The sequence below is a fragment of the Salvelinus alpinus genome, chromosome 9 (genome assembly GCF_045679555.1).
Source record: "Salvelinus alpinus chromosome 9, SLU_Salpinus.1, whole genome shotgun sequence".
In the NCBI taxonomy this organism is placed as follows: domain Eukaryota; kingdom Metazoa; phylum Chordata; class Actinopteri; order Salmoniformes; family Salmonidae; genus Salvelinus; species Salvelinus alpinus.
The window spans coordinates 30580316-30724494 of NC_092094.1; the positions used below are offsets into that span (position 1 = coordinate 30580316).

The 144179-nt window shown below is 44.7% G+C and overlaps 4 protein-coding genes across 11 annotated transcripts; 3 read left to right on the forward strand and 1 right to left on the reverse strand.

The window, feature by feature from the left end:
- Positions 1-21261: 21261 nt before the first annotated feature.
- On the forward strand, positions 21262-68663 carry kcp (kielin cysteine rich BMP regulator). The gene is made up of 48 exons (XM_071416687.1): positions 21262-21873; positions 25319-25860; positions 26342-26414; positions 27276-27571; positions 27717-27885; positions 38547-38620; positions 38732-38825; positions 38909-38991; positions 39180-39273; positions 39392-39471; positions 39579-39664; positions 39756-39834; positions 40008-40107; positions 40201-40286; positions 40380-40473; positions 40612-40758; positions 40858-40964; positions 41057-41150; positions 41261-41434; positions 41537-41619; positions 41779-41872; positions 41967-42149; positions 42898-43068; positions 43173-43346; positions 43462-43544; positions 43911-44001; positions 44209-44291; positions 46218-46391; positions 46579-46758; positions 46926-47056; positions 47262-47428; positions 50268-50350; positions 50436-50529; positions 50649-50822; positions 51638-51720; positions 51912-52032; positions 61495-61577; positions 61724-61823; positions 61933-62021; positions 62127-62229; positions 62806-62948; positions 63282-63454; positions 63548-63659; positions 63760-63861; positions 63941-64105; positions 67440-67543; positions 67628-67821; positions 67930-68663. Exons 1-48 carry the CDS (start codon positions 21783-21785, stop codon positions 68145-68147), a joined length of 6318 nt encoding a protein of 2105 aa, XP_071272788.1. The 5' UTR covers positions 21262-21782; the 3' UTR covers positions 68148-68663.
- Positions 30836-36887, forward strand: LOC139584088 (uncharacterized). The gene is made up of 5 exons (XM_071415597.1): positions 30836-31113; positions 33101-33819; positions 34488-34885; positions 35033-36282; positions 36399-36887. The coding sequence occupies exons 1-5, from the start codon at positions 30836-30838 to the stop codon at positions 36589-36591; spliced, it is 2838 nt and encodes a 945-aa protein (XP_071271698.1). The 3' UTR covers positions 36592-36887.
- Positions 68664-81579: 12916 nt separating the features above from the next.
- Positions 81580-101224, reverse strand: dnaja2b (DnaJ heat shock protein family (Hsp40) member A2b). The gene is made up of 10 exons (XM_071416695.1): positions 101206-101224; positions 99747-99865; positions 98849-98908; positions 98095-98330; positions 97924-98004; positions 90625-90758; positions 90343-90539; positions 84256-84400; positions 83229-83356; positions 81580-83105 (listed from the first exon to the last, which is right to left on the reverse strand). The coding sequence occupies exons 2-10, from the start codon at positions 99822-99824 to the stop codon at positions 82917-82919; spliced, it is 1248 nt and encodes a 415-aa protein (XP_071272796.1). The 5' UTR covers positions 99825-99865; positions 101206-101224; the 3' UTR covers positions 81580-82916.
- LOC139584626 (serine/threonine-protein phosphatase 6 regulatory subunit 2-like) lies at positions 99799-122518 on the forward strand. 8 transcript variants are annotated; one of them, XM_071416690.1, is made up of 27 exons: positions 99799-99936; positions 100325-100396; positions 100863-100981; positions 101260-101398; positions 101492-101590; positions 101672-101858; positions 102798-102935; positions 103013-103078; positions 103198-103310; positions 103387-103500; positions 103633-103753; positions 105772-105963; positions 106042-106383; positions 106477-106541; positions 108344-108459; positions 108550-108635; positions 111302-111379; positions 111471-111568; positions 111661-111715; positions 111859-111983; positions 112369-112532; positions 112736-113135; positions 113226-113311; positions 113896-114121; positions 118770-118868; positions 119186-119296; positions 119371-119651. In XM_071416690.1, the coding sequence occupies exons 4-27, from the start codon at positions 101271-101273 to the stop codon at positions 119402-119404; spliced, it is 3243 nt and encodes a 1080-aa protein (XP_071272791.1). In that variant the 5' UTR covers positions 99799-99936; positions 100325-100396; positions 100863-100981; positions 101260-101270; the 3' UTR covers positions 119405-119651. The 8 variants fall into 8 exon arrangements, 6 of the variants coding, with proteins under 6 accessions (XP_071272791.1, XP_071272792.1, XP_071272790.1 ...); XM_071416691.1 differs by lacking the exons at positions 99799-99936; positions 119371-119651 and adding an exon at positions 122121-122518 and having other exon boundaries at positions 100021-100396; positions 101263-101398; XM_071416689.1 differs by lacking the exon at positions 99799-99936 and having other exon boundaries at positions 100021-100396; positions 101263-101398.
- The last annotated feature ends 21661 nt before the right edge of the window (positions 122519-144179 follow it).

Genomic DNA, 144179 nt, shown 5'->3' on the forward strand with positions numbered 1-144179 from the left:
CTGCTCCAGTTTCAACTGTTCTGCCTGCGGCTATGGAACCCTGACCTGTTCACCGGACGTGCTACCGTGTCCCAGACCTGCTGTTTTCAACTCTCTAGAGACAGCAAGTGGGGTAGAGATGCTCTGAATGATCGGCTATGAAAAGCCAAATGACATTTACTCTTGAGGTGCTGACCTGTTGCACCCTCTACAACCATTGTGAGTACAGTGATCCCTCGCCACTTCGCGGTTCACTTATCGCGGATTCGCTATTTCGCGGATTTTCATAATGCATTTTTTATTTTTTTTTGGTGCATTGTGCTCTGCATTCTGATTCGCTAAAAACTCACTCCCGCTTCTTGTATCAAAACATGCTACGAATTGTGCTATCATTTTGTCGTCTCGTGCAGTTATGTGTACGTACATAAAACAGCTTGGCAAATTTACATTAAGTTGGCCAGGAAGGAAGGAAGGACTAACGCTTGGTCGCTTAGCAACCATGGTGCGAATGGCCACTGAACTTAAGCGAGTAGCTGAGGAATGGGACCCTTTGATGAGCCGTTCATTACAGTTCTCCAACGTAATCGATGGTGGCATGTCGGTGTACAAGGATCTTTTTGCAAAGAAGAAAAAAGAGCGACAACAGCTGCCTATCACTATGCTCTTCTCCCGAACAAACACACCTGCACCGCGGGCTTCAGAAGAAGAGAACACTGCAGAGCGCAGTCAGGATGCAGCGGCCCAGTCTGAAGAGCAGTGAAACGGCCTACACGTGAGTCACTGTATTTGTATACATGTAATAGTTGCTAATTGTAAAAAAAAAAGAAGTTTTCTATTTCGCGGATTTCACTTATCGCGGGTCATTTTCGGAACGTAACCCCCGCGATAAACGAGGGATTACTGTATTATTATCTGACCCTGCTGGTCATCTATGAACATTTGAACATCTTGGCCATGTACTGTTATAATCTCCACCCGGCACAGCCAGAAGAGTATTGGCCACCCCTCATAGACTGTTTCCTCTAGGTTTCTTCCTAGGTTCTGGCCTTTCTAGTGAGTTTTTCCTAGCCACCGTGCTTCTACACCTGCATTGCTTGCTGTTTGGGGTTTTAGGCTGGGTTTCTGTACAGCACTTTGTGTAACTTGGGTCAAACATTTTAGTTAGCCTTCCACAAGCTTCCCACAGTAAGTTGGGTGAATTTTGGCCCATTCCTCCTGACAGAGCTGGGGTAACTGATTGTTTTGTAGGCCTCCTTGCTCGCACACACTTTTTCAGTTCTGCCCACAAATTTTCTATGGGATTGAGGTCAGGGCTTTGCGATGGCCACTCCAATACCTTGACTTTGTTGTCCTTAAGCCATTTTGCCACAGCTTTGGAAGAATGCTTGGGGTCATTGTCCATTTGGTCATTGCCACCCCCGTGCTTCATGATTGGGATGGTGTTCTTCGGCTTGCAAGCATCCCCTTTTTCCTCCAAACATAAAGATCGTCATTATGGCCAAACAGTTCTATTTTTATTTCATCAGACCAGAGGACATTTCTCCAAAAAGTACAATCTTTGTCCACATGTACAGTTGCAATCCGTTGTCTGGCTTTTTTATGGTGGTTTTGGAGCAGTGGCTTCTTCCTTGCTGAGCGGCCTTTCAGGTTATGTCGATATAGGACTTGTTTTACTGTGGATATAGATACTTTTGTACCTGTTTCCTCCAGCATCTTCACAAGGTCCTTTGCTATTGTTCTGGGATTGATTTGCACTTTTCGCACCAAAGTACGTTCCAAGCTGCTTAAAGGCACAGTCAACTTAGTGTATGTAAACTTCTGACCCACTAGAATTGTGATACAGTGAATTATAAGTGAAGTAATCTGTCTGTAAACAATTGTTGGAAAAATGACTTGTGTCATTTACAAAGTAGATGTCCTAACCGACTTGCCAAAACCTGAAATTTGTGGAGTGGTTGAAAAATGAGTTTTAATGACTCCAACCTAAGTGTATGTTAACCTCCGACTTCAACTGTATACTTTAAAGGTCTATAGAGCCTGACTGCATTCCTGATTTCTTTAACTGTTAGCTTACCTGTGTAATGCTGACATAAGCTCAGAAACACTTGTTTTGCAAACATGGTGTCACGCCCTGACCGTAGAGATCTTTTTATTCTCTATGTTTGGTTGGTCAGGGTGTGACTCGGGTGGGAAACTCTATGTTCTGTGTTTCTATGTTTTGGCTGGGTATGGTTCTCAATCAGGGACAGCTGTCTATCGTTGTCTCTGATTGGGAATCATACTTAGGCAGCCTTTTTTCATTTTGTATTTTGTGGGTAGTTGTCTTTGTTAGTGGCCTGTATAGCCCTAGTAAGCTTCACGTTCGTTTTTGGTGTTTCTTGTTGGCAACATTCTTAATCAAGAAAAATGTACGCTTACGACGCTGCACCTTGGTCCGGTCATTTCCCTGACGACGTTCGTGACACATGGTCCTGTTTAATCAATTATTGTGCTGATCAATTGGCAGTTTATTACCTCTGTCAAGTGAATATGTTTCTTAAAGTTGTATTTATTTTTTCAAAAAAGATGGTGATGCAACAATAATAAACATTCACAATAGGCCTATATCTAAAAATACCTACAGCCTAATGATATACAGTATGTCAAACCAAATCAAATTATATTTGTCACATGCACCGAATTCAACAGGTGTAGACCTGACAGTGAAATGCTTACTTACAAGCCCTTAACCAACCATGCAGTTTTAAGAAAATCCTTTAAAAAAAAGTTAAAGATAAGAATAACAAATAATTCAGGAGCAGCAGTAAATAATAATAGGGGGCTATATACAGGGGTACCGGTACGGAGTCAATGTGTCAATGTGCGCGGGCACCGGTGTCGAGGTAATTGAGGTAATTATGTACATGTAGGTAGACTTATTAAAGTGTCTATGCATAGATAATAATAGAGAGTAGCAGCAGCGTGGGGGGGGGGCAATGCAAATAGTCTGGGTAGCCATTTGATTAGCTGTTCAGGAGTCATATGGCTTGGGGGTAGAAGCTGTTTAGAAGCCTCTTGGACCTAGACTTGGTGCTCTGGTACCGCTTGCCGTGCGGTAGCAGAGAGAACTATTTTTAGGGCCTTCCTCTGACACCGCCTGGTATAGAGGTCCTATAAATATTGGGGCCAATGTGTGACACTGGGATCAAAATATCTAAATGGTTTGAAACAAAAATGAAAAGGATTTTCATGCAGTACTTAGAGGAATAAAAGTGAATATACACTATATTTACAAAAGTATGTGTACACCCCTTCAAATTAATGGATTCAGCTATTTCAGTGACACCTGTTGCTAACAGGTGTATAAAATTGATCACACATCCATGCAATCTCCATAGACAAACATTGGCAGTAGAATGGTCTTACTGAAGAGCTCAGTGACTTTTAACATGGCACTGTCATTGAATGCCACCTTTCCAACAAGTCAGTTTGTCAAATTTCTGCCCTGCTAGAGCTGCCCCAGTCAACTATAAGTGCTGGTATTGAGACGTGAAACGTCTAGGAGCAACAACGGCTCAGCCATGAAGTGGTAGGCTCCACAAGCTCACAGAACGCATTGCTCGTAAAAGCGCATAGCTTGTAAAAATCATCTGTCCTCGGTTGCAGCACTCACTACCGAGTTCCAAACTGCCTCTGCAAGCAACGTCAGCACAGTAACTGTTTGTTGGGAGCTTCATGAAATGGGTTTCCATGGCCGAGCAGCCACACACAAGCCTTACATGCTGACCACACCGCTCGTGTCGCGTGCACGAGCGTTGCAAAATAAATGTATACATACATGTTATTCAATCATTGCGTCCACACTGCTCGCATGCTTCAGCGACCGTCTGCGCGGCCAGGCGCTAAAATATAAATAGGTTCTATTTGTGATGCTCATACACGCTGTAAGTCTGGCCTCTCCCATCTCCTCATTGATATTTAGAAGCATATACCCACGTGGGTGATTGAAAGATGAACTGATGTCCACACTCCAGTCGGTTGCAGTAATGCAGCGTAAAGTTGGTTGCCAACCGCCATATAAAGTCCAAAGAAGTAAAAAAAATAAGCCTGAGGAAGGAGGAGAGATGACTAGAAAGGAATTTGGTTTACCGTTTTTATCTGTGGATTAATTGTGGGAGTAGAGGCCCTTGTGCATTTCAGGTAAAATAACAACCCAATGTTTATATCCCAGGACAAATTAGCTAGCAACAGCAAGCTAGCTAGCTAAATTGCCATAAATGTTTAAGGCTTTTCGACCTGTCCTCAAATTAATATAATTGGTTCAGAATTTGTTATGATATTTCATCCTGTGTGTCCTGATCGTGTCTGGTGTGGGGGTACAGGATCAACATGCGCGCATTAGCGCATGCCGGCGCACCCGCCGCAAACGGTTTGATCCACATGTAAGATCACCATGAGAAATGCCAAGTGTAGGCTGGAGTGGAGTAAAGCTAGCAGCCATTGGATTCTGGAGCAGTGGAAACACGGTTCTCTGGAGTGATGAATCACACTTCACTATCTGGCAGTCCAACTGACAAATCTGGGTTTGGCAAATGCCAGGAGAAAGCTACCTGTAAAGTTTGGGGGAGGAGGAATAATGGTCTGGGGCTGGTTTTCATGGTTCGGGCTAGGCCCCTTAGTTCCAGTGAAGGGAAATAATAACGCTACAGCATACAATTACATTTTAGACGATTCTGTGCTTCCAAATTTGTGGCAACAGTTTGGGTAAGGCTCTTTCATGTTTCAGCATGACAATGCCCCCATGCACAAAGCGAGATCCATACAGAAACGGTTTGTAGAGATCGGTGTCGAAGAACTTGACTGGCCTGCACAGAGCTCTGACCTCAACCCCATCGAACACCTTTGGGATGAATTGGAACCCCGACTGCGAGCCAGGTCTAATTGCCCAAAATCACTACCCGACCTCACTTATGCTCTTGTGGCTGAATTGAAGCAAGTCCCTGCAGCAATGTTCCAACATCTAGTGGAAAGCCTTCCCAGAAGAGTGGAGACTGTTATAGCAGCAAAGGGGGGTCCAACTCCATATTAATGCCCATGATTTTGGAGTGAGATGTTCGATGAGCAGGTGTTCACATACCAAAATCAGGTTACTTTTATAATGTAGGGATTTGTATGGAAAGCCAAGGTGAAGCCAACATTAGATGTTGTTTCCCTCATAATAACCACATGTGGTTTTACTGCAACAGAGTAGCGCAACAACCTTCAATTGAAGCAGCAGGAAACAAACTAAAGTGGGCACATCTCTGACAAAAACGGATAAAAATGAAATCACAGATAATTATAAGAGAGCAGGAGAACCTATAAATTGGTTACAATAATTACAATAACTTTTCAAGCACCAAATTGAGGAAATGTCTGATTTTCAAGGTAGGCCTATTTCGGTACTTGCATTTCTGAGCTCCAAGTTCAAGTAGGCTACTTCAAGCTCCTTGTATTGTCTAAAATAGCATGGAAAACATAATACATTTGTCATGTTATTTCATTACCAGACCATATTGTGAATAAGCTATGTAATTTGTTGTCATTATATCCAGAATATTGAATTAATAGGAATAGCGTTGGGTGTTGGGCTATCCTATCCTGCACACAGTAAACTCTTTGTCCAATCAGAGCGACAAAAAAACATACAGTATGAAAACATGAAGTCATTACATTTCTCTGTTAAATCTAACAACACCCTGTCGTAAATCAAGCAGACAAAAACAGATAATCAACATCAATTGCGAGATATTAGATCCCATGTGGATCCAGGCATAACTGTCTTCACCAGCACAACTGTCTTCACCAGCACAACTGTCTTCATCAGTATAACTGTCTTCATCAGTATAACTGTCTTCACCAGCACAACTGTCTTCATCAGTATAACTGTCTTCACCAGCACAACTGTCTTCATCAGTATAACTGTCTTCACCAGCACAACTGTCTTCACCAGCATAACTGTCTTCACCAGCATAACTGTTTTCACCAGCATAACTGTCTTCATCAGCACAACTGTCTTCACCAGCACAACTGTCTTCACCAGCATAATTGTCTTCACCAGCATAACTGTCTTCACCAGCATAACTGTCTGCATAACTGTCTTCACCAGCATAACTGTCTTCACCAGCATAACTGTCTGCACCAGCATAACTGTCTTCACCAGCACAACTGTCTTCACCAGCACAACTGTCTTCACCAGCATAATGTCTTCATCAGCATAACTGTCTTCACCAGCATAACTGTCTTCACCAGCACAACTGTCTTCACCAGCATAACTGTCTTCATCAGCACAACTGTCTTCACCAGCACAACTGTCTTCACCAGCATAATTGTCTTCACCAGCATAACTGTCTTCACCAGCATAACTGTCTGCATAACTGTCTTCACCAGCATAACTGTCTTCACCAGCATAACTGTCTGCACCAGCATAACTGTCTTCACCAGCACAACTGTCTTCACCAGCACAACTGTCTTCACCAGCATAATGTCTTCATCAGCATAACTGTCTTCACCAGCATAACTGTCTTCACCAGCATAACTGTCTTCACCAGCATAACTGTCTGCACCAGCATAACTGTCTTCACCAGCACAACTGTCTTCACCAGCACAACTGTCTTCACCAGCATAATGTCTTCATCAGCATAACTGTCTTCACCAGCATGACTGTCTTCACCAGCTTAACTGTCTGCATAACTGTCTTCACCAGCATAACTGTCTTCACCAGCATAACTGTCTTCATCAGCACAACTGTCTTCACCAGCATAACTGTCTTCACCAGCATAACTGTCTTCATCAGCACAACTGTCTTCACCAGCATAACTGTCTTCACCAGCATAACTGTCTCCACCAGCATAACTGTCTTCATCAGCACAACTGTCTTCACCAGGATAACTGTCTTCATCAGCACAACTGTCTTCACCAGCATAACTGTCTTCACCAGCATAACTGTCTTCATCAGCACAACTGTCTTCACCAGCACATCTGTCTTCATCAGCACAACTGTCTTCATCAGCACATCTGTCTTCATCAGCACAACTGTCTTCATCAGCACAACTGTCTTCACCAGCATAACTGTCTTCACCAGCATAACTGTCTTCACCAGCACATCTGTCTTCATCAGCACAACTGTCTTCATCAGCACAACTGTCTTCATCAGCATAACTGTCTTCACCAGCATAACTGTCTTCATCTGCACAACTGTCTTCATCAGCACAACTGTCTTCATCAGCACAACTGTCTTCATCAGCACATCTGTCTTCATCAGCACAACTGTCTTCACCAGCATAACTGTCTTCACCAGCACAACTGTCTTCACCAGCATAACTGTCTTCATCAGCGAGACACCAAAATATTCTGGATATTCCTCGCAAACACCTTTTTTCCAGCACATTGGCTGTCATTGCATCGCATGCTGTATCACAACAGCTCTTTGTCACTTGACAGTTATTTGAAAATTCCTTCCTGGATCAGATGATGATGTGTGAAAATATCATAGTGTAACCGATGTGAAATGGCTAGCTAGGTAGCGGTAGTGCGCGCTAGCAGCCTTTCAGTCGGTGATGTCACTTGCTCTGAAACCTTGAAGTAGTGGTTCCCCTTGCTCTACAAGGGCCGCGGCCTTTGTGGAGCGATGGGTAACGATGCTTCTTGGGTGTCAGTTGTTGATGTGTGCAGAAGGTCCCTGGTTCGTGCCCGGTTCGAGGGGACGGACTAAAGTTATACTGTTACATTGGTGCCGTGACCCGGATCACTGGTTGCTGCGGAAAAGGAGGAGGTCAAAAGGGGGGGTGAATGTAACCGATGTGAAATGGCTAGCTAGGTAGCGGTGGTGCGCGCTAGCAGCCTTTCAGTCGGTGATGTCACTTGCTCTGAAACCTTGAAGTAGTGGTTCCCCTTGCTCTGCAAGGGCCGCGGCCTTTGTGGAGCGATGGGTAACGATGCTTTGTGGGTGTCAGTTGTTGATGTGTGCAGAAGGTTCCTGGTTCGCGTTCGGGGCGAGGGGACGGACTAAAGTTATACTGTTACAATGGCATACCTAACCAGCAGGACACCAAATGTGCATCCAACAAGTATTTTGCATAATTACTGAAGAATCATGTTAATGACAGTATCGATTTAGGTTTTAAGTATTAAGGTAAGGTTACTCTTTCAGTTAGAAGCAATGCATCAATTATTTTGGATTTTTGTGCCGATGAAAACTGTTTTCACCCTGTAACATAAGGAGACAGGAAATGTTATGTAGTTAGTTACACTGCATTTCTGAGATCTCTATTAAAAAACTGTCCGACAGCTAGATCCACGATTCTTACAGGGTTCATGTTCAATGTCTAATTTAACTGATTAATGCTTAATATATTATATAATGACAATTTACATTGCCATAGATGCAAGTACAGACAAGTAATGTTTTATGTCTCACATCAAGCCACCAACCATGATAGAGGGCTAAACATAGCTTTTAAATCATCTCATGAATTTTATTGAATATAGCTATGATCCCCCTTATATCTTAATGTAATGACCTGAAATTGGCAGATTATTATCAATGACTTTATCAACTGCAACAAGTTGTTCAGTGTAGGAATCCTCACGGATACCCTAGTTTATAGAAAGACCCATTAGCAGCGTGGCAGGTTACCAAAGTTTGATGTTGACTATGAACTTTACTTAGCTAGCTAGCTGTGCTTTGTGGAAGAATATGGGAGATATTATCAACATTGAGTTGTGCTGGTGCATTGCAATCTGTCCATACAACTAATGTTACAGCCTTGATGGCTTATTGGCTAACGTTAGTTGGCTAGCTAACGTTAACTGGCAATAGCAGCCAAGGACATTCGCTATCTTATTGTGCTTATTTGTTTATGCTCTGATTACACGCAAGTGTCAAGGCAGGCCAACAGTTTACACAGATGTCTTCAGCCATGTGAAAAAACATCCAAAGCTAAATATAGCTAGCTTCCTTTGCTTGTAGCTTGCCTCTCATCAGACTGGTGTTAGCTATCTCCTAGCGCTGTTGCTGCGCAACCCAAGTGCTTTGGTCCGGTTTTAGAACAGATTCGGCTGAAAAGATGTTAGCATTGCCAGAAATGCTACAGAAAGGTAGCATGTGTGAGAGTGATAAATTATACATTTAATCAAAACTGTTGCCCCTACAAACTTATTCAGTCCAAAGGGTGGCATGTCTAATGGTCACTTTATGAACGCTGTAGTCTTGTTCTTATCCGACTCCTAGATATTGAGCTAGGTCGGGGCAATAAATGTTTATTTTCCAAATGCTAATGACCCTGTTAAAAATCTGGTATGTGGTTCTCGGTAACGGCCGGATGGCTCATGGCAAGAGGTGGGGAGTGTGTTGTGTACCTCCAATCAAGTTGATTTGAGCATTTTCATATCAGCTTAGATATGATAGGGAGATTGGAATGTAACATTGAGCTTCCCACAATAATGTTTAGTTGGAGATCAGCGCTACATCACTACAGAAGTCTGATCTGACATGGCTTTACTGTGATTATTGGGTCAGGACCTTAACACACAGTGCACACACACACACACAAACACACCCAAAAAACATGTAAAATCTGCAGTCTAATGTTATTCTCCTCACATGTGAAAAGATGGTGTTAACATGTTGCAGTAGCAATGTTTCCACTGGTGGAATTAGGCTGACGACATCTAAAAAAAAAAAAAAAAATGCGGGACAAGGGATTGATTTTGAGGGACATTCGCAAAACAGTGGATAGAATACAAATGTTGGGGTCAGGTTAATGGATTGTGTTCAAATGGCGACCGAGTTCTGCTGTATGAAGGTCACTGCTTGTTGAAGGGGCAATCCTTAGTTGCTAAATTCATTTTTGGACTAAATATGTGCCTATTGATTCTTGAAGAATATAACATATAAATGCTTACTTCTACTGTCTTGTCCGTCAGAACCCAAAATATACGGTTGTTTTACTCCAAAGTTGGTAAACAAAGTAAATGTAAACAACCACTGTAAAGCCTAAAAACATGGTTAAAACTATCATTTTGATATCATGGATGGTCAGTCCTTGCATCCATAGCATAGTCTATGGATTTGAAAGTGGTTGCATTTCTCCAGCCCCAACTTTTTACTGAAACTGAGGCATTGAAAACACAAATGTTTCAATTAAGGATTGCAGCTTTAAACACCTTTAATAGGCCAAGAGTAATAGTGTTATTATATGGTTGTAACGTTCATCGTCTGAAGATGAGGAATCATCGGACCAAAGCGCAGCGTGCTAATTGTTCATGTTATTTTTATTAGAACAGAAACACTAAACAAAATAACAAAGAGAGTGAAACGAAAACGAAACAGTCCTATAAGGTGCAGCAACACAAAACAGAAAACAACTACCCACAAAACCAACATGGCAAATGGCTACCTAAATAGGCTCCCCAATCAGAGACAACGAGAAACAGCTGTCTCTGATTGGGAACCAACTCAGGCCACCATAAACCTACATACCCCTAGACCATACAAAATCCCCATAGATAAACAAAAACCCTAGACAATACAAAAAATAAGAAACCACCCTTGTCACACCCTGACCGAACCAAAAAATAAAGAAAACCAAATATAATTAAACTCAGGGCGTGATAGTACCCCCCCCCCCCCAAAGGTGTGGACTCTGGCCGCAAAACCTAAAGATATAGGGGAGGGTCTGGGTGGGCATCTATCCGCGGTGGCAGCTCTGGCGCGAGACGTGGACCCCGCTCCACCTTAGTCTTGGCCCACTTAGGTGGCACCTCTGGAGCGGGGACCCTCGCCGCCAACCCCAGACTGGGGACCGTTGCAGCGGGCCCTGAACAGGAGGGCAACTCTGGGGGCTCCGGGCTGGAGGGCGGCTCCGGCGGCTCCGGGCTGGAGGGCGGCTCCGGGCTGGAGGGCGGCTCCGGGCTGGAGGGCGGCTCCGGCGGCTCCGGGCTGGACGGCGGCTCCGGCGGCTCCGGGCTGGACGGCGGCTCCGGGCTGGACGGCGGCTCCGGGCTGGAGGGCGACTCTGGAGGGAGGAGACGCAGAGACAGCCTGGTGCATGGGGCTGCCACAGGGCCCACCAGGCTGGGGAGACCTACAGGAGGCCTGGTGCATAGAGGAGGCACCGGATAAACCGGGCTGTGGGGGAGCACTGGAGCTCTGGTGCACAGCCTTGGCACCACTCCTCCAGGCTGAATTCCCACTTTAGCCCGGCCCCTCTAGAGTGCAGGCACAGGTCGAACCGGGCTGTGGGGGAGCACTGGAGATCTAGTGCTTACCGCTCGCACCTCTCCATTAGGCTCAATGCCCACTTTCGCCCGGCACGGGCGGAGCGCAGGCATAGGACGAACAGCACCCTCCCAGCGCCCCAGAGACACAGTACGCAGAGCCGGCGCAGGATACCCTGGGCCGAAACGGCGCACCGGAAACCAAACACGCCGAGCTGGCACAATCCGCCCTGGCTGGATGCCCACTCTCGCATGGCACTTGCGGGGGGCTGGCCTATAGCGCTCCGGGCTATGAGCGCGCACTGGCGACACCGTGCGCTTCACCGCATAACACGGTGCCTGACCAGTACTACGCTGCACGGGGATGCAATGTTTATGCCTTTTTATCAGTTGCAAGTTTTGCCACATTCCAGCAGCATAAAACCCTGCATCCTACTACTAGTTTGCCTCTGAAGGTAAGCAGGGCCAGTCCTGGTCAGTCCCTGGATGGGAGACCAGATGTAGCTGGAAGTGGTGTCAAATAAATGTGTAAAAAAAAAAAAAATGTCACGTGAGGGAAAGTATGTATTTTTTCAATTTTTTTTGTAAGGGCACACACACACAGTTTCACTCTTCCATTCACTCTCTCTCACACACACACAGTTTCACTCTTCCATTCACTCTCTCTCATACACACACAGTTTCACTCTTCCATTCACTCTCTCTCACACACAGTTTCACTCTTCCATTCACTCTCTCTCACACACACGCAGTTTCACTCTTCCATTCACTCTCTCTCACACGCAGTTTCACTCTTCCATTCACTCTCTCTCACACACATGCAGTTTCACTCTTCCATTCACTCTCTCTCACACACAGTTTCACTCTTCCATTCACTCTCTCTCACACACAGTTTCACTCTTCCATTCACTCTCTCTCACACACAGTTTCACTCTTCCATTCACTCTCTCTCACACATAGTTGAGGTGTTTGAAGGCTTCTCTTTAATAATTCCTTTAAATGCTCTGTAAGTGGCTTTCTTTTCAGCTTTCCCTGTCTGACAGACCACCTCACCTCTAACCTCCCCTGCCACCCTCCTCTCCCACCTCACCCTAATCTCCCCCACCTCAGCCCACCCTGAACCCCTCCCTTGCTTGACTCTGAGACAGACAACCGCCGCTCACCTTTCATCAAACCCTCCTCTAACCCACTCTTCCTCTAATCCTGTTTTTTGGCTCTGATTCCAACAAACCTCCTTCCACGTGGCCTAATTCTGGTGCCTATCAGGGTTAGGGTTAGGGAACACTCCCTTCCAAATCAACAAACGGGAAACAAAAGTGCCAACAAATAAATCATCCATGTGTAAATTTGAAGTCAGGGTGACATGACAGTTCCATTGCATTCCATTCAGATCATTAGTATCTCTTAATAGGGGCCCATTATTTAGTCTACTTGCCCTCTGAGAACCTAGAAACACAATCAGCAAAACACTAACAACGTACCAGCAATACCACCCCACTACCCAACTACATGCACACACACACATGCACTCAAAAATGCTGTCTCACCCCTCTGCTCAAATATTACCCTGCACACAAAAGCCTCTAAAGTAAACACACACACAAACAGACACACACACCACCTTTACCTGTGTCAACTGACCTGTAGGTGTGAGATCCTCAGTGGATTCTGTTCTTAATGCCTAGAGAACACAACATACCTGCTGGACCACAGGAACACACACAGCCTTCCACGCAGACCCAGGGAGTGTGTGTGTCCTCACAGCAATAAACACAAACTAAGAAACATAAGCGCAGACACACAAGCAGACACCACCAAACGTACAGAATGAAACAGGGACGCAAACACACTCACAAAGACAGCACTTGAACACAAAAATCACACACATACACACACACTACACAGCAGCTTAAGAAGCGTTTCCTGAGGATAACTTATGGCTCAGAGGCTAAACCCTGGGGGTGGGATTTATGGCCAATCAGAGTACTTAGAGAGCACTAGCCAATCGAGGTGCCTAGAAAGAACGTACTAAAACAGCATGGAGGTTCCCCCTGACTATTCCCTTTTGACTATCTGCACATACTTCTCTGGAATCCCTGGTGGTTGAGTGTGGCTTCCATCAGGCATTACAGGTCTGGGTTGTGGCGTGAATATAAAGATGTGGCCGATCAGACCTATTAATGATCTGGTCACAGTGGAGGTAAGGGACACACGTCTTATAAGGGAGTTGTTTGAGCCAGTGTCTGTGTGCGTGTGCGAGTGCGTCTGATTATCAGGCTTTAGAGAGAACATGCTAATCGGGCTGACAAGGGATTACCAATCATATGTTGGCTTTTAACCCTGACATCCTCCCCCTTCTCTAGACACCAGAGAGAGAGAGAGAGAGAGAGAGAGATGTATTAATGCTTAATTTAATATCATCTTAATGTTGGCACACCAGACCAGTCACTTGTTGTGATGGCTGGCTGTAGATCTCTTGCTCTGATTATGAATAGCCATGTCCATCCAGCCCAGGCTTTGATCAAACATGTCAGATCATTTCAGATACTTGAGCTGCACTTGATTGAGCTTGCCCAGTTTAATGGAACCAATGGAATAGTCCTTTCAATTATTAACATAATGACATAATGACCCATGTCTGGGTTGGACATCATTGTCAGTGTTGATTTTATTACCTCTGTTATGACATGCCACCACTAGATGTCGGACCTATAGCTGTATTCAGAGGTAACAGTCTCTCTTACTCGCTCCCTCTCTTTCCTCCGTGACCTCTCCACCAGCTGGTGTTTACACAGGAGTTTACTTATCCTCATTAAGAGGAAATTAGAATAAATTATCTGTCTGAACCACATAACCTGTAGCAGAGGAAACTGCTGTGACAGTGTAAAGTCAGCTGTCATAAGGTGACAGCACATCTGTTGTGTCTTTATTGTGACCGTGTTATGTAACCCTTATGGAACACATGAACTGGTGTGTGATCACTGTCCGTAACAGTCTCTGTGTGTGTGTGTGTGTGTGTGTGTGTGTGTGCGTGCGTGCGTGCGTGAGAGAGAGAGAGAGAGAGAGAGAGAGAGAGAGAGAGAGAGAGAGAGAGAGAGAGAGAGAGAGAGAGAGAGAGAGAGAGAGAGAGAGAGAGAGAGAGAGAGAGAGAGAGAGAGAGAGAGAGAGAGAGAGAGAGAGAGAAAGAGTGTGTCATCCGTCACACCGCCTTTAATTCTCCTCTCCGTGTGGTGTTACATTGAAACAGGTCCCCAAACAAACAATCCCCACATTCCAATTGTTCCACTGGTTCCTGCAGTATACACAGTGACACCCGACACAGACCCAGACCAGAGCTGATCACCTGCATAAAGCTAACTAGTCCAGTGGCTCATGGAGGTCTTGTCTAGGATGTGGTTGTGGCTGCCTAGGTTAGTTAGGTAGACCCACAGCTTTCAGATAGATCAGATGCTGGTCCCTGGAGGGGTACAACTGATAACAGGACTTATGTGTCTGTCTGATCAAACACCATCACTGGAACACATAACATGTTGAAACACCCACCTCACTGAGAGCATGTGTGTGCCTGTAGCAGTATCTGGCAGCACTGTGTGACCCTAATGTGGGTTCATTCTCCTCCAGAGTATTGTCTTTACTAATGAGAGAGGGAAAGAGAGGGAGGGGGAGAGAGAGAGTGTAGGAGCGGGGTGGAGGGCAGAGTGAGAGAGAGATAAAGGAGGGCAGAGAGAGAGAGATATTACAGAAGGAAGGTTTGCTGATCAGTCTGTTCAGGCAGAATGTTGGAGGATGCAGGGTTTCAGTACTTCAGAGAAGAAACATGATGACATGAATCACTACATCCGTTTACACCCCTCTCACTCCCCCATGCACACACACACACACACACACACACACACACACACACACACACACACACACACACACACACACACACACACACACACACACACACACACACACACACACACACACACACACACACACACACACACACACACACACACACACACACACACGTCAGTCCTTGGCTCCCCTCCAGTCTAAAAGGCCGAGCCAGGTTTTAGGTCAACCTGAGCAGGAATCCACAACACTCAGCTGAATGTTTTCTTTAAAGGGGGGAGGTACAAAAGAAGAAAAGAGTTGTCCCTGGGGCGGGGGCAGCGGAAGTGGGTCTTTGACACTATGAACAAAATAGAATCTCCTGGGCAGATAGAAGTATGGAAAGAGGGATAGATAGACATACAGAGAAAGGAGTAAATAGAGGCAGTCCATTTAAAGAAGGATATAGAGACCAGAGCAGAGTGAGGCCCTGAGCTGCAGAGTTATTCCACTCCATTAATTCCCAAACTGTGTTGTGCGCTGTCGGTCTCCCACATCAAGGCCTCCCACATATTTGTGACCCTAAAACAGCCCATACAAATGTGTCTAGCCAAATGCTAGACACCAATTATGAAATACTTTTCTCATTGAAAATGTTTTTTTGGGGGGGCTAATTCTTCTGCTCTGTGCGAGTTAACCCACACAGTGCTTAGTGTTGCGACTTTCGGTGTGCTCATGGTATGGCTAGAAGTTTGAGGGAGTTTACCTTCAGGCGAATTGTATGTGCGTGCGTGCATACGTGCGTGCTTGCGTGCGAGAGAGGGGAGAGGATACACAGACATGCCTTGTGCCCAAATTGATGACTTGTTTGTCTCGCAGCTGAGAGCCAAGTGAAAACGAATCGATTCAGTCAGTTCAGTCAGTCGTCCTGATGAGCCCTTCCCAGCAAGCTAGTTTATGCTGGCTAGCTGGCAACGACAACAGCGGTGGCGCTATTTTCAAGTTTTATTAGTCGTATGTACAGGATACACATGGTATACAAGTTTAACGAAATGCTTACTTGCAGGTTCCTTCTCAACAATGCAACAACAATAAGAAATAATACAATTTAAGAATACGAACATGAAGTCAAAACTTGTAAAAGAAAGTGATGTTTATTTTAATGGGCGAGGGAGAAATAACTTATAGTATTGGTCACCATCTGGAATCTTGATGCCACCGTGACATGTCAATTAGCTAACTTAATGACAAGCCGGTGTGAATGACCAGATCAACTGTGTTGTATCTAGGTGCTTCCCACTGATGCTTCCCACTGGGCAGCTGTATCACATGTTGCAGGCGGTAGCTAAAGTCACCAATTTGTTCCATCGGACGTGACTATATTTAGAGTAAGTTAACAGCCTATACGAGAAATAACTTGTAATATGGTAGTAACTATCTGGATGTCACTGTGATACAGTCTCAACACACTATCAAAGCGTCTTGTGAAATAGACCCAAATTACTTATTCAAAATGTGTGACCGGTACACCAAAAAGTTCATTTTTACAGGATTTGATTACAACACATTTTGTGTGTATTACACAATTTTCTTTCATCATAACGCATGTGTGTACATTACACGAATTCCAATTTGTTGTGGCGAATATTAGCTAGGCTAGCTAGGTAGCTAAAACTAAAGTGATTGTTAGGGGATATGGTTAGGGTTAGGTTTAGGGGTTAAGATTAGGGTTAGGTAACATGCTAGCTAAGTAGTTAATGGGTTAAGGTTAGGAGTTGCAAAGTAGCTAAAAAGTAATACGTTGTTGCAAAGTTGCTAATTAGCTAAAATGATAAAGTTGATTGTGATGAGATTCGAACAGGCAACCTTTGGTTTGCTAGATGTTCACGTTCGAACACGCAACCTGTGGGTTGCTAGACGTTTGCGTTATATGCCTACCCATCCTCCGACCAACCTCCCTCCTATTGTTTCTGTTTTAAACTTCTTCAGGCTAGGGTCTATTTTCCTCCACTTCCTGTCTGACTGACGTGCCCAAAGTAAACTGCCTGTTACTCAGGCCCAGAAGCCAGGATATGCATATAATTGGTACCATTCGATAGAAAACATGAGACTATAACACAATTGATATGGTAGGAGAAAATCCAAAGAAAAACCAACCAGAATTTTTTTTTTTTTTTGGGAGGCCATGCTCTTACAATGGAAAACTATGGGTCATATGCAATTCCAGCTCCCAGATTGCAATTCCTATGGCTTCCACTAGATGTCAACAGTCATTGTTCAAGGTTTCAGGCTTGTTTCTTCCCAAACAAGGAAGAATTTTGAGTTTTGGTACTGGGAGTCAGTCTGTGCGAGCGTGACGAAGAGGACACACACCTGCTAATTTTACTTTCCTATTGAACATACTTCTTTCCGTATGAAATACTATAGTTTAATTACATTTTAGGGTACCTGAGGATTCAATAGAAATGAATTTTGACTTGTTTTAACAAAGTTTAGCGGTACCTTTTTGGATTCCTTTCTCTGCATGTTGAACGAGTGTATTACTCAGATCGATGGCACCAACTAAACTGACTTTTTGGGATATAAAGATATAAACAAAACGACCATGCATGTTGTAGCTGAGACCCTTTGGATTGCAAATCAGAGAAATATTTTCAAAAAGTAAGTGAATATTTAATCACTATTTGTGATTTTATGAAGCCTGTGCTGGTTGAAAAATATTTTGATGTGGGGTGCCGTCCTCAAACAATCGCATGGCATGCTTTTGCTGTAAAGCCTATTGTAAATCGGGCAATGCAGTTAGATTAACAAGAATTTAAGCTTTTAACCGATATAAGACACTTGTATGTACCTAGATGTTTAATATCCATAATTTTTATGATTATTTATTTGAATAATTATTTATTCCAATTTCACCGGAAGATGTCGACAGGTGTCCCGCTATCGCAGAGAGGTTTTAAGTCATCTACTGTTTTTATCTAGAGCTGCCGCTTTCAAGGTGCGGGACTCTAAACCGAAAGCTTACAAGAAATCCTGCAATGCCCTGCAACGAACCATCAAACAGGCAAAGCGTCAATACAGGGCTAAGAATGTGGCAGGGCTTGCAAACTATTACAGACTACAAAGGGAAGCACAGCCGCGAGCTGCCCAGTGACACGAGCCTACCAGACGAGCTAAATCACTTCTATGCTCGCTTCGAGGCAAGCAACACTGAGGCATGCATGAGAGTATCAGCTGTTCCGGACGACTGTGTGATCACGCTCTCCGGAGCTGACGTGAGTAAGACCTTTAAACAGGTCAACATACACAAGGCTGCCGGGGCCAGACGGATTACCAGGACGTGTGCTCCGGGCATGTGCTGACCAACTGACAGGTGTCTTCACTGACATTTTCAACATGTTCCTGATTGAGTCTGTAATATCAACATGTTTCAAGCAGACCACCATAGTCCCTGTGCCCAAGAACACAAAGGCAACCTGCCTAAATGACTACAGACCCGTAGCACTCACGTCCGTAGCCATGAAGTGCTTTGAAAGGTTGGTAATGGCTCACATCAACACCATTATTCCAAAAACCCTAGACCCACTCCAATTTGCATACCGCCCAAACAGATCCACAGATGATGCAATTTCTATTGCACTCCACACTGCCCTTTCCCACCTGGACAAAAGGAACACCTATGTGAGAATGCTATTCATTGACTACAGCTCAGCGTTCAACACCATAGTACCCTCAAAGCTCATCACTAAACTAAGGATCCTGGGACTAAACACCTCCCTCTGCAATTGGATCCTGGACTTCTTGACGGGCCGTACCCAGGCGGTGAGGGTAGGTAGCAACACAGCTGCCACGCTGATCCTCAACACTGGAGCCCCCCAGGGGTGTGTGCTCAGCCCCCTCCTGTACTCCCTGATCACCCACGACTGCATGGCCAAGCACGACTCCAACACCATCATTAAGTTTGCAGACGACACAACAGTGGTAGGCCTGATCACCGACAACGACGAGACAGCCTATAGGGAGGAGGTCAGAGACCTGTCAGAATAACAACCTATCCCTCAACGTAACCAAGACTAAGGAGATGATTATGGACTACAGGAAAAGGAGGACAAAGCATGCCCCCATTCTCATCGACAGGGCTGTGTTACGTTCCCCAGTTTCTGTGTTGTAGTTTGTATTTGAGTGTGTGTGTTTCAGGAGATGGCTTCCTGAATTCTCCCCAAGCAGCTGATTGGAGCTGACCCCGCCCCTTCGTCAAGTTACAGCTGTATCCGATTAGACTCCTTCTGAAGCTATATAAAAGCCAGTGTTCTGTTCAGAAGAGAGATGATTGCTGAGAGAGGAGGCTGATGGCTGAGGGTGATATACTGTGTTGGTTGTTCTCAGAGGGAGATGATTAGTGTGTCCTGTATTGGTTGATTGGTTATGTATTTTGTGTGTCAATAGCACGCAGTGTTTTGATTATTGAAATTGTTTGGATAATTCTGTTTAATTTGTTCCCAGGGGGGAAGGGGAAGGCACCTAGGGAGTGCTTAGGCAAGAGGCCCGCGGGCATATACCCGTAGTATATCCACTGTCTAGGAACACTAGGTAAGATCTGGGCGGACCACCCCCTGTATTTTGGTTAGGTAAGTAGTGGGTAGGCAGGTAAGGTAGGAGAGGGGCTTTGATATTTACATTCTTTGCTTTGGTTCCATCCAGCCCCTTTTCCCCATATTACCGTGTGAAGGAATAAATTCCTAGTAAACGGTAATTCTCTGCCTTTTGTCATCCTTACTCGCACCTACAGTCCATACCTCTTTCACTTGACGGGGAGTTGAGTTGTAGCAGGGTGTTGCGTTCCCTCTTCTTAGAGGCGTGCGTAACAGGCTGTAGTGGAGCTGGTTGAGAGCTTCAAGTTCCTTGGTGTCCACATCAACAACAAACTAGAATGGTCCAAACACACCAAGACAGTTGTGAAGCGGGCACGACCATGTCTATTCCCCCTCAGGAAACTAAAATGATTTGGCATGGGTCCTCAGATCCTCAAAAGGTAACATCGAGAGCATTCTGACTGGTTGCATCACTGCCTGGTACGGCAACTGCTCGGCCTCCAACCGCAAGGCACTACAGAAGGTGGTGCATACGGCCCAGTACATCACTGGGGATAAGCTGCCTGCCATCCAGGACCTCTATACCAGGCAGTGTCAGAGGAAGGCCCAAAAAATTGTCGCCACCCCAGTCATAGACTGTTCTCTCTACTACCGCATGGCAAGCGCTACCGGAGTGCCAAGTCTAGGACAAAAAGGCCTCTCAACAGTTTTTACCCATAAGACTCCATAAGACTATTTGCATTGTGTGCCCCCCCCCCCCCCAACCCCTCTTTTACACTACTGCTACTCTCTGTTCATCATATATGCATAGTCACTTTAACTATACATTCATGTACATACTCCCTCAATCAGCCTGACTAACCGATGTCTGTATATAGCCTCGCTACTTTTATAGCCTCCCTACTGTATATAGCCTGTCTTTTTACTGTTTTATTTCTTTACTTACCTATTGTTCACCTAATACCTTTTTTTTGCACTATTGGTTAGAGCCTGTAAACATTTCACTGTACAACCACTGTTGTATTCACCGCACCTGACAAATAAACTTTGATTTGATTTTATGTGATTGAAATTCACTGTATACTACAAACAAAAGTTTTTTTGTGTGCCTGTCACGAATTTCCAATCATTTCAAAATAATCTGTGATACTGGGTTGATAGTCTACCCACTGGGCACACACTGGTTGAATCAACATTGTTTCCACATAGAAATTATGTTGAAACAACGTGGAATAGACGTTGATTTGATGTCTGTGCCCAGTGGGTAGTCCTACTGGCTGCTCAATGAGGAGAGTTTGCGCTGCTGGAAACACAACGTGCACAGTGTGTCCTTATGCCCGAGTTCTGCTTGCTGAGCACTGCTGTCCTATAGTAACCCACTGGGCAAAAATTGATTCAAACAACGTTGTTTGCACGTAGTTTCAACAACCACAAAATATGTGATCACCTTGAACCAACGTGGAAAATGGAATGGATTTGAAAAAAGTAAGGGAATTTCGTCTAATTTCACCCAACTTTTAAACTACATCCAATCAAAACTAGACATTGAAATGAAATATGTGCCCAGTGGGTAGCTAGATAGATAATACCAAGCCAGTGTGACAGCTAAAGCACATTTGTTGCTTTTGAAGTCTGATAAAATCTACATGATTCTGAACACTCAAGTCCTGACTTCGGCAGACAAGTTTCAAATTCTAGCCTACAGCATAAACTAGTATAACTACCTAGCTGTGGAGGGCTCATTAGGACGTCTGACTAAACCGAATCCGTTCGTCCCCACTCAACTCGTATGCACCAGGCGTGTCCGTATAGCCTCACCCGAGATAGAGATCCTGCCTGCATCCAGATGTTTCGTGTTTCTGTGACGCGCATCGCTCGTTGACATCGGGGAAGAAGAGCTGAAGTCCGGGTGGACGCAGTTCAGATAGACGGTGTTGGAATAAGGACATAACTTGTTGGCGCTTTGTTTGTCAAATTAACGTCTCAAATGAATCGATTTGAATGTCAAATTATCGCATTTAACTAGGCTATTTAAATTCCTTGTCACTACTATCGAGTAACTTTTCATGCGGATTTGAGGCGCGCAAAGTGTGAACCGAAGGGGAACTTTCTTTCTGCCGAGGTGTTCACACACTCTCAACCAGCCGTGGGGGAATGGAGGTCCGCTGGCTGAAGACCCTGCTGTGTGTGTTGAGTGTGTGTTCGTCCCTTCGAGCCCACCCTATAGATCAAAACCATGAGAACGGTATGTGTATACGATATTGACTCCCGCAAAACTGTTTCTCAGAACAATGGTTAGGTTGCACGGTGTATGTGTGCGTATGTGTGTAACATGATTTGATGATAAGATTAAAAGTATGTCTGCCAGGATCTGTTAGTCATTGTATCTCATTAATCAGTGACTGTGTTGAAATGTTAGACTACTTTTTGCATTAATTTAGGATCAGTTACATCATTGGAACATCGACACTGTGTGTAGACCGCACAGTCTCCCTCTCTCTACCTCTCTATCCAGATCTGGCACCACAGGTATAAAAGTGATCTCATGACTTGGTCAGGTAAAACTCTGGGTCCTATCCGTAGGCTATGAAAAACAAGTATTATTTTAGATAGCTTCCCTTTTCATCCGTGCTATGACTATAGGGCAGGGGTTTTTCTTGTTGGGTTATGGGAATTGGAAACACTCCTGGCCTCAGGTGGATGAAACCCTTTCAAACTACCAGAAACCTTGTTATTATTCATTCTGAATCTGATATCAAAAGAGCCAGAGACAACCACTTCAATAGACAACATACACTACTCTGTAGTTTAGTGAACTACTTAGCAGGGCTGAATGTTATGCAAAGAATGGTTATAATGTCACATTAACTCTATACATACACACAATGTTAAGCAGTAGATTTGAAAAATAGAGTATAAATCTGAAATATTGGCTGTATTCACAAGATCTTTGTCTTTAATTTGCTATACACCATGTATTTTTCAGAAATGTTTTATGATGAGTATTTCGGTATGTCACGTTGGTGTCTGTAATAATTCTGTCTGCTTTCGGTGCAATTTCTGATTGTAGCCGCAATGTAAACTATGATTTATACCTGAAATATGCACATTTTTCGAACAAAACATAGATTTATTGTATAACATGTTATAAGACTGTCATCTGATTAAGTTGTTTCTTGGTTTCTTTGGTTTGTTCTAGGTTAGTTTGGTTGATTTTGTGCATGCTACCTGTGCTGTGAAAAATGTCTGTGCTTTTTTCTATTTGTTGGTGAGCTAACATAAATATATATTGTGTTTTCCCTGTAAAACATTTAAAAAATCGGACATGTTGGCTGGATTCACAAGATGTGTATCTTTCATTTGCTGTATTGGACGTGTTAATGTGTGAAAGTTAAATATTTCTAAAAAAATATTTTTTGAATTTCGCGCTCTGCCTTTTCAGTGGAATGTGGGAGGAGTTCCGCTAGCGGAACGGGGGGCGAGACAGGTTAACCAAATTCGACACTCATTGACCATCATAAAAAAAATCCTCGATTGGTGAGAGAAATAAATAAATAAAATGCCACCAGCTGGAGAAGACAGATTCGCTTCACCTCTTCCTCTCTGATTTGGCCCACCAGAAGTTGATTCCCTGGCGCTCACTGTAGGAACTGATTGCCTGTAAAATCCATATATTTAATCAGTCTGTTGTCCCCACTTCCTTCAAGATGTCCACCATTGTTCCTGTAGACAAGAAAGCTAAGGTAACTGAACTAAATGACTATCGCCCCATAGGACTCACTTCTGTCATCATGATGTGCTTTGAGAGGGTATTTTAGGACCATATCACCTCCACCTTAGCCAACAACCTAGACCCACTACAATTCGCATACCACCCCAACAGATCCAAGGATGAAGCAATCGTCATTGAACTGCACACTGCCCTATCCCACCTGGACAAGACCTATGTAGTGTTCATCACTAAGCTCGGCCCTAGGTCAGAACCCCTTCCTGTGCAACTAGGTCCTGAACTTCCTGATGGGCTGACCCCAAGTGGTGAAGGTGGTCAACAACACCTCCACCACGCTGATGCTCAACACGGGTGCCCCACAGGGGTGCATACTCAGCCCACTCCTGTGCTTCCTGTTCATCCATAACTGCGTGGCCACGCACGTCTCCAACTCAATCATCAAGTTTGCAAACGACACAGCAGTAGTAGGCCTGATTATCAACAATGACGAGACAGCCTACAGGGAGGAGGTGAGAGCCATGGTGGAGTGGTGCCAGGAAAATAACCTCTACCTCAACGTCAACAAAATAAAGGAGCTGATCGTGGACTACAGGACACAGCAGAGAGAGAGAGCACCCCCACATCCACAACGACGTGCCGCAGTGGAAACGGTCAAAAGCTTTATATTCCTCTGCGTGCACATAACTGATGACCGAATGGTCCCTTCACACAGACAACTACAGGGCACTCCAGAGGGTGGTGTGGTCAGCCCACAACATCATTAGGGGCACACTGCTTGCCCTCCATGACATCTACAGCACCTGGTGTCACAGGAAGGCCAAGAAGATCAAAGACTGACACCGTTATGGCTGTCTCTCTATATATGGGAAAGTTATGGTGGTGCTAGAAAATAAATGATCTCTTTCTGCATTAGCCATCAATCCGTTATGGTTGGACAAATGCGTTTATATTGTCTGTGTAGACTGCTCTGTGGCGGAAGTTTTAAGTTTTTTACTTTTAAGACAGTGAAATTTGTAGTAGTGGAAATAAAATAATATGCCAACAAACATTACTGGACTAACAAACTGGCTGACTAACCTTTTCAGGAACTTCAGTATCCCTTGGCCTTGGGTAGCAGCAGCAGATCGTTTCATCTTCTTTATCCTGTGCCAAACACATTTATTCAGTGAGTCTAAATTATTAACATTAGCAGCTGGCTGCATGATTGTATCAACATAGCTGCTAATGCTAGCTAGCTAGCTATCTAGCTAGGCTACTCTAAAGCTAACGTTAGTAGTTGTGTTAGCTAGCTATAGACTGGACCATTCTACCTAGTTTTAGAGGATGATTAAACTGCTTTTATTAACTGCAATTTACCATGAACATTTGTGTTTGCTCTCTCATAAGGCAGGCAACCAGGCATGCAGGATAGGAGGGTTTCTTCCACTAGATAACACAGCCGCAAAGTCAGATTCCACAGACCGGAGAGGAGCGTGATCGAAGAAAGAAACAAAGTGCAGAGTTAAACAATGAGGTTCTGGTGCAAACGAACAGTTGTTTAAAGGCGTAGTTGATGAGGCTCTGTATAGGCTGTAGCTAGGAGACCACTGTGAATCCACCTGTCGCAACGAGCGTGGGGGTTACCTGCTTTCTTTTCCATTGCAAAACGTTTTTCTATGATGTGAACTAATTAATGTCTGATAAACGCATTCGGGGATGCTGCTTTGAAATTGGTGTGGAGGCGCCCCACCAGATTGAAAAGTACAAGGGCAAAATCTGTCTCGCCACATGTTTTCTGGTGGCTCTGTCTCTTTCAGACCCAAAAATCTGTTTATCACGTCGCATCAGACATGGTCTGAAGCATGAGTGTGTATTAGCCAACCTGACAGTGTGTGTGTGTGTATATGTGTGTGTGTATTTTGATTGGCTCGCTTGTTGATCTTTCTGTCAATTCTCATTCATTGTCTTGTCTGTCCCTCAGTGATCGACCTACTGGAGGCTCTCAACATGTCCCGCCCCTTAAAGGGTGTATCCAAAGTCCAGGGGAAGTGGCCTGGAACCCAGGCCTACAAACTGCGCCCCCGCTCACCTCACCTGACCCTTCCCGAACAATACTCCCACTACCTTGTTTCCTCACTGCAAGGCAGTCTGGGAATTCACCTGATGGGACGTCAGGGTGCAGACTCCAGTGGCAATCTGCTCTCTTTCTCCTCCTCCTCTTCCTCGCCCATCCTCCAACTCTACTCCTCTACCCGCTCCAAATCTCTGCGTCTGGACCACCAGGCTGGCTCGGAAGGCCAGGAACTTGCCAGTGTCCTGTTCCCAGGAGGAAGTCCCTTCTCTGGGGGAGGCTGGGTGCGGTTGGCCCTGGCCCTGGAGGCTGGCCGTGTATCTCTGTTTGTGGACTGTAGAGAGGCAGTGGTTATACAGAGAGACAAAGAGGAGAGAGTCAAACTACAGCTGCCCCCAGACCTAGTCATCACACTGGCCAGCACACAGGGTGACATGGAGAGCAAGTTCACTGTGAGTAAACACACTCGCATACTGATAAGAGAATTATGTTCTCCAGGTACATAACCCAATTTAATTATATTACTCAGTCTGCCAACCAGAATTTGTAAGATCCTGGTCGAATGAAACAGACGGAGGCCCAGCTAAAATAGTCAAAAAGGTTTATTCACGGGAACGTTCAGGTCGGCACCGAGCTCAGACAGTCTGTGTTTAAAATACCATAAAGACATATTGTTTTACCCTAATTCTGACTAGGACTACACATTTATTGATTATGATTTTATACATTCTAATCAATTCCATACAATTATATGTTTCAGGGCGGAATATTCTAATCACTCAATTAACAGATAATTCTCATTTAACACATACACATATTCACATGTACACACATGCAAGTATGCGCTCGATAACGGTTTCTCTTTCTCTCTCTCTCTCTCTCTCTCGCCCTCTCTCTCCCCCCTTCTATCACTCCATCACTATCTCTTTGTAGGGTTATGTGCAGACAGCTGAGATCTCTACCAGAGCGTATCAGAGGCGTCCGTGGCAATGTGACAACATTACAGGTACAGGTTTTTTAACCTGGCTACTGGTTTTATGGCTACTTTGCCATTAAGACAAGTCCGTGTCATTCTCTATGAATGAGGAACTGAGTGTACTAATCTATTACTGGAGTATTAGCCCTCCTTCAGCTCCTCACACTTCCTGTCATATAATAATCTAGCCATTATGATTGGCTGGAACAGGGTCATGAATTTTGACCTCTTTGATCTCTAGTCCTCTCTGACCTCACTCTGACAGGACCACCCTGAGGCCAGACCACCCAATCACAGAAAGACGTACGTGTGTGTGTGTGTGGGGGGGGGGGGGATTGTATTAGTATCCTTGTGGAAATCCCCAAAAGTCCCCACAAGAATAGTAAAACAAGGAAAATTCTCCCTCGTGGGACATTTACCAGGTCCCCACAAGGACAAAGGATATTTTAGGCTTAGTGGTTAGGTTTAGGGTTAGGGTTAGAATTAGGGTTAGGAGTTAGGGTTATGGAAAATAGTGTTTTGAATGGAAATAAATGTTAGGTCTCCACAAGGATAGTAAAACATATGCTGTGTGTGTGTGGGCATGTGTGCTCGTGTGTGTGTGTCCTCTTGTGCTTGCTCGTGCGTGTGTGCGCTCTGGGCTCTGGGGACTAGATATTATCCGTGGTCCCCCAGCTACTTCCTATAGGTTGTTTATTTATGAGTTCTAAGTTTAGAGTAACTGTTAATTCACATTTTCAGACGGATTAACTACTGTTTTTGTATTAGATCAACTGATTACTGGCTTCCTCCTCTCCCTCCCTCTTTCACTCTCGCTCCCTTTTCCCCTCATCCCCCCTCACTCACTCTCTTTCTCTGTTCTTCTCCCCTCACCCTTCCCCTCTTTCTCAGATTCTCTGCATGGCCCTCCCCATGCCCAGCTCAATAACTCTGCTCCAGTAGACAGGGTTGACAGTGGACCTGGGCTGGAACCTCAGCAGGATATAGCCAACTACCAGCCACATAACCCCTCTCTCCACCCCCATCATCCCCAGGGCGACCAGCCCCAGAGGGGTGGGGTGTTTCTGGGTCCTCCAGCACCCCATGGGGTGAGACCTGTCTCTCAGTCCCAGGGCGAGGACAGGCTGAGGGGGTTGGAGGAGAGGCTAGAGGGCCTGGAACGCATGCTGGACATGGTCAAGGCCCAGGTAGCCACAGCAAAGTTATGTATTATAATGTGATATTTTTTAAAGATTTCAATGGGCAATTGAGGTATACTCATCCTTATTCACGCAAGACTGACTATTGACTATGTATTTCTGTGTGTGTGTGTCTGTGTGTGTGTGTGTGTAGAATGTGGACCTACAGGCGCGTGTGCAGTATCTGGAGGGGTGTGAGTGTGTGAGGCGTGGGTGTGTGTGGGAGGGGAGACAGGTGGAGGAGGGGCATCGCTGGGAGACGCACCGGAACACATTCTGCACCTGCACCTCTGGACAGGTCACCTGCTCTGCTCCTACTGACGGTCGGTACCGTACTGCACACACACAAACACAGGCATACCAGTGTTTCCCACTAAGATTTGTTTCAGCAGCAGTGGCAAAGTAAGTGCGGGTGGTGAGGAATCTACACATTTAGCCATGGGGCAGAGATACATTTTCACAGTTTTAATGCTAGTTTCCTGCAATTCTACACATTTTTCATGGGGCTAAGATGAAAAAATGCTGTTTTAAAGCAAATTTCTTGCAATTTTACACATTTTGCCATGGTTTCACACTGGGCACAGACATCAATTCAATGTATTTCCACATTGGTTCAATGTCATTTCATTAAAAGGATGTGGAATCAACATTGATTCAACCAGTGTGTGCCCTGTGGATTTTGCCGTGTTCTTATGTTATCTAAGTCACTCAAACATATAACAAAATCAATGGGGGCCCCATGCCAGGACATTTTTGGTTTGTTTTTATTTTAGTGATTGTTAGTTCTGAAAGATGATCCTATTTAAAATATGTAGCTCCATTATATACTTTCCAGTTCCTTCAGAAAGTATTCAGACCCATTGACTTTTTCCACATTTTGTTAAGTGTCAGCCTTATTCTAAAATTGATAGAAAATAAAATAGTCTTCAGCAATCTACATACAATACCTCATAATGACAAAGGCAAAAACATAAAAACTGAAATACCTTATTTACATAAGTATTCAGACCCTTTGCTATGAGACACGCAATTGAGCGCAGGTGCATCCTGTTTCCATTGATCATTCTTGAGATGTTGATTGCAGTCCACCTGTTGTAAATTCAATTGATTGGAGATGATTTGGAAAGTGCATGTCAGAGCAAAAACCAAGCTATGAAGTCAATGGAACGGTCCGTAGAGCTCCGAGACAGTATTGTGTCGAGGCACAGATTTGGGGAAGGGTACCAAAAAATGTCCCAAGGTTCCCAAGAACACAGTGGCCTCCATCATTCTTAAATCGAAGAAGTTTGGAACCACCAACACTCTTCCTAGAGCTGGAGCAATCAGGGGAGAAGGGACTTGGTCAGGGAGGTGACCAAGAACCCAATGGTCACTCTGTCAGAGCTTTAGAGTTCCTCTGTGGAGATGGGAGAACCTTCCAGAAGGACAACCATCTCTGCAGCACTCCACCAATCAGGCCTTTATGGTAGAGTGGCCAGACGGAAGCCACTCCTCAGTGAAAGGCCCAGAAGGCAACTAAAGAGTTTGCCAAAAGGCACCTAAATACTCTCAAACCATAAGAAACAAGATTCTCTGGTCTGATGAAACCAAGATAGAACTCTGTGGCCTGAAAGCCAAGCGTTACGTCTGGAGGAAACCTGGCACCATCCCTACTGGGAAGCATGGTGGTGGCAGCATCACTCTGTGGGGATGTTTTTCAGCGGCAGGGACTGGTACTAGTCAGAGGCAAAGATTAAAGGAGAAAAGTACAGAGAGATCCTTGATGAAAACCTGCACCAGAGCGCTCAGAACCTCAGACTGGGGTGAAGGTTCACTTTCCAACAGGACAACGACCCTAAGCAGACAGCCAAGACAATGCAGGAGTGGCTTCGGAACAAGTCCCTGAATGTCCTTGAGTATCCCAGCCAGAGCTCGGACTTGAACCCGATCAAACATCTCTGGAGAGACCTGAAAATAGCTGTGCAGCAATGCTTCCCATCCAACCTGACAGAGCTTGAGAGGATCTACAGAGAAGAATGGGAGAAACTCTCCAAATACAGGTGTGCCAAGCTTGTAAAAACATCATACCCAAGAAGACACTAGGCTTTAATCGCTGCCAAAGGTGCTTAAGCAAAGTACTGAGTAAAGGGTCTGAATACTTATGTAAATGGTGATATTTCAGTTTTATTTTTATTTATAAATTAGCAAAAATGTATAAAAAACTGTTTTTGCTTTGTCATTATGGGGTATTATGTTTAGATTGAAGAGGGGGAAAAATGATTTAATCAATTTTAGAATAAGGCTGTAACCTAACATAATGTGGAAAAAGTCAAAGGGTCTGAATACTTTCCAAAGGCACTATAGTGTATATCTGGTTTTAGTATCAGATTTTTTGGGAGTGGCGGCAACGATTTATGAATATGGGGAAACACTGCACACACACACACACACACACACACACATGCACAAGACACAAACAACACTCACCCACACAAGCATCCAATGTGTTAAACAAACAGAGGCATACATTGCTGCCCCCCCAGAATCCCGCCCCTGTCGTAATGGGGGTGTGTGTGTCTCTTTGACCTCTGACCTTGCTGGGTTCCGCTGCCTCTGCCCCCCCTATACCACCGGGACATACTGTGAAACACAGCTAACACAGGTACTACCACATATAATAGACATTTAAACTATTCTAGATTAGTGTATTAGACTAGACAAAACTTGACCATACTAGTGGAGTGTGTTGGTGTGATTCTTGTGTGATCCTTGTGGCTGCTTGGTTTATCTGACAGGTCAGCAGAACATTTGACAGGCTTGAGGTGGGTCAGAACTCTGACAGGTTTGGACACCACTTTATAGAGTTTTGTGTTTTCTAGAGTTGTGTGTGTTGTAGAGTTGTCCTGTGTCCTGCAGAGTTGTGTGTTTTCTAGAGTTGTGTGTGTCGTAGTGATTTCCTGTGTCCTGCAGATCTGTGTGTTTTCTAGAGATGTGTGTGAGTACTGTAGAGCAGCGATTCACAACTTTTTCCTTTCCGGGGAAATCACTGTCAAAAGCTCTTGAGGACCACCATTCACAGAGTCGCAATTTTTTTTAAACATAAAATATCTTAGCAGTCAAATTTAGAGTACATTTTTACAGCGAATGTAACATATTAAAGGCCTATTATTACAGATGGATGTAAAAAAAAAAAAAAAATGTGGGGGGTACCCCTTTTTCGTGATATCCAATTGGTAGTCTTTTCCCAACGCTGCAACGGCCGTACGTACTCAGGAGAGGCGAAGATCGAGAGCCATGCGTCCTCCGAAACATAACCCCACTAAGCCACACTGCTTCTTGACAGACTGCTTGCTTAACCCGGAAGCCAGCCACACCAATCTGTCGTACAGCTGGCCGGCCAAACCCTCCCCTAACCCAGACGATGCTAGGCCAATTGTGCGCCGCCTCATGGGTTCCCGGTCGTGGCTGGCTGCAACACAGCCCGGGATCAAACCCGGATCTGTAGTGACGCCTCTAGCACTGCGATGCAGTGCCTTAGACCGCTGTGCTACTCGGGAGGCCCCAAGATGGATGTTTGTTAAACAATTTGTGAAATTGTTTATAACATCATTATGTTATTATTTTTGGAAGAAAAACAAATTAAAACAATTGAGGCCCACCTGCAGTACCTCCGCATACCATAAGTTAAAAACCACTGCTGTAGAGTTGTGTTGTAGAGTTGCGTGTGCACTGCAGAGCTGTGCTTTCTAGAGTTTTGCTTTGCTGTAGAATTGCATGCTGAGTAGTGAGTGTTGTAGATTTTTCCTGAGATGTAAATAGCGTGTAGTGATCTGCTGTGGGGTAGTGCTGTATAATAGTTAGAGCTGTGTTGGTAAACAATCTGGGTTGAGTTTCCCAAAGCCTTCATAGCTAAAGTTGTACTTTTCTCTCAAGGACTGAGACCCAAGTTACTCTGAAAGTCGATTTAAGGTCAATCCGAGATCTGCAGTGGCCATATAGCATTTACAGCAATGCGGCCTCTGCAGAAGTCAGAACATTCATACTTCTTGCGCTTCGGGGAGCTGTCATACGCATCCAATAAATTGGTCTGCACCACACTACTCGTAGTGATTCAGATATAATCTCTTTAGCCATCCAGATAATTACGAGCAACTGCCTAAACGAAAAGACGAAACCTTACCTCTTCTGAGATGTTGGAGTCCGTTTCCCAGCGCTTGACATAGGAGCTCAGCCAAGATAGCATGAGGATAAAAGGCTGCACAGTTTTCCGACCTGCATCTCCATCCCGAATCTCACAATTGCCCCACAGCAAAAATAGCATAGATTTAGGCTATTGTTTATATGTGTATTTCACACTATGTTGAGGTAAAAATCAGAGTATAATGCTTGAGTGTATGTCAACCCCAACACATGTTCATGTCATCAATCAACTGCATTACTGTTAAAACCGACTTTGACTACCACCACCACTTTTTCCAAACCTGAAAAGGGACAACTTCTAAATGTTATGCAGCGAAATCAGCCAAATATATCCAAATGGGATTTTGGTAACCATATACTGGGCCTGTTACAATAAATCAACCATGACGGATTTGACAAATATAAACTTTGTTAGATCAGATTTGTTGAATGTGTGCCAATCCAGCATCCTTCTATCCCCCACTGTCTGCTCTCCATTGACCTCTTTACCGCATCTATCTCCATTATCTCCCCGATCTATTTCCAGGAGTTCAAACTCATGTTGGTGTGTTTTAAATCCCTACACGAGGTATCATAAAGATGTATTTTGTTTGTGAACTTGGTCTTAACAGTGATGAGAGGAGGACGGCTCATAATAATGTCTGGAACAGCGTGAATGGAATGGCATTAAAGACATGGAAACCATATGTTTGATACAATTCCACTGATTCCACTCCAGCCATTACCATGAGCCGGTTCTCCCAATTAAATTGCCACTATCCTCCTGTGGTTCTGATAGCCTTTCATAAAATTTCTCCATGTTTGTTGTCAAGGAAGTGAGTTTGTGTTTATACAGGATGTACCACCCCCACCGACCATCAACTAATCATTTCAATGCGAGGCTATACGGAGCTATGCAGGGCCCTCCGCATTGTTGCAAAATTTGGGAGTTGCACAGCGTCACCGTACAGAGCTCTATTTGGCCTCCGTAATCCTCTGGAGGCTTAGCAATTGCAATCACACCCGCCTTACGGAAACCTCCTGACCGCATTGCTGGATCAAGTATAAATCGTCTTTTAAACAAAGTGCTTCATTCATTGTCAAAAATACATTTCTCAATTGTTACTCTCTCATGCCTGGTGTGGCTAGGTTGTTGAGAGAAAAACTCCACTTTATCTTTGAGGTTTTCTGGAAACTCACCACTGCTTTGTAGTACTTAATGCCTAACATTAGACTAGCATTGTTCCTGATGTTTAATGGAGAATGCTGCACTGGGTTAGGGAGGGTAAAAGGCACTGTGTGTGTGTAGGCATGCTGGCAGCCCCGTCCAGAGGGCAGCTGTAGAGGTCAGAGTTCACCTCAGCGTCGCTGGTCCTTCAGCCCCGCCCATGGCCGCTGTGACCACTTCCTGTTCTGCACAGGAAACAGCAACAACAACTTCCTCTCCCTCGAGGCCTGCCAGGAGCAGTGCATGATGGGAGCCTGCTGCTTCCGCCTGCCCAAACCGGGCCCTCTCATTGGCTACGACAGCCAGGGCAACGGTCGCCATGGATACAACACAACCTCCAACCAGGAGCAGAGTGGAAGGAGCCAAAAGGAGGAAGAGGCATGGTTTGGAGAAATAACTGACACGAGGACATTGGAGGAGGACAGATCTGATCACTTTGGTTACCAGTGGTTCAACCTGACCAGGCCAGACCAGCAGAGAGAAAGAAAGGAGGAGAGAGGGAGAGAGAAAAATGCTCGTGGGTTTGACGGGACGGATGCTGATTTCATCTACAGCTGTGAGTACCTGTCTGTGTCAGCCTGTCAGGCCAGGGTCAGAGACCTGCAGGGAGAGGGAGAGGCTGTGAGTTTCTCCCCCGGTCAGCGCTGCTCTGAGGTGGGTTGCGTCCACGCCTGTGGCTGCCTCTACCATAGTCTGCCATGGAGCTACGGGGAGAGGTTCAGGCATGGCTGTGAAGAGTGTTTGTGTGATCAAAGTGGAGCGGTGCAGTGTGGGTGTAGTCAACTGACACAGCGGAAGGAGATACGAGACCTGACCCTAAAAGAGAGACGTCAGTACCAACGAGCCATCAGGAGGCTCTACGCACAGCCAGGTACACCTGTGTACAGCTAACTCCCAACTAGCTAGGTACACCTGTGTACAGCTAACTCCCAACTAGCTAGGTACACCTGTATAGTTAACTCCCTACTAGCTAGGTAAACCTGTATAGCTAACTCCTTACTAGCTAGGTACACCTGTATAGCTAACTGCCTACTAGCTAGGTACACCTGTATAGCTAACTCCCTACTAGCGAGGTACACCTGTATAGCAAACTCCCTACTAGCTAGGTACACCTGTACAGCTAACTCCCTAGCTAGCTAGGTACACCTGTATAGTTAACTCCCTACTAGCGAGGTACACCTGTATAGCAAACTCCCTACTAGCTAGGTACACATGTATAGCTAACTCCCTACTAACTCTAATAACCAAGTTCACCTGTACAGCTTACTCTAGTAGCTAGATACACTTGTACAGCTAACTCTACTAGCTAGGTACACTTGTACAGCTAACTCTACTAGCTAGGTACACTTATACAGCTAACTCTACTAGCTAGGTACTCTGTACAGCTTACTCTACTAGCTAGATACACTTTTACAGCTAACTCTACTAGCCAGGTACTCATGTACAGCTAACTCTTTACTACCCAAGTGTATAGCTAACTGAGATTTGTTCTCTATTATACCTTGGATCAGTCTTGTTTTCATGTTGGTTTTTGTGTAGGTGTATGGGATGGTTTCACCAAGCTGAGAGCTGAGTTCTCCCCTCAGGCTGGTGGCCACACCTACTTCCTGCCCTGGCAGCGCTACTTCCTGCGGGTGGTGGAGCAGGAGCTCCAGGCTGTGTCGTCATGCCAACTGGGTGTTCCGTACTTTGAGTGGACGGTCGACTCTGGTGATCTTTTGACCTCAGCTGTCTGGCAGGCCGATATGTTTGGAGGGGATGGAGAGAGAGAGAGGAATGGCGAGATGGAAAGGGATGAAGAGAGGGATAGAGCGAGTGAGGGAGATGGAGAGCAAGAGAGCAACTCTGTCTCAGGCTGTGTCCCCCACCACTCCTTCCAGGGCTTGTCTGCACGGTTCCACTGGTCCCCCTGTCTACGACGGAGCTTCAACACTTCGGTCAGCCTCATGATTTTACAATTTTCCTCATGTTTTGAAGCTGTATACACTATGAAATGATTACTGTATGTCATTGCTAAAGGTCAATAAAGTGATCTTTATTTGTCTGTCATGTTTTCCTCTGACGTTGTCCCTTGGTCTCAACAGGTGTCTGTGCCTGACGCGGTGAGCGTCCAGAGGCTACTGTCCCAGGGAAACTTCCTGTTGTTCTCCCAGGCTCTGCAGGGGCTGTCTGGGCTATTTAGGCTCTGGGTGGGGGGCCACATGGCCTCTCCTCTGGCCGCCTATGACCCCCTCTACCTCTCACACGCCGCTTTCATCGACAAGCTCTGGACACACTGGCAGGACAGGCACAGAGACGTGCACACTCATGAAGAAGCTCATGGGCACACTCACCAACACACCCAGTACCCGGTGAGGCAGCGTCACGTCAAGATGAAGCCGTTCGGCATTGCTCCTGATGATGTGATGTCTTCACGGGAACAACTGTGTGTGGTGTATGTACCCATAACCCTCGGAGCTCCCTGCAATGTGACATCATCACTCCTTGCCAAAAGAGGGAAGGGCCGCCACAGAGGAGCGAAAGACACTGCCAGCTATCACAGAAAGGGACAAGATACACAAAACAACCATAAACACAGCACCTATGATTACAATGCACAAGGCTATGATGGCTTTGACCACAGTGGTTACAATCGCAATGGATATGACAGACAAGGTTTCAACCGCATGGGCTGGGACCTGCTTGGTTACAGTAGGGATGGTTTGGACCGTGACCACATCGACAGAGAGGGCTATGACATTTCTGGATATAACCGCTATGGGTTTAACCGCCACAATGTTACATGGTTCGGGATGCGCTGGGATGGATTGTTTATGAGGGAGGAGGAGAGAGAAGAGGAGACTCAGGGGGAGAAAAAGAAGCAGAGTGAGGTGAGAGAGGAGAGTGGAGAGGAGGAGAGAGAAAGAGAGAAGGTTATGTCAGAACTCTTTAGCGACAGTGGCTACAGTGTTTATGGTTTCGACCCCTTTGGTTTGGACCGGGGTGGTTTTGATGCATTTGGATTTCGACCAGACGGTTACGATAAGGACAGCTGTAACTGGTTCTACAACGGACCGCACTACCTACGGTTCTACTACCACACCCAACAGCAGCTAATTTCAACCAATCAACACACTCTTAACCACATTACAAGAACCTGCTCTCCAATCACAGCCCTGCCTCAGCACTGGCCTTTGCAGGATTGGATGGCTCTGGATCAAGAGGAGAGCCGAGCCCTGATTGGTCAGTTGGAGCGGGAGTGGGCGGGGCAGAAGCATTCTGATGACTACTACACCCACAAGGTGATGTCACAGAGGGGACGGGGCATTTGGCTGCCAATCACCCCAGACAGCAGGTAACCATTGGTCAATTAGAGAGGGGATGTAAACAGTAGCCAATGAGTAGTGAATATATCTCTTTAGAGTAGAAGTTGTTATTGTATCTTCTCATAGGTTTGTGTGTGTGTTGTAGGTTTTGTTTTGAACTACACTGGTTTTCCGGTTGTCCTCTTGGCTCTGCCCCCATGACCTGCCCTGACCTCTGCCATGAAGCACGTTGTCTTGGTAACCCGATGGCTGAGTGTCGTTTGCGGAACTGTGGCTCCTGCTTTACTGAGTGGCTTGACCCAACCACCGGAGCGTACGTCATCTGCCAGGGCTGGTAACCAGTGCTGACCGGCGCCCATGTCATTCAGCGTAGTGGAAGATGACTAGAAAATGCTTTTTTTGTCATGAAAAACTAATGCAGTTCGACATTAGAGCTTTCATTACCAAGGCTGGTTACCAAGTCTGGAGATAGGACACTTTTCTCTTTCTGGAATACACTTTGATGATGGGTTGGAATGAAAGCCTGCACACCCTGTAGCACTTCCTTTGAATATTTAACTGAAGTAGGAGATATTTAGACATCAGGAGGTGTAATCAATGTACCACACTGTATTAGATAAAGGGAGTGAATGTTTCTAGTGTTCTTTGTTGCTGCTTTAACTCTTCATCTATTAAGCTGTTTACCCACCACATGATATTCACCACATATACACACACACACACACACACACACACACACACACACACACACACACACACACACACACACACACACACACACACACACACACACACACACACACACACACACACACACACACACACACACACACACCCTGGTATTCGTAAAATGTGTCTTTGTTCTGTCATGTTCCCTATAGAAATGAAAAGGTTACTTACTTTTCAAGCAAGTTCCATCTCCACACACACACATATACACACAGTAGGCCGGTATATGTCGAATGGGTCTCTGTTCTGTCATGTTCCCTATAGAAACGACCCTGTTGGAATGTACTGTAAACATGATATTATGCCTTCAATCGCTCTCTCTCTCTCTCTCTCTCTCTCTCTCTCTCTCTCTCTCTCTCTCTCTCTCTCTCTCTCTCCCCCCTCTCTCTCCCCCCTTTAGCTCTCTCCGTCTTCTCTTCATTTCTCTCTCCATCCCTACCTCTCTCTCTTATCTTCTGTCTTAATCAGTCTTTCTTTTTCTTTCCCCAGCCTCTCTGTCTACTGTCTTTGTCTCCTCTTGTTTTTTTCTGTCCATCTTTCTTTTCTGTCCGTCTTTTCTCTCTTAATTGTTTCTGATGGCATCCAGCCGACACACACACACACACACACACACACACACACACACACACACACACACACACACACACACACACACACACACACACACACACACACACACACACACACACACACACACACACACACACAGTCAGTCAGTCACTCTTATGCAGACACAAACACGCACTCATACACTCTTTGATCTTTCTGCGTTGGCCTGCCTGCTCGGATGAGTGGTGGAAATGCCTCCTGGCACAGTTGGTGGGCAGCCTCACACACACACACACATACACACACAAACTGTTGCTGTGACAAGTCAATTGTGTGTTAATGTACTCACCGGGGCAGTCTCTAACTCTGTACCACCACAGGCACCTCTGTTTATGGTTACAGCTGTAAAACATCTGTGTGTGTGTGTGTGTGTGTGTGTGTGTGTGTGTGTGTGTGTGTGTGTGTGTGTGTGTGTGTGTGTGTGTGTGTGTGTGTGTGTGTGTGTGTGTGTGTGTGTGTGTGTGTGTGTGTGTGTGTGTGTGTGTGTGTGTGTGCGTGTATGTGTGTGTTATATGAGCAGCATGCTGTTGTGTCATTACTAAAGAGAAAAGCCAGATGTTCTGGAGAGAGACGGGGAGAGAGTTAGAGGGATAGAGAGGGAGAGAGACGGAGAGAGAGTTGGAGGGATAGAGAGGGAGAGAGACGGAGAGAGAGAGGGAGAGTGAGTTGGAGGGAGAAAGAGGGAGAAAGAGAGAGGGAGCGAGGGAGGGATATCACAGAAACACACATTCCAATTACCAGGGTATTATTTATTCTTAGGTCTGATTGTTTGTCAGATGAGTAGATACTGCTGACAACTAGACACTCACCCCCCCTCAGCCCACTACCCCAGTATACCTTAAACACATCCATCATATACACACACATACTTGCTAGCATGTGGACATGGACAGATACGAGTATACAGAACAAACATACACACACCTCCCTAACCTCTCTCTCTTTCTGTCTGTAGGGTGTAAGTTGGACGGTCGTCCCTATAATTCCTCTATCAACACCATCGATGGCTGCCAGACCTGCACTTGCAAGGTGAATATGTCTGCCATACACTGACACATACAGTACGTACCAACATACACTTCAACACTTACATACATTGACTAAATTATGATTCTTTGCTCTTTCTGTGGGTTGTGCTAGGAGGGTAGTATGGTGTGTTCCCCACCTTCCTGCCCCCCCCTCGACTGCTCTGAACAGGAGACACTTCATGGAGAGTGCTGCGCTCGCTGTAAAGGTTTGTATAATTCATACTCTGACAGAAGCAATCATATGTTCTTATTACTAACATATGCATGTATTTGTGATGGGTGTCTGTAGGTTGTATCCATACAGGCATCCATTACCACCACAGAGCTAAATGGAGACCATCACAAAACCCCTGTAGTCTCTGTTACTGTCTGGTGAGTCTCTCTCTCTCTCTCTCTCTCTCTCTCTCTCTCTCTCTCTCTCTCTCGCTTCCTTTCTTTCTCCTTCTTTCTCTCTCTCTTTTGTTCTTTCTATTTCTCATAATCCACTAGAGATGGCTTCATGTGCTGACAGGAATTTACTTTTACTGTAGATTAATGTCCTGACCTTTAACTTTTGCCAGGAGGGTGTTGTTAAATGTGAGACAGAGAGGTGTAGCCCTCCATGTCGGAACCCTTCCTCCCCACCACCCAATACCTGCTGCCCAGTCTGCCATGGTGAGACACCCTGTATGCGTGTGCGTGCGTGTGTCTGTCTCTGTGTGTCTGTGTGTGTGTGTGCGTGCGTGCGTAGAATTGAGTATACAGTGACAGTGTGTGATTATGTGTGTTTCAGGTTGTGGAATGAACAGCCAGGACTTCCTGAATGGAGCCCAGGTCCCTAGTGTAGACCGCTGTCAGGAGTGTGTGTGTATGGTAAGACTGTGACAGAGCTCTGTGTCTCTGTATGTCAAATATTTGTGCATACAGTATGTGTCTAAAACAGACCATGACGTGTGTGTGTTTCTCCTCTCTCTCCTCAGAATGGAGATGTCCTCTGCTCGCCTCGACCCTGCCCTGCCGTTTCCTGTCCCAACTCTGTCCCTCGCCCCGGAGACTGTTGCCCACGGTAACACACACATAAAACCTCCAGTATCATAGCTGTAGTAGCACATGTAGTTAAATATGCATCATCTTTCGCCTGTGTGTGTGTGTTCTAGGTGTGAGCAGTGTGAGTATGACTCTCAGGTGTTGATGTTCCCCTCCAGGACAGATCCCTGTCTCCGCTGCCATTGCTCTGTGAGTACTGACTATGTGTGTGCACGTGTTCAAGTCGGGAATCAGTATGGCCACAACAAAAAAGTGACATATTGGAAGTCTATGAATAGGCTGTTGAGGTGTCATTTGATGCGTTTCTCTCTATCCTATAGGCTGGAAAGTTGTCATGTGATATGTATCTCTCTTACCAATAGGCTGGAGAGGTGTCATGTGAGCGTATGGATGCATCATGTCCTCCTCTGCGTTGTAGCCACCCTGTGACGCCTAGAGGACAGTGCTGTCCCACCTGTGATCGTGAGTTCAGCCTGCCGCAGTCTTTACACTCTAACTCCTAACCTTCACCACTATCTATCCATCCCACCCCTGTGTGTGTGTCTGTCTCTGCAGAGTGTGAATACGAGAGGAGAGTCTACGTTAATGGTAACGTTTTTAACCCAGCTGGAAGTGGACCCTGTGTCCAGTGCAGCTGCAAGGTGGGTCTGAACTCACACACATAGATAGACATACACACATTGATGCACATATTAACAAACAATACATAAGTTCTGAGTGTGTGTGTGTATCAGGATGGAAATGTGAGGTGCCAAGAGGAGAGGTGTCCTCCGGTCCAATGTTCCAACCCCATCAAATCACTCCAGTTCTGCTGCCCCATCTGCAAAGGTACCACATATTATTTTGCAACAATGATAACATCCTATACATACAGAGATAAAGACAGGAATATATCTTGACATAAACAATCCTACACCCCCCCCCCTCTCTCTGTCTCTCTCTCTCTCTCTTTTTTTTTCTCTATAGTGTGTGTGTTGGAGGGGTTGAAGTATGAGGAGGGTTCTCAGTGGCAGGCCGAGGGCTGCTCCAGCTGTACCTGTCTAAACGGAGAAGTGGTGTGTACACACACACACTGTCCCCCCACTGCCTGCACACACCCCACCAAGACCACCGGTAAGACTGTGAGTGTGCATGTCTGTCTGAGTGTATTTGTTTGAAATGGCTATCTTTCTTTTCCATTCTCATTCCATGATCTTTTTCCTTTCTCTCTAGGTTTGTGCTGTGCAGAGTGTGAGCGCTGTACCTTCGATCAGCGTATTTATAGCAACAGACAAACCTTTACACACCCCGACCAGCCCTGTCATACCTGCACCTGTCTGGTGAGAGGACACACACACAGCCAAACATACACACACACATAACATACTGCAACATACAATTGCATAACATGGTCCTACCCCCCACTCCCCAGGAGGGTACGGTGCAGTGTGTGAGTAGAGCCTGTCCCCCCCTGAACTGTTCCAACACACACACACCGCATGGAGAGTGCTGCCCTAAATGCCCAGGTACTCTTCGCCTAAAACACACACATATATTAACACACATATATATTAACCTTGTAAATACAAAACACCTGTGTTTTCTAAGTGTATTTTTGCCTGTGTGTTTGTTCCAGACTGTTCCTTTGAGAACCGTGTGTTTGTGGACGGCGAGGTGTTCCCCAGCCCGCTGAGTGTGTGTGAGGAGTGTGTGTGTGTGTCAGGGAGGGTTGACTGCCACGCATCAGAATGCCCCCGGCCTCACTGCACCACCCCGCTCCCAGGGACCTGCTGCCAGAACAACTGTAACGGTACACACACACACACACACACACATTCACACACGTAGGCATACACACACACACATATGTATAGTGTCAAACCATGTCTAAGCAAAGAACACCTTTTTGCAGGGTGTAGCTACGCTGGGAAAGAGTACCCCAACGGACAAGAGTTCCTCCATCCCACCGACAACTGCAGGACCTGCCACTGTATCGTAAGAACACACACATCAGCACCAATGTTGAGGGTTAGCTGTAATCCAGTGTTTTGCCCATTCCAAAATGACCATCCTACTGTAGCTAAAGGTTTGAGTGACAGTCCCATATGCCTACAACCATGAACCTGTTAGGCCCATACCTTGTGTGTGTTGTAGAATGGTAACGTCCAGTGCTTGATGAGGAGGTGTCCACCGCTGGCATGCTCCATCCCCAACCTGCTGCCTGGAGAATGCTGTCCCCAATGCCCAGGTACGCAACTACAGCCAGGGACAATGATTGACTAATTGAAATGAAAAGTAAATGTATTATTTGGTGTCATAAATTATTCTATGTGTCTGTGCAGTCCCCCCTGCTGACTGTGTGTATGAGGGTCGGCCCTACAGACACACTGAGCGTTTCTACGACCCCACTGACCCCTGTCGATCCTGCCTCTGCACCAATGGGACGTCTCGATGTCAGCGCAAGCCCTGCCCCCTCGCTCACTGCTCACACCCCATACAGCAGGAGTGCTGCAGGACCTGCGACGGTACGACACTTCATACAGTTTACATAACATGACATTATACTTCATACAGCCTGCATGGCATGACATTACACTTCATACAGTTTACATAACATTACATTATACTTCATACAGCCTGCATGGCATGACATTACACTTCATACAGTTTACATAACATGACATTATACTTCATACAGCCTGCATGGCATGACATTACACTTCATACAGCCTGCCTGGCATGACATTACACTTCATACAGTTTACATAACATGACATTATACTTCATACAGCCTCCATGGCATGACATTACACTTCATACAGCCTGCATGGCATGACATTACACTTCATACAGTTTACATAACATGACATTATACTTCATACAGCCTGCATGGCATGACATTACACTTCATACAGTTTACATAACATGACATTATACTTCATACAGCCTGCATGGCATGACATTACACTTCATACAGTTTACATAACATGACATTATACTTCATACAGCCTGCATGGCATGACATTACACTTCATACAGCCTGCCTGGCATGACATTACACTTCATACAGTTTACATAACATGACATTATACTTCATACAGCCTGCATGGCATGACATTACACTTCATACAGCCTGCATGGCATGACATTACACTTCATACAGCCTACATAACATGACATTGCACTTCATACAGCCTACATAACATGACATGACTCTTCATATAGCCTACATAACATGATATTACACATACAGCCCACATGTGTGTGTTTCAGGCTGTCTGTATGAGGGTCGGGAACGGGCCAATGGGGAGTCGTGGGGTGATGTGTCGGACCCGTGTGGAGTGTGTGTGTGTCGCGAGGGTTCTGTCCACTGTGAGAGGAAACGCTGCCCTGCTGTCAGCTGTCCCTACCCCATACAGAGAGAGTGCTGCCTAGCCTGTGATGGTGAGACACCTTGTGGGATATTGTGTGTGTGTCTAAATCAGTCCCTGATTAGAGGGGAAGGACTAAACCCTTCTCTCCCCCCTTCTCTCGCTCTCTCTCTACAGGCTGTATGTATGGGGGTATGGAGTATCCTGATGGCTATGAGTTTCTCAGTGGAGAGGACCCGTGTCGAGTGTGTACGTGTTACGTAGGTGATGTGGTGTGTAGCCAGCTACCCTGCTACCAGGACTGCACACACCCCTACAAGCCACCCGGCCAGTGCTGCGGAGAGTGTAACCGTGCGTTCACACACACACCTCATACACACACTGTATGTCAGTGTTCCTCTAAGTAACATATTTACAATGTTTCTCCTTTAGACATGGTTTCTATGGCAATTTCTTCCTGTGACAGGTTGTTCCCATGGCAATGTGGTCCTCATCAGTGGCCAGTCAATCCCTGACCCTACTGACCCCTGCTCAGAATGTACCTGCCAGGTAACACACACACACACACACACTATTTAGTGTTTAATACACAATGGAAAGAAACTATACCCAAACAAGCATCAGCTAAGCTTGAACAAAAACGGAATCAGGTGCTCAACTAAGGGACTTGAAAATCCCCCCAAAATTATTACCCAAGGACACTTCGACAGGTGACTGCCCAGGAAAATAAAGAAAAAGGATCACTCTGTTTCTGCATAGATCTGAATATTTATTGACGGGACATACATTCAGGCTTACGTTTCGGCGTAATCTCCTTCATCAGACACTTATTTGTACTTTGTATGTGTAACTTTATTTAAATATTTTTCTCTCTCTCCCACTCTCTCCTCTCTATATCTCTCTCTCTGTCTGTAGGATGGATCAGTGAGGTGTGTGAAGAAGTTGTGTCCTCCAGCCTCCTGCTCTCATCCTGCCACCAGCCCCTGTGGCTGCCCCGTGTGTGACGGTACTCTACCCGCTATAACATATCTGTCTGTCTGTCTTTATTTCTTTCTGTCTGACACTGACATTTATGTTTTTGTTCTGTGTCTATGTCTGTGTGTGTGTGTGTGTGTGTGTGTGTGTGTGTGTGTGTGTGTGTGTGTGTGTGTGTGTGTGTGTGTGTGTGTGTGTGTGTGTGTGTGTGTGTGTGTGTGTGTGTGTGTGTGTGTAGGCTGTGTGTTCCAGGGCGGGGCTTACGTTGATGGACAGGTCTTCCCTGGAACCAGAGGAACCTGTGATGACTGCACATGCTCAGTGAGTGGTCAAGTATCAGGGTCAGAGTTCAGGGTGGGGTCAAGGTTAAGTGGCTGCGTTTGCAATCCTCTTTCTGCGCATGTGCGAGATTCTCTACTTTACAACTCCCTCCCATATCAAACACAAGCAGGCAGGCAGTCTAAATAGACAGGCAGTCTAAATAGAAATGTGATGCTCTTTTTTTTTATCCTCATTGCAAACATTGGCTAAGCAGGAAGCAGACAGGGAGTCAAAGTATTAGTGTTCTTTTTTTCTTTTTTTAACAGTTGTATGTTATTTGTGGTTAAAACGCAGATTGTTTTTGCCCCAAAGCAATGTGTAGACTGCATTGTAAAACCGGATACATTCTGGCTACTCAAACATTTTTAGGAAACCGATGACCTAAAAAATGACTGGTTAAGAAAGTTAAATAGCTGAAGTGAGCAGTACTACCTTCATATGAGTAATACAAATGCCGTTTTTTGATTAAGGTATACTTAAATGTAATGCCCTCACTAAGCCACGACTCCAATAATTTACCAATGTGCCTTGCCTTTTCGATTGAATTGTAGAGTTACCACCCATGACTGTATTTGTTATTGACAGAGACATGGTTGTTGAATTCGTTCATTTAGTCTGGTGGCCTTCACCAAGTGAGTTCCTAGGTGAATTATTATCAGTATAATTTAACCATTACATACAGTATATCATAAGGCCTTATACAGTGGCCTGAAACTCATAGTTCACAGGGCACATCAGGCCTGCAAAATTCCACAAACTTTCCCCAAAACAATTAAAGTAATCTTCCAACCAGGATTTCTGGAAAACCTAGGAAATTTACCAGAATTTTACAACCCTAACTATAAATCACATTATGCTGGCTTGCAAATTGATGTCTAATTCCTAAATTATATTCACCTGCAACCTGCATCCATAATAACTGCCAGGGTTAAGAACAGTGGGAGGAAACTACCTAAGCCATTTCAACTGGAACAACCATTTCAGTAATGGGTGCAAAAATTCAATGATTGGATTAATTTAGAAAAAAAATATTTATCTTAACATTTAATTAATCAATCACTCAGTACATGCAAAAACACAGATATAAAAATTATTCAAAAAAATCTACCTCCACTAGAGCATGCTGGGAAAAAAGTTAATTTGTTATCATATCTTTAAAAAATGTAGTTGGTGTGACTTCTCATTTAGTTTTGAGTCAGTACCACATAAACATTTTAAGTAATAATGACTTTTCATTGACTTTTGAGTACAACTTACTACAAGTATTTGAGTTAAAAATTCCTTGGGGTTTACAGTGTGCGTCCCGATTGTGCTACTACAGTATCCTTGGTTACAACAGAAAGAGAAGGTTGCCTACAAATTTTGGAACGTTCATTCAAATCGCTGCAGGTTTTTATGTCGGCTGTTCATAAATAGGCAGAGACGTAGGCTACATCAGGGTTTCCCAATCTCGGCCCTTGGGCCCCCCCTGGGTACATGTTTTGTTTTTTGCCCTTGCACTACACAGCTGATTCAATTAACCCACTCTTCATCAAGCTTTGATTATTTGAATCAGCTCTGTAGTGCTAGGGCAAAAACAAAACATGTACCCAGGGGGGTTCCTAGGACGAGTTTGGGAAACCCTGGGCGACATCATCATGTCCATCAAATTGGTTTATAGGAAGGGTCCAGAAGAGGGTGAGTAAAGTGATAAACGTGAAGGGAGGGTGATGTGTGCGTAAAGTAACACATGCGCAGCCTCCGTCAACAAGTTACCGTGTGAAAAAAAGACAAATAATTGCTCCATGTCAGTTAGACATCTGATCCAATGAAGTATTTGTGTGTTCATGTTTGCATTGATATGTTGTGTGTGACGGCTGTAGATGTGTTTTCTTGTGTTTGTGTGCGTTTGTGTGCGTTTACATTTGTGTGTATGTGTGTGTGTAGAGAGGAGAGGTAGTGTGTGTGAAGCGGAGGTGTCCTGCTGTGTCCTGTCCACACCCTGCACTGGACGGTTGTGCGTGCGGTGTGTGTGACGGCTGTCGCTTCAACGGACGAGACTGTTCCAATGGAGAGCGCTTCCCACACCCCTCAGACCACTGTCAACGCTGCACATGCCTGGTACACACATACACACTTCATACACACATACACTGTATCTGTATGTGACCAACCTTCGATACTCCACTGAGATAAAACTTAAGGCAGTAATGGGGGCTAACACAAATCTTCAGGTCCCTGGCGAGACATGATGTTATTACTATATTTGCTCTAGTTTTGGTCAATTTTTCCATGTGACTGTGTGTAGAACGGTGGTGTGGTGTGTGTGTCTGGGTCGTGCCCGCCCGTGGTGTGTGCGCGTCCTGTGATCCCTCCAGGGGAGTGCTGCCCCATCTGCAGAGGGGTGTGCATTTACCAGGGGGAGGAGTTTCAGTCTGGGGCCTCCTTCACCACGCCCATTGACCCCTGCTCCACCTGCAGCTGTCTGGTGAGAAGACAGCATTATCTCATCCCCTATCCCTCCCTCTATCTCTGTGAAGTCTGTCTATCCTCTTATATCACTGTTTCCCAGCTGTTCCATATTTGTTCTATCCCACACCTCTGTCCCATCTTTTTCTCCCTCCGTCTTTCTCGCTCTCTCCCCCCTCTCTCTAGAACGAGGTGGTGACATGTCATAAAAAGCTGTGTCCTGTTCAATGTTCCCACCCCCTCCCCTTTGAATCATCCAATGGCTGCTGTCCACTCTGTGAGGCCTGCCTCTACGGGGGTGTGGTCTACTCTAACAGGTAGGTCTAATTCCACACACACACCCTCTGACGCCCTTACACACACACACACACACACACACACACACACACACACACACACACACACACACACACACACACACACACACACACTGTTACCCACTCACACACACACCTTCACTGTTATGTCTAGGCCCTGTGACAAGCTGGATGTCTGTAAACACTCTCCTCACTCCCCTAACAGACAAACCTTCACCCCTGCAGCCACACCCCTCACTCCAGGGCTAGGCAATCCCTGTCAGCGCTGTACCTGTGTGAGGGGGAGTGTCACTTGCATGCCCCTCTTCTGCCCCCCCACCTCCTGCCCCCAACCAATCACACTGCCAGGAGACTGCTGCCCCCAGTGTGCAGGTAAACCCACAAACTGAATGAAAACATGGAATATTTCATGTTTTCCCAAAAATCAAATCAAATCAAATTTTATTGGTCACATACACATGGTTAGCAGATGTTATTGCGAGTGTAGTGAAATGCTTGTGCTTCTAGTTCCGACAGTGCAGCAATATCTAACATGTAATCTAACAATTCCACAACAACTACCTAGTACACACAAATCTAAGTAACGGAATTGAATATAATCATATAAATATATGGATGAGCAATGACATAGCGGCATAGGCAAGATGCAATAGATGGTATAAAATACAGTATATACATATGAGATGAGTAATGAAATATATGTAAACATGATTAAAGTAGCATTATTAAAGTGACTAGTGATCCATTTATTAAAGTGGCCAATGATTTCAAGTATATATGTAGGCAGCAGCCTCTCTGTCTTAGTGATGGCTGTTTAACAGTCTGATGGCCTTGGGATAGAATCTGTTTTTCAGTTTCTCGGTCCCAGCTTTGATGCCCCTGTACTGACCTTGCCTTCTGGATGATAGCGGGGTGAACAGGCAGTGGCTCGGGTGGTTGTTGTCCTTGATGATCTTTTTGGCCTTCCTGTGACATCGGGTGCTGTGGGTGTCCTGGAGGGCAGGTAGTTTGCCCCCGGTGATGCATTGTGCAGACTGCACCACCCTCTGGAGAGCCTTGCGGTTGTGGGTGGTGCAGTTGCCGTACCAGGCGGTGATGCAGCCCGGCAGGATGCACTCAGTTGTGCATCTGTAAAAGTTTGTGAGGGTTGTAGGTGACAAGCCAGATTTCTTCAGCCTCCTGAGGTTGAAGAGGCGCTGTTGCTGTTGCTGTTGCTGTTGCTGTTGCTGTTGCTGTTGCTTTCTTCACCACACTGTCTGTGTGGGTGGACCATTTCAGTTAGTCCGTGATGTGTACCACGAGAAACTTAAAACTTTCCACCTTCTCCTCTACTGCCCCGTCGACGTGGATAGGGGGGTGCTCCCTCTGCTGTTTGCTGAAGTCCACAATCATCTCCATTGTTTTGTTGATGTTGAGTGAGAGGTTGTTTCCTGACACCACACTCCGAGTGCCGTCACCTCCTCCCTGTAGGCTGTCTCGTCATTGTCGGTAATCAAGCCTACTACTGTTGTGTCGTCTGCAAGCTTGATGATTGTGTTGGAGGCGTGCATGGCCACGCAGTCATGGGGAACAGGAAGTACTGGAGGGAGCTGAGCACGCACCCTTGTGGGGCCCCAGTGTTGAGAATCAGCGAAGTGGACATGTTGTTTCCTACCTTCACCACCTGGGGGCGGCCCGTCAGGAAGTCCAGGACCAGCATAGGGTGGGGTTGAGACCCAGGGCCTCAAGCTTAATGATGAGCTTGGAGGGTACTATGGTGTTGAATGCTGAGTGCTGTCAATGAACAGCATTCTTACATAGGTATTCCTCTTGTCCAGATGGGATAGGGCAGTGTGCAGTGTTATGGCGATTGCATCATCTGTGGACCTATTGGGGCGGTAAGCAAATTGAAGTGGGTCTAGGGTGACAGATAAGGTGGAGGTGATATGATCCTTGACTAGTCTCTCAAAGCACTTCATGATGACAGAAGTGACAGTCATTTAGTTCAGTTACCTTTGCCTTCTTGGGTACAGGAACAGTGGTGGCCATCTTGTAGCATGTGGGGACAGCAGACTGGGATAGGGAGGGATTGAATATGTCCGTAAACACACCAGCCAGCTCTGAGGAGGGTTGACATGTTTAAATGTCTTACTCACGTTGGCCACGGAGAAGGAGAGCCCACAGTCCTTGGTAGCGGGCCACGTCGGTGGCAATGTATTTTCCTCAAAGCAGGCAAAGAAGGCGTTTAGTTTGTCTGGAAGCAAGACGTCGGTGTCCGTGATGTGGCTGGTTTTCTCTGTGGTCTGTGATTGTCTGTAGACCCTGCCACATACGTCTCGTGTCAGAGCTGTTGAATTGTGACTCCACTTTGTCTCTATACTGACATTTCGCTTGTTTGACTGCCTTGCGGAGGGAATAACTACACTGTTTGTATTCGGCCATATTCCCAGTCACCTTAACATGGTTAAATGCGGTGGTTTGTGCTATCAGTTTTGTGCAAATGCCGCCATCTATCCACAGTTTCTGGTTAGGGTAGGTTTTAATAGTCATGGTGGTTACAACATCTGCTATTCACTTCCTTATAAACTCACTCACTGAATCAGCGTATTCGTCGATATTATTATCTGAGGCTCTGAGGACATGTCCCAGTCCACATGACCAAAACTATCTTGAAGCGTGGATTCTGATTGGTCAGACCAGCGTTGAATAGTTCTTAACACGGGTACATCCTGTTTGAGTTTCTGCCTATAGGAAGGAGGATCAAAATGGAGTTGTGGTCAGATTTGCCAAAAGGAGGGCGGGGAGGGCCTTATATGCATCGCGGAAATTAGAGTAGCAGTGATCCAGAGTTTTGCCAGCACGAGTACTACAGTCAATTTGCTGATATAAATTAGGTAGCATTGTTCTCAAATTTGCTTTGTTAAAATCCCCAGCTACAATAAATGCAGCCTGAGGATATATGGTTTCCAGTTTGCACAAAGTCCAGTGAAGTTCCTTGAGGTCCGTCGTGGTATCAGCTTGCGGGGGGGATATACACGCTGTGACAATAACCGAGGAGAATTCTCTTGGGAGATAATACGGTCGGCATCTGATTGTGAGGAATTCTAGGTCAGGTCAACAAAAGGCCTTGAGTTCCTGTATGTTGTTACAATTACACCATGCAACTATTTTGCAGGTTACGGTGCATTAGAAAACGTTCCTGTTAAACTCCCTGTGTGTTTGTTTCTCTCAGTGTGTGTATACCAGGGTGAGGAGTACAGTGACAGACAGCAGTGGAATCCCAGCTCCAACCTCTGCACAGCATGTACTTGTCAGGTTAGACTATATCTCCTCTCTCTTTCTTGCGTGTGTGTGCAGGTGTCTGCGGCGTATGTGTGTGTATAATATGTGTTTGTTCCAGGCAGGGAAGGTGCAGTGTGTGGGACCAGAGTGTCCTAAGCTGACCTGTATGCACCAGCTGACAGAACCAGGAATGTGCTGTCCTCGCTGCAGAGGTAAAACACCAGCTTGGGCTTTGTAATTTGCCTCCCATATATTTAACTAGTTATTGGTCAGGTTTACACAATTTATCGCGCTCTGGGGATGTAAAATGTTGTGTGTGCGTGTATCTCAGGGTGTGTGTATGACGGAGAGGAGCATGCTGCGGGCAGTAGCTGGTTTGCAGACTCTACTCCCTGTATGAGCTGTATGTGTGTGGATGGAGTGACCACCTGCTCGGAGGTCCGCTGTCTGTCCCCCTGCATCAACACCATCACTGTACCTGGGGAGTGCTGCCCTGTGTGTGCAGGTAACTATAATACACACCCTGTTTACCTGCTGTGTTCCTCTGTTTAGTTCAATATCTCTGTGTGTGTTTGGTCAGACTGTGATCAGTGTCTCTGTGTGTGTTTGGTCAGACTGTGATCAGTGTCTCTGTGTGTGTTTGGTCAGACTGTGATCAGTGTCTCTCTTTGTTTTTGGTCAGACTGTGATCAGTGTCTCTGTGTGTGTTTGGTCAGACTGTGATCAGTGTCTCTTTGTGTTTGGTCAGACTGTGATCAGTGTCTCTTTGTGTTTGGTCAGACTGTGATCAGTGTCTCTCTTTGTGTTTGGTCAGACTGTGATCAGTGTCTCTGTGTGTGTTTGGTCAGACTGTGATCAGTGTCTCTCTTTGTGTTTGGTCAGACTGTGATCAGTGTCTCTGTGTGTGTTTGGTCAGACTGTGATCAGTGTCTCTCTTTGTGTTTGGTCAGACTGTGATCAGTGTCTCTGTGTGTGTTTGGTCAGACTGTGATCAGTGTCTCTTTGTGTTTGGTCAGACTGTGATCAGTGTCTCTGTGTGTGTTTGGTCAGACTGTGATCAGTGTCTCTCTTTGTGTTTGGTCAGACTGTGATCAGTGTCTCTCTTTGTGTTTGGTCAGACTGTGATCAGTGTCTCTGTGTGTGTTTGGTCAGACTGTGATCAGTGTCTCTGTGTGTGTTTGGTCAGACTGTGATCAGTGTCTCTTTGTGTTTGGTCAGAATGTGATCAGTGTCTCTGTGTGTGTTTGGTCAGACTGTGATCAGTGTCTCTCTTTGTGTTTGGTCAGACTGTGATCAGTGTCTCTGTGTGTGTTTGGTCAGACTGTGTGTTTGAGGGCAGAGTGTACGGTCCAGGAGACAGCTTCCACCCTGCAGATGACCCCTGTCACATCTGCACCTGCGAGGTACTACACACACACACACACACACACACACACACACACACACACACACACACACACACACACACACACACACACACACACACACACACACACACACACACACACACACACACACACACACACACACACACACACACAGCGTGTCTAGATACAGTATTGTAGCAGGTGATGTCATTGTTTCCTGTGTCCAGGTGATGCCAGATGGAGAGCAGCACCTGAGGTGTTACCGTAAGCAGTGTCCCAGCCTGGTGGACTGTGTTAAAAGCAACATCCTGTTCTCTGGACCAGACTCCTGCTGCCCTGTCTGCGCACGTCAGTACACATACACACCAGTTTAACACACGCACACAAACATGCAGACACACTCTTTTTCTCTCTCTCTCTCCCTCACTCTAAAACTTCCAGTAACCTGTATTAATGAGGCGGGGGTTGACTTATAACGGATTTAGGATCATGAAATATTGTGTGGATGAAGGGTGGATGGCGGGCTGGTTGAATAAAGAGAAACAGTACTTAAAAAAATCTAAACATTTATCAAATGTATATACTGTATAGACTACATTGAGGTTTTTCTTTCATTATTTTAGGTTTCTGGCATTAGGACGTAAGCCTAAGCTTTAGGCCTAACTGTACGAGCGCCAAAGGATAATGTCAGAGTTCAATAAGAGAAAAGCTGTGAAATGAAGAGATGAAAATAAAGGAAGGGCCAGAAAAGTATTGTTTGAGAAAGATTTGGTGAAATGGTAAAAGAGGATGATGGCAGTGCCGGGCTACAGTATGTTATATGTGATGATTGTGAGGCGATATACAAATTTGACAGTCTGAAGAAGGGGACTTTAAATAGGCCTATGGCACATCAAGGGAACTGCCTACTGATGGGTTAAATGGAAACTGAAATCTGGACACTGACTGTGGGTCTATAACCTCTCACATAGCCTTAATATTAACTTCTGCAGAATTAAGCATTTCTTGCTGTAAAATTATACACTATCAAGGCAATTTTTACTCAGGAACAGGAGTGGAGAATTATTATTTATTTATTTCAGCGTCTTGAGAGAATGTGAATGCACATTTAGATACCTTCTGTAGAGATGCTATTTTTATCAGCATCATAAAAGCTGATAGTATTTCAACCACAGAAAATATGCATCCAAGCCGAACTGAAATCTTATCCAAAACATGTTGGGTCGTTTTCACAGCTTTCTATTTCCTGACAACCGGTCAAACTGATGTCATTTGGAAATTTTCCACCTAATTATTATACAGTGGGGAGAACAAGTATTTGATACACTGCCGATTTTGCAGGTTTTCCTACTTACAAAGCATGTAGAGGTCTGTAATTTTTATCATAGGTACACTTCAACTATGAGAGACGGAATCTAAAACAAAAATCCATAAAATCACATTGTATGATTTTTAAGTAATTAATTTGCATTTTATTGCATGACATAAGTATTTGATACATCAGAAAAGCAGAACTTAATATTTGGTACAGAAACCTTTGTTTGCAATTACAGAGATCATACGTTTCCTGTAGTTCTTGACTAGGTTTGCACACACTGCAGCAGGGATTTTGGCCCACTCCTCCCTACAGATCTTCTCCAGATCCTTCAGGTTTCGGGGCTGTCGCTGGGCAATACGGACTTTCAGCTCCCTCCAAAGATTTTCTATTGGGTTCAGGTCTGGAGACTGGCTAGGCCACTCCAGGACCTTGAGATGCTTCTTACGGAGCCACTCCTTAGTTGCCATGGCTGTGTGCTTCGTGTCGTTGTCATGCTGGAAGACCCAGCCACGACCCATCTTCAATGCTCTTACTGAGGGAAGGAGGTTGTTGGCCAAGATCTCGCGATACATGGCCCCATCCATCCTCCCCTCAATACGGTGCAGTCGTCCTGTCCCCTTTGCAGAAAAGCATCCCCAAAGAATGATGTTTCCACCTCCATGCTTCACGGTTGGGATGGTGTTCTTGGGGTTGTAGTCATACTTCTTCTTCCTCCAAACACGGCGAGTGGAGTTAGACCAAAAAGCTCTATTTTTGTCTCATCAGACCACATGACCTTCTCCCATTCCTCCTCTGGATCATCCAGATGGTCATTGGCAAACTTCAGACAGGCCTGGACATGCACTGGCTTAAGCAGGGGGACCTTGCGTGCGCTGCAGGATTTTAATCCATGACGGCGTAGTGTGTTACTAATGGTTTTCTTTGAGACTGTGGTCCCAGCTCTCTTCAGGTCATTGACCAGGTCCTGCCGTGTAGTTCTGGGCTGATCCCTCACCTTCCTCATGATCATTGATGCCCCACGAGGTGAAATCTTGCATGGAGCCCCAGACCGAGGGTGATTGACCGTCATCTTGAACTTCTTCCATTTTCTAATAATTGCGCCAACAGTTGTTTCCTTCTCACCAAGCTGCTTGCCTATTGTCCTGTAGCCCATCCCAGCCTTGTGCAGGTCTACAATTTTATCCCTGATGTCCTTACACAGCTCTCTGGTCTTGGCCATTGTGGAGAGGTTGGAATCTGTTTGATTGTGTGTGGACAGGTGTCTTTTATACAGGTAACGAGTTCAAACAGGTGCAGTTAATACAGGTAATGAGTGGAGAACAGGAGGGCTTCTTAAAGAAAAACTAACAGGTCTGTGAGAGCCGGAATTCTTACTGGTTGGTAGGTGATCAAATACTTATGTCATGCAATAAAATACAAATTAATTACTTAAAAATCATACAATGTGATTTTCTGGATTTTTGTTTTAGATTCCGTCTCTCACAGTTGAAGTGTACCTATGATAAACATTACAGACCTCTACATGCTTTGTAAGTAGGAAAACCTGCAAAATCGGCAGTGTATCAAATACTTGTTCTCCCCACTGTATATATTTTTGTTATTGCATGTTCTCCCCGGTCCCTAAACGTCTTTGCTCCACAAAAGAAGCAGAGATGATAGAGAACTTTACCGATGTCAACTAGCATTCATTCTATCAATTCATGACATTATTCTGGTGAGCAAAGGTTTATTTAGTCTACAAGGGCAACATACTTATATAATGACAGAAGAGAAGCTGCATGTATCTAATTAAGTTGACTAACAAATTTTTTATTTTATTTTATTTAACCTTTATTTAACCAGGTAGGCAAATTGAGAACACGTTCTCATTTACAATTGCGACCTGGCCAAGATAAAGCAAAGCAGTTCGACACATACAACAACACATAGTTACACATGGAGTAAAACAAACATATAGTCAATGATACAGTGAAAAAAAATAAGTCTATATGCAAGTGAGGTGAGATAAGGGAGGTGAAGGCAAACAAATATATGTATAAATAAATAAAAATATAAAAAGGCCATGGTGGCGAAGTAAATACAACACAGCAAGTAAAATAAAAACTAAAAAACACTGGAATGGTTGGTTTGCAGTGGAAGAAAGCGCAAAGTAGAGACAGAAATAATGGGGTGCAAAGGAGCAAAATAAATAAATAAATACAGTAGGTAAAGAGGTAGTTGTTTGGGCTAAATTATAGATGGGCTATGTACAGGTGCAGTAATCTATGAGCTGCTCTGACAGCTGGTGCTTAAAGCTAGTGAGGGAGATAAGTGTTTCCAGTTTCAGAGATTTTTGTAGTTCGTTCCAGTCATTGGCAGCAGAGAACTGGAAGGAGAGGCGGCCAAAGGAAGAATTGGTTTTGGGGGTGACCAGAGAGATATACCTGCTGGAGCGCGTGCTACAGGTAGGTGTTGCTATGGTGACCAGCGAGCTGAGATAAGGGGGGACTTTACCTAGCAGGGTCTTGTAGATGACCTGGAACCAGTGGGTTTGGCGACGAGTATGAAGCGAGGGCCAGCCAACGAGAGTGTACAGGTCGCAGTGGTGGGTAGTATATGGGGCTTTGGTGACAAAACGGATGGCACTGTGATAGACTGCATCCAATTTATTGAGTAGGGTTTTGGAGGCTATTTTGTAAATGACATCACCGAAGTCGAGGATTGGTAGGATGGTCAGTTTTACAAGGGTATGTTTGGCAGCATGAGTGAAGGATGCTTTGTTGCGGAATAGGAAGCCAATTCTAGATTTAACTTTGGATTGGAGATGTTTGATGTGAGTCTGGAAGGAGAGTTTACAGTCTAACCAGACACCTAGGTATTTGTAGTTGTCCACATATTCTAAGTCAGAGCCGTCCAGAGTAGTGATGTTGGACAGGCGGGCAGGTGCAGGCAGCGATCGGTTGAAGAGCATGCATTTAGTTTTACTTGTATTTAAGAGCAATTGGAGGCCACGGAAGGAGAGTTGTATGGAATTGAAGCTCGCCTGGAGGGTTGTTAACACAGTGTCAAAAGAAGGGCCAGAAGTATACAGAATAGTGTCGTCTGCGTAGAGGTGGATCAGAGAATCACCAGCAGCAAGAGCGACATCATTGATGTATACAGAGAAGAGAGTCGGTCCAAGAATTGAACTCTGTGGCACCCCCATGGAGACTGCCAGAGGCCCGGACAACAGACCCTCCGATTTGACACACTGAACTCGATCAGAGAAGTAGTTGGTGAACCAGGCGAGGCAATCATTAGAGAAACCAAGGCTGTCGAGTCTGCCGATGAGGATGTGGTGATTGACAGAGTCAAAAGCCTTGGCCAGGTCAATGAATACGGCTGCACAGTATTGTTTCCTATCGATGGCGGTTAAGATATCGTTTATGACCTTGAGCGTGGCTGAGGTGCACCCATGACCAGCTCTGAAACCAGATTGCATAGCGGAGAAGGTATGGTGGGATTCGAAATGGTCGGTAATCTGTTTGTTGACTTGGCTTTCGAAGACCTTAGAAAGGCAGGGTAGGATAGATATAGGTCTGTAGCTGTTAGGGTCAAGAGTGTCCCCCCCTTTGAAGAGGGGGATAACCGCAGCTGCTTTCCAATCTTTGGGAATCTCAGACGACACGAAAGAGAGGTTGAAAAGGCTAGTAATAGGGGTGGCAACAATTTCAGCAGATAGTTTTAGAAAGAAAGGGTCCAGATTATCTAGCCCGGCTGATTTGTAAGGGTCCAGATTTTGCAGCTCTTTTAGAACATCAGCTGACTGTATTTGGGAGAAAGAGAAATGGGGAAGGCTTGGGCGAGTAGCAGAGGGGAGGGCAGTGCTGTTGTCCGGGGTAGGGGTAGCCAGGTGGAAAGCATGGCCAGCCGTAGAAAAATGCTTATTGAAATTCTCAATTATAGTGGATTTGTCGGTGGTGACAGTGTTTCCTATCTTCAGAGCAGTTGGAAGCTGGGAGGAGGTGTTCTTATTCTCCATGGACTTTACAGTGTCCCAGAACTTTTTTGAATTTGTGTTGCAGGAAGCAAATTTCTGCTTGAAAAAGCTAGCCTTGGCTTTTCTAACTGCCTGTGTATATTGGTTTCTAGCTTCCCTGAAAAGTTGCATATCACGGGGGCTGTTCGATGCTAATGCAGAACGCCATAGGATGTTTTTCTGTTGGTTAAGGGCAGTCAGGTCAGGAGAGAACCAAGGGCTATATCTGTTCCTGGTTCTAAACTTCTTGAATGGGGCATGCTTATTCAAGATGGTGAGGAAGGCATTTAAAAAAAATGTCCAGGCATCCTCTACTGACGGGATGAGATCAATATCCTTCCAGGATACCTCGGCCAGGTCGATTAGGAAGGCCTGCTCGCTGAAGTGTTTCAGGGAGCGTTTGACAGTGATGAGTGGAGGTCGTTTGACCGCTGACCCATTACGGATGCAGGCAATGAGGCAGTGATCGCTGAGATCTTGGTTGAAAACAGCAGAGGTGTATTTGGAGGGCAAGTTTGTTAGGATGATATCTATGAGGGTACCCGTGTTTACGGAATTGGGGTGGTACCTGGTAGGTTCATTGATAATTTGTGTGAGATTGAGGGCATCAAGCTTAGATTGTAGGGTGGCTGGGGTGTTAAGCATGTTCAAATTTAGGTCGCCTAGCAGCACGAGCTCTGAAGATAGATGGGGGGCAATCAGTTCACATATAGTGTCCAGAGCACAGCTGGGGCCATGGGTGGTCTATAGCAGGTGGCAACGGTGAGAGACTTGTTTTTAGAGAGGTGGATTTTTAAAAGTAGAAGTTCAAATTGTTTGGGAACAGACCTGGATAGTAAAACAGAACTCTGCAGGCAATCTTTGCAGTAGATTGCAACACCGCCCCCTTTGGCCGTTCTATCTTGTCTGAAAATCTTGTAGTTGGGGATGAAAATGTCAGAATTTTTGGTGGTCTTTCTAAGCCAGGATTCAGACACGGCTAAAACATCCCGGTTGGCAGAGTGTGCTAAAGCAGTGAACAAAACAAACTTAGGGAGGAGGCTTCTAATGTTAACATGCATGAAGCCAAGGCTATTACGGTTACAGAAGTCATCAAAAGGGAGCGCCTGGGGAATAGGAGTGGAGCTAGGTACTGCAGGGCCTGGATTCACCTCTACATCACCAGAGGAACAGAGGAGGAGTAGGATAAGGGTACGGCTAAAAGCTATGAGAATTGGTCGTCTAGAACTTCTAGAGCAGAGAGTAAAAGGAAGTTTCTGGGGGCGATAAAATAGCTTAAAGGAATAATGTACAGACAAGGGTATGGTAGGATGTGAATACAGTGGAGGTAAACCTAGGTATTGAGTGATGATGAGAGAGATATTGTCTCTAGAAACATCATTGAAACCAGGTGATGTCATCGCATATGTGGGTGGTGGAACTGAGAGGTTGGATATGGTATAGTGAGCAGGGCTAGAGGCTCTACAGTGAAATAAGCCAATAAACACTAACCAGAACAGCAATGGACAAGGCATATTTACATTAAGGAGAGGCATGCTTAATCGAGTGATCAATAAGGGTCCAGTGAGTAGAGGTTGGTTGGGGTCACGGCGATCCAGACAGCTGGCCGGGTAGATGGCTATCGGTAGCAAGATAGCATAGGATGGAGGTCTATTTGTAGATACCTCGTGCGTTTCCGTCGGTAGGTTAGTGGGGTTCCGTGTGGTAGAGGGGATCAATCCAAATTGGCAAAAATAGATATAGTGACCCAATAAAAAAATAAAATAAATAAATAATAATGATAATTGTCCGATATACTTATTCAGATAGCAGCCGATAAGACAGCTAACGATTAGCGGGCCCCAGATGAGCGTTCAGGTAACGTCGGGACGGAGGTGCCAGTTGGATAACTCCCTCGGGCAGAAAACGTCGGCAGTCAGTCGTGAAGGCCCGGTGGGGCTCCGTATCTGCGGCAACAACAAAAAAAAACGGGTCCGGATAGGTGACTGTAGCCCAGGAATGGCTGATGGAACTCCTCAGCTGGCTAGCTCCGGAATGATTTGAGTTTGCTCCGGGATCGACGTAAGCCAATAGTCACATGGTTTGCAGCTAGCTAGCTGCGAAATCAAGGTGCAAATGTCCAGAGCCTGCGGCTGAAATCCGGGGAAACTGAGAGAAAAAAAGTCCCGGAATGCTCCGGTCCGAGTCGCGTTGCACAAAAGTGCCGGTAGATTATCAAGCTAAAGGAATAGCTGATGACCACAAAACGTGGGCAGCTGAAACACCAACGCTAGCCAGCAAACCGGCTAATTTCTGGGCAGCTACAGATTAGCTTCTGGCTAGCTATCGGATAGCTTCTGGTTAGCTTTCTGGCTAGCTTCTGAATTAGCCCCTGGCTAGCTTCCACGGTGGATTTTCAGATTTGAGGTAAATAATACTTTTTTGTAATTGGTGAAGCGGGTTGCAGGAAAGCTTTTGCAGGAAAGCTTTTGTAGTTGAGTTCTTGGATAATAAAATATATAAAAGATATGCGAAGAAAAGGTGTAAATATATACAGTGGGGAGAACAAGTATTTGATACACTGCCGATTTTGCAGGTTTTCCTACTTACAAAGCATGTAGAGGTCTGTAATTTTTATCATAGGTACACTTCAACTGTGAGAGACGGAATCTAAAACAAAAATCCAGAAAATCACATTGTATGATTTTTAAGTAATTCATTTGCATTTTATTGCATGACATAAGTATTTGATCACCTACCAACCAGTAAGAATTCCGGCTCTCACAGACCTGTTAGTTTTTCTTTAAGAAGCCCTCCTGTTCTCCACTCATTACCTGTATTAACTGCACCTGTTTGAACTCGTTACCTGTATAAAAGACACCTGTCCACACACTCAATCAAACAGACTCCAACCTCTCCACAATGGCCAAGACCAGAGAGCTGTGTAAGGACATCAGGGATAAAATTGTAGACCTGCACAAGGCTGGGATGGGCTACAGGACAATAGGCAAGCAGCTTGGTGAGAAGGCAACAACTGTTGGCGCAATTATTAGAAAATAGAAGAAAATAGAAGAAGTTCAAGATGATGGTCAATCACCCTCGGTCTGGGGCTCCATGCAAGATCTCACCTCGTGGGGCATCAATGATCATGAGGAAGGTGAGGGATCAGCCCAGAACTACACGGCAGGACCTGGTCAATGACCTGAAGAGAGCTGGGACCACAGTCTCAAAGAAAACCATTAGTAACACACTACGCCGTCATGGATTAAAATCCTGCAGCGCACACAAGGTCCCCCTGCTCAAGCAGGCGCATGTCCAGGCCCGTCTGAAGTTTGCCAATGACCATCTGGATGATCCAGAGGAGGAATGGGAGAAGGTCATGTGGTCTGATGATTCAAAACTAGAGCTTTTTGGTCTAAACTCCACTCGCCGTGTTTGGAGGAAGAAGAAGGATGAGTACAACCCCAAGAACACCATCCCAACCGTGAAGCATGGAGGTGGAAACATCATTCTTTGGGGATGCTTTTCTGCAAAGGGGACAGGACGACTGCACCGTATTGAGGGGAGGATGGATGGGGCCATGTATTGCGAGATCTTAGCCAACAACCTCCTTCCCTCAGTAAGAGCATTGATGATGGGTCGTGGCTGGGTCTTCCAGCATGACAACGACCCGAAACACACAGCCAGGGCAACTAAGGAGTGGCTCCGTAAGAAGTATCTCAAGGTCCTGGAGTGGCCTAGCCAGTCTCCAGACCTGAACCCAATAGAAAATCTTTGGAGGGAGCTGAAAGTCCGTATTGCCCAGAGACAGCCCCGAAACCTGAAGGATCTGGAGAAGATCTGTAGGGAGGAGTGGGCCAAAATCCCTGCTGCAGTGTGTGCAAACCTGGTCAAGAACTACAGGAAACGTATGATCTCTGTAATTGCAAACAAAGGATTCTGTACCAAATATTAAGTTCTGCTTTTCTGATGTATCAAATACTTATGTCATGCAATAAAATGCTAATTAATTACTTAAAAATCATACAATGTGATTTTCGGGATTTTTGTTTTAGGTTCCGTCTCTCACAGTTGAAGTGTACCTATGATAAAAATTACAGACCTCTACATGCTTTGTAAGTAGGAAAATCGGCAAAATCGGCAGTGTATCAAATACTTGTTCTCCCCACTGTATATATACAGGACACGACAATACGAAACAGAAATGACGTCTGAACTGCTAAGCCATCTTGGAAGTTCATCTTGGAAATAGCCTACCAATATGTTGTAAATTATAAGCAGTCCAAAAAAATCCTCCACCCTCTGTCAAAATATTGTTCCGCCGTCTCTGACTGTAGCCTACAGGACATGTTTCTATATTAACGAGTTAGGGTTGGGTTCGGGCCTCAGAATTTCACTTTATCACATATAGTTGGGCAGTTGCGGATGGGTTATTAGCAATTGCGGGCGGGTGCGGGTGAACAAACAGATGACCCGCGCAACACTAACCTGTGTGTGTGTGCACGCATGTGTGTAGAGCCCCTCAGTAACTGCACGGCCACTCTGATCGGTAACGAGGTCCTGGCTACAGACGACCCCTGCTTCACCTGCCAGTGCAAGGTACCATGGCAACAACCCCTGACCTGTGTTTGTTTGTCTGTTTAAAGCTGTATATTGTCTGTAGGAGTAGTGGTATAATAATATAAAGCTGTGTGTTGGACTAGTGATATATAACCTGTATCCCTGTGTGTTGTTGCGTTGATCAGGACCTGACGTGGACGTGTCTACACCAGAGCTGCCCCCCTCTCAGCTGCCGCCCTGAAGAACACTACACACCCCCTGATTCCTGCTGCCCCGTCTGTGACGGTACACGCTCAACCCTACCCCCTTTTTGTACACCCTAAACCCCATCTCTTAAACACCAAACCTTAACCTCGAAACCCTGTGTGGTCAAGTGTGTGTGTGTTTCTTTCAGAATGTGTTATCGAGGGTGAGAAGAGGCATGTGTCTAATGGTGAGAGCTGGACAGACAGTGAGGATGAGTGCGTCACATGCACCTGTAATGTAAGTTACACAAACACACAAGCACACACACAAACGTGCGCTAACGCACTCACAGAATCGCACAAATGGCACAAATTTCCATTGTTTTTTGTGTGTGTATTCTAGCTGGGTTACATTGAGTGCAGTATAGAGGAGTGTGTTCCTGTGGAGTGTGAGCAGGGCCTGGTCAGAATGAAGACTCCTGGAAAATGCTGTTACGAGTGTCAAGGTACCACTTCTACAGTACTTGCTAACCACTAATATATATATAACTATGCAATGGCCTCCCGAGTGGCGCAGTGGTCTAAGGCACTGCATCGCATTGCTAGCTGTGCCGCTAGAGATTCTGGGTTCGAGTCCAGGGCCTGTTGCAGCCGGCTGCGACCGGGAGACACATGGGGCGACGCACAATTGGCCTAGCGTCGTCTGGGTTAGGGGAGGGTTTGGCCAGCAGGGATGTCCTTTTCCCATCACGCACTAGCAACTCCTGTGCACGCTGACACGGTCGCCAGGTGTACGATGTTTTCTCCGACACGTTGGTGCGGCTGGCTTCCGGGTTAAGTGGGCATTGTGTGAAGAAGCAGTGCGGCTTGGTTGGGTTGTGTTTCGGAGGACGCAGGCTCCCGACCTTCACCTTTCCCAAGTCCATACGGGAGTTGCAGCGATGAGACAAGACTGTAACTACCAATTGGATACCACGAAATTGGGGAGAAAAAGGGGTAAAAAAACTATGCAATATCCCCACTACACAGCTAAACTGTTAATATACCACTACATAATGTGTGTGTGTGTGTGTGTGTTTCAGACTCGGGGGTGCAGTGTGTGTACCAGGGCTCTGTGTACCAGTCTAATGAACAGTGGGAAGTGGATGAGTGTACCAGCTGTACCTGTGTGTTTGGAGACGTACACTGTTACAGCCAACGCTGTCCTCCACTAGGCTGTGCAGCGGTCAATATAACACACACTTGTCTCTCTGTGTACTGTCTAGTCTCTCAGTGTTCTGTTTGGTCTCTCAGTGTTCTGTATGGTCTCTTAGTGTTCTGTATGGTCTCTCAGTGTTGTCTCTGACTCAGTGTTTCATATGTTCTTTCGGTGTTCCGTATGTTCTTTCGGTGTTCCGTCTGGTCTCTTAGTGTTCTTTTTGGCTTTTAGTGTTCTGTCTGGCCTCTCAGTGTTCTGTCTGGTCTCTCAGTGTTCTGTCTGGTCTGTCAGTGTTCCATCTGACTCTGTGTTCTGTGTTCTGTCTAACTATGTGTTCCGTTTGACTCTTGTGTGTAACAGGATGAGACTCCTGCTGTGATCCCAGGTGTGTGTTGTCCCCACTGTATACCACGGCCAGCCACCTGCGTAGCGTTTGGGGATCCCCACTACAGGACCTTCGATGGCCGCATGCTCCACTTCCAGGGGGCCTGCACTTACATACTGTCTCAGGACTGTGACGGAGGGGACTTCAGGTACAAAGCAATGCATTTTCTGTTAACAAGATTCATGCAAGGTTTGGTATTTGGTTGATTTGAACTAATTTGTGTACACCTGTGCGTGTCCAGTATCCATGCGACCAATGATGACCGTGGTCGAAAGGGAGTGTCCTGGACCAAAGAAGTAACTGTTTTCATAGGAGATGTGGTAGTGCAGCTACTCCAGGACTGGGTCGTTAGGGTGAGTGGGTTTCTGGTTGTGGATGTTCTAGCAGCGAGCCAATCAGAACATGTGTATAAGAGGTGAGAGCCAATCTGAGCTGAGGTGTTTTTTATTCCAGGTGGACTACAAGGTTGTCACCCTGCCTTTCCTCAAAGAACCATACATCTACCTGGAGCGCCAGACAAATACCATCCTACTCAACACTAATATAGGACTAAAGGTATGAAAACTACTATCTATTTACTCTAAGTTGTCTAAACCCTTACCTGTGATAACTCTTACATGTCTGAACTCCTCAGGTGTTGTGGAGTGGGCGATCCCACCTGGAAGTGAGTATTCCGGGGTCGTATAAAGGTCACACCTGTGGTCTCTGTGGCAACTTCAACAACTACCCCCAGGACGACCTACGAACCCCTGCAGGAAAAGTCAGTCAATCAGAGGCCGACTTTGGAAACAGCTGGAAGGTGAGTGAGTGTGTGTCTGTCTACTTTGTAGGTAGAGTGTTAACCACAACTCCTGTAGTTGTGTAAAATGACACCGGAGAGGAATGCAGATGTTTTACGTGTCCCCAACCGATTGTGTTTTTTTGTTTGTAACTTATTTTTTTACTTATTTTGTACATAATGTTGCCGCTACCGTCTCTTATAACCGAAGATAACTTCTAGACATCAGGACTGTGATTATTCACCACGGACTAGCAGAATCCTTTTTTTCCTTTCACGAGTCTGAAGAGCCCAACGAGAAGGATATACTGCTTTCTCGGGAACAGACCCCAATGATCTGCGTGAAGAGGAGGTGGAGAAAAAGGGGCCGGAGGGCGGGCTGCCTTCTGAGAATTGGTAGGCGATCGAATAAACCCCCACTTCCTTCCATTCTGCTAGCAAACGTGCAATCTTTTGAGAATAAAATCGATGACCTACGCGGAAGATTAAACTACCAACGGGACATTAAAAACTGTAATATCTTATGCTTCACGGAGTCGTGGCTGAACGACGACACTATCAACATACAGCTGGCTGGTGATACGCTGTACCAGCAGGATAGAACAGCGGCATCTGGTAAGACAAGGGGCGGCGGACTATGTATTTTTGTAAATAACAGCTGGTGCACGATATCTAAGGAAGTCTCGAGCTATTGCTAGCCTGAGGTAGAGTATCTCATGATAAGCTGTAGACCACACTACCTACCTAGAGAGTTTTCATCTGTATTTTTCGTAGCTGTTTACATACCACCACAGTCAGAGGCTGGCACTAAGTCAGCATTTAATGAGCTGTATTCCGCCATAAGCAAACAAGAAATCCTAGTAGCCGGGGACTTTAATACAGGGTAACTTAAATCCGTTTTGCCAAATTTCTATCAGCATGTTAAATGTGCAACCAGAGGGGAAAAAATTGTGGACCACCTCTACCCCACACACAGAGACGAATACAAAGCTCTCCCTCCATTTGGCAAATCTGACCATAATTCTATCTTTCTGATTCCTGCTTACAAATTAAAAGCAGGAGGCACCAGTGACTAGATCAATAAAAAAGTGGTCAAATGAAGCAGATGCTAAGCTAAAGGACTGTTTTGCTAGCACAGACTGGAATATGTTCCTGGATTCCTCCGATGGCATTGAGGAGTACACCACATCAGTCATTGGCTTCATCGATAAGTGCATCAATGACGTGACCCCCACAGTGACCGTACGTACATACCCCAACCAGAAGCCATGGATTACAGGCAGCATCGGCACTGAGCTAAAGGCTAAGGCTGCCACTTTCAAGGAGCGGGACTCTAACCCGGAAGCTTATAAGAATTCCCGCTATGCCCTCCGACGAACCATCAAACAGGCAAAGGATCAATACAGGACAAAGATCGAATCATACTACACCGGCTCTGACATTCGTTGGATGTGGCAGAGCTTGCAAACCATTACAGACTACAAAGGGAAGCACAGCCGAGAGCTGCCCAGTGACACAAGCCTACCAGACAAGCTAAACTACTTTGATGATCGATTCGAGGCAAATGACACTGAAACATGCATGGGAGCACCATCTGTTCCGGGAGACTGTGTGATCACGCTCTCCGCAGCCGATGTGAGTAAGACCTTTAAACAGGTCAACATTCACAAGGCCGCAGGGCCAGATGGATTACCAGGACGTGTACTGCGAGCATGCGCTGACCAACTGACAAGTGTCTTCACTGACATTTTCAACCTCTCCCTGTTTGAGTCTGTAATACAAACATGTTTCAAGCAGACCATCATAGTCCCTGTGCCCACGAACACTAAGGTAACCTGCCTAAATGACTACAGACCCGTAGCACTCACGTCTGTAGCCATGAAGGGCTTTGAAAGGCTGGTCATGGCTCACATCAACACCATCATCCCAGATACCCTAGACCCACTCCAATTTGCATACCGCCCCAACAGATCTACGATGATGCCATCTCTATTGCACTCCACACTACCCTTTCCCACCTGGACAAAAGGAACACCTATGTGAGAATGCTATTCATTGACTACAGCTCAGCGTTCAACACCATAGTGCCCTCAAAGCTCATCAATAAGCTAAGCACCCTGGGACTAAACACCTCCTTCTGCAACTGGATCCTGGACCTCCTGACGGGCCGCCCCCAGGTGGTAAGGGTAGGTAACAACACATCCGCCATGCTGATCCTCAACACGGGCCCCTCAAGGGTGCGTGCTCAGTCCCCTCCTGTACTCCCTGTTCATGGTCAGGCATGACTCCAACACCATCATTCATTTTGCCGAGGACACAACAGTGGTAGGCCTGATCAACGACGAGACAGCCTACAGGGAGGTGGTCAGATACCTGGCCGTGTGGTGCCAGGACAACAACCTCTCCCTCAACGTGATCAAGACAATGAGATGATTGTGGCCTACAGGAAAAAGAGAACCGAGCACGCCCCATTTCTCATCGACAGGGCTGCAGTGGAGCAGGTTGGGAGCTTCATTTTCCTTGGTGTCCACATCACCAACAAACTATCATAGTCCAAGCACACCAAGACAGTCATGAAGAGGGCACGACAAAACCTATTGCCCCTCAGGAAACAATTTTTTTTTGGCATGGGTCCTCAGATCCTGAAAAAGTTCTACAGCTGCATCATCGAGAGCATCCTGACTGGTTGCATCACTGCCTGGTATGGCAACTGCTCGGCCTCCGACCGCAAGGCACTACAGAGGGTAGTGCGAACGGCCCAGTACATCACTGGGGCCAAGCTTCCTGCCATCCAGGACCTTTATACCAGGCTGTGTCAGAGGAAGCACCTAAAAATTGTCAGACTCCAACCACCCTAGTCATAGACTGTTTTGTCAGCTTACGCACGGCAAGCGGTACCGGAGCACCAAGTCTAGGTCAAAAAGGCTTCTTAATAGCTTCTACCTCTATGCCAGAAGACTCCTGAACATCTAATCAAATGGCTACCCAGACTATTTTCATTGCCACCCCCCTTTTTTCAACGCTGCTACTCTGTTATCATCTATGCAGTCACTTTAATAACTCTACCTACATGTGCATACTACCTCAACTAACCGGTGCCCCCGCACATTGACTCTGCACCGGTACCCCCCTGTATATAGTCTCGCTATTGTTATTTTACTGCTGTTCTTAATTACTTGTTAATTTTATTTCTTATTCTTATCTGTATTTTTTAAAACTGCATTGTTGGTTAGGGGCTCTTAGGTAAGCATTTCACTGTAAGGTCTACACCTGTTGTATTCGGCACATGTGACTTTTGATTTGATTTGTCAGAGCAGCCATACACAGACCCTGGTATCGCTATCTCCCCCTGTAGGTGGGTAGTGGTAACAGCAGCCTGTCATGTCAGCCTGGGGAGGATATTGACCCCTGTAAGGCAGCAGGCTACCAGGCCAGGAAGTCGGCTAATGCACGCTGCAGGTAACACACACACCAGACTTTTCAAAAACATTAGCTGCGCTTGAGCTTGCCTGCTAGATTGATTGATTGACCTTTGTTCCTCAGGGTTCTGAAGTCTGCAGTGTTCCATACCTGCCACCACTTGGTGGCTCCAGAGCCCTGGTATGCAGCATGTGTCTATGACCTGTGTGCCTGCGGAGCCAACGCTGACGAGTGTCTGTGTGATGCCCTGGAGGCCTACGCAGCGCAGTGCAGAGAGGCTGGGGCTAGACTGTCCTGGAGGAGCTCCTCACTGTGTGGTAAATACAAACACAAAACCACAGTATAAAACATTATTTTACCACAGTAAAGGGCCCCATCTCTCTGTGTTGACATCTGTCCCTGCCCATTTCTCTCTCTCGATCTAGCGGTGGGCTGTCCAGTGGAGCGTGGTTTCGTGTTTGATGAATGTGGTCCCCCATGTCCAGTGACCTGTGTTAACCGTGACGTGCCACTAGGGGTGATAGAGAGCCACTGTTTTAAACCCTGTGTGCCCGGCTGCCAGTGTCCTGCTGGACTGGTATTACACAACAACCACTGTGTACCACCAGAGACATGCCCCAAGATCATACATGGCAAGTCCTAACACACACCCACACACATTCCTAAGGACTGCATGGACCTCTCGCAACTCTGACAGTGTGAATGAACTGTCTGAAGAGGTATCTCACTCACCTGTGGACTTTGTTGTTTTTTATTAACATTCTGTGAAGCTGAATTCATTTTGATCAACATTGTAATGAATGCCATGTATTTTATGACTGTACTGTTAAGTGTTTGTGATGTGACCACTCTGTGCCTCTAACGCTCAGGGTAGGGCTGCTGATACACTATTGTGCTCTGCAGGGATGTAGTGGGAAAACACTGTTGAGAAAATAAAAAGGTGGGTTAACAGGGTTAACATGTTGTTACACTCCACTACATCCCAGGTGCTTTTACTGTATAAACCTCATTCTCTGTTGTATCCACAGGGAATTATTTGAATATATTATGTTTCTTTGTCCCTTAATGTAGGTATTATGTGTTATGCCAGACTACACAGACTTACAATATTGGACACATTCCCTCTGCCATTTCACAACAAATAAAGATAACTATCCAACGTGTGGTTTTTGGGCGTGTTTTAATACATTGTACAGGCCAGGGGAACTAATTGCTCCTAGGTGAGACCAGCAACATGGTCAGGTGTCAACTGTCTGATTGAGGCTGACAGACAACTTTCACTGTTTCCTGGTAAACAAATCCGTCTGTTGTCGGGGCGACTGACGTAACCATGCCAATAGTGTGTATAATTCATCAGTCTATGGCGTAAACATGGAACAGCTAAGACACTAGCTGAGAATGTTTATTTTCCTCAGTACTGTCTTATTCGTATTGTGTGTGTGTGTGTGTGTGTATCCATGTGTGCAATGTTTGATGTGTAAGCCAGTGTGTTCTCCAGGGTGTGATGGAGCAGTGGGTAGGTAGGCTTCACCAGTTTTTAGGTTGTTCTCTGGGAGGACAGCTTTCTCAGGATGTGTGTGTTCTGTTCCACAAGCTGTTGAATGAACACACTGGCATGGAGAGCGCACACACAGCTATAGAGAATTTGACACAAACACAAAAAGGTATAATAAAGTTAGGTTGTGTATAGTCCACTCTTTTTCTGTTTCAATTCAATAGGTTTGACAGGCAAATCTGTTATTATTGCCAAGCTGTATTGTTAAAAACCTCTTCCCCCTCCCTCTTTTTTGTTGACTGTTATCCTTTCCTGGAGGCAGAAACATAAAAAGCTACGCTAAACTGAACTAGCTGACTAAGCAGAACGCTAACGTTACCTCTTACTAATGCTTAATCATAAAATAGAGTTAGCTAGCTAGGTCTCAAATAGGCCAGTAAATAAGAAAAGTATAACTGTCCATCACGTTTTCTTAAGTTCATATAGCTTATTCAACTTAAAATTTAAATAAAGCAAACGTTAGCTCACTCACTTGTATATTTCACACCTATCTAGCTCTATTTATTCATTCAACATGAGTAGCTAAGAGGTTAATAAATGCTTAGCTAGCATGCTCTGATTAGCTCAGCATGTTGCTGCTATCTTGCTACATTTGATTCTTTGCTTCAAGTCAGCAGACCAGTTCAAATCAAACTTTGTCACATGCGCCGAATACAACATGTGTAGACCGTGAAATGCTTACTTACAAGCCCTTAACCAACAGTGCAGTTCAAGAAAGAGTTAAGAAAATATTTACCAAATAAACTAAAGTAAAAAATTATAAAAAGTAACAGAATAAAATAACAATAACGAGGCTATATACAGGGGGTACCGGTACTGAGTCAATGTGCGGGGGTACAGGTTAGTCGAGGTAATTTGTACATGTAGGTAGGGGTGAAGTGACTATGCATAGATAATAAACAGCGAGTAGCAGCAGTGTAAAATAACAAATGGGTGGGGGGGGGGGGTCAATGTAAATAATCCAGTGGCTATTTTATTAATTGTTCAGTGACTTGGGGGTAGAAGCTGTTAAGGAGCCATTTGGTCCTAGACTTGGTGCTCCGGTACCGCTTGCCGTGCGGTAGCAGAGAAAACAATCTATGACTTGGGTGACTGAAGTCTGACAGTTTTTGGGGCTTTCCTCTGACACCGACCTATTATATAGGTCCTGGATGGCAGGAAGCTTGGCCCCAGGGAAGTACTGGGCCGTATCTTAAGAGATATTGACACATTTGTCTGACTACTGTAACACAATAATGATTTAAAAACATTACAACTTGTAACTCAACATTTTATTCACAAGGTTCTCAGTTCAAACCTCTGCCATGTTTTCAAAAGTTGTGCATATATTTCAGACATTTGAGAGTAAAAAACCTTGACTGGGGTGTGTTTCTGAACCTTGATTCTACAGATCTACAAGGACCTACAGTTGCTGAACACAGGAAAACTGTACCCCACAGACACAAGACCCACATCGCACACCTCAACCAAGCCCTGTACTGCACCGCCGGTCATGCTCAGTATGACAGAGATGCACAGACCATACCCACAGAGAAAGAAAAGGGAGATGGAGACTGAGGAGAGCAGCTAGACAGCGCTGGGCCATTTAAGCTGTTCGTTTGTAAGACTGTCTCACTCTCTCTCTCTCTATCCCTCTCTCACCCATAATCACACTGTGTGTGTGCGTGTGTGTGTGTGTGTCTGTCCCTGTCCCCAGGCTGGTGCAGGAGGGTGTGTGCGGAGCCCTGCCATCTATGAGCTGTGGTCAGACGTCATGGGAGAGAGGTCAGGTGTTGGGTGTGTCGCTCTTTCAGAGCGCCTCCTACTGGTGGGAGTAAAGTATGACGCCGTCACACACACACTCTACACAGAGATGCTGTATGAACACCATGGTGAGACAAACACACACACAAACACAGTACATCACATGTGTATACGCAGAACATCCCATCATGTTTCTGATATCCCAGGGCTGGTTGCCTGGGAGACGCTGTTGCCGTGGGAGGGTGAGGTGAGGGGTGTGGAGCTAGGTTTGCTATGGGAGGAAAGTCAGGAGACATGCTGAATCAGTCTGACCTACCTGGAGCCTTCAAAATATACAGGTAACACACACGCTTAAGATGGTTTTAGTTTGTGCATAACAATTATACACAATGAGTTGATATAGAGGAGTAATTTAATTGAGTGGGAAACCTACGGATGAGCCAGTGTGTGTGCAGCAGATGGCTACCTCTCTGATCATGTGATGACATGATTAACATGCGCAATGAGGGCGTGTCTCTGAGGGGCTGTCCTGATTGAGAGAAACCCAGTGAGGAATCTTGGTCAGCCATCTCCCTCCTCACTCGGATACACACCAGCCTTGAGCACCAGACAAATACACTCACTGCCCTGGCCAAGAGGTACACACAAAGAAACATGCACACCTCAAATCCACAATAACTGCCCTTACCAAGAGGCAAACACATTTTGCCAATCACAACCATGACTGTGAGAATGTGTCCCTCTGCCCCTGCAGGCTGGACAGGGAGACCCTGCGGCTGATGGGTCTGTACGCCAGCCTGGCCACCATCAGTGCTCAGAGGGAGAAACTGTCCCATGGTGCACTGCTTGCTGGCAGCCAGACAGGACTGGGAGACATGGTGAGAGCTTCATGGCAACCACAATGGGAATAAGTCTCTGACTTTACTGTGTCAATTTCATATAGCTGCTGCCAACATACTGACTCAACTCCAGCCACTTTAATAATGGGAATTGATGGAAATGTATGTAAAAATGTATCACTAGCCACTTTAAACAATGCAACTTAATATAATGTTTACATACCCTACATTACTCATCTCATATGTATATGTATATACTGTACTCTATATCATCTACTGCATCTTGCCATCTTTATGTAATACATGTATCACTAGCCACTTTAAACTATGCCACTTTATGTTTATATATCCTACATTACTCATCTCATATGTATATACTGTACTCTATACCATCTACTGCATCTTGCCTATGCCGTTCTGTACCATCACTCATTCATATATCTTTATGTACATATTCTTTATCCCTTTACACTTGTGTATAAGGTAGTAGTTGTGGAATTGTTAGGTTAGATTACTCGTTGGTTATTACTGCATTGTCGGAACTAGAAGCACAAGCATTTCGCTACACTTGCATTAACATCTGCTAACCATGTGTATGTGACAAATAAAATGTGATATCTGCCTTGTTTCCAGACCCAGTACTAGCGGCTCCTGCAGTAGAGATCAAGCCCTGCTCTACCTGCAGGAGGATGAAGAACCCCCCATCTCTCAACAACAGGTTTTGTCATCGTATCTGTCAGGAACACTGCTGTTGTCTCTTTGCTATACTGTGTTATACCCCCCTGCTCCTGGAGTTTGACCCCTAGCCTCTGACCTTGGACCAGTTGGTCCTGAAGTGTCTGATACTGAGTCAGGAGTGGAAAGGAAAGCGCCTGTTGAGGCTCCTGCATGGGATCTCCCCAGATGAGCTGCAGGGGCCAGGAGAGCAGAATTCACCTACAGAAGGTCAGTATGTCTGCCTGTCTATTTGATATAGCTAAATTACTGCTTTTTCCCATCTTGATCTCTAACGTGTCCTATTATCTATAATAAAAATATAATCAAACTTTATCAAATGCGCAGAATACAACGAGTGTAGACTTTACCGTGAAATGCTTGCCTGCGAGCAACTTCCCAACAATGCAGAGTAAAAAATAAATAAAAAATTGAAGAAAAAAATTACAAGGGAAAAAATAATAAGAATGGAGCTATATACAGGGAGTACCTGTATCGTATCAATACACTATATATACACGAAAGTATGTGGACACCCATTCAAATGAGTAGATTTGGCTATTTCAGCCACACCCATTGCTGACAGGTGTAGAAAATCAAGCACACAGTCATGCAATCTCCATAAACAAACATTGGCAGTAGAATGACCTTACTGAAGAGCTCAATGACTTTCAACATGGCACTGTCATAGGGTGCCGCCTTTCCAACAAGTCAGTCCGTAAAATTTCTGCCCTGCTAGAGCTGCCCGGTCAACTGTAAGTGCTGTTGCTGTGAAGTGGAAATGTCTAGGAGCGAAAACGTCTCAGCTGCGAAGTGGTAGGCCACACAAGCTCACAGAACGGGCACGCCGAGTGCTGAAGCGCGGTAATGTGTAAAATTGTCTGTCTTCGGTAGCAACACTTACCACCGAGTTCCAAACTGCCTTTGGAAGCAACGTCAGCACAAGAACTGTTCGTCATGAAATGGGTTTCAATGGGCGAGCAGCCGCACACAAGCCTAAGATCACCGTGCGCAATACCAAGAGTTGGCTGGAGTAGTGTAAAGCTCGCAGCCATTGGACTCTGGAGCAGTGGAAACGCGTTCTCTGGAGTGATGAATCACACTTCACCATCTGGGTTTGGCGGATACAAGGAGAACGCTATCTAGCCGAATGCATAGGCCCAACTGCAAAGTTTGGTGGAGGAGGAATAATGATGTGGGGCTGTTTTTCATGGTTCAGGCTAGGCCCCTTAGTTCCATTGCAGTGGTGTGAAGTACTTAAGTAAAAATACTTTAACATAAGCCTTCCCAGAAGAGTGGAGGTTGTTATAGCAGCAAAGGGGGATCAACTCCATATTAAAGCCCATGATTTTGGAATGAGATGTTTGACGAGTAGTCCACATACTTTTGTGTATGTACAGTAAGCTTCCAGACCCTTTGCTATGAGACTGGATATTGAGCTCAGGTGCACCCTGTTTCCATTGATCATCCTTGAGATGTTTCTACAACTTGATTGGAGTCCACCTGTGGTAAATTCGATTGATGGGACATGATTCGAAAAGGCACACACCTGTCTATATAAGGTTCCACAGTTGACAGTGCATGTCAGAGCAAAAATCAAGTCATGAGGTCAAAGGAATTGTCCGTAGGATTGTGTCGAGGCACAGATCTGGGGAAGGGTACCATCAAATTTCTGCAGTATTGAAGGTCCCCAAGAACACAGTGGCCTCCATCATTCTTCAATGGAAGAAGTTTGGAACCACCAAGACTCTTCCTAGAGCTGGCTGCCCGGCCAAACTGAGTAATCGGGGGAGAAGGACCTTGGTCAGGGAGGTGACCAAGAACCCAATGGTCACTCTGACAGAGCTCCAGAGTTCCTCTGTGGAGATGGGAGAACCTTCCAGAAGGACAACCATCTCTGCAACACTCCACCAATCAGGCCTTTATGGTATAGTGGCCAGACGGAAGCCGCTCCTCAGTAAAAGGCACATGACAGCCCACTTGGAGTTTGTTAAAAGGCACCTAAAGAACTCTCAGACCATGATAAACAAGATTCTCTGGTCTGATGAAACCAAGATTGAACTCTTTGGCCTGAATGCCAAGCTCCACGTCTGGAGGAAACCTGGCACCAACCCTACGGTGAAGCATGGTGGTGTCAGCATCATGCTGTGGTGATGGTTTTCAGCAACAGGGACTGGGAGACTAGTCAGGATCGAGGGAAAGATTAACGGAGCAAAGTACAGAGATCGTTGATGAAAACCTGGGGCGAAGGTTCACCTTCCAACAGGACAATGACCCTAAGCACGCAGCCAAGATAATGCTGCAGTGGCTTCGAGAAAAATCTCAATATCCTTGAGTGGCCCAGTCAGAGCCCGGACTTGAACCCGATCGAACACAACACATTGGCTCAAAAATGCATTCCAGGTGATTACCTCATGAAGCTGGTTGAGAATGCCAAGAGTGTGCAAAGCTGTCAAGGCAAACGGTGTCTACTTTGAAGAATATATTCTGATTTGTTTAACATATTCTTGGTTACTACATAATTCCATATTTGTTATTTCATAGTTTTGATGTCTTCACTATTATTCTACAATGTAAAATATAGTAAAAAATAAAGAAAATCCCTGGAATGAACAGGTGTGTCCAAACTTTAGACTGATACTCTATGTAAATGTTATATTTCAGGAGGGGGGGGGTTCAATCAATTTCCCAAAATTTAAAATGTTTTTTCTTTGTCATTATGGGGTATTGTGTGGAGATTGATGAGGGAAAATAACAATTTCATCATTTTTCGAATAAAGCTGTAACGTAACAAAAGGTGGAAAAAGTCAAGCGGTCTGAATACTTTCCGAATGCACTCTACATGAAGGAAGGGTAAAGTTACTAGGCATCAGGATAAATTATAATATGAGTGAAACAAAGAACAGAGTAGTAGCAGCATTTAATGTGTAAAGTGTGTGTGTTGTGTCGGTATGCGTGTGTGAATGTAGTGTATGTGAATGTGTGTGGGTTTTGAAGTCGGAAGTTGAAGTCGGAAGTTTACATACACCTTAGCCAAATACATTTAAACAATTCCTGACATTTAATCCTAGTAAAAATGAACTGTCTTAGATCAGTTAGGATCACCACTTTATTTTAAGAATGTGAACTGTCAGAATAATAGTAGAGAGAATGATTTATTTCAGCTTTTATTTCTTTCATCACATTCCCAGTGGGTCAGAAGTTTACACAAACTCAATTAGTATTTGGTAGCATTGCCTTTAAATTGTTTAACTTTGGTCAAACGTTTCCAGTAATCTTCCACAAGCTTCCCACATTAAGTTGGGTGAATTTTGGCCCATTCCTCCTGACAGAGCTGGTGTAACTGAATCAGGTTTGCAGGCCTCCTTGCTCACACACGCTTTTTCAGTTCTGCCCACAAATGTTCTATAGGATTGAGGTCAGGGCTTTGTGATGGCCACTCCAATACCTTGACTTTGTTGTCCTTAAGCCATTTTGCCACAACTTTGGAAGTATGCTTGGGGTCATTGTCCATTTGTAAGACCCATTTGCAACCAAGCTTTAACTTCCCGACTGATGTCTTGAGATGTTACTTCAATATATCCACATAATTTTCCTTCCTCACGATGCCATCTATTTTGTGAAGTACACCAGTCCCTACTGCAGCAAAGCACCCCCCACAACATGATGCTGCCACCCCCGTGCTTCACGGTTGGGATGGTGTTCTTCGGCTTGCAAGACTCCCCCTTTTTCCTCCAAACATAAAGATGGTCATTATGGCCAAACAGTTCTATTTTTGTTTCATCAGACCAGAGGACATTTCTCCAAAAAGTACCATCTTTGTCCCCATGTGCAGTTGCAAACCGTAGTCTGGCTTTTTTAATGGAGGTTTTGGAGCAGTGGCATCTTCCTTGCTGAGCGGCCTTTCAGGTTATGTCGATATAGGACTTGTTTTACTGTGAATATAGATACTTTTGTACTTGTTTCCTCCAACATCTTCACAAGGTCCTTTGCTGTTGTTCTGGTATTGATTTGCACTTTTCGCACCAAAGCACGTTCACCTCTAGGAGACAGAACATGTCTCCTTCCTGAGCCGTATGGCGGTTATGTGGTCCCATGGTGTTTATACTTGCGTATTATTGTTTGTAAAGATGAACGTGGTTCCTTCAGGCGTTTGTAAATTGCTCCCAAGTATTAACCAGACTTGTTTTTCTGAGGTCTTGGCTGATTTCTTTTGATTTTCCCATGACATCAAAAAAGAGGCACTGAGTTTGAAGGTAGGCCTTGAAATACATCCACAGGTAGACCTCCAATTGACTCAAATTATGTCAATTAGCCTATCAGAAGCTTCTAAAGCCATGGCATCATTTTCCAAGTTGTTTAAAGGCACAGTTAACTAAGTGTATGTAAACTTCTGACCCACTGGAATTGTGATACAGTGAATTATAAGTAAAATAATCTGTAAACAATTGTTGGAAAAATCACTTTCGTCATACACAAAGTAGATGTCTTAACCGGCTTGCCAAAACTATAGTTTGTTAACAAGAAATTTGTGGAGTGGTTGAAAAACGAGTTTTAATGTCTCCAACCTAAGTGTATGTAAACTTCCAACTTCAACATATATATATATATATATATATATATATGACACTATGGCGCAGCAGTGGGCCCCAGAGATGTGTCTGTACAGGCCCACCTCTGTGTGGACATGTCCTTGCAGCCATCAACCACTGTCCCGCTGCCTTGTGGGTTAGTCTGGTACGACAAAGGCTAGGGGAGCATTCCCTGAGGGAAAAGCAGCGTGATGGCGGCGCGTGGTAGGCGTACGCCGACAGACTGGGGTTCAGCTGTGGAAGATACTGGTCATCCTAGGTTTCCCCCCTTGCCACTGGAATTTCACCTTCCTATAGTGAAGTAGTGCTGATGGAGATTGCGCACCCTCAGCAGCACTTTAAATAACTTCCTTTGCGCAGGTATCCACTTCTGACCTCGGTGAAGCCATCAACTGGAAACCGGACTAAAGTCTGGCAGCATTGGGTGGGTTTGGGTGTCTGGTGACGGGGGCAGAAGTGAATGCACCGGGTGCCCTTAATCAGACCCCTGCATGCCAGCGGCACAGGGCTATTAGGGTCACCAGCAGCTGGGACTTGAGTGGTAGCTGCCTTTAGCAGACCCCTGTGTGACTGAGCAGTCCTATTTAGGAGCCACACTGCTCACTCCAGCCAGGGAGAGGCTTAGAAAAGGTGGCCTAAAAATTGGATAGAATTCCACTCAGCGGTCGAAAAATACTTAAGAAAATATTTTCCCTGAAACTAGCGACATGGAACATCAGAACTCTTTTGGACACTGACGATAATACTTACAGTCACCACAACAAGCGGATCGAGCGATTCCACATAAGATGCCTGCAGCGCATCCTGGGAATCACCTGGTGCAACTGTGTGCCCCATACAGAAATACTTGCTAAGACCAACTGCAAGAGTATGGAGGCCATGGTCACCCAACACCAACTGCGCTGGCTTGGGCATGTCATTAGAATGTTTCAGGAGCGCTTGCCGCTGAAGATCCTGTATGGCCAGCTACATCTTGGCCGGCGGTTTGCAGGGGGGACAGCTACATCTTGGCCGGCTGGCTGCAGGGGGGACAGCTGAAGCGCTACAAGGACCAGCTAAAAATGTTTCTGAAGTGCAACATCAAACCCACAGACCTGGCGGATGCTGCTGCCGACCTTTCCACCTGGCTGCAGCTCTGCCAGAGCGGTGTACAGAGGTGGGAGGAGAGAAGCACACAGAGACAGCAAAAACAACCATGCCTGCCCCCGCCAACACAGACTGCATATGCCCCACCTGCAATAAAGTTTGTGGATCTCAGATTGGACTCTACAGTCACCAAATAATTAATTGTTAAATCTGAAGTGGAAGTCATCATCGAATACGATGGACTACCATAAGCAAGCGTCTATATATTTTATTGTTAGTGTGCGTAGAGTCAGTGCAAAATATGGTCAGTGCAGATAGTCCGGGTAACTATTTAATTCAATATTTATCAGTCTTGGGGGTAGAAGCTGTCGCGGAGCTTGTTGGTCCGAGAGCCGATACCGTTTGCCGGATGGTAGAAGAGTGAACAGTCTATGGCTTGGGTGGATGGAGACTTTGGCAATTTTTCAGGCCTTCCTCTGACATCGCCTGATATAGAGGTCCTAGATGGCAGGGAGCTCAGCCCCAGCGATGTACTGGGCTGTCTGCACCACCCTCTGTAGCGCTTTGCGGTCGAGTGCGGTGCATTTGCCATACCAAACAGTGATGCAGCCAGTCAAGATGCTCTCAATGGTGCAGTGGAAGAACTTAGTGATGGGGTTGCAAAGGAACTTGAAGCGCTCGGCCAGCTCCACTACCACCCTGATAGAAGAATTTGTATGTTTAAGATAATGACTAAAGTATTCCACCCTGAAACTGTATAACTGTGTGAAATGTGTTAGAAACTGCTCAAAAAAATAAAGGGAACACTTAAACAACACAATGTAACTCCAAGTCAATCACACTTCTGTGAAATCAAACTGTCCACTTAGGAAGCAACACTGATTGACAATAAATTTCACATGCTGTTGTGCAAATGGAATAGACAACAGGTGGAAATTATAGGCAATTAGCAAGACACCCCCAATAAAGGAGTGGTTCTGCAGGTGGTGACCACAGACCACTTCTCAGTTCCTATGCTTCCTGGCTGATGTTTTGGTCACTTTTGAATGCTGCCGGTGCTTTCACTCTAGTAGTAGCATGAGACAGAGTCTACAATCCACACAAGTGGCTCAGGTAGTGCAGCTCATCCAGGATGGCACATCAATGCGAGCTGTAGCAAGAAGGTTTGCTGTGTCTGTCAGCGTAGTGTCCAGAGCATGGAGGCGCTACCAGGAGACAGGCCAGTACATCAGGAGACGTGGAGGAGGCCGTAGGAGGGCAACAACCCAGCAGCAGGACCGCTACCTCCTACCTACTTCCTACCTACCTCTTGCAGGGCAAGGGGCGAGGGAGGAAGGAATTTTAAATGGACCGCACTTGCCCGGAAATTCGTCACTCGTTCATCCCACGAGGATTGTTTTCAGCCACCGGTAGCTTGTGGGTGCTTTATATGCGCTACAGTCAGTCATTATGGATTGCATGTCTACTTATATTAACTATAAAATACACCTACCATATAATAGGTAGCAAATTAATTTGCTAACTAACAGCCTGTCTAGCTGGAACTTCTGAAGAAGGAAAATGTTTTATTTATACAATTTCCAAAAGCTAACCAAACAAAAAACATTACTTTTACGAGACGTGTTTGTGCCGTCGTGTGCATTAGCAGCACCATTTCTAACTTATTTACATTTGTTTTTACTTACACGTGTATGTTATCTTCTCCATATTGACGTTGAGGTTTTGGCTGACTTTTCTTAGCAGATGTACAATCATCGCGAATTGAATTATAGGGCGTTTCAGGCCCTGACGTGAACATAATTGTACACTCGCAATCTCGATCAAAAACGAGAGCAACATGGAGCATAGCCCAGCAGGAGGCTGAGAGGGCAGGGCAGTCCTCCTTTCAATGAGGAACACACTGATGACTTCACTGCTGTGGGAGCAAATGAGAGTGCTTACCTGGGCTCTGTGGGAGCCAATGAGAGCGCTTACCTGGGGTTTGTGGGAGGGGAGAGGGAGGAAGTGAGAGACAGAGCACTGTGCCATGAGTGGACTTGCTCCTCCTACATCAGACCAGGAGACCCATAAAACCCCACACGCTACTCTAGAGGGAGACAGAACGATGCGGAGTGTGATGGAGAGAGGACGAGGAAGTGAGAGACAGAGTACTGGGCCATGAGTGTACTTGCTCCTCCTACATCAGACCAGGAGACCCATAAAACCCCACACGCTACTCTAGAGGGAGACAGAACGATGCGGAGTGTGATGGAGAGAGGACATTGGAGCCGTTCTCTGCAATGGAGAGAGAATGATGCGCAGCCTGTTGGACCTGCAGAGGAAACAAAAGAGACAGAGAGACTACTGGGGCGGCCGGTAGCCTATCTGTTAAGAGTATGGGACAGTACCTGAAAGGTCACTAGTTCGAATCCCCAATCCGACAAGGTGAAAAGTCTGTGCCCTTGAGCAAGGCACTTAATGGCAATCCTGGAGCAATTAAGGTTAATAGTGACCCTGGCTGTGACCCCATATCCTGAGGGTGTCTCAGGATATGCAAAAAAAATAAACATTCTCCCAATTCACACATATTAATAAATACTTGTACATGTGTAAAATAGGAGAACACAATTTATATTACTGAGTGAGACAAAGGGGGAGTGGGGGGGGTACTGAGAGTGAGACAGGGGGGGGGGGTGAGAGACAACTACTGAGGGTGGGAGAGAGACATACTCAGTGTTTTTTAGGAAGAGGCACAAGGGGGGGAAAAAAGAGAGCAGCTTCGTTATAAAGAGATACTTCCTGTGTCAGGTCCAGGAGCGGCTGTCAATAATCCAGAACAGGAATTCCCATGAGGACCTAATGGGCCTGAGACTGATTGACACCTCACGCACAACCTGCCCCAGGTAACACACACGCATAACCTACCACATATAATATACCCTTTTGTTAGGCATTGGAGGGTGGTGTATAATTCTGGGCTGTATGTGTCTCTCTCAGGAGGATAAGAAGATCAGACAGAGACTGGAGCAGCTGAAGAGGGAGCACTCCTATGTCATGCAGTCTAAACGAGACAGTTAACACACACAAGTAATATGTAAGACATACAGGTAAACAAGACTGGTGTCAATTTCCACCTCTTACTCATTCTTTATTCTCCCTCCTTCCCAGGAATACAGCAGGCTATAAAGGAGCTGCTGGGTCCAGTGGAACTCCACAGCGCAGACAGATGACACTGCTGACTCACTCAGGCTAGCCACCAACACTAACTAATATACTATCACTACCCATATAGCGATGCCATTACTACACATCTCTGTCACTAGAATTCTGATCGGTAAGTCCTGCTCTGGCTGTTCCCCCTCAATCTGTCAATTGCTATACTACTACCCACCCCGTTCACTTGCCTGGCTGCAGTTCAGTAATGATTGTTTGTGTATGTATAAGATTCAGCTTTCCTTTAATTAAATACAGTGGACTTCAAAGAGCTATACTTTTTTTTATTAAACTGTCTGTCATCGGCTTAAATACTGTAGCATGCTGGTAAGTGGATGAACAGAGGCAGAGAGCTGATGGTGACAGAGTTTATTATACAGTTCAATTGTCATCCTGACAAACATGAGCATCAACAATAATATCACTTACTAAATAAAGCCTGTCTGTTGGTCTGAAGCGTGTCCCTCCAGTGGCCTATTTCATATTTACAGTGACAGTCACATGACTACATCTCTACAGTCTAAAGTAGCCTCCTATCCTCTCCATCTGCACTGGTCTCACAGAACTGGACAGGAGAAAGGAAATAGGCAGACTGTAGCTAAATGTTTTGAAACTGGAAATGAAAGTGTTTTTTAGGTTGTGATCAAAACATTTTCTAATTTGTGCCAACTGAACATGACCTTGCTGTTTTGTCCCATTAGTGCAGATGAAGGACAGGAATTTGGATAGGAAGGGAGGAGGCAGCTGAAGAGTACTGAGATGCAACCGTGCACAGGGGATGGGGTTGTGGCTGGTATTTACAGAGCTACGGGAATGGAAGTTGGAGATGGCATGTGACAGTTCTACTGGCATGGAGAGTTGTGTATAATACAGAGGTTTCGGGTCGAGGGTTAAAAGGTCAAGGTGGGACAAGTTCAACAAATTCAGATGTTTTTATCTTTAATTGAGCATAAACATGAGGTCATCACTCACACTGCCACTACACACAGAGTACAAACTGCTATGAGTAGAGAAGCCAGCAGCTCTCACACACACACACACAGACAGAGAGCCTTGCCCGAGTTTAGAAAGAGGAATAGAGTATGCTACTCAGACAAAAACTCTGTGGTCACACGCACGGATGTGCAAAAGCACACAATCCTCACGCAGAATAATCATTTTTTTCTGACTGAAAGGTAAATAAGCCTAAAGATTCAAGCTATGTGATTGGTGGAGATAAATCTGAGCCAGGAAGTTCCCAGGTAACTCAGTGATGAGAGGAGTTTGAGCTTACAGAAAGTGATGCAAACACTTCCTGTGTGGCTCAGCAGGCTGCCGTGTAGGCCAGGGGCTATGGTAGGCCTGTGTTAAATGTCTTTTCAGCATGCGCTGATGTGACAGACTAGACTACGACACTGAAGCCTGTTAGAAGATAAGTGAATGTATTTTTCCAGACAATATTTTCATTTTATACAAAGGTTCGCAAATGACGTTTCCAAAGACAGCAGTAGAGCCTAAAATCCTAGGATGTCAAATGGCCACCACACATCCAGCACAGCCTGCTGACCACACCCACACACTGATTGTGGAATGAAGAGGGTGGAGGGTCCTGATGGGACCTGGGGCAGGGTGCAGTAGGGAGGTGCCCTTCCCTCACAACAGATGGGCACACAGAATGGAGAAAGGGTTGTCGGGGTGTGTGTGTATTCAGTCTACTGGTGGGCACACTGTACCCCTGGGCCGTGCGGCCCCCCCTCCTCATCAGAGCTATCATTGTAGGCCTCCCTTCTGGCCCCCGCTGACCCCTGACCTCTGACCTCACAGTCCTGGAGGTCAACCTCCTCTGCCTCCGACGAGATGACTGGTCCATCTGCACGCGCCGGCAGCAGGTCCTCCAACTCCTAAACACACACAGGTTAAAAAAAACACACATTCTGTAAATTACGTACACAAAGTAAAGGTTAAGACAATGTGTGATGCACCAGACACCTTGGGCAGGCTATTTGGTTCTCAGAGGTACTCACGGTGAGTTTCTCAGGGCTGATCCAGTTGTTGTCAGGGAACTGGACATCAAACTTGATGAACAGATCTCCCTTCTCAAATGGGTTCCTGTACTGAGGCATACCCTCTCCCTTCACCACCCGGATACAACCTGACACACACATAATGATACAGGGCAAGCAAAATAGATAAAGTTAAAGAGCGACTGCCCCTAAAAAGCAACTTCTCGTTTTGAAAACGTCCTATTTGGCATCGATAGGAGTCAGAATTATCATGTCAAAATGTACTACAAAGTAGAAGTATGATCATAAAGTCATTCTCCCAAAAAAATGGTACGTCACGGAATGAAGGGTACCGTAAGTGTTCCTTCGGTTGGGTTTATTTCAATCCTGCCCACAGCTGGCAGCACACAAGTAATCATGAATTCGGACCGCAGCTGCATGCGACCCGATCGTAATGACCATGGTCAATTTGTATTTGACATCCTTATGGGGCAAGTTAGGGACCATAAGTAAATTACAGTGTACATGGGACAATATTTTAAAAATGTCAATAACTCCCAATTTCAATTATTTAAACACCTCAAACCATCTATAAATTGTAGAAATATCAAAAGCATTTAAAAAGATGTGCAACATGACAATATTGTCCCATTTTGCTATTTATTGACGGTCACTAACTAGCCCCAGAATTAGGCTATCTGATGTCAAACCAACTTTGCCACGGTCGCACACCAGCCAGCTGAAGCGAATTGCCGAAAGAAGTTGGCTAGCACTAGCAAGCCTAAGCGACTTCAAGACACAAGACCTGGTTAGACTGTTTCAAGTTATAAGCGTGAGTGAATACTGTGTGCTGTACAAACGAGTGACTGTACAAACGCTTGCCACATCCGAACACACACATAGACACCCACATTAAACCACTCTCGTTTGGCTTCAGTCATGGCTGCTGCATTTCTTAATGACCAAGCCAAAAAAAACTAGGCAAAAATCAGGAAGTTCAGGCCCCCTTTAAACTTGAAGCGGTGTGTGTGTTGTGGAGTGTGTTTACCTGGGTCTATGACCTTGCCAGGGGGATATTTGACGGCGAGCTGGCGTCCGTCGAGGTGTGTGACCGCCAACTGAAAGCCACACAGCGCTTCCACCAGGCCAATACGCTGGGTCATGTGGAGGTCATGGCCATCACGACGGAACTCCTGCAGAACACACTCAATAATTAACATTTTATCAGTACTTTGACCCAAATTCTCTGGGTGACAAGTCGGCGAGAGCGTTTCAGGATTGTCTCAAACTCAGGAAATGGGAATTGGGGGCCACCTTCAGAGAGGAAGCTAAAACATTTTGTCACTGGCCAGCTACCACCCAGACTCTACCCTCCACCTTAGACTGCTGTCCTATGTACATAGTCATTGATTCTCTGGCAGTAAACATGCCAATTGCACACTCCCTCAACTTGAGACATCTGTGGCATTGTGTTGGGTGATTAAAATGTGCAGTGTTGAGTGCCTTCTATTGTTCCCAGCACAAGGTGCACAGGTGTTACGACCATGATGTTTAATCAGCTTCTTGATATGCCCCACCTGTCAGGTCGCTAGACTATCCTGGCAAAGGAGAAATGCTCACTAACAGGGACATAAACACATTTGGGCACCACATTTGAGAGAAATAATATTTTGTGCATATGGACAATTTCTGGGATCTTTTATTTCAGCTCATGAAACCAACCTTTTACATGTTGCATTTATATTTTTCTATGAAATAACACATGGAACATTGTGGTAACCCAAAAATGGTTAAACAAATCAAAATATATTTTATATTTGAGATTCTTCAAAGTAGCCATCCTTTGCCTTGATGACAGCTTAGCACACTCTTGGCATTCTCTCAACCAGCATCAAGAGTTAGTCACCTGGAATGCATTTCAATTAACAGGTGTGCCTTGTTAAAAGTTCATGTGGAATTTCTTTCCTTCTTAATGTGTTAGAGACAGTTGTGTTGTGACAAGGTAGGGTTGGTATACAGAAGATAGCCCTATTTGGTTAAAGACCAAGTCCATATTATGGCAAGAACAGCTCAAATAAGCAAAGAGAAACAACAGTCCATCATTACTTTAAGACATGTAGGTCAGTCAATGCGGAAAATTAAGAACTTTGAAAGTTTCTTCAAGTGCAGTCGCAAAAGCCATCAAGCACTATGATGAAACTGGCTCTCTCATGAGGATCGCAGCAGTTACCTCTGCTGCAGAGGATAAGTTCATTAGAATTACCAGCCTCAGAAATTGCAGCCCAAATAAATGTTTCAGAGTTCAAGTAACAGACATCAACTTTTCAGAGGATACTGTGTGAGACTTGCTTGGGTCAAGAAATTAGATTGGTGGAAATCTGTCCTTTGGTCTGATGTGTCCAAATTAGAGATTCTTGGAGCCAACCGCCGTGTCTTTGTGAGATGCAGAGTAGGTGAACGGATGATCTCTGCATGTGTGGTTCCCACCGTGAAGCATGTAGGAGGTGGTGTGATGGTGTGGGGGGTGCTTTGCTGGTGACACGGTCAGGGATTTATTTAGAATTCAAGGCACACTTAACCAGCATGGCTACAACAGCATTCTGCAGCGATATGCCATCCCATCTGGTTTTTGCTTAAATGGGACTATCATTTGTTTTTCAACAGGACAATGACCCAACACACCTCCAAGCTATGTAAGAGCTATTCGACCTCAACCCAACAAATGGTTTGGGATGAGTTGGACCGCAAAGTGAAGGAAAAGCAGCCAACAAGTGCTCAGCATATGTGGTTGAGATAATGCCAAGAGTGTGCAAAGCTGTCAAGGCAAAGGGTGGCTACTTTGAACAATCGCAAATATATTTTGATTTGTTTAACAGTTTTTGGGTTACTACATGACTCCATATGAGTTATTTCAGAGTTTGTCTTCACTATTAATTCAACAATGTAGAAAATTGTACAGAATAAAGAAAACCCTTGAATGAGTAGGTGTGTCCAAACTTTTGACTGATACTGTAATATATATATATTTTATTACACACACACATGGCCAAAACTATTAGGACACCGCTTCAAATGTGGCTATTTCAGCCACACCCGTTGCTGATAGGTGTCTAAAATCAGCTCAGTGACTTTCAACGTGGCACAGTCATAGGATGCCACCTTTCCAACAAGTCAGATCACCATGCGCAATGACAAGCTCCGGCTGGAGTGGTGTAAAGTTTGCCACCATTGGACTCAGGAGTAGTGGAAACGCATTCTCTGGAGTGATGAATCACGCTTCACCATCTGGCAAAACTGGGTTTGACGGATGCCAGGAGAACGCTACCTGCCCGAATGCATAGTGCCAACTGTAAAGTTTGTTGTAGGAGGAATAATGGTCTGGGCCTGTTTTACATTCTTCAGGCTAGGCCCCAGAGTTCCAGTGAAGGGAAATCTTAACACTCCAACATACAATGACAACTTTATAGCAACAGTTTGGGGTAGGCCCTTTCCTGTTTCAGCATGACAATGCCCCCGTGCACAAAGCGATGTCCATACAGAAATGGTTTGCCGAGATCGGTGTGGAAGAACTTGACTGGCCTGCAGAGCCCTGACCTCAACCCTATCAAACTCCTTTGGGATGAATTAGAACGCCAGGACTAATCGCCCAACATCAGTGCCCGACCTCACTAATGCCCTTGTGGCTGAATGGAACCAAGTCTCCGAAGCAACTTTCCAACATTTCGTGGAAAGCCTTCCCAGAAGAGTTGAGGCTGTTATAGCAGCAAAGGGGGATCCAATTCCATATTAACGCCCATGATTTTTGAATTATGTGTATATGTATGCATGAAGGTATCTACACACACACAGCAAAAAAATAAACTTCCCTTTTTCAGGACCCTGTCTTTCAAAGATAATTCGTAAAAATCCAAATAACTTCACAGATTTTCATTGTAAAGGGTTTAAACACTGTTTCCCATACTTGTTCAATGAACCATAAACAATTAATGAACATGCAGCTGTGGAACAGTCGTTAAGACACTAACAGCTTACAGACAGTAGGCAATTAAGGTCACAGTTATGAAAACGTAGGACACTAAAAGAGGCCTTTCTACAGACTCTGAAAAACACCAAAAGAAAGATGCCCAGGGTTGTTGCTCATCTGCGTGAACGTGCCTTAGGCATGCTGCAAGGAGGCATGAGGACTGCAGATGTAGCCAGGGCAATAAATTGCAATGTCTGTACTGTGAGACACCTAAGACAGCACGACAGGACGGACAACTGATCGTCCTCGCAGTGGCAGACCACGTGTAACAACACCTGCACAGGATCGGAACATACGAACATCACACCAGTGGGACAGGTACAGGATGGAACCAACAACTGCCCGAGTTACACAAGGAACGCACAATCCCTTCATCAGTGCTCAGACTGTCCGCAATAGGCTGAGAGAGGCTGGATTGAGGGCTTGTAGGCCTGTTGTAAGGCAGGTCCTCACCAGACATCACTGGCAACAACGTTGCCTATGAGCACAAACCCACCGTCACTAGACCAGACAGGACTGGCAAAGTGCTCTTCACTGACGAGTCTCGGTTTTGTCTCACCAGGGGTGATGGTCGGATTCGTGTTTATCGTCAAAGGAATGAGCGTTACACCGAGGCCTCTACTCTGGAGCGGGATCGAGGTGGAGGGTCCGTCATGGTCTGGGGCGGTGTGTCACAGTATCATCAGACTGAGCTTGTTGTCATTGCAGGCAATCAACACTGTGCGTTACAGGGAAGACATCCTCCTCCCTCATGTGGTACCCTTCCTGCAGGCTCATCCTGACATGACCCTCCAGCATGACAATGCCACCAGCCATACTGCTCGTTCTGTGCGTGATTTCCTGCAAGACAGGAATGTCAGTGTTCTGCCATGGCCAGCGAAGAGCCCGGATCTCAATCCCATTGAGCACATCTGGGACCTGTTCGATCGGAGGGGGAGGGCTAGGGCCATTCCCCCCAGAAATGTCCAGGAACATGCAGGTGCCTTGGTTGAAGAGTGGGGTAACATCTCACAGCAAGAACTGTCAAATCTGGTGCAGTCCATGAGGAGATACACTGCAGTACTTAATGCAGCTGGTGGCCACACCAGATACTGACTGTTACTTTTGACCCCCCCTTTGTTCAGGGACACATTATTCCATTTCTGTTAGTCATATATCTGTGGAACCTGTTCAGTTTATGTCTTAGTTGTTGAATCTTGTTATGTTCATACAAATATTTACACATTAAGTTTGCTGAAAATACAGTTGACAGTGAGAGGATTTCTTTTTTTGCTGAGATATAGATATATACACTGCTCAAAAAAATAAAGGGAACACTAAAATAACACATCCTAGATCTGAATGAATGAAATATTCACATAGTTGAATGTGCTGACAACAAAATCACACAAAAAGTATCAATGGAAATCAAATTTATCAACCCATGGAGGTCTGGATTTGGAGTCACACTCAAAATTAAAGTGGAAAACCACACTACAGGCTGATCCAACTTTGATGTAATGTCCTTAAAACAAGTCAAAATGAGGCTCAGTAGTGTGTGTGGCCTCCACGTGCCTGTATGACCTCCCTACAACGCCTGGGCATGCTCCTGATGAGGTGGCGGATGGTTCCTGAGGGATCTCCTCCCAGACCTGGACTAAAGCATCCGCCAACTCCTGGACAGTCTGTGGTGCAACGTGGCGTTGGTGGATGGAGCGATACATGATGTCCCAGATGTGCTCAATTGGATTCAGGTCTGGGGAACGGGCAGGCCAGTCCATAGCATCAATGCCTTCCTCTTGCAGGAACTGCTGACACACTCCAGCCACATGAGGTCTAGCATTGTCTTGCATTAGGAGGAACCCAGGGCCAACCGCACCAGCATATGGTCTCACAAGGGGTCTGAGGATCTCATCTCGGTACCTAAATGGCAGTCAGGCTACCTCTGGCGAGCACATGGAGGGCTGTGCGGCCCCCCAAAGAAATGCCACCCCACACCATGACTGACCCACCGCCAAACCGGTCATGCTGGAGGATGTTGCAGGCAGCAGAACGTTCTCCACGGCTTCTCCAGACTCTGTCACGTCTGTCACATGTGCTCATGTGCTCAGTGTGAACCTGCTTTCATCTGTGAAGAGCACAGGGCGCCAGTGGCGAATTTGCCAATCTTGGTGTTCTCTGGCAAATGCCAAACGTCCTGCACGGTGTTGGGCTGTAAGCACAACCCCCACCTGTGGACGTCGGGCCCTCATACCACCCTCATGGAGTCTGTTTCTGACCGTTTGAGCAGACACATGCACATTTGTGGCCTGCTGGAGGTCATTTTGCAGGGCTCTGGCAGTGCTCCTCCTGCTCCTCCTTGCACAAAGGCGGAGGTAGCGGTCCTGCTGCTGGGTTGTTGCCCTCCTACGGCCTCCTCCACGTCTCCTGATGTACTGGCCTGTCTCCTGGTAGCGCCTCCATGCTCTGGACACTACACTGACAGACACAGCAAACCTTCTTGCCACAGCTCGCATTGATGTGCCATCCTGGATGAGCTGCACTACCTGAGCCACCTGTGTGGGTTGTAGACTCCGTCTCATGCTACCACTAGAGTGAAAGCACCGCCAGCATTCAAAAGTGACCAAAACATCAGCCAGGAAGCATAGGAACTGAGAAGTGGTCTGTGGTCACCACCTGCGGAACCACTCCTTTATTGGGGGTGTCTTGCTAATTGCCTATAATTTCCACCTGTTGTCTATTCCATTTGCACAACAGCATGTGAAATTTATTGTCAATCAGTGTTGCTTCCTAAGTGGACAGTTTGATTTCACAGAAGTGTGATTGACTTGGAGTTACATTGTGTTGTTTAAGTGTTCCCTTTATTTTTTTGAGCAGTGTATATATACTTTTTTGGGACTCTGACATTGCTTGAACTGATGTTTCTTTATTTTGGGGATGTGTGTATTGTTTTGTATTGTTACTGCACTGTTGGAACTAGACACATAAGCCTTTAGCTGAAACTGCAATATCTGCTAAATGTGTTTGCAACCAACAAAATTAGATTGAGAATTTCTGAACACCGAGTGGTTTCCTGAGCAGTTTATTTAAGTCTTTGAGTACTCTCTGCTACAGTGTGTGTGTGCGTTTTACCTCATGCTCCTTCTCCTGTAGGACCAGTAGGATGTCTCCAGGCTCAGTGCCTGGGGCTTGGTCAGCCTCTCCAGTGAAGCTTATTTTCTGGCCATGCCTCATGCCTTTATCAACATGGACCTCCAACAGCTTGGTCTCCTTGTTCACCTTACGACCCTCACACTTCTTACAGCGGTCCTTCTCACTGATCACCTCCCCTATACAAAACACAAACAAATTAGTTTCCTAACAAAAATGTTACTTTTTATAGTGTGTTCATTATTGCAGTGTGTGTGGTCCTACCCTCTCCGTTGCAGTCTGTGCAGACTGACTGCATCTGTTGGACCATGCCAGGAGCCAGCTGTCTGATCATGATCCTCATGCCTCTCCCTCTGCAGGCCACGCACTTCTGCACCGCCCCCGCCTTACCCCCGGCACTGGAGACGGACCAGAGAGAGAGGAGAGTCAATTATCACATTAAGCAATATATATATATATATATATCTCATGTTAAAGGGGGAATCAGCAATCACACCTACATTCATCTTTTGACTTATATATTTTTTTAGAATCAATGGGTACAACTTATAAATGAACTTAGTTCAATTGTCGTATCCCATCACAACCCAAAATATAACCTTGTTTTACAAACAAAGTAAACAAACAAACGGTATACAGCTTCAAAACATGGTAAAAACTATACATTTTTATATCATGAATGTTTAGTCCTGCATCCATAGCTCTGTCCACTAAAGATATTTAAACAGAACAAAAATAAAACGCAACGTGTTGGTCCCATGTTTCAAAACCTTTCCATATGCACAAAAAGCTTACTTCTCTCAAATTGTGAAAAAATGTGTTTACATCCTTGTTAGTGAGCATTTCTCCTTTTCCAAGATAATCCATCCACCTGACAGGTGTGGCATATCATTAAACAGCATGATCATTACACCTTGTGCTGGGTACAATAAAAGGCCACTAAAAATGTGCATTTTTGTCACACAACGCCACAGATGTCTCAAGTTGATGGAGCTTGCAATTGGCATGCTACTGCAGGAATGTCCACCAGAGCTGTTGCCAGATAATTTAATGTTCATTTATTTACCATAAGCTGCCAACGTCATTTTAGATAATTTGACAGTACGTCCAACTGGCCTCACAACCGCAGACCACATGTAACCACGCCAGCCCAGGACTTCCACAACCGGCTTCTTCACCTGCGGGATTGTCTGAGACCAGCCAACCAGACATCTGATGAAACTGTGTTTGAACAACCAAAGTATTTCTGCACAAATTGTCAGAAACCGTCTCAAGGAAGCTCATCGTCCTCACCAGGGTCTTGACCTGATTGCAGTTCACCGTCGTAACCAACACCTATGGGTAAATGCTCACCTTCGATGGCCACTGGAGAACTGTGCTCTTCACAGATCAATCCCGGTTTCAACTGGTACCATGCAAATGGCACACAGCGTAGCGTGTACGATGTCATGTGGGCGAGCGGTTTGCTGATGTCAGCGTTGTGAACAGAGTGCCTCATGGTGACGGTGGGTTTATGGAGTGGTCAAGCATAAGCTACGGACAACGAACACAATTGCCTTTTTTATTGATGACATTTTGAATGCACAGATATCGTGACAAAATCCTTAGGCCCATTGTCATGCCATTCACCCGCCAACATCACCTCATGTTTCAGCATGATAATGCACGGCCTCATGACGCAAGTATCTGCACACAATTCCTGGAAGCTGGAAATGTCCCAGTTCTTCCAAGGCCTGCATACACACCCATTGAGCATGTTTGGGATGCTCTAGATCGACGTGTATGACAGCGTGTCCAGTTCCCGCCAATATCCATCAAATCCACACAACCATTGAAGAGGAGTGGGACAACGTTCCACAGGCCACAAACAACAGCCTGATCAACTCTATGCGACGGAGATGTGTCGCGCTGCATGAGGCAAATGGTGGTCACACCAGATACGGACTGGTTTTCTGATCCACGCCCCTACCAACCCACGTGGTATCTGTGACCAACAGATACGTATCTGTCAGTGTATGTGAGCGGAATTGAAAATGGAAATCCCGCTCATGGAGCACTGCACTGCTACGGCGCACCACGTCCTTTCCAACTGCTCTGACAAAAACCGCTCCGAGCTCAAAAAAAATTAATTGCAGCTCCAAATTCAATCCCTTCATTAAAATCACAATTTATCCACCACCCATCTATTTGTGTGACTACCTGGACCTTTCATTTATTTTTTAAGTATTGAAACCAAACGATTTGAATGAAAAGTATTTTAATAAACATGAAAAGGTGAATGTAAGTGCTCAGAACTTCAAATAGGCTACATGTCATATTAAAAGAGCATATAAAACCCTCTAAATAGGTCAGGAGCCAGACAGGGAGCCTAAGAAGGAACAAAAATGAATTATTTAGGTTATAGCCTACAAAGAAATACATTGTGATCAATTGTGTACAGATGAAGCAGATGCTAAGCTACATGACTGTTTTGCTAGCACAGACTGGAATATGTTCCGGGATCCCTCTGATGGCATTGAGGAGTACACCACATCACTCATTGGCTCCATCAATAAGTGCATCAATGACGTCGTCCCCACAGTGACCGTACGTACATATCCCCAACCAGAAGCCATGGATTATAGGCAACATCCGCACTGAGCTAAAGGGTAGAGCTGCCGCTTTCAAGGAGCGGGACACTAACCCGGAAGCTTATAAGAAATCCCGCTATGCCCTCCGACGAACCATCAAACAAGCAAAGCGTCAATACAGGACTAAGATCGGATCGTACTACACCGGCTCTGATGCTCGTCGGATGTGGCAGGGCTTGCAAACCATTAGACTACAAAGGGAAGCATAGCCGAGAGCTGCCAAGTGACACGAGCCTACCAGATGAGCTAAACTACTTCTATGCTCGCTTCGAGGCAAATAACACTGAAACATGCATTAGAGCACCAGCTGTTCCGGAAGACCATGTGATCACACTTTCCGCAGCCGATGTGAGTAAGACCTTTAAACAGGTCAACAGTCACAAGGCTGCAGGGCCAGACGGATTACCAGTACGTGTACTGCGAGCATGCTCTGGTCAACTGCAAAGTGTGTTCACTGACATTTTCAACCGATCCCTGACTGAGTCAGTAATATCAACGTGTTACAAGCAGACCACCATAGTCCCTGTGCTCAAGAACACGAAGGTAACCTGCCTAAATGACTACCAACCCGTAGCACTCACGTCTGTAGCCATGAAGTGCTTTGAAAGGCTGGTCATGGCTCACAACACCATTATCCCAGAAACCCTAGACACACTCCAATTTGCATACCGTCCAAACAGATCCACAGATGCAATCTCTATTGCACTCCACACTGCCCTTTCCCACCTGGACAAAAGGAACACCTACGTGAGAATGCTATTCATTGACTACAGTTCAGCGTTCAAAACCATAGTGCCCTCAAAGCTCATCACTAAGCTAAGGACCCTGGGAATAAACACCTCCCTCTGCAACTGGATCCTGGACTTCCTGACAGGCCGCCCCCAGGTGGTAAGGGTAGGTAACAACACATGCTCCAGGCTGATCCTCAACACAGGGACCCCTCAGGGGTGCGTGCTCAGTCCCCTCCTGTACTCCCTATTCACTCATGACTGCACAGCCAGGCACGACTCAAACACCATCATTAAGTTTGCCGATGACAACAGTGGTCGGCCTGATCACCGACAACAATGAGACAGCCTATAGGGAGGAGGTCAGAGACCTGGCAGTATAGTGCCAGGACAACAACCTCTCACTCAATGTGATGATTGTGGACTACAGGAAAAGGAGGACCGAGCACACCCCTATTCTCATCGATGGGACTGTAGTGGAGCAAGCTGAGAGCTTCAAGTTCCTTGGTGTCCACATCACCAACAAACTAACATGGCGTCCAAGCACACCAAACAGTCGTGAGGAGGGCACAACAAAACCTATTCTCCCCTCAGGAGACTGAAAAGATTTGGCGTGGGTCCTCAGATCCTCAAAAGGTTCAACAGCTGCACCATCGAGAGCATCCTGACTGCTTGCGTCACTGCCTGGTATGGCAACTGCTCGGCATCCGACCGCAAAGGCACTACAAAGGGTAGTGCGTACAGCCCAGTACATCACTGGGGGCAAGCTTCCTGCCATCCAGGCCCTCTCTACCAGGCGGTGTCAGAGGAAGGCCCGAAAATTTGTCATGGACTCCAGCCACCCTAGTCATAGACTGTTCTCTCTGCCACTGCACGGCAAGCAGTACCGGAGCGCCAAGTCTAGGTCCAAGAGGCTTCTAAACAGCTTCTACCCCCAAGCCATAAGACTCCTGAACATCTAATCAAATGGCTACTCAGACTATTTGCATTGCCCCCCCCCCCTCCCCCCTTTACACCGCTGCTACTCTCTGTTGTTATCATCCATGCACAGTCACTTGAATAACTCTACATATTACCTCAACTTACCGGTGCCCCCGCACATTGATGCTGTACCGGTACACCCGTGTAGTGTCACACCATTGTTATTTTACCGCTGCTCTTTAATTACTTGTTACTTTTATTCCTTATTCTTACAAAGAAAATGTCATCTGCATTGTTGGTTTGGGGCACGTCAGTAAGCATTTCCCTGTAAGGTCTACACCTGTTTTATTCAGCGCATGTGACTAATACGATTTGATGCATTTGCGAGTGCAACACAACAGGCTGGTAGGGACATAAAGCGTTCAGCAATTATACATTTTGTTGTATTAAATAATTTGTCTAAATTGTGCATATACAGTGCATTCGGAAAGTATTCAGACCCCTTGACCTTTTCAACCTTTTGTTACATTACAGCCTTTTTCTAAAAATGTATAAAATATTTTTTCTGATTTCTCCCCTCAATCTACACACTACCTCATAATGACAAAGCCAACAGTTCATACATTTTTTGCAAATGTATAAAAAAAAAAAAAATGAAATACCTTATTCATTTAAAAGCATTCAGACCCTTTGGTATGAGACTTGCAATTGAGCTCAGGTGAATCCAGTTTCCATTGGTCATCCTTGAGATGTTTCTACAACTTGATTGGAGTCCACCTGAGGTAAATTCAATTGATTGGACATGATTTGGAAAAGCACACACCCGTCTATATAAAAAGGTCCCACAGTTGACAGTGCATGTCAGAGCAAAAACCAAGTCATGAGGTCGAAGGAATTGTCCGTAGAGCTCCGAGACAGGATTGTGTCGAGGCACAGATTTAGGGACGGGTACCAAAAAATGTCTGCAGCATTGAAGGTCCCCATCCTTCTGAAATGGAAGAAGTTTGGAACCACCAAGACTCTTCCTAGAACTGGCCACCTGAGCAATCGGGAGAGAAGGGCCTTGGTTAGGGAGGTGACCAAGAACCCGATGGTCACTGACAGTGCTCTAGAGTTCCTCTGTGGAGATGGGAGAACCTTCCAGCAGGACAACCATCTCTGCAGCACACCACCAGTCAATATTTTATGGTAGAGTGGCCAGACAGAAGCCACTCCCCAGTAAAAGGCACATGACAGCCCACTTAGATTTTCCAAAAGGCACCTAAAGGACTCTGATGAAACCAAGATTGAACTCTTTGGCCTGAATGTCAACCGTCACGTCAGGAGGAAACCCGGCACCATCCCTTTGGTGAAGCATGGTGGTGGCAGCATCATGCTGTGGGGATGTTTTTCAGCAGCAGGGACTGGGAGACTAGTCAGGATCAAGGGAAAGATGAACGTAGCAAAGTACAGAGAGATCCTTGATGAAAACATGCTCCAGAGCACTCAGGACCTCAGACTGGGGTGAATGTTCACCTTCCAACAGGACAACAACCTTAAGAACACAGCCAAGACAATGCAGGTGTGTCTTCGGGACAAGCGTCTGAATGTCCTTAAGTGGTCCAGCCAGAGCTCGGACATCTCTGGCGAGACCTGAAAATAGGTGACCAGCGACACCACCCAACCTGACAGAGCTTGAGAGGATCTGCAGAGAAGAAATGGGAGAAACTCCCCAAACACAGGTGTGCCAAGCTTGTAACGTCATACCCAAGAAGGCTTGAGGCTGTAATCATTGCCAAAGTGCTTCAACAAAGTACTGAGTCAAGAGTCGAATACTTGCGATATTTCCATTTTTTATTTTTAATATTTGCCAACATTTCTAAAAACCAGTTTTTGCTTCATTATGGGGTATTTTGTGTAGATTGAGGGGGGGGGGGGACTATAATCCATTTTAGAATAAGGCTGTAACGTAACAAAGTGGAAAAATTAAGGGGTCTGAATACACTATAGGCTGTGACATAGAATTAAATACAAATTAAACAAAAAATGCCTTATTAGTGCCTTTGAATTCATTTTTAGAAACACGAGTTTGGCCAGTCTGTGACTTCAGGCTCATGCGATGGAGCCTAGAGAGCAGGCCAGCGGCGATGCATGTCTTTTCAGATTCCACAATGATTCTTTAGTTGTGGACACTACATCACCGCAGTCGCTCTTGGTCCTCATCTTTGTAAGTCACCTTAATTTTGCAAGTGTGTGTTTTTATCCGTTTCTTTATGAAAATATTTAGCAAACTCAATGACAGTAGTTAAAGAAAGGGGCTATAGCAGCACTTGTTGGCTGACCCTCACTACATATTCGTCGCCAAACCCACTGGCTCCAGGTCATCTATAAGTCTTTGCTAGGTAAAGCCCTGCCTTATCTCAGCTCACTGGTCATCATAGCAGCCACCCGTAGCACGTGCTCCAGCAGGTATATTTCACTGGTCATCCCCAAAAGCCAACACTTCCTTTGGCCGCCTTTCCTTCCAGTTCTCTGCTGCCAATGACTGGAACGAATTGTAAAAAAAATCATAATAATAATCACTGAAGCTGGAGTCTTATATCGCCTTCTCTAACTTTTAGCATAAGCTGTCAGAGCAGCTTACCGATCATTGCACTTTTATACAGCCCATCTGTAAATAGCCCACACAACTACCTCATCCCCATCATCCATCACTCAAGTGTTAATAATAAATAATAATTATTTCACCTCTATGGCCTATTTATTGCCTACCTCTCTACATTTGCACACACTGTACATTGATTTTTCTATTGTGTTATTGACTGTACGTTTGTTTATGTGTAACTCTGTGTTGTTTTTGTCGCACTGCTTTGCTTTATGTTGGCCAGGTCGCAGTTGTAAATGAGAATTTGTTCTCAACTGGCCTACATGGTTAAATAAACGTGAAATTAAAAAAATTCTAATAAAAACACAAGTAGACTACAAATGCATGGTGAGCCCGGCATGCCCTGACCTCGTGAAGTGAGCACTACTGGAGCAAAATTGGTGCGGGCGAAAAGGTCGACGCTCCAGCTCCGCTCACATACTCTATCTGTATTCCAAGACATGTAAAATCCATAGATAGGTCCTAATGAATTCATTTCAATTGACTGATTTCCTTTTATGAACTGTAACTCAGTAAAATATTAGAAATTGTTGCATTTATATTTTTGTTCAGTGTATTTCAAAAAGTGTAGTAGCTCAGCAACTACCAACATTGATCTCCATGTGAATTACATTATTTTAAAGTGTGTGTGTAGACTCACCCATTGCAGGAAGCACACAGGACATTCTTGCTGAGTTGTAGTTTGGTTGTTTTACCATTGTAGAGGTCTTCCAGTGAAACTCTGTTAGACAGGTAGGCAGGGTAAGGCATAACTAAAATAATATGTCTGGATGAGGACCATAGAAGTGAAGGGAGAATAACTGTCACTCACTTGAGGGGATGCACCATGTCCTCGCCTCTCCTGCGCCCTCCGTTGCGTCCTCCCCCTCCGCGTCCCTGCCCCCCCATGAAGCCAAACAGCCCCCCTCCAAAGATGTGGGAGAAGATGTCATCCATGCCAGCCCCTCCACCACCTCCCTCCCGCAACCCCTGCTCTCCATAGCGGTCATATAGCTCCTTCTTTTCTGGATTGGTCAGCACCTCATACGCAAAACTTATCTCCTTAAACTGGGAGAGATGGGGGGGGATCATTAGGGAGGAACCTGTAATTGTCCATCATAACTACCTCCCACAGACATTCTACTTCATCAGGTGACATTTTTCATACTGTTAACTTTAAATCCACATGAACAATCATCACGTTGTTGTCTCACAGATCCTCTCATCTCAATAGTCTAGGTTTCCTCTCCTTCATCTGCACTGATGTTACACAGGTCAGATGATAGAGATGCAGAAGAAGATGCCGGTTGGGGCAGTGCTGCAGATGAACCAAAGGAGACCAGGAAAGAGGGTGCCTCAACAGATTAGCTGGTGCACTCTTGCTCTGGAGAGGAGGCCATTTGAGTAATACCAAAAGCGATTGATTACCAGTCTCTGTTACTGCACAATACAGATACCATGTGATGGTACTACCATAACTAGTGGTCATGATGTGGCTTGATCAGTGTTATGTGCTGCTATGAATCGTGTTGTGTGTACTGTGTCATGTTGTGATTGTGTTATTTGTGTAACTGCCTGTCTCTTACCTTGTCCCCGGCATCTGGGTTCTTATCAGGGTGAAATTCTTTGGCCAATTTGCGGTATGCCTGAACACAAAAGAGACCTACATTATCAGTCACTGTCTGGGAGTGGGCTGTTGTGGGGCCAACATTTTCTAACTGCGTAGCTTTACCCTGCTGCTGCGGCAAGAGAAACACTTGGTGAATCTGAAAATATTCTAACGTTAGCTAGCTAGCATGATTAACATAATCATCCTCCTCATGACAATCCCTAGTAAAATAGCAATCTGTAAATTAGTATCTGTCAAAAACATGACGACAGAGTGTGAGTAACTTTAGACTATATTAGCTAACAATAATATATGTAGTTAGCTAACATTACCAGACAAATTAGATAAATCCCGAGCTCATTAGGTACTAGCTGGCTATAACTAGCAAATAACATACCTAGTACCTCTATATGGTTTTACTCTGCCAGCTTTGTTTTACTCACGCCAGCTAGCGCAACATCTTACGCTAGCGTTAGCTAGCTACTGCAGCTAACTTCGCGCAGCAGTCTGCACTGCCTAGCAACGATCGGCCGCTGCCTGTGCTACGTTTCTATGCGTAAGGACGGTAGGCCTAGCTTCATATACATATACCCAAATTCCCAACAGGTAGTTCACTAACTAGTTAACTAGCTGCTTTAAATCGCGCTTTTCAAATCAGAGAAAGACTTGCTTTTCATTAGATATTTGCCCCAGAATATGCACTGGCTAGCTCGCATGATTAGCTATCTAACGTTAACTAGCGATAGTTTAACTAGCTAAATTAGCTTAGCATCTGAATAGTGTTGGTAAGGCCACATCAACCCTGTTTTGCGGTCATATAATTTCCTGTAGGCGCTGATTGTGTATTATTTCTTTACATAACACCAGTCACTTACCTTCTTTAGGTCGTTTTCTGAGGCGGAGGGTGAAACTCCGAGGATGTCGTAGAGCTTGGTATCCACAACGTTGGCCATAATGCTAGCTAACGTTAGTCAACTACAGACAGAAACACCTTCTGCCGAGGAAAGGAAACGAGAGAAGATAAACAAGCCGGGTGGGAACGTCATAAGCAATGCGTCAATATGGGTCAGTGCTGACAGTCAGCTGATAGGCTACAGAGAGCAGCAGAGGCATGAAGCATTCATATTTATTTGTATAAACCTATCTCTAGGCAGTAGCAGTTTTGAATAACGCCGGCTAGTCAATGTTTCCCTACCCTTCTGACTGGGCCGCCTAGTTAGCATTTTAATAATCTCCTGTTATTTTTACTAGGGGCGTGCAGTCTGGGCTATGTTTTAATGGTGCTACACATTTTTGGGGGACTTGTCAAGAATATTCAAGATGCGCAGTATCTTTGGTACAACAATAAACCACACATGCTCGGCGTAGATTTGATTGCTCGTTCCCGCAATAGTGTCCGCCATTTTGATTTAAAATATGTGAGAATCGTTCTCTGTCTTGCTCCAATCTTCAGGATAAAAGCGACAACTAATTTACTGAACCTGGGATTGTCCTATACACAGTTGGAAGGGTCAGGCAGCTTCTGGTGAGTTGACAAGGAAACACTCGACAGATTACTGACATATTTGGTTAAATAACCTGGACGTGCATCACCAGTTGACTGGTTTGGAACATAAACAAAATGCTCAGCTAACGTTAGCAGGTTAACAACACTGACGCACTGAAGCTAAAGTCAAGGTGCTTGTCGTAGCTTAGCTGAGAATTCTCAACCCCACGATATCGTGGAGATGATAGTTCTCAGATAGTCGTAGCTATGACATGGCAAGATTGCAATAATCAGCCTGGCTAAATACGCAGTCTAACGTTAATTAGCAGCGCGTAAGCTAGCAACAACATCCTGATCCTACTAGCTAGCTAATATATGCTCAGACATTTGACAGTCATGGATAGCTAGCCACCTTGCTAAGCAGCACTGCATCCTAAAGATAAGGAGAGCCAACTGTGTGTGCTGGAACACACTAATTACTGTTATCTCTCTCTATCACATTCAGGTTGCAGAGGTAGTGATGGAGTGTAAGTGTATCATCCATACAGATTCATGACCATTCCTACCTGCATATTTGAGATAAATGTCTGAAGAGGTCTGACCTAGGATACACGTTTTACTAAGGTAAGAAGAAAACACACTCACATGTGACACATTATGCTCACTTAAAGGTACAATCTAGACTATCTGTTCACTTCAGGTTTAAAGTGCTTCCCCTGTAAACTGAGGGTGTGTGTCTGACTGTCACCCCCCCCCCCATCATACCCCCTCCTTGCATCTGTCTTTAGCAAGACCATAGGAAACCCCATAACACACAAGACCAAACAGAAAAGTGAAAGTTGCAAAACCTATGATACACAGTGAAGTTGGTGTCTTTCTATTCACTGTGTCTCTCCTCCCAGCAGCAGCAGCCATGTTCTGGAAGTTTGACCTGCACACGTCATCCCAGCTGGAGGCCCTGCTTGAGAAGGAAGATGTCACGCTCACTGAGCTTATGGAGGAGGAGGACGTACTGCAGGAGTGCAAGGCCCAGAACCGCAGGTTAGCCTTTAGCATTAGCCCATGCACACTTTTTTATTAGCATTAGCATTTCCAATGCTAACAAGTGTCGGTTGGCTCCTCTCTGCGCCCCAGGCTGCTTGTCTTCCTGTCCCAGGACACCTGCATGCAAGAGCTGCTGCACCTCATCACCACAGAGCCCCCTGCTGGTCTGGAAGAGATCAAACGCTTCAAGTGAGTCGATACACACACATGCACGTACATCCAGTCAGTCACTGGGATGCTTCACTGAGCGTGTGTGTGTGTGTGTTCCAGGCACCCTAACATAGCATGTGAGCTGCTGACGAGTGATGTAGGGGTGATAAATGATAAGCTGGGGGGAGAGAAGCCCCTTCTAGACATCCTGTACACCTTCCTGGAGCAGCCCCCTCCCCTCAACCCCCTCCTCGCATCCTTCTTCAGCAAGACCATTGGAAACCTCATCACACGCAAGACCGAACAGGTACAGTAACAAACACATCTCGCACACAGTTAAAGGGATACTTCGGGGTTTAGGCAATTAAGCCTTATTTATTATTTTATTTCCTACTTACCCAGAGTCAGACGAACTCATGGATACCATTTTTATGTCTGTGTGTGCAGTTTGAAGGTAGTATATCGTTAGCTTAGTGCATTTGTTGGAAGTCTCCACAAACTACTAGCCAGCTCCTTTCAAAAGCAGGGAAATGGACCTAACTACTCCAAAGCTGGGTGGTTGGTCATTTATATTCTTACAAAGCTATACATAGTAATCAATATTTTATAAATTCGTAAATTTTTCTGATAATCATAAGGAACAAAGTTCTATCCACTTCCTCATTCTGTCCCCTTGTCACATAGAGATTGCAATGTTGTATCTGTCTGTGGCACTACCCATGCGCTCACAGACGCAATAATGGGACAGATACAGCATTGCGATCTCTGTGACAATGGAGTAGAATGAGGAAGTGGATAGAATCTTGTTTCTTATGATAATCAGTCAAATTAACACATTTATAGAATATTGACTTGTATAGCTTTGTAAGACTAAATTACCAACCACCCAGCTTTGGAGTAGTTAGGTGTATTACCCTGCTTTTGAGAGGAGCTTGCTAGTAGTTCCTGGAGACTTCCAGCAATTGCGCTATGCTAACAATATACTACATTCAACTTCGTTCAAACTGCATGCGGAGACATAAAAATGGTATCCGGGAGTTCGTCTGACTCTCGGCAAGTAGGGAAAAAGGCTTAATTGCCTAAACCATGAAGAATCCCTTTAATGGTTCTAATCTGGTTGTGTTCCGTTTCCTGCAGAGCAAGGAGATTTCTTCTCTCTAGTGTAGATTAATACATTTGGTTATAATAATCTATATTGTTGAAATATAGGTTTTCAGTTGATGTGGTTGTGTTGTGGTCTCTGTAGGTGATCTTCTTCCTGCGGGGAAAGGAGGGTTTCCTGGGTCTGGTTCTTAAACACATCAACACATCGGCCATGATGGACCTCCTGCTACGCCTCATCAGCTGTGTAGATCCTGCTCCTCTCCGACAAGACACACTCAACGTATGTCACACACACACACACACACACCCTCTGTGTGATGTAAAATATGTAATGCTGTGTTTGTGTTCCCTCTGCAGTGGTTGAATGAAGAGCGGCTGGCCCAGAGGCTCATAGAACTCATTCACCCTGGGAAAGACAAGGAGGTGACACACACACACACACACACACACACACACACACACACACACACACACACACACACACACAATCTACTGATGACTAGAGTGCTGTCAGAGGAGTAATGTAGCCGAATGTGTTTCAGAGACAGTCGAATGCGTCCCAGACTGTGTGTGACATCATCCGTCTGAGCAGAGACCAGGCCAATCAGCTCCAAGAGAACTCTGAGGCCGACCCTCTGCTCGCCGTGCTGGAGTCGTAAGTCACTCTCTCACTCTCTCTCACACACACACACACCTTCCTGTAATGTTCTCTGTCCTGTGTGTTCCTGCAGGCAGGAGTGTGTGAGTCAGCTGCTGGACAACATGTTTGTGGGAGAGAGCACAGAGAGCTGCATCGTCTACGGAACTCAAGTCCTTCTCACCTTACTGGAGATCAGGAGGCCGGGGTGGGTGTTCCATTCTCACATCCCTATAAAGCCTACCGAATAGGATGTATAGGAATTTGGTCATAGGCTAGCCCCCATTTGACTCACAGATCTTCACAAATCCTAACTGTGTCTTTGGTGTGTGTGTTCCAGAGTGGATGGTGTGCTGGATGTGTGTGTTCTGGGATATGAAAGGTGTGTCGTCAGCAGCATCCTGCAGGCTGTCCAACCCCACCTCAAACACTACCACCAACTACTGCTGGATCCTCCCGGGGTAAACTTGCACACACACAGACACACACACAGGGTTGGGCGGTATCCAGATTTTCATATTGTCATACCGTCCTTTTCTCATCCTGTGATTTACGGTATTACTGCACAAGGGGGCACGAAAAAACGTTTAAAAAAGCCCATTGGGTGTCTATTACCAGAATGCTAACAAAATTAGCACAAGTAATAGTGAACGAGCGCAAATGAAAATAAACAAATTGTAAAGACAGACAATCCAGCTCATAAAGTTATAGATGTGTGTGTGTAGGTGCTACTGAATGTCCTTTTTGGTGAGTTTGGATATTACAAAGCGAATGTGAACAGGAGACATTGTGCAAAGGAACAAAGTTTTGATGCGTGCGTGTCTGAAGGAAGTACAGTACTGGCTCTGGAGCAGCATGTGAACAAGCTGTGTTTGTGTGGTATTTGGAGTCGCTAGGGCAACTGGGCCTGCCTGCTCTGCCCGGTGAAGAGGGGGGGGGGGCAGACAGGCCTAGAATGGAGAGGAGGAAAAAATGCAAGGGAATTAAGATGGCACTGGCAGCTGTACAGATAACCCATCCAAAGGGCTTTGACTTCTCAAACACGGCAGAAAGCTAACACGATATAATGCCCCAATATCTTATTAATTCATCCACTTACTTACATAACTAGCACTTTAAACTTAGGGGTTGCTATCAAATCGTAGTTTATTTGTCATGTGTGCTGAATACAACAGGTATTACAGTGAAATGCTTACTTACAAGCCCTAACCAACAGTGCAATTTTTAAGTAAAAAATAGGTGCTGGGTAAACAATAGATCAGTGGAGAGAAAAAAAGGAAATAGACAGTGAAAATAACAGTAGAGAATCTTTATACAGGTGGTACCGGTACAAAGTCAATGTGCGGGGGCACCGGTTAGTCGGGCTAATTGAGGTAATATGTAGGTGTATAGTTAAAGTGACAATGCATAGATGATAACAGAGTAGCAGCAGTGTAAAATAGGGTGTTTTTCATGCAGGAAAAAAGATACAACGCAGAAATATCTTGCTGCGTTTTGTTGACGCAGAGCTAAAATGCTTCTTATTGTAATTTCTGCTCGGGATTGAACACATTTTGTGCTTCAGTTGCACTTCTTCACTCGGATGAGAATTTACGAACGAACCGGCATTCTATCACCAGACAGCGCTCTGACTGATGTGTTGCTACTTTTACTGGTACTTTTCTCTGTGTAGCCAGCTTAATTTTCTCAGGTAAAATGCTAGATTAACTTAAAACAAAACATTAGGAAATGTAGCTGGCTACATTCTTTCTATAAATAAACTTTAGAAATATGGCAGCCATGCATTGTTTTTGCAAGAAAATACCATGTTTTTTCATTGTAAGCTCATTTACTTATGTGGCTGCCAGCCAAATGGAGTAGCACTTCTGTTGTCATCTGATGAAAATTAAGCTATTTTCTGCCGAATGTGTTGCACTAATGTATTTTCTGTGATGGGTAACTTTAGTTGCACGTCCCTGATCACTCTATTGAAGCAAAAAAACACAACTTTCAATATAAAACGCGACCGCTGTCAATACACAGCTGGACTCAACCTGCTCCCGCTTTCTCCCGTTGTGCTATTTACAAACAAACAGGAGATGGCTCAACTGTTCTGTGGAACTAAGGTAAGCTTCATAATGTAATGTGACCGGTGACATGAAGAACGCGATCTGCTTTATCTCTTAACATATTGCACAAGGTGACTGCAGGTATTTACTTAAGTATATACAAATATAAAAATGTATTGGAAAAACTTCAAATAAATTGTTGTTGACGGTATTGAAAAACCATCCTGTGGGTATTTCCAAGTACCTCAGTATACCGTGCAAGCCTACACACACATGCACACCTTCAACATACACACATCCTGTATTCTCTGACTATGTCACCCTTCCAGTCTTGCGGTGTTATGTGTTATACATTCTTGGAGCTGTAATGTCAGCTATTCATCACGTCATAAAACTAAATTACACCTGTGTCTATGTGCGTATGTTTCTAGCGGACCCCCATGCTGACCAGTCTAGGTGTGTTGGAGGTGCCACTGGGTAACTGTCGTCTCCATGTGGCCAGACTAATGGCCTCCCTACTACAGACCACTAACATGAGTTATTACACCTGTTTTGATGACACGATTTATAACAACACCGTCACACTGGAGCTCTGCAGACTCCAGACCATAAACCTCCTACTGGTGAGTGCACTCACACACACCATGTCCTGGTTTGTATACATATTTTATCTGTTAACCTGTTTGTGTTGTGTGTTGCAGGACCTGTTCTTTAAGTACACCTGGAACAACTTCCTGCACTTCCAAGTGGAACTGTGTGTGGCAGCCATCCTCAGCCACTCTGCTCAGGAGGAGAGGCCCCAGGTTGGCCTGGTTATCCAGGAAAGGCCCTTGGTTCCCCTGGAGGACATTCCCCAGGCCAGCTTTGTGGCCCAGGAAAAACCCATGTTTCCCCAGGCGGAGAATCCTCAGGGCAGCCTCTCGACCCAGGAAAAGCCCAGGCTTCAGCAGATGCCCCAGGAAAAGCAGGCCTTGCCTGGCCCCAAACCACCACTGCCCTCTGTTCCTCCTGACATCTCCACACATAACCCACTGGTGACCCATGTACGTGTCTCTGCCTGCCTGTGTTTCTCTGTAACATTTCTCTCTCAAGGTCTCCCTCTCCCTCACTCTCTTTCTTTCTCTCTCCATCTGTAGTTGTTTCAGGACTGTCGTCTGGTTCAGAGGATATTGGAGGCCTGGGAGGAGAATGATAAGACTCAGTAAGACACTCAGTGCCGGAGAAAATAGAGCCCTAAGGAGGCGCAAGTGTCAAACGCACATTAGTTTGCAATTTTGTAATGTGAATACTGGTGCAGTGGCATTTTCCAGCCCTAACGCCAGGTTTGGCAATTTACCTGTCTAACATTAGCGCGAGGAGGGGTGGCAATATTTGAGGCGTGTCATTAAAAACAAGCGCAAAAGTTTTAAGACCCACAAAAAGCATGTCTTAAGGGTAATGCAGTTAATAATGACATGGATTTTGAGAGTGGAAGTGCAGCCATAATGCACAGTGCCCATGGAAGAGGGATGTGCCGGTGAATCTCGTATTTACAAACATAAAAAAATTATTGCTTTCCCCTCGTTTTATTTAAAAACCAAGCATAGCCTACCCTCCCCTTAATCAAAGTTGGGTTTAGCAGCATCGCATTGGTGCATCTTTTTATCCTGGCCATTAGCCAAGTAGCCTATGAATGAAGGCTTCTAAATGGTCTACTGAGAGTGCGTTGAAATATTTTAGGTTTTTGCCCTCCATTTTCAAAGAGCTCCCTTCATCTGATTACCAAAGACATGCGCCTCCAAACTATTCAGTCCTATAATGCCATATCAACGGCAGATTTGTTAGAGAATCTACCTCGCACATAAGCAACGATACAGTTGTATTTTGTATAGACATGCGAATGTTATGAGTAAAGACATTTAAGGCTACATGTGTACACGGTGCCATGGAACGAGAGAAGTGATTTTATGATAACGCTTCTGACCCCGTCCAATTTAGAAATATTGTTGGTGTTTTAATAAACAGATTGCTTTTTTTGTTTGATATCAAGCCCTCCATAGCCTGCTCTTACCCGAGGCTACTAAAGCTGGTTCAACAGCAATGCGTTGTGTTTTTTATCCTGGCCTTGCAAAGTAGCCTTCCATTAAAGGTGTTTAAATGGTCTATTCGTCGGAGTTCATTTTGCTTGTTCAAGTATCCATCTCCAAAAAGTGCCTCATCTGGTTACCAAAGACACACTCCTCTAGACTTAATTAAATGATTCTGTCCTATAATGCATTATCAATGGTAGGCCTAGGCTATATTGAGAACGTGCCTCACACATACAATTTATGGGAGCCTAGTATTTTCTTATTTTAGGAGAAGTGCAATGCGTAAAGACATGTAGGCTTGGTTAGGCTCGTTGAAGAGAATTGCAACGTTGACCACCAACACTCCAAACAGGCTATTGAGCAAACACTGGATTTAAAAAATAAAAAATAATTATTTTTTTTACTGTTGCTAATTGTTACTGTAGCCTATGCTATTTAATACTCTGTAGGATCAATCCACAATGGACCAGGATGAGAATATTCTGTGCTCCTAGACGAATTGGTGTTGATGACAATGCAAATACCGTCAACCTACAGAACCTAAAACAAAACGCATTCAGTATTAAGCCATGGAACATGTTGATTGGCCAGTGAGTGGCCAAGCCCTCATCACACCGACAACTTGTTTATTCATCAAAACCCAGCCATTTCATGCCACCGCCAGCTATTGCGCTCATAGTTCCCTCTGAAAATATAAAAAATATTTCTGACACACCCTGAACCTATTAAGCTCTGCCAGCGCTTAGATCTACCACTGCGTTAGGTTTGTTAATAGAGCCCTCAAACTGTTAAACAGATTCAACAGTTCAGCTGTTTTTGCTCCTGTTTTGTCATCTGTGATTGGTGTGTAATAGTGTGTCACAAGTGTAGGTTGTAAATGTTTATAAATGTAATTGTGCATGTTACATTTTCTCATGAACGTGTGTGTTCTCAGGGCGGAGGGGGGTATGAGGAGAGGCTACATGGGTCACCTGACAAGAATCGCTAATACTGTAGTCTGTAACATGGAGAAAGGACCAGTCCGCATCCAGATCAGCAGCCTTATTACAGGTAGGGCTGTGTGTGTTACTTAGGCCTACGGACATAGCAAGCTTATCGTAGAGTAAATGTATGTGTGAAGCTCTACTGTCTGTGTTGCAGAGCTGCCTAAGGATTGCAGGGGGCGCTGGGAGAGCTTTGTAGACCAGGACCTGACAGAGACCAACAGGAAGAACACTGTAGACCTGGTACACATACCTGCTCACACAAATGCACACCAGTGTTTCCCCTAGCATTTTTTTCAGGAGTGGTGGCAAGGGTAGCCGGGGGGGGGTGCATTGCTACAAGCGGGGGACTTTGTCAATAAGCCAACGACTATCCATTTAAAAGCGCGTCTCGGCAGAAATATATATATATATATATATATATATATATATATTGTGTGTAGATTGAGGAACAACAACAAACTTAATCCATTTTAGTATAAGGCTGTAGCGTAACAAAATGTGGGAAAAGTCAAGGGGTCTGAATACTTGCCGACTGCATTGTACATGCATACAGTGCATTCGGAAAGTATTCAGACCCCTTGACTTTTTCCACATTTTGTTATGTTACAGCCTTATTCCAAAATTTATTAAATAGTTTATCAATCGACGCACAATACTCCATAATGACAAAGCTAACACAGGTTTTTTTTTTTTATGTTTGCAAAAATGTTCTGAAATATGACATTTACATTAGTATTCAGACCCTTTACTCAGTACTTGAAGCACCTTTGGCAGTGATTATAGCCTTGAGTCTTCTTGGGTATAAGCTTGGCACACCTGTATTTGGGGAGTTTATCCCTTTGCAGATCCTGTCAAGCTCTGTCAGGTTGGATGGGGAGCGTCGCTGCACAGTTATTTTCAGGGCTCTTGGATCGGGTTCAAGTCCGGGCTCTGGCTGGGTCACTCAAGGACATTCAGAGACTTGTCCCGAAGCCACTCCTGTGTTGTCTTGGCTGTGTGCATAGTGTCATTGTCCTGTTGGAAGGTGAACCCAGTCTGAGGTCCTGAGCGTTCTGTAGCATATTTTCATCAAGGATCTCTGTACTTTGCTCCATTCATCTTTCCCTCGATCCTGACTAGTTTCCCCAGTCTCTGCCGCTGAAAAACATCCCCCGAGCATGATGCTGCCACCACCATGCTTCATCGTAGGGTTGGTGCCAAGTTTCCTCCAGATGTGACGTTTGGCATTCAGGCCAAAGAACCTTGTTTCGCATGGTCTGAGAGTCCTTTAGGTGCCTTTTGGCAAACTCCAAGTGGGCGGCAGTGCCTGTTACTGAGGAGTGGCTTCCGTCTGGCCACTCTACCATAAAGGCCTGAGTGGTGGAGTGCTGCAGAGATGGTTGTCCTGGAAGGTTCTACCATCTCCACAGATGAACTCTGGAGCTCTGTCAGTGACCATCGTGTTCTTGTTCACCTCCCTGACCAAGGCCTTCCTCCCCTGATTGCTCAGTTTGGCTGGGTGTCCAGCTCTAGGAAGAGTCTTGGTGGTTCCAAACTTCTTCCATTTAAGGATGGAGGCCACTGTCTTCTTGGGGACCTTCAATGCTGCCGAAATGTTTTGGTACTGTTCCCCAGATCTGTGCCTTGACACAATCCTGTCTCGGAGCTCTACGGTCAATTCCTTCGACCTCATGGCTTGGTTTTTGCTCTGACATGCACTGTCAACTGTGGGACCTTTTTATATAGACATGTGTGTGCTTTTCCAAATCATGTCCAATCAATTGAATTTACCAGAGGTGGACTCCAATCAAGTTGTAGAAACATCTCAAGGATGATCAATGGAAACGGGATGTACCTGAGCTCAATTTCCAGTCTCATAGCAAAGGGTCTGAATACTTATGTAAATAAGGTATTTTTATAAATTTACAAAAACATTTAACCTGTTTTCGCTTTGTCATTATGGGATATTGTGTGTAGATTGTTTTTTAAAACATTTAATTCATTTTAGAATAAGGCTGTAACGTAACATTTGGAAAACGTCAAGGGGTCGTAATACTTTCCGAACGCTGTGTTTTTTATAAATAATAATTTATTTTGCAACCGTTTAGCAGCTAAATTAATATAGGGGGAACTCTGCATACCACAAATATAAACGCAACCATTTCTAAGATTTTACTGAGTTTCAGTTCATATAAGTCAATTTAAATAAATACATTTGGTCCTAATCGATGGATTTCACATGACTGGGCAGGAGCGCAGCCTGGGAGGGCATAGACCCACCCACTGGGGAGCCAGGCCCAACCAATCCGAATTAGTTTTTCCCCACAAAACGGCTTTATTACATACAAATACTCCTCAGTTTCATCAGCTGTCCGGGTGGCTGGTCTGAGACGATCCAGCTGGTGAACAAGCCGGATGTGGAGGTCCTGGGCTGGCGTGGTTACACGTGGTCTGCGGTTGTGAGGCCGGTTCACCAGATTCTCTAAAATGACGTTGAAAGCGGCTTATGGTAGAGAAATTATCATTCAATTCTCTGGAAACAGCTCTGGTGAACATTCCTGAAGTAAGCATGCCAATTGCACGCTCCCTCCAAACTTGAAACATCTGTGGCATTGTGTGACAAAACTGCACATTTTAATGGCTTTTTATTGTCCCCAGCACAAGATGTACCTGTGTAATGATCATGCTGTTTAATCAGCTTCTTGATATGCCACACCTGTCAGGTGGATAGATTATCTTGGTAAAGGAGAAATGTTCACTTACAGGGATGTAAACAAATTTTTGCACCAAATTTGAGAAATAAAAGAAAAATTCTAGGATGTTTTATTTCAGCTCATGAAACATAGGACCAACACTTTACAACTTATGTTTTATTTTTTGTTCAGTATACATACACATGTAAAACCCCTGGCTTCTGTGTGTTCCAGGTGTCTCACAACCTGCGCTCCTCCAGTGAAGACGATGACCGACAGAGTCCCTTCCCCAAAGAGCTGTCACTGCAACAGGTACACAAATTTAGAGAGCCATCTACTGCTCCTACTCTGTCCTGGTAGCTAACATGATCTAGTTCTGTTTTATATGACTGATATCTTACAGACATTCTCAGACTACCAGATCCAGCAGATGACTGCTAACTTTGTGGATCAGTTTGGCTTCAATGACGACGAGTTCTCAGAACACGGCGACAACATCAGGTAAGAAGCACAAACGCGACATCAAGTAAGTTTCCTAAGGGGTTCTGACTTGATTGTGACTGAGGTTGATCTATGTATGTTCTGTGCTGCAGCGCCACCTTTGACCGGATCAAAGAGATCAACTTCAACGTGGACACAGAGGACACTGTGAGTGACTGAGTCAATAGCCTCTACCTCATATGCGCTTCCAGTTTTGAAATTTACTGTCTGTCATTACCTAAAATGGTCTTGGAGTACAGTCATGCAGAGAATCTATAAGTATACATTTCTGTGTTTGCGTGCGCTCACAGGCTAAGACTGCAGCATTTGAGGCCTGCACTAAGGAGAAGATCCAGTTGTTTGATGATAGCGAGGAAGAAGACATCTGGGAGGAGAGAGAGATCAACTATACTATGCACACCAAGTCTAGGACCAGGTACACACAAACTCAGATTAACAATACAACACACCAGGACTATGTGTACACACACACAGGCCTACATACAGTATATGCTATCTTAATTTGAGCCTGCTTCTCACAGCAGGAAAATAATCCTTCAACGGGAAATGTGGATTATAGTTAATGGAAATAATTGTGGGTTAATACATTTTTTTTGTTAGGAAAATTCAAATCTGACATTTTAATGTTACAAACTTTAGAAGCCTTTTTAAACCTTGAATATACTAGAATTTGCCTTTCCTGATGCTCAGGGAAATTCTTTGTGAAAACAGAGTGATCAAATTTAGACAGCAGATCTACATACAGACACACACACACACACACACACACACACACGTAATGCTCTCTCTTGGTTTCTCAGGTTTGGGGGGCCACAGATGTCTGTTGGATCGGCTCAGAGTGATGGAATGAGCGATACTCCTGATAAGTCAACAGGTTCTGACACAAAGGAGGGGGAGGTGCCTAATGAGGTCACATGTCAGACTGAACACAGCAAGAACATCAGCCAGACGGAGACTGCACAGAGTAAGGATGACTATTTGACCCCAGGTCTGCTTGTGTGGGTGGGGGTATTTCATGGGTTTGCTGCGGAGTGTTTTTGTTTGTGGGTGTTTTTGTGGTTGTGTGTGGTTCTAGTTTTCTTGGGTTGTGTGTTGCTGTGGTAGTATAAGTTTCTGCCTGATTTGTTTGTGTGTCTGGTGCTTACTCTGAGTTGTCGTTTCTCTCAGGCCCTGGCTGGGCAGCTAGTTTCGGGGAGGTGAACTTTAACTCCCACTCATCTGGAGTGGACCCATGGGGTAGCCCCGCCCCCAAGCCTGGAGTGGGTGTTGACCCATGGGGTAGCCCTGCCCCCAAGCCTGGAGTGGGCGTTGACCCATGGGGTAGCCCCGCCCCCAAGCCTGGAGTGGGCGTTGACCCATGGGGTAGCCCCTCCCCCAAGCCTGGAGTGGGCGTAGACCTGTGGGAGAGCCCTGCTCCCAAGTCTGGAGTGGGCGTAGACCCGTGGGACTGCCACGCGCCCATGCCCGGAGTGGGCGTAGACGCATGGGGAAGCCCTGCCCCACAGCCTGTAACTACAGAGGCTGAGAAGGGCTGGGCCAAGTTCACTGACTTTCAGCCCTTTTGCTGGTGAGTGCAGCCACGTTTCAGCCCATCTTTTTTAACCTTCTGCTGCTCATGTATAGGATTATATTCTGACACGTGTGTTTGTGTGTTCAGTTCAGAGACAGGTTTGAGGTGCACTTCTCCAGTGGACTCGGAGATCTGTGGGTCAGACAAAACTAAACCCAGCCAGGGAATGAACCGTAAGTCTGTGTGTGCTCTCCCTGCATTGTGAGTTGTGTTTGTGTACACTGAGTGTACAAAACATTAGAAACACCTTCCTGAGTTGCACCCCCTTTTGTCCTCAGAACCGCCTCAATTCGTCGGGGCGTGGACTCTACAAGGTGTCGAAAGTGTTCCACAGGGATGCTGGCCCATGTTGACTCCAATGCTTCCCACAGTTGTCAAGTTTGATGGATGTCCTTTGGGTGGTGGATCATTCTTGATACACACAGGAATTGTTGAAAAACCCAGCAGTGTTGCCGTTCTTAACACACTCAAACCGGTGTGCCTGGCACCTACTACCATACCCAGTTCAAAGGCACTAATCTTTTGTCTTGCCCATTCACACTCTGAATGGCACACGTACACAATCTATGTCTCAGTTGTCTCAAGACGTAAAAATCCTTCTTTAACCTGTCTCCTCCCCTTCATTTACACTGATTTGAAGTGGATTTAACAAGTGACATCAATGAGGGATCATAGCTGGTCAGTCTGTCATGGAAAGCGCAGGTGTTCCTAATGCAAAGTGTGTTCACTTTGCAGAGCATGTGTGTTTTCTCTGCAGCATGTGTGTGGAGTGTGTGTGTGGCGAGGAAGGCTCCCCTGGTAGCATCAGACACCTCTTCATCAGGAGGCTCAGACAGTGAGGAAGAGGAGGAAAAGACTGAATCTGTTACTATGGAGATAGTATCCAAGGAAATGGTCACTACAGAGCCCATCGTCACAACCGCCAGACTGGAGACCATCAGACTTAACATGAATGTCAAGAATGAGAGAGCTGGCTTCACCAGGTATTTACAGTGCATTTGGAAAGAATTCAGACCCCTTCACTTTTTCCGCATTTTGTTACGTGACAGTCCCTCATTAATCTACACACAATAGACCATAATGACAAAGCAAAAACAGGTTATAGACATTTTTGCAAGTAGATCTTTTTTTAAACTGATAACAATTACATAAGTATTCAGACCTTTTACTCAGTACTTTGTTGAATCACCTTTTGGCAGCGATTACAGCTTTGTCTTCTTGGGTATGACGCTACAAACTTGGCACACCTGTATTTGGGGAGTTTCTCCCTTCTCTGCAGATCCTCTCAAACTCTGTCAGGTTGGAGGCTGCCACCACCATGTTTCACCGTAGGGATGGTGCCAGGTTTCCTCCAGACATGACGCTTGGCATTCAGGCCGAAGAGTTCAGACCAGAGATTCTTGTTTCTCATTAGCAAACTCCAAGTGGGCTGTTATGTCAAATTGTATTTGTCACATGCCGAATATAACAGGTGTAGACCTTACAGTGAAATGCTTACTTACAAGCCCTTAACCAACAATGCATTTAAGAAAATACCCCACCCCAGAAAAAGTAAGAATAAAAAATTATTAAAGAGCAGCAGTAAATAATAGTAGCGGTGCTATAAACAGGGGGTACCGGTGCGGGGGCACCAGTGTCGAGATAATATGTGCATGTAGGTAGAGTTATTAAAGTGAGGGTTGGCTTCTGTCTGGCCACGCTACAATATATGCCTGATTGGTGGAGTGCTGCAGAGATGATTGTCCTTCTGGAAGGTTCTCCCATCTCCACAGAGGAGCTCTGTCAGAGTGACCATTGGGTTCTAGGTCACCTCCCTGACCAAGGCCCTTCTCCCCCCGATTGCTCAGTTTGGCCAGGCGGCCAGCTCTAGGATGGTTCTTGGTGGTTCCAAACTTCTTCAATTTAAGAATGATGGAGGCCACATTGTTGGAGATCTTCAATGCTGCAGGCATTTTTTGGTACACTTCCCCAGATCTGTGCCTCGACACAATCTTGTCTCGGAGCTCTACAGAAAATTCCTTCGACCTCATGACTTGGTTTTTGCTCTGACATGCACTGTCAACTACAGTACCAGTCAAAAGTTTGGACACAGGGTTTTTATTTATTTAGACTATTTTCTTCATTTGTAGAATAATAGTGAAGACATCAAAACTATAAAATAACACATGGAATCATGTAGTAACCAAAAAAGTGTTATAAATATATTTGATATTCTTCAAAGTAGCCATCCTTTGCCTTTGCACACTCTTGGCACACTCTTGTGCTTTGCACACTCTTGGCATTCTCTCAACCAGCTTCATGAGGTAGTCACCTGGAATGCATTTTAAATAAAAGGTGTGCCTTGTTAACACCCCTTAAGGATCGGACCCTTTTTAAAAATAAAAATATATATTTTTATTTTCCCCTTAAATGACACTCAAATCTAACTGCCTGCAGCTCAGAACCTGAAGCAAGGATATGTATTTTCTTGATACCATTTGAAAGGAAACCCTTTGAAGTTTAGAAATGTGAAATTAATGTCGGAGAATATAACACATTAGATCTAGTAAAAGATACAAACAAAAAAACATGCGTTTTCAAAATTGTTTTTGTTCCATCGAGAAAGGCCATAATATTGCAGTTTAAGCACAATTTAGATTTTGGCCACTAGATGCCAGCAGTGTGTGCAAAGTTTCTGATTGATCCAGTGAAGCATTGCAATACAGGACAATATTTTGTATCAAGTTTGCCCAAATGTGCTGAATTGGTCAATTGATACATTTTCAAGTACATAACTATAGAGAATATACAAAAATGATAAGGTAATACAACATTTAAGTGTACACACTACCGGTAATGTCCTACATGATGGATCATTAGCTCATACACAAACTTTCTCACACCTAGATGGCCGGGTGAGGTGGGTGTGGAGCCAGAGACAGCAGGGGTTCAAACTGTAGAACCCAGTTACTACATTTTAATATAAAAATGGATTTTATCAAACAAAACTATGCTACATTTTCTCTCTGGGACCCTCTGGATGAAAAATCAGAGCAAGATTACTGAATTTAAGTACATTATTTACCTTCAGAGGTGAATGTATCAAACCAGTTGGCGTGATAATTTTTGTTGTTGTGCACTCTCCTCAAACAATGGCATGGTATTTTTTCTCTATTGTAAATTGGACAGTGCAGTTAGATTAACAAGAATTTAAGCTTTCTGCCCATATAAGACAGGTCTGTCCTGGAAAGTTTGCTGTTACTTACAATTGTCATGCTAATCACATTAGTGCATGTTAACTCAACCGGTTAAAAGTTCAATTGTGGAATTTCTTTCCTCAATGCATTTGAGACAATCACTTGTGTTGTAACAAGGTAGGGTTCGTATATACAGAAGGTAGCCCTATTTGGTAAAAGACCCGGTCTATATTATGGCAAGAACAGCTCAAATGAGCAAAGATAAATGACAGTCCATTACTTTAAGACATGAAGGTCAGTCAATCCAGAAAATGTCAAGAACTTTCAAAGTTTCTTAAAGTGCAGTTATAAAAACCATCAAGCTTATGATGAAACTGGCTCTCATGAGGACCGCCACAGGAAAGGAAGACCCAGAGTTACCTCTGCTGCAGAGGTTCATTAGACTTACCAGCCTCAGAAATTGCAGCCCAAATAAATGTTCAGACATCTCAACATCAACTGTTCAGAGGAGACTGCATGAATCAGGCCTTCATGGCCTTCATTGCAAAGAAACCACTTCTAATGGACACCAATAAGAAGAGACTTGCTTGGGCAAAGGAACACAAGCAATGGACATTAGATTGGTGGAAATCTGTCCTTTGGTCAGATGAGTCCAAATTTGAGATTTTTGGTTCCAACCTCCATGTCTTTGTGAGACGCAGAGTAGGTGTACGGATGATCTCTGCATGTGTGGTTCCCACCGTGAAGCATGGAGGAGGTGGTGAGATGGTGTGGGGGTGCTTTGCTGGTGACACTGTCAGTGATTTATTTAGAATTCAAGGCACACTTAACCAGCATGGCTACAACAGCATTCTGCAGCTATACGCCATCCCATCTGGTTTGCGCGTAGTGGGACTATAATTTGTTTTTCAACAGGACAATGACCCAACACACCCCTAGGCTGTGTAAGGGCTATTTGACCAAGAAGGAGAGTGATGGAGTTCTGCATCAGATGACCTGGCCTCCACAATTACCCAACCTCAACCCAATTGAGATGGTTTGGGAGGAGTTGGACCGCAGAGTGAAGTAAAAGCAGCCAACAGGTGCTCAGCATATGTGGGAACTCCTTCAAGACTGTTGGAAAAGCATTCTAGGTGAAGCAGGTTGAGAGTGCCAAGAGTGTGCAAAGCTGTCAGGGCAAATGGTGGCTACTTAGAAGAATCTCAAATGTAAAACATATTTTGATTTAACACTTTTTTAATTGAATCCAATTTAGAATAAGGCTGTAACAAAATGTGTTAAGTCAAGGGGTCTGAATACTTCCCAAATGCTCTGTATGTAGGAAAGTACTCATTTGGCAGTGTCTTAACTCACCATGTGCACCACTTTATTTTATTTTTTCACCTCACACAAGTCAACAAAGTTTTTTAGCATCCATTGCGAATGATAGTTCCTCAGTATTTGAAATATCTTTCCAACACTCCTGGCCTCGCTTATCACCAAGCCGCGTGAAAGAGCTAAATATCACGATCTGATGATCCCAGTGGAAACGTCATAAACAGCTTACAGTCCCTGCCCGAGCTCACACAACTCTGCGGTTAGGGATAAGTGCCTTGCTCAATTGGCAGATTTTTCACATAGTCAGCTCGGGATTTGAACCAGCAACCTTTCGGTTCCTAGAATGTTGCACTTCACTAGCAATAGTTCAAGACAGATAGAAAGGGAGGCAGAACAAAGAGATGAATGTGATTTGAAAGAACCAGAATTTTCATTAGGATATTTTCTGCTGTTTTTTATTTGTCGGCCTATGTATTTGACTTAATTGACAATGGAAGTTATAGGCCTACTGCTGCATCTGAGTTATGCTCTCATTTCTTTAGCCGCAAGTGGATCACAGTGTATCAATGTGTCAATATGGCAGAGGCTTGTGCTCTCCCAATAGTGTCATTTACATTTTCTGATTTTTATCATTTTACTTTTATGATTAACCACGTGACAATGATTTTGAGAAACAAACATTTTCGAAATTAAACTGTTCCACGAAAAATGCACATGTAAAAATAATCATAACTGGTTCGCAGATTGGTAGGATAAATTGTAAGCTTCCCCAGACTTGAAACTCACCAGCTGCCTATGGTCTTTACTATTACATCCATTCAAAAAAATTGTGAGTGCACAGATGGGAGGTCCCGTTAAAAAAAACGTGCCCTCCTATGGAAATCAAAGGCCCCTGCCAACTGATTCGTTCTGGTGCCTGGTCTATGTTCCCCTCCCTGCCTTACTGTCTACACCACTCATCTCATCTCATCTTACCTTCTCTCCTTCCCTCTGTCCCAATACTCATCCCTCCCACCTCTTTTCCTTTCATTCTCTTCCTCTCCTCTCTCCTCTACTCTCTAATTTCGTCTCCTCTCTCTTCCAATTCCACTCCCCTTTCCTCCACTCCCCCATTTCCTCCCCTCTCCTCCTTATGTAGTGTAGGAGGTCTCCAACCACTGAGTGTGTTGCCTGTGGAGTTTGTTGCGTTGGGAGTGTGTTACAGAGTGTACAACACTTTGCAGACCAAACACCAATGGTATGTGTTGGCCACAGGTTAATTAAAGGCATTAAACGTTGTGTGCAGCTGCATGATAACTAACTGTTTGTGTGTGTGACCTTTGGCTGGACATCCCTCCGTTCTTCTCTGACCCTATTACTATGCCTCTCTACTCTAGGTCTACAAGGGGCAAATCTGAAAAGGCTAGAAAGTCCCAAATAGTGCACTACGTTTGGCCAGAACCACATAGACCTGCCACATAGTGCTCTGTCTAATAATAGTGCCCTGTACAAGAAATAGGCTGCTATTTGAGACACAACCAAGATGTTCTTAGTTGTGCCTTTCTACTTTTACAGTGAGGTTGACATGAAAGAGAAGGAAAAGGAGAAAAAGAGGGTGATGGGTGGAGAAGACCTGCTTAATGCCACAGCTGCTCCTCTCACAGATCGGCCTGCCACCGTCACAAAGTAAGTGTGTTTCTGTCTGTCTGTGTTGTGTACCTGCTTCTTCACTGACACTACCCCCTCCACTCTCCCCACAGAGAGACACCCTCCTCAGCAAACGGACCGGCCTAGTACTGCACTACCACGACACTCACACACATACACACTCCATTCCCTAGCTAACACAACCACACTCCACTTCCCAACAACACTCTATGCCATGCAACAACCTGTATTTGTGAGCAGTGCTGCCCTGTCATTGGTCCGTGTCAAGGACATCTATGGTGGATGAGCGGGACAAAAAGCAGAAGAGAAAAGCCCATTCAGAATCCAGACCACAGCTCCTAAACACCAACAACCAATAAACAGATTAATGTGATGTTTGTACCTGCCCTTCTGCTGAAGTCTCTCCTACACACCTATCACCACACTACACACTGGGACATGACGTGTGTGTGTGTGTGTGTGTGTGTGTGTGTGTGTGTGTGTGTGTGTGTGTGTGTGTGTGTGTGTGTGTGTGTGTGTGTGTGTGTGTGTGTGTGTGTGTGTGTGTGTGTGTACGTTAGTGCTACACAATTAATCAAATTCACATCACAATATTGACATGTGTAATGTCCTTGTTTCAACATCCAAAATTGCAACAATAGTTTTAAAACGCCACTAAGCCGCGTAAGGAAAGTTTTTATAGTTTACTCTGTCGTCCCTCTTGCGGCATATTCCCACTCACACCAAGACTCTACCCCTGTCAATCAAGCAGCGCATTTCCTCCTCCTCTGTCAAATGCAGCCCACAGATTGTTCTAAACAAGAACGATGCTTCTTTCCACTTTGCTTCCTAATATACAGTACCAGTCAAAAGTTTGGACACACCTACTCATTCAAGTGTTTTCACTATTTTCTACATTGTAGAATAACAGTGAAGATGTCAAAACTATGAAATAACACATATGGAATCATGTAGTAACCAAAGAAGTGTTAAATCAAAATATATTTTAGATTCTTCAAAGTAGCCACCCTTTGCATTGATGACAGCGTTGCACACTCTTGGCATTCTCTCAACCAGCTTCATGGAGGTAGTCACTTGGAATACCTTTCCAACAATCTTGAAGGAGTACCCACATATGCGAAGCACCTGTTGGAGCTTTCCAGTGTAGAAAATAGTAAAAATAAAGAAAAACCCTTCTGTACGTCATTGTGTTTCTATGATTCCAACAGTTCACCCAAGTGTTTTGATCTTCATCACGAGTCAAATCGCAATATTTGGTTGGATTCTTAAAAAAAAATGCTATTCATTTTTGTGGGCTATCATGCAGCTCTAGCACACGCAGGTGATCCAGCTTTATGTAGTCTTGAGACTTAGAGACGAGATACTTTACTCCCGCTGTAGTCTTCCTCAGCCCAGAGCAAAGTCTGAGGCCTGGGGAGGAGGAGAATGGGTAGTCAGTACTGACTGTAAGATCCTCAAAGCCAAAATGTGTTCCTAGTTTAATTTATTTGACTCAATCATTTTATTATAGAAAATCCAGAATGATTATGAAAATCAACCACTATCTTTCTCTCTCTTTGTGTGGACTATTACAAGTAGTGAAGATATTGATTGTGTCTGTGCTGTCTCCGCTTGCGTGTGGGAGATTTGGGATATATTCTCAGGTTAAAAGAGCAGTCCTGTGGATGTGATGAAAGCACACCTGTGTGACGTCACACAAACACACAGCATGAGTACACACACACAGATGAGACTATATATACACACACAAACACAGCGTGAGGCATACACACACACACACCACTACCTGAGCGCACACACACACACAAAGCGTCAGACATACACCACTACCTGAGCACACACACAAACAGTCACACCCTTCCATATCACCCCTCCACAGAGCTGTGTAAATGTAATATTGTGACATTTGAACCTGTATTAGGTTGTGGTATAATGTAAACGTATTATGTAAACAGTATATAAATAAACACTTATCTATTTTTGGTATCAATTCAGATGTATCGGAAAGCGGTTTGCTGTGTGTGTGTTGAAATGAGGCAATAATGACGGCTGTGTTTTGGTTTTTACCCCAGCATCAGACCCTGTAACCCTGCTACATGCTTTCACCTGGGTGTGTGTGTGTGTGGGGGTGCGCATGTTTGATATATTGGAAATGTCTTCCATATACATACAGTTTCACATAGTTTTGGTGAAGGAGTTAATGGAATGCATATGTTCCATTGACCAGATTGGCGCACATTCAACAAATCTGATCTAACGAAGTGGATATTCATCAATTACAAATATCATGATTTTTGTATTGTAACAGGCCCACAATGTCGGTGCTTAAGTCCGATTTTGAGTTATTTTGCTGCATGGGACGCAGATGATAGGATTTAGCAAACTCACATTCACATAAGCTGGCTAGCATACAGAAATCAGAGGTAGTCAAATTTTGTTTTTAACTGTAATGCAGTTGATTGGGAACGATGACATGAACATGTGTTGGGGTTGACATCCATACCAGCATTATACTCTGATTTTTAGAGACTCGTGATCTTTCCCCCACGCATTTCCATGGCAATTCCATTATTTTGGTCAAGTTCGATTGATCTCTTTACTGCAGCTATGCTACGATCATATCATCCCATCAGTATCAAAAGAGCTCTCTCTCTCTCTCCCTCCTTTCTCTCAGAGCATGTCCTTAATGTTATGTGGTTTTATGTTTTTAAAGCACTTCGTGATGGTGTCACAACCACCAAGGTTTTTCCTCACAGCTGAGGAGATGTTTGACTTAAAGGAATCTGTTTGACATATTAATATTTTTAAATAACTATGTTATATGATGGGTTTTTATCCACAGATCGTGATGCCAAAGTGTCTTCCAGAGTGGGCTGGGTCTCAATCCTATAAGAGATAGTCTTCTTCCTCAGAAGTGTCCAGGGGATTAAAAAGGGTTGTGTAAGTGGTAAAGGCTAGAGACCAATGAAATAGGCTAGATTTGGGACTGGGAGAGGGATCCACCCTGAGTCAGGGTCTGAAAAGCTAACTAGTTGTGTGTACAGGGTTACATCATACCTTCACCCCAACACCACACTGCATCTAACCCATACGTGTGTGTGTGCTTTCTGAGGTCAGAAGTATTTGGTAAAGGGCGCGGCTGCTGGTGGTTCATTTCTGTATAAGTAATAGGTATGTTACTGTTGTCAAACCCTAGCCTGTACGTTAAGATATCAAACTAATAAATATGTCAATCATCAATACTGGCTTCTGAATGTCAATGCTTAATGTGCTGAAATTATTTGAGTGTGGCGCGCACACACACACAAGCAGCAGCCAGCACAAATACAGAATGTTTATCTTTAGTTTAGGTGAGTGGTGTGGTTGGGTTCCACTTGCAGTCCAAAACACAACATTATACACACGGTTATTTAGGGTGGAAAGAGTCAATAACCCCTCGACTTTCACACACAGCTACTCTCAGACAAGAAACGCCTGCATTCTTTCTGATAGATCTTCCTCCCTCAGTCTCTGTGATATGACACATACAGTACAGACACTGCTACTCTAAAATCAGATTCTTGATGAGTTTGAGGCCAAACACCATACGGTCTCACACACACACTGTCTAAAACAGACATTCTGTCTTTCTGTTACTCTTCCTCTCTGTCTTTCACACTCAGTGCTGCTCTTGCACCGCCACAATCCGTAGGCTACATAAGTTGAGTTTCACCGGGAAGCTGTGGAGCCAGCTGTAGACTATTGCAGGATTGTGTTTATGAGTCTGTTATTAAATGTGTATGTTTACTGCTTTTCATTAAATCATGTATGGCTACAAATATTGTACATAGATTCCTTCATATTGGCAAAGTATTGTAGCCCAGGCCTATATAGATTTGTTCATATGTCAATATCTAGTTTCTACAATGTATTTTTGTTTTATCTATTTTATTTTTTACACTGTCCATTAACATCAACCATTCACTATAAAACCTTTAATCAACAAAAAAGCTTACCAAAATACAAAAAAATATGGGGGGAAAAAAGAAATGGGCCTAAAACATTTTCTTTAAAATAACCCAAAAATACAACAAGGCTACATGACAATGAATCGCCATTAAAAACTAGTTCAGGTCCAAATCTTTCAAGAATGTGCTTAACATTCTGGTCTCATACGGATTGTCGTTGAGACCAACATCCATTTTATTGAAATGGATGTGTCATGAAGAAGTGTCCAAGTAGGCTAGGTGCTCATTTTTCTCAGATTAATTTTGCAGTGTTTTGTCATTTTGGTCATTTGTGTGGTATAAAAAAATATTATTGTAATGTATCCAGTCATGTATAATTTCAGGAAATTATTTTAGAAAAGGCTATGTTTTTCTCAGTATATGTCCCCGTCAGCCCCTGGTCTTCAGGGCTGCGTTCCTGGTTATGAAACTCTGGTGAAGTCCCTGTTGCTTGTTCTGACCTCTAAGAATAATGAATGCTGAGGGTAGCAATGCAGAATACTTTTACTATTAGCATATGAACGACTTGCAATTCGATTGCTGGACTATCAAAGCCATCCATCTAACCCATTTATTCAGATCTGGTAGTTCAAAGAGGATCGTTTCAAAGGTAATCGATTGGGCCTAGTTATTGTTCATTAGTGGCATACATTTGCATTCATTCTCTCTTAAATCTCTTAAAATAGCCTATACTCGTCTTGTGCAATGTGTAGCCTTCTGCACTGTTGGTGAGAACCTTAAGTTAATAATTATTTAGACATGAGGTGAATATAAAAATTGTTTTAAAAGATGCTGGGTAGATCTTTTTGTATAATAGGCTATAGAGTCAACTCAAATGGTAAAATATGAAATAGCCTACATTTTCCATATCATAATGAGACTAAATGAAATTACATAGATCAAATGGATTTGCCGATGTTTTCCTATATTAAATGGACTTATTAGACTGTTTAAAATGTAGGGGGGAAAGCATTTTATATAAACATTGGATTTCTTTGTCTGAAATGTCATCATTTTCAGATGTTTTCTTTTGTTAGGCCTACCCATGTCTTTCCTCACCCAGATAGCCTGCTCACTGATGTCAATACGAAAGCTGATAATTGTGACTTCATTAAATTGAAATGATGTGAATAATGATCGTGATGATGGTGAGAGCCCAGTATTGCCTAACCCTTTGATAATAGGCTATTGTTACTTTGTGTCTCTCAAATCACAATGTTTCAAATTCTAGTCATGTGATCGATTATCGGAGATTTATCAGTGGTGAGTGTTTCCTAGCCTCAGTGCAGTTGGGAGGAGGTGCTCTTATTCTCCATGGACTTTACAGTGTCCCAGAACTTTTGGGAGTTTGAGCTACAGGGTGCAAATTTCTGTTTGAAAAAGCTAGCCTTTGCTTTCCCAACTGCCTGTGTATATTGGTTCCTAACTTCCCTGAAAAGTTGCATATCGCGGGGGCTATTCGATGCTAATGCAGTACGCCACAGGATGTTTTACGCAGTACGCCACAGTCAAGTCTGGAGTGAACCAAGGGCTATATCTGTTCTTAGTTCTAAAATGTTTGAATGGGGCATGCTTATTTAAGATGGCGAGGAAAGCACTTTTAAAGAATAACCAGGCATCCTCTGCTGACAGAATGATATCAATATCCTTCCAGGATACTCGGGCCAGGTCGATTAGAAAGGCCTGCTCAGTGATGAGGGGTGGTCGTTTGACCGCGGACCCATTACGGACGCAGGCAATGAGGCAGTGATCGCTGAGATCCTGGTTGAAGACAGCAGAGGTGGTCAGGATGATATCTATGAGGGTGCCCATGTTTACGGATTTAGAGTTGTACCTGGTGGGTTCCTTGATAATTTGTGTGAGATTGAGGGCATCTAGCTTAGATTGTAGGACGGCCGGGGTGTTAAGCATATCCCAGTTTAGGTCACCTAGTAGAACGAACTCTGAAGATAGATGGGCGGCAATCAATTCACATATGGTGTCCAGGCACAGCAGGGAGCTGAGGGGGTCTATAACAGGCGGCAACAGTGAGAGACTTATTTCTGGAGAGATTCATTTTTAAAATTAGAAGCTTGAACTGTTTGGGCATAGACCTGGAAAGTATGACAGAACTTTGCAGGCTATCTCTGCAGTAGATTGCAACTCCTCCCCCTTTGGCAGTTCTATCTTGATGGAAAATGTTGTAGTAGGGGATGAAAATCTCAGAATTTTTGGTGGCCTTCCTAAGCTAGGATTCAGACATGGGGAGGAGGCTTCTGATTCTACAAACTTAGGGAGGAGGCTTCTGATGTTAACATGCGTGAAACCAAGGCTTTTACGGTTACAGAAGTCAACAAATGAGAGCGCCTGGGGACACACAGGGCCTGGGTTAACCTCCACATCACCCGAGGAACAGAGTAGGATGAGGGTACGGCTAAAGGCTATCAAAACTGGTCGTCTAGTGCGTTGGGGACAGAGAATAAAAGGAGCAGATTTCTGGGCATGGTAGAATAGATTCAGGGCATAATGTACAGACAGGGGCATGGTAGGGTGCGGGTACAGTGGAGGTAAACCCAGGCATTGAGTGACGATGAGAGGGGTTGCATCTCTGTAGGCACTAGTTATGCTAGGTGAGGTCGCCGCATGTGTGGGAGGTAGGACAAAATAGGTATCTAAGGCATGTTGAATGGGGCTAGGGGCCCCGCTGTAAAATAAAACAATGATAACTACCCTAAACAACAGTATACAAGGCATATTGACATTAGAGAGACATAAAGCGAGGCATAAAGCAATCACAGGGGTTGATTGGGAGAGCTAGCTAAGACAACAACGGGTAAAATGGCGATGAATGGCCAGAGAGGGTCAGTTAACTACACACAGGGCCTGAGTTCAAGGCTGGGGCAGACAGATAAACAAAATCAACAAAATGGAGTACCGTGATTATTGAACAGTCCAGCAGGCATCAGTTATGTAGCCAGGTGATCATAGGGTCCAGTGAACAGCAATAGATGAAACAGGGAAGCCGTTAGTTAGTCGTTACTACGCTAGCAAGCGGGAGACACGGCGTACATAAAGATAGCAGGCCGGGGCTAGCAGAAGTGTCTTTATTGACGTCCGGCAAAGGCCGGTTGAGGGCACAATGGACGGAATTATGTCGGCAGACCAGTCGTGATGGATCGGCGGGGCTCCGTGTTGACAAAGGGTCCAGGCTAATTGGCAAAATAGGTATTGTAGCTGGAGAAATTTTGTTTGCTATCCGGGAGATGCGCCTGGCTCGAGGCTAACTGGTGCTAGCTTCGAGACAAGGGCGTTAGCTAGCTGCTACCGAGTGGCTATAGTGGCTATCTGCGATGATCCAATGCAAAGGTCAAGTCTAATTTATTTGTCACATACACATGGTTAGCAGGCGTTAATGCAAGTGTAGCGAAATGCTTGTGCTTCTAGTTCCGACCATGCAGTAATATCTAACAAGTCATATAACCTAACAATTTCACAACAACTACCTTATACACACAAGTGTAAAGGAATGAATACGAATATGTACATAAAAATATATAAATGAGTGATGGCCGAACAGCATAGGCAAGATGCAGTAGATGTATAGAGTACAGTATATACATATGAGATGAGTAATGTAGTGTATGAGAACATTATTTAAAGTGGCTAGTGATACATTTAATTACATCAAGATGGCAAGATGCAGTAGATGGTATAGCGTACAGTATATACATATGAGATGAGTAGGGTAAGTAAACATTATATAATATAAAGTGGCTAGTGGTAAATTGATTACATAAATATTTCCATTATTAAAGTGGCTGGAGTTGAGTCAGTATGTTGGCAGCAGCCACTCAATGTTAGTGATGGCTGTTTAACAGTCTGATGGCCTTGAGATAGAAGCTGTTTTTCAGTCTCTCGGTCCCCGCTTTGATGCAGCTGTACTGACCTCGCCTTCTGGATGATAGCGGGGTGAACAGGCAGTGGCTCGGGTGGTTGTTGTCCTTGATGATCTTTTTGGCGTTCCTGTGACATCGGGTGGTGTAGGTGTCCTGGAGGGCAGGTAGTTTGCCTCCGGTGATGCGTTGTGCAAACCTCACTACCCTCTGGAGAGCCTTACGGTTATGGGCGGAGCAGCTGCCGTATCAGGCGGTGATACAGCCCGACAGGATGCTCTCGATTGTGCATCTGTAAAAGTTTGTAAGTGTTTTAGGTGACAAGCCGAATTTCTTCGCTGTTGCTGCGCCTTCTTCACCACGCTGTCTGTGTGGGTGGACCATTTCAGTTTGTCTGTGATGTGTACGACGAGGAACTTAAAACTCTCCACCCTCTCCACTACTGTCCCATCAATGTAGATAGGGGCTGCTCCCTCTGCTGTTTCCTGAAGTCCACGATCATTTCCTTTGTTTTGTTGACATTGAGTGTGAGGTTATTTTCCTGATACCACACTCCGAGGGCCCTCACCTCCTCCCTGTAGGCCGTTTCGTCGTTGTTGGTAATCAAGCCTACCACTGTAGTGTCGTCTGCAAACTTGATGATTGAGTTGGAGGCGTGCATGGCCACGCAGTCGTGGGTGAACAGGGAGTACAGGAGAGGGCTGACAATGCACCCTTGTGGGGACCCAGTGTTGAGGATCAGCGGGGTGGAGATGTTGTTACCTACCCTCACCACCTGGGGGCGGCCCGTCAGGAAGTCCAGGACCCAGTTGCACAGGGCGGGGTCGAGACCCAGGGTCTCGAGCTTAATGACGAGTTTGGAGGGTACTATGGTGTTAAATGCTGAGCTGTAATCGATGAACAGCATTCTTACATAGGTATTCCTCTTGTCCAGATGGGTTAGGGCAGTGTGCAGTGTGATGACGATTGCGTCGTCTGTGGACCTATTGGGGCGGTAAGCAAATTGGAGTGGGTCTAGGGTGTCAGGTAGGGTGGAGGTGATAAGGTCCTTGACTAGTCTCTCAAAGCACTTCATGATGACGGAAGTGAGTGCCACAGGGCGGTAGTCATGGGCCTGGCTCAAGGCTAGCTTCGGGGCTGGGTAGTAATAGTAGTAGTAAACCAGAGAGTCCAGACTACAACAAAGTGCAATCGCATGGCTGGAGCAATGAAACATACACTTAAATACTGAAACACACACATCTGGAGCATCCCTACCTGTAGCAGCAGTATGTCTCTGAGAGGATCACACACACCGACATGACCGACCTCACCGCCCTGCTACCCGGACTGGACCAGGCTGAGTGGTACGCAAGCAACAGTCAGTGCACACGCACACACCAACTGATTAATGGACTGCTGAATTTATATATTTTTTCTCTTGCTTTGTTTTCTCTCTTTTCCATATTATGTCCATCTCTGATACTCAGGAAATGGCTGAAAATAGCCCATATTAATTTATGAGCCTTAGAAATTAGGTTCATGAAATCAATAACTTGCTAACATCAGATAACATTCATATATTAGCCATTTCTGAGACTCACCTATATAATTAATTTGATTATACAGCAGTAGCAATACAAGGATACAATATCTATAGAAGAGACAAGAATGCTTATAGGGGAGGTGTTTCCATATACTGTATATTCAGAGCCATATTCCTGTAATGCTTAGAGAAGATCTTATGTCAAGTGTTATTGAAGTGTTGCGGTTGCAGGTTCGCCTTTTCTTTTGGGGTGTTGCTATAGGCCGAGTGCTAACAGTCAGTATCTAAATAATATGTGTGAAATGCTTGATAGTGTATGTGACGTAAACAGAGAGGTCTACTTTCTTGAGGACCTGAATATTGACTGGTTTTCATCAAGCTGTCTGCTCAAGAGGAAGCTTCTCACTGTAACCAGTGCCTGTAATCTGGTTCAGGTTTATTTTTATGATTATTTAATGACAAAGTGTGCAAACTTGGGCAGTAAATGCCAACAACAAACAGTGAGCCATTGTACTCATGCATAAAAAAAACTAATAATGAAAGAAATTCATTGTAATTTTGTAAAGTGTGGGAGAGGTGGAAAAATTGTTCAATAATGACAAACCTCCTGGTGTTGACAACTTAGATGGAAAGCTGCTGAGGATGGTAGCTGAGTATATAACCACTCCTATCTGTCATATTTTTAATCTGTGTCTAGACTAAAGTCTTTGTCCTCAGGCCTGGAGGGAAGCCAAAGTCATTCCGCTAAACAAGAGCGGTAAAACAGCCTTTACTGGTTCTAACAGCAGACCTATCAGGTTGCTGCCAGCTCTTAGCAAACTGTTGGAAAAAAATGGTGTTTGACCAAGTACAATGCTACTTCTCTGTGAACAAATTAACAACACTTTCACCATGCTTATAGAACACACAACATGTACTCCACTGATACAAATAACTGATGATTGGTTGAAAGAAATGGATAATAAGAAGATTGTGGGAGCTGTACTGTTAGATATCAGTGCAGCATTTGATATTATTGACCAAAACCTGTTGAGAAAACAATGGTGTTATGGCTTTTCAACCTCTGCTATATCGTGGATTCAGAGCTATCTATTTAATAGAACTCAGAGGGTTTTCTTTAATGGAAGCTTCTCTAATGTCAAACATGTAAAGTGTGGTGTACTGCAGGGCAGCTCTCTAGGCCCTCTACTCTTTTCTATTTTTACCAATGACCTGTCACTGCCATTAAACAAAGCATGTGTGTCCATGTATGCTGATGATTATTGACCATAACCTGTTGTTGAGAAAACATATATGTTATGGCTTTTCAACCTCTGCCATATATTATACAATGGCGCCGGATCAATTGTGCTATTGTGGGGTTTTTTCATGTTATTTTTTACTTATTTTGTACATAATGTTTCTGCCACCATCTCTTATGACCGAAAAGAGCTTCTGGATATCAGGACAGCGATTACTCACCTCGTACTGGACAAAAAAAAAGATTTAACGAGTTGGACGCCAAGGATTTACTTCAGACACCGGGCAAGGCCCAAATCCCCATCATTCGCATGAAGAAGAGACAGAGATCTCGGGGATGTAAACTCAGCAAAAAAATAAACGTACTCTCACTGTCAACTGCGTTTATTTTCAGAAAACTTAACGTGTAAATATTTGTATGAACATAAGATTCAACAACTGAGACATAAACTGAACAAGTTCCACAGACATGTGACTAACAGAAATGGAATAATGTGTCCCTGAACAAAGGGGGGGTAAAAATCTAAAGTAACAGTCAGTATCTGGTGTGGCCACCAGCTGCATTAAGTACTGCAGTTCATCTCCTCCTCATGGATTGCACCAAATTTGCCAGTTCTTGCTGGGAGATGTTACCCCACTTTTCCACCAAGGCACCTGCAAGTTCCCAGACATTTCTGGGTGGAATGGCCCTAATCCTCACCCTCCGATCCAACAGGTCTCAGACGTGCTTAATGAGATTGAGATCCGGGCTCTTTGCTGGCCATGGCAGAACACTGACATTCCTGTCTAGCAGGAAATCACGCACAGAACGAGCAGTATGGCTGGTGGCATTGTCATGCTGGAGGATCATGTCAGGATGAGCCTGCAGGAAGGGTACGACATGAGGGAGGAGGATGTCTTCCCTGTAACGCACAGCGTTGAGATTGCCTGCAATGACAACAAGCTTAGTCCGATGATGCTGTGACACACCGCCCCAGACTATGATGGACCCTCCACCTCCAAATCGATCCCGCTTCAGAGTACAGGCCTCGGTGTAACGCTCATTCCTTCGACGACAAACAGTTGCCTCCGGTAAGACAAGGGGTAGCGGTCTGTGTCTATTTGTCAATAACAGCTGGTGCATGAAATCTAATATTAAGGAAGTCTCTAGATTTTGCTCCCCTGAGGTAGAGTATCTCATGATAAGCTGTAGAGTATCTCATGATAAGCTTTAGACCACACTATTTACCAAGACAGTTGTCATCTATATTTTTCCTAGCTGTCTAATTTCCACCACATACCGATGCTGGCACTAAGACCGCACTCAACGAGCTGTATAAGGCCATGAGCAAACAAGAAAATGCTCATCCAGAGGCGACACTCCTAGTGGCCGGGGACATTAATGTAGGGAAACTTAAATCCGTTTTACCTCAATTCTACCAGCATGTTACATGTGCAACCAGAGGGGGAAAAAACTCTAGACCACCTTTACTCCACACACAGAGATGTGTACAATGCTCTCCCTCGCCCTCTATTTGGAAAATCTGACCATAACTCTATCCTCCTGATTCCCGATTACAAGCAAAAACTAAAGCAGAAAGCACCAGTGACTCACTCAATAGGGAAGTGGTCAGATGACGCAGATGCTAAGCTTCAGGACTGTTTTGCTAACACAGACTGGAATATGTTCCGGGATTCTTCCGATGGCATTGAGGAGTACACCACATCAGTCACTGGCTTCATCAATAAGTGCATCGATGACATCGTCCCCACAGTGACCGTACGTACCCCAACCAGAAGCCATGGATTACAGGCAACATCCGCACTGAGCTAAAGGGTAGAGCTGCCGTTTTCATGGAGCGGGACTCTAACCCGGACACTTATAAGAAATCCCGTTATATAAAACAACGCAAGATTCAAGACTTCATGCTTTTCAGCTAAAATTATTATATAGAATTCTTGTCACCAACAAAATGTTGAATATTTGGGGCATAAAATCCTCGAAGCTCTGCAGATTTTGTTGTGAGGATACAGAATCAATAGACCATTTATTTTGGTATTGCCCTCAGGTAGCCTGTTTCTGGTCTCAGGTTCAGGAATGGCTGAAAATGCATAGCATTGATCTAAAATTGACCCTAGAAATAGTACTGTTAGGAGATCTGGAGAGACCGGGTCAGACAATTACTAATACACGAATACTCTTCGTAAAAGTATTTATCTTCAACACGCAATCTGTAGATTCTATTCGATTAGATTGATTGAAATTGTACGTTAAAAGATATGTGTTGCATAGAAACACAAAGTGCGTGGCCAGCAGAGATAGATGGGATGGGCTGAGGAAGCTGAGGGTTGGTATGTGGAATTGGAGACAAGTGAGAGTGGAGTTGCTGCGTGAGAGAGAGAATGATGGTTAAAAGATAAAGGGGGAAAAAAGTCAAAATAAAACATAATAAAGTACATTTTGTCATGACGTTGCCCTCTTTGGACACAGCGAGCACCATCCCCCTACCTCGGCCACAGTATAGAGAGAGAGTGAGTTTCATAGAGAGAACAAAGGAATTTCTTCCACCTCACAGAACTGGAGAACCGAACAACATTTGTGTTCTGGAGAAGGTATAAAAGATCGGTGAAGAATCCAGCTACGAACTGGTCCGTTTGGTACAATTTTGTGAAACTCATGGGAGACAATACGGTCACATTACCATAACGCTGTTTATACAATAGCCTCAGTTATGAGGCTTACATCTAATTGTTGTATAAGATGAATGAGTGAGGATGATACTGTTTGTGAAATTGTGTAATGTGATTTTGGACTGTTTAATGAAGGAAACTCCAATTCCCTAAAAAGTTTCACTAAGTCATTGGCACGCCCCCAGGGGCACAGACAGTACCTGGCGTCATGAAACAGCCTTTTTCTATGTCCCGAATAAAACCCCCACCTGGGTTTTCTATCACCAGACCGAGCTTACCTCAATTACGAGATGGCTAAAGGTTGCAGACCAGCTTACCACGAGAGGGCCAAGGTTTGAGTAGAGACCATAAACCTGAGTATAAGCTAAGGTTTGAGTAGATGGCTGAATCTTTTAACCATACCATGTGGTTAAACTCTTAGACTATCGATACCGACAGAATAAGAACAAGTCTTTGATATTAATTACTAGTCTGCAGCTAGGAATTCGGTATGATTGAACGCGAAGACCGACAACCGCCGAAACATCTATAACGACATGAATGAATGTCACTCTGAACTATCCATTCTAACCATGACAGAGAGAGAGAGCGGACAAACTCTCCAACAGAAACAAACTTTTCAACAGAGCTCCCGACGACACACTGAGCGTAAATATATATATTGATTGCAATTATTCCCGAATGAGTGAGCGTTCATGTGCAAAGGATTAGCATTTCAATTGTTATAATTATCACTTATCAACAAGCCGCCATGCCGGTTTAGCCCACTAGGGCACATCCCCCTATCATTTCTTTGTAACCATATCTACTTTGTTTGTTTGTGTGATGCATTTCTGTGAGTACTTAGTTAGTAAATAAATGATTTTAAGACAATTGATGTATGGATGACTCATAGTGAAGACTGGGTTCGTGCAGATAACCAACAATTTCCGACGTTTGGAATGAGACTAACGTGAGGTAAAGAATAATTCATTAATCAGAAGACTAAGTGATCAGATAATAAAATATCTGAAAGTTATATTAGGAAAATTATAACTTTGTAATCTGAATATTTTCCTTGGTGCCCCAACTTCCTAGTTAATTACAATTACATGAATAAGTTAGTTTAGTCACGTAATAATAATTACAGAGAATTCTTGATAAAGATCAATCTTCAGTTTAATGATGCCAAAGACACGACAATTTGAATGACACAAAGTGGCAGTGTTTTTACAACTAATGCCGGTTTGCCTGAGGCTGATGCCGTGCAGGTGCTTGTACACATGCATATGCACACGCTCTCATTCAAATGAACACATACAAGAACGCACACATACATGTAATAGTGCCAGACATGCACACAAACATACAAAGTAGGCATTGCTGTTATGATTTCAGTTGTCCTTGATGTCCTTTGTTTTAAATGTATTATTATAAATAAAAAAAATGTGCGTTGCTCTTTGCTGTTTTCTTCTGTCTTTTCCTTTTTTCTCTTTAGTTCATTCTCTTGGTTGTTGGTGCATTGGGGGGTTCTTGGGGGTGGGGAATGGAATACAATTTTTTTTTTAATTTTCCGGGGGGGTGGGCGTGGGAGGGGTCTCGAATGGTTGAGGGACAGCTTTTGGGGAACTGTGGTGGGATCTTGGAGGGTTCAGGCTTCACAAGATTGTGATCATGAAAAAGGAAACTATGACATATTTATTTTATATCACTATCATGCACATGCACCCTCACACATAAGGATGGCTCTGTTGCAGAAAGACTGATTGATACATGTTTGATAGTGTCTTGATGCTGTATTGTTTGTCCTTCATGTTCTAATACTTAAATGTTATCCCTTCCTTGTGTTTTTTGTAATAAATACGTTTTTTTTTTAAATATACAAAAAATCCCGTTATGCCCTCTGACGAGCCATCAAACAGGCAAAGCGTCAATACAGGACTATAATCGAATCGTACTACACCGGAGCCGATGCTCGTTGGATGTGGCAGGGCTTGCAAACTATTATGGACTACAAAGGGAAGCCGCAAGCTGCCAAGTGATACGAGCCTACCAGACGAGCTAAATTACTTCAATGCGAGCTTTGAGGCAAGCAACACTGAAGCGTGCATGAGAGCACCAGCTGTTCAGGACGACTGTGTAATCACGCTCTCCGTATCCGATGTGAGTAAGACATTAAACAGGCCAACATTCACAAGGCTGCAGGGCTAGACGGTTTACCAGGACGTGTGCTCTGAGTATGTGCTGACCAACTGGAAAGTGTCTTCACTGACATTTTCAACCTGTCCCTGACTGAGTCTGTAATACCAACATGTTTCAAGCAGACCACCATAGTCCCTGTTCCCAAAAACACCAAGGTAACCTGCCTAAATGACTACAGACCCGTAGCACTCACGTCTGTAGCCATGAAGTGCTTTGAAAAGCTGGTCATGGCTCACATCAACACTATTATCCTAGAAACCCTAGACCCATTCCAATTTGCATACCGCCCCAACAGATCCACAGATGATGCAATCTCTATTGCACTCCACACCGCCCTTTCCCACCATGGCAAAAAGAACACCTACCTGAGAATGCTATTCATTGACTACAACTCAGCGTTCAACACCATAGTGCCCTCAAACTCATCACTCAAGCTCAGGAACCTGGGAAAAAACACCTCCCTCTTCAACTGGATCCTGGACTTCCTGACGAGCCGCCCCCAGGTGGAAAGGGTAGGTAACAACACATTTTCCACGCTGATTCTCAACACAGGGGCCCCTCAAGGGTGTGTGCTCAGTCCCCTCCTGTATTCCCTCTTCACCCATGACTGTATGGCAAAGCACGACTCCAATACCATCATTAAATTTGCCGACGACACACCAGTGGTATGCCTGATCACCGACAACGATGAGACAGCCTATAGGGAGGAGGTCAGAGACCTGGCAGTGTGGTGCCAGGATAACAACCTCTCCCTCAACGTGATGAAGACAAAGGAGATGATTGTGGACTACAGGAAAAGGAGGGCCGAGCACACCCCCATTCTCATTGACAGGGGTGTAGTGGAGCAGGTTGAGGGCTTCAAGTTCCTTGGTGTCCACATCACGGTGGTCCAAACACACCAAGACAGTCGTGAAGAGGGAATGGCAATGCCTATCCCCCCCCCCCCCCCCCTTTGTTTGAGGATCCGAGTCATCAGATCCTCAAAGTTCTACAGATGTCAACAATGGGTGTGTCTGAAATAGCTGAATCCACTAATTTAAAGGGGTGTCCACATACGTTTGTATACATAGTGTACATGCATGCATGCACCTTCACAGATGTACAAACACACACGCACACACAGCTTCATTGAAGTTGAGAGACAAACTCAGTGACTCTGTTGTATAAACTGTGAGATAATTTAGAAGAGCATGTGTGTATTGCTCTTTATGCTGTTGCATGTGTGATGTAAATGTTATACATGTACTTTTCTTATAACTAATTTCTGTGTTCTATTCATGTGCTGTTTTAATAACCAATTTCTTTGTTCATGCAAGTGACTGATTGAACGAATCATTTACATTTACATTTAAGTCATTTAGCAGACGCTCTTATCCAGAGCGACTTACAAATTGGTATCCTCACTTATCAGTATCTGCAATTTGGCAATACGCCCAGACCTCGTTTTGAGAGTGAAATATATCTCAGTTTCAAGGTCTCAGCTTGAGGTATTGGTCTGTCTACATGTGATTCATGTTCTTCTGACAGACGTTCCCTATGGTGCTGTCACGACTTCCACCGAAGGTGGCTCCTCTCCCTGTTCGGGCGGTGCTCGGCGGTCGTCGTCGCCGGCCTACTAGCTGCCACCGATCCATTTTTCCTTTTCGTTTATGTCTGTCTGTATTGTTTACACCTGTGTCTTATTAGTTGATTTCGGTGGGTATATTTACCACCGCTGCCTGTTAGTCTTTGTGCGGGATTGTTTTCTGTGGTTACGTTAGTAGGGGTGCGTGTCTGCACCACGGGGTTTCTTTTCTCTCGGCAGTTGTGCCGTTTGGTATGTGAGTTTAGGAGTAGAGGTTTCTCCTCCGTGTGTAGCGCTTTATTCCCTGTGTGTGTGGCAACCTCGTTTGGGCGTGTTTTCAGTCCCATGTTTGTAGTTGAGTTGGGACTGCTGAAAAACATTCTTTGCCACTGGGATTTCCTTGCTCTCCTGCTCCTGATTCCTGCACCTACAGTGAGGGAAAAAAGTATTTTATCCCCTGCTGATTTTGTACGTTTGCCCACTGACAAAGAAATTATCAGTCTATAATTTTAATGGTAGGTTTATTTGAACAGTGAGAGACAGAATAACAACAAAAATATCCAGAAAAATGCATGTCAAAAATGTTATAAATTGATTTGCATTTTAATGAGGGAAATAAGTATTTGACCCCTTCTCAATCAAAAAGATTTCTGGCTCCCAGGTGTCTTTCATACAGGTAACGAACGGAGATTAGGAGCACACTCTTAAAGGGAGTGCTCCTAATCTCAGTTTCTTACCTGTATAAAAGATACCTGTCCACAGAAGCAATCAATCAATCAGATTCCAAACTCTCCACCATGGCCAAGACCAAAGAGCTCTCCAAGGATGTCAGGGACAAGATTGTAGACCTACACAAGGCTGGAATGGGCTACAAGACCATCGCCAAGCAGCTTGGTGAGAAGGTGACAACAGTTTCTGTGATTATTCGCAAATGGAAGAAACACAAAAGAACTGTCAATCTCCCTCGGCCTGGGGCTCCATGCAAGATCTCACCTCGTGGAGTTGCAATGATCATGAGAACGGTGAGGAATCAGCCCAGAACTACACAGGAGGATCTTGTCAATGATCTCAAGGCAGCTGGGACCATAGTCATCAAGAAAACAATTGGTAACACACTATGCCGTGAAGGACTGAAATCCTGCAGCGCCCGCAAGGTCCCCCTGCTCAAGAAAGCACATATACATGCCCGTCTGAAGTTTGCCAATGAACATCTGAATGATTCAGAGGACAACTGGGTGAAGGTGTTGTGGTCAGATGAGACCAAAATGGAGTTCTTTGGCATCAACCCAACTTGCCGTGTTTGGAGGAGGAGGAATGCTGCCTATGACCCCAAGAAACCATCCCCACCGTCAAACATGGAGGTGGAAACATTATGCTTTGGGGGTGTTTTTCTGCTAAAGGGACAGGACAACTTCACCGCATCAAAGGGACGATGGACGGGGCCATGTACCGTCAAATCTTGGGTGAAAACCTCCTTCCCTCAGCCAGGGTATTGAAAATGGGTCGTGGATGGGTATTCCAGCATGACAATGACCCAAAACACACAGCCAAGGCAACAAAGGAGTGGCTCAAGAAGAAGCACATTAAGGTCCTGGAGTGGCCTAGCCAGTCTCCAGACCTTAATCCCATAGAAAATCTGTGGAGGGAGCTGAAGGTTCGAGTTGCCAAACGTCAGCCTCGAAACCTTAATGACTTGAAGAAGATCTGCAAAGAGGAGTGGGACAAAATCCCTCCTGAGATGTGTGCAAACCTGGTGGCCAACTACAAGAAACGTCTGACCTCTGTGATTGCCAACAAGGGTTTTGCCACCAAGTACTAAGTCATGTTTTACAGAGGGGTCAAATACTTATTTCCCTCATTAAAATGCAAATCAATTCATAACATTTTTGACATGCGTTTTTCTGGATTTTTTTGTTGATATTCTGTCTCTCACTGTTAAAATAAACCTACCATTAAAATTATAGACTGATCATTTCTTTGTCAGTGGGCAAACGTACAAAATCAGCAGGGGATCAAATACTTTTTTCCCTCACTGTATACTATATACCATGTTAAGATTATGTTCTAGTTGTTGTATGTTTATTGAAAATCTGTGGTCAAATTTCCCAAAGGTCATGTATTCTGTAGGTCAGGCCTGGGCAACTCCAGTCCTCGGGGGCCTGATTGGTGTCACACTTTTGCCCCAGCTAACACACTGTAACGGTCGTTCTCCTCCTCTTCGTCTGAAGAGGAGGAGTAGGGATTGGACCAAAGCGCAGCGTGATAGTTTGACATAATGATTTATTTAAATGAAAGAACGAAACACGAAAACACTTTAACAAACTACAAAACAAATAAACGATGTAGACAGACCTGACTTGAGAACTTACAAACTACGAAGAACGCACGAACAGACTACATACACGAACGACAAAACGAAACAGTCCCGTGTGGTAGACATATACGGACACAGGAGACAACCACCCACAAACAAACAGTGAGAACACCCTACCTTAATATGGTTCTCAATCAGAGGAAACGTCAAACACCTGCCTCTAATTGAGAACCATATCAGGCAACACATTAACCCCAACATAGAAACACAAAACATAGACTACCCACCCAGCTCACGTCCTGACCAACTAAACAAAGGAAAACAAAGGAAAAATAAGGTCAGGAACGTGACACACACCTGACTCCAATAATCAACTAATCATAATCTTCAGATAGAAATGCAATTAGTTTAAATCAGCTGTGTTTGCTAGAGATGGGGGAAAAGTGTGACACCAATCAGGCCCCGAGGACTGGAATTGCCCAGGCCTGCTGTAGGTTATCTATGTTCTCCATAAAGACTTTAGGTCGTTCCATGAGTAGAGTGCCTTTTGCATCCCTTAGACATTTTAAGTAGAAATTGTGCACCAATATTGAATTTTAAAAGCCTGATGTATTAAATGAAGTGCCCTTTAATATAGACCTCATGGGAAATTCAAAGCATCTTATTTTGAATAAATCTAATCAAATGTTACTTGTCACATGCGCCTAGTACAACAGGTGTAGTAGACCTTACAGTGAAATGCTTACTTACAAGCCCTTAACCAACAATGCAGTTAAATAAAAAAATACATAAAAAATAAAGCGTTGGGCCAGTAACCGAAAGGTTGCTGGATCGAATCACTGAGCTGACATGGTAAAAATATGTTGTTCTGCCTCTGAACAAGACAGTTAACCCACTGCTCCCAGGTAGGCGTCATTGTAAATAAGAATTTGTTCTTAACTGACTTGCCTAGTTAAATAAAAGTTACATTTAAAAATCATGTACTGCATTGTGTGCATGCCATTCCAAACCCACCCACAAGGTGGTGGCAGTTTCCTACTGTAGTACAAAGGCAACAATACTATTGTAACTATCACACTAATCCAGTGTCAAACGTATACACCATTGCAGATCTACGCCCCGAGTGAGTGAGTGTAAATGTATAAAGGCTTTAATGGATATGTTAGTTCTGTTCTTTCAGTGGAACTGCCACTGTTGATCTTATAAAAGTGAACTGCTACAGCCTTAGCCAGTCACAGCCTTGTTATAAACGTCTGATAAAAGTTTTACTGTTGTTCTTTGGTCGGTCCAGAAGGGTGTGTAAATCTGAGCCAGACAGACAGACGGATGGATGGAGACCTCAGCCAGACAGAACACTCATTGAGTCTGAGCTCAGCCTGAGGTGGTAAATTAAGATACATTCTATCTGACTTCATTACTGAAATGCAACTCCTCCATGGTGTACTGAAATTTAGGAGATCAGAGAGATGGGAAAGATACACAGACTCAGACACTTACTTGCACGCACACACAGACCCACACACAGTGGTCTGTGCTAAAAGCAGACTGAAGGTGTGCTAATGCACATATTGGACGGTGATGGGGCTCACTGAGTTAAGAGCAGAGCTAAGAAGGTATTACTATAGACTGCTGAGTCACACATGCGCGCACACACACACACACACACACACACACACACACACACACACACACACACACACACACACACACACACACACACACACACACACACACACACACACACACACACACACACACACACACACACACACACACACACACACAAAGTATTCTTTTAATCTGGGCCAGACACTGATCCTCTAATCTCTTCACACCGTATCACCCCATCTTTCCTCCATCCAACCATATCTTATCCCAACATATCTCTCATATCTCTCCTCTCCATCTCTCAACTTCTCCTGACTTCATAACGGTCTAGTTTTTCTTTCGGTTCTTAAGTGAAAGCAGCCAACCTTTCTCTTTCATTCTCTCTCCATCCCTCATTACAGAGAACCCGGCTCTGAGCTGTGTCCACATCCCTCCACCCTGACATGATGCCAAAGACAGCCTGGCCTACAAATCCAGGGCTACAATCCAGGCCAAGAGGTTGCCTTTTATTCCTGGTAGTCTATTGATTGATTAATGTCATTGTTTGGCCAGACAATCCAGTCACCTGTTGTCTCAGATCTGAATCCATCTGAATAGAGGGAAAAATTGGAAACCAGCAGTACTGCAAACCTGCAGATCTGGATTAATGAACAGGGGATTTTAGGCTGTTCCTAAATGTTGTGAAGCACTGTGATAAATCACTGTGTGGGAAATCAGACCCAGTTGATGATGGTAAGGCCGTTAACATACTGTAGTTTACATGTCAACTATTGTTGTGGTTTGGCTATGGTTTACCGCCACTGTCTCTGTGGTCTGCTCAGCTCTTCTGAATCACCATCAGGATTTTCCCAGAACTGTTGTCCCATATGTTCCCACTTTTGCTCTGACTGGATTGGGAATGCCCTGGCACTGGCCGACACTGTCAACTAACAGCTCCACACAGTTTATAGGGTGGATTGCACCAACATGGTTTAAATAATAATGACGAATACCAAAATGAGTTTTGAACATAACACAAACATTATTACATTACATTTATATTCAGTAAATTCATAATGTTTTTTCTTATATCATTAAAAACTTCTTACGGCTAGGGGTTCCAAACATCCGCTGAAAAGGCAGGGCACAAAATTCAAAAATATATATTTTTAAATATTTAACTTTCATACATTCACAAGTGCAATACATCAAATTAAAGCTTAACTTCTTGTTAATCTACCCATCGTGTCCGATTTTAAAAAGGCTTTACAGCAAAAGCACACCATATGATTATGTTAGGTCAGAGCCTAGTCACAAAAAACATACAGCCATTTTCCAGCCAAAGAGAGGAGTCACAAAAAGCAGAAATAGAGATCAAATGAATCACTAACCTTAGATGATCTTCATCAGATGGCACTCATAGGACTTCATGTTACACAATACATTTATGTTTTGTTCGATAAAGTTCATATTTATATCCAAAAATCTCAGTTTACATTGGCGCGCTATTGGCGCGTTTTCGAGGCACAACAGGAATGTTGTGCCTCGAAAACATCCGGCGAATTTTCTGAGAGCCACATCAATTTACAGAAATACTCATCATAAACTTTGATAAAAGATACAAGTGTTATGCACAGAATTAAAGATATACTTCTCCTTAATGCAACCGCTGTGTAAGATTTCAAAAAAGCTTTACGAACAAAGCACACCATGCAATAATCTGAGTACGGCGCTCAGACACAAAAACAAGCCATACAGGTACCCGCCATGTTGTGGAGTCAACAGAAGTCAGAAATAGCATTATAAATATTCACTTACCTTTGATGATCTTCATCAGAATGTACTCCCAGGAATCCCAGTTCCACAATAAATGTTTGTTTTGTTCGATAAAGTCCATAATTTATGTCCAAATACCTCCTTTTTGTTAGCGCGTTTAGTTCACAATCCAAACTCACGAGGCGCGGGCAAGTCCAGGCGAAAGTTCAGACAAAAAGTCCAAAAAGTTATTTAACAGTTCGTAGAAATATGTCAAACGATGTATAGAATCAATCTTTAGGATGTTTTTAACATAAATCTTCAATAATGTTTAAACCGGAGATTTCCTTTGTCTTTAGAAATGCAATGGAACGCAGGTCGCTCTAACGGCCACGCGCGTGACCAGCTCATGGCATTCTGCCAGACATCTGGTTGAAACAGCTCTCATTCTCTCCTCCTTCACAGTAGACGCCTCAAACAAGATTCTAAAGACTGTTGACATCTAGTGGAAGCCTTAGAAAGTGCAATATGACCCCATAGACACTGTATATTAGAAAGGCAATGAGTTGAAAAACTACAAACCTCAGATTTCCCACTTCCTGGTTGGATTTTTGTCAGGTTTTCGCCTGCCATATGAGTTCTGTTATACTCACAGACATCATTCAAACAGTTTTAGAAACTTCAGAGTGTTTTCTATCCAAATCTACTAATAATATGCATATATTAGCTTCTCGGCCTGAGTAGCAGGAAGTTTACTCTGGGCACGCTTTTCATCCGAACGTGAAAATGCTGCCCCCTATCCCAAACAGGTTTTAACATTTAGCTCTAAGTATAAGCAAGTGCAAGCAAACAACCTGCGACGAGGTAGGCCTATTCGTTCAGCATTTTCAAAATGGACACAGACAGAAATTCAGACAGATGATAGTTCAGATAAATTCATCAAGATGATGAGGCCTTAACTTTACTCTTCTTCAAGTCACCACAGACAGACAGACAGACAGACAGACAGACAGACAGACAGACAGACAGACAGACAGACAGACAGACAGACAGACAGACAGACAGACAGACAGACAGACAGACAGACAGACAGACAGACAGAAGTCACGAATACCACCGAAGGTGGCTCCCCTTCCTGTTCGGGTGGCGCTCGGCGGTCGTCGTCTTCGGTCTACTAGCTGCCACAGATCCCTTTTTCCTTTTCGTTTATGTCTGTCTAATTGTTTTCACCTGTTCCTTGTTGGGGTTTTGGGATGGGTGCTATTTAGGTTCGTTTTGCCCGCTAGTGTTTATTGGTTGTTACGTTTGGTAATGTATCGTGTCTTGTTTTGGGTTTTTCGCTGTCCAGTGTTTGTAACAAGGTTTGGGGTTTGTTTAGCGCCAGTGTTTTGGGCATTCACCCATGTTTGGACCTGTTACGTTTTTGAAGGACATTAAAGCGTTTTCCCGTTCATTTCGCTCTCTGCATTTGACTCCTCACTCATTTCACTCACCCGTCGTTACAATGATAAATGAGATGTACAAACTATGGCATAAGGGAACGATCAGCGTATAAGAAGCAATCCATAATTTCGATTAAGACGTTACAATAATGAGCGAGCTAAGTAGGACGTAGTCAAAATAACTATTTGTTTAGTACTTTGAAATGTACAGCGACATAATTCAGAACATGGGCCATTCTTACAGTATTCTCCCTGTACACCAAGTCAAAAACATATAATAAATAAAGGGGGAATATAAGCAGATGATGACATTTCTCTAAAACAGGCTATAGGCTACATGTGCACCACCTAGTCAGAACAGTAGGCAAAGTTGAGGGGGAAAGGGACCAAGTACTAAGTGTGAGGCACATGAGCTACTAACTTACTACACAACATACACTTAGTATTACTTTCTTAGCTTCAGTATACATATCCCTGGCATATTACATCATTTATGTGATATCTAAGTCCGTGGGGATGTAGATGCGGTCCAGAGGGCAGGTGGCAGGAGTGGGTTTGCTCTCCAGAGCCTGCTGGATGTCCACATCTACATCCCAAAACACAGGGCCAACAATACAGGAGGACCGATTGATGGGCTGGTGGACACTCACAGGGCCCTCCACCGATATGGAACCACAGGGTGCGGGAAAGCAGGTCCTCCAACATTCTGGTCCCCAGGTGGTAATCCTCCTCTCTGAACAGGAGATGGTGGAATTATGGAGTTGGA

Excerpts from the sequence above, each read along its gene's own strand:
- LOC139584626 (XM_071416690.1), top strand. The coding sequence starts at position 101,271 with ATGTTCTGGAAGTTTGACCTGCACACGTCATCCCAGCTGGAGGCCCTG. Across the intron at positions 113,312-113,895 it reads ACCCAGCCAGGGAATGAACC|CATGTGTGTGGAGTGTGTGT; the intron begins GTAAGTCTGTGT and ends TTTTCTCTGCAG. Across the intron at positions 118,869-119,185 it reads TTGCAGACCAAACACCAATG|TGAGGTTGACATGAAAGAGA; the intron begins GTATGTGTTGGC and ends CTACTTTTACAG.
- kcp (XM_071416687.1), top strand. The coding sequence starts at position 21,783 with ATGGAGGTCCGCTGGCTGAAGACCCTGCTGTGTGTGTTGAGTGTGTGT. Across the intron at positions 40,759-40,857 it reads ACACCCCACCAAGACCACCG|GTTTGTGCTGTGCAGAGTGT; the intron begins GTAAGACTGTGA and ends CTTTCTCTCTAG. Across the intron at positions 50,823-51,637 it reads GTGCTGCCCTGTGTGTGCAG|ACTGTGTGTTTGAGGGCAGA; the intron begins GTAACTATAATA and ends GTGTTTGGTCAG.
- dnaja2b (XM_071416695.1), bottom strand. The coding sequence starts at position 99,824 with ATGGCCAACGTTGTGGATACCAAGCTCTACGACATCCTCGGAGTTTCA. Across the intron at positions 98,909-99,746 it reads CAGAAAACGACCTAAAGAAG|GCATACCGCAAATTGGCCAA; the intron begins GTAAGTGACTGG and ends TTTTGTGTTCAG. Across the intron at positions 84,401-90,342 it reads TACAGGAGAAGGAGCATGAG|GAGTTCCGTCGTGATGGCCA; the intron begins GTAAAACGCACA and ends TGTGTTCTGCAG.
- LOC139584088 (XM_071415597.1), top strand. The coding sequence starts at position 30,836 with ATGCGTCCTCCGAAACATAACCCCACTAAGCCACACTGCTTCTTGACA. Across the intron at positions 33,820-34,487 it reads GAGGCTCTACGCACAGCCAG|GTGTATGGGATGGTTTCACC; the intron begins GTACACCTGTGT and ends GTTTTTGTGTAG. Across the intron at positions 34,886-35,032 it reads GACGGAGCTTCAACACTTCG|GTGTCTGTGCCTGACGCGGT; the intron begins GTCAGCCTCATG and ends TGGTCTCAACAG.